The sequence below is a fragment of the Pinus tabuliformis genome, chromosome 4_1, assembly GCF_031772625.1.
Source record: "Pinus tabuliformis cultivar Carrire ecotype Pingquan chromosome 4_1, CPIR1, whole genome shotgun sequence".
In the NCBI taxonomy this organism is placed as follows: domain Eukaryota; kingdom Viridiplantae; phylum Streptophyta; class Pinopsida; order Pinales; family Pinaceae; genus Pinus; species Pinus tabuliformis.
In genome coordinates, this window is record NC_142303.1 from 129,304,331 (window position 1) to 129,448,509 (window position 144,179).

Sequence of the window (144,179 nt, forward strand, 5' to 3'; positions counted from 1 at the left end):
AGCGTGAACACACCTGTGTAAACAGGCTACCTGCGTACCCTGTCAAAATCTTGAGAAATTTTAAATTTTTCTATTTTTTATCAGTTTAGAATTTGTTTATAGGTTTTAGCCATTGCCCAGACCTGCTTGTTCCCTGTCAAAAACTTTCCTTGGTTTAATTTCATTAGTGTTAGGGTTTTAGGTGAAATTCCTAGTAATTTTGCTTGTTGGGATTGTTTTTCGATTTCGTTTTGTAGTGGTTCTGAGCTTAGAAGCTGTAGGGACCTCAAATCACCTTGGTGTCTGCCAGCCTTATTATGAGTCTGACCATTTATGAAATCTCCCCTTGTTGAGGAATCCGCATTGAGTTTTCTCATTTCAAAATTTCGAAAATCTTGTATTTAAAAGTTTGGATTTTCATTTTTAAAAAGAAAACGAAAGATTGGTTGGTTTTTGACTAATTGTGATTCTGCATAAATTAGTCCTTAGCCCACATTTAGCTAAGTAAAACATCCTCAAAAAGACTTTTAGTAGGCTTTGACTTCAAGTAGGTTTTTATAGTTTGTAGCTCTCAAAGTTAGTCGTTTTCATTAGTTTTGAGTGTTTTATTTACAAAATATAAAAAAAAATATCTCTTTTGGAAAAAGTTTGTTTTTGTAGTGATTGAGTGCTTTGAAAAGAAAAGGGATATTTGTGTGAAATAGCTAGTTGTCTCGTTTTGAATGCTTTGGAAAGGAAAAGCTCTTCTTTTAATTTGTTTAATTAAGAAAGATTTGTGTTTACAAAGTATTTGCATTCTCAAACTCTTTCTTAGTTTATAAGTTCATCGAAGAGAAAAGATTGTTTAAATCATCTTAGGTGCATCTTTTTAGTGATTTCGAGTTGAGTCTTTACACCACGAGTTTCATCTTCGCCACCTCTTGACTTAAACAAAAACCACTAAAATTAACGCTTAAAGTAAAATTCATCTAGCAACATTTTTATTTCTAGGGCTCTGATACACCAACTTAGCTTAGGCTAGTGTCTTGGAGTAGGAGAGTAATTAACTCTCCAAGACAGTAAAAACAAACAAGTAGTTGTAACTTGTGGTAGGAAGAAATCCAATTGTTGCATTTATGCTCTGGGAAAGCTCCTCTTAAAGGCGAAGCACGAGATCGTGTCTGAACCAGTGTGGAAATCAATCCTTCCTCATTGGGAATGATGCCAGATATTCACGTATTAAAAACGGTAAACCTCGGATTAACCATTGTCGAGGAGCCTGGGGTCACTTGTTGATAAACCTTGGATTATGTCAAGGAGCCTTCAAGGGGATTGAGCTTGCTACTCTGCCCTTGCGTGTGTATCGGATCGTAGACTGTTCCCCCAGGTGTATTTGTCTCAGTTGGTAGCCTTAGTGACCATATTCTTTAGGATTCTTCCTAAGGTGACAGTGGTGGGAAGATCCCACTGTACCTGGAGCATACGTCAGCTAGACTAACTTGGATTTTATGGGGGGTTCACTTCACTCGATACGGTTAAGTGGAGGAACTTGGTCCAGTCTATTCATTAAGCACGTTGCCGGGGTAACTGTTCCAACCGCCATTTCTGTACTGAATTTTGCGACGTTGGATTTCATCACCAACTAGTGTTTTCGGTCCGGAAAGTTACTGTTTGTGTGTGTTTGATCTCTAGATTCTTTAGGCGTGTGATTCAAATTTGTTTGGTTCTTTAGAGGCTTTAGGTGGTTTTCATTGAGATTTTACTTTGTTTGTGTGTGAAGTAGTTAAAGGTTTTTAACTGTGGCTGAATTACCAAGACAGTCCCGTAGACTTCGGGGCCAGTCGCCTGAGTTTGTAACCGTGTCTGATTTACTGAGGAAGTCCCGTAGACTTCGGGACCAACCTCCTGAAGAAGTCCCGAGCCAGCTTGAAGGCTTGAAATTCCTCGTAACTCCTAGTGGTAGTAAAGTTGGGTCACCTGAAGAAGGAGAGTCTTCATTGGTTGTACATCCTGATTACCAAACTCTAGTAACAGGTTACGATCCGCAATCGATTTCAGTTTCCGAACTTGCTGGTAGCTTTTCATCTACTAGTGATATAGGTGAAGAACCTGAGATATCTGAACCTGTTACTCCAACATCGGGGTTTGTCTCTCCAACTTCTAGTGGTCCTGATTCACCTAGGGAAGAAAGAGTAATTACCCAAGATCTTCCTTCTGGACTTATTCCTATTGAAGAACTTGCTCCAGAAGAAGAAGTAGGCATCCCTATCCCTGAAAATCAACCTGTTCTTGATCTAAGGGAGTGTGAATCAATTTTTTACAGTCCGCCTAGGAGTACTACATGGTATCTTTCCTTGACTAATTATTTGGAAAACCTAGGGTTAAGTTTTTCACCACCTCATGCTCCTTATCATCCTAGAGGTTTTTATACTCCTGTAAATATGTCAGGTCAGTCGTCCATGTTTACTCAATCGCCTGAATCTTTTTTGTACGGCGGTCCTTCTGTTCCCTCTGGGTATCAGTCACTTTCTGGTACTTTTTCGGGCACATCTCCTCAACCCATCGAACAAGGGTTATTAACTGGAAGCAATGGTACAAAGTCGTTGAGCGTAGAAGACATTCTTATGATGTCAGGTTCTATTCCCAATTCTCAACCTCAAGGTGGCCAGTTACCGCCTGGGGGGTAGCCTCAATTAATGCCTGGGGGGCAACGTCAAGGTACACAATTTGCATCTGGGGGGAAGCCTCAAGGACAGTACGTACCTATGGTACAGTACGTTCCTCAAGGTCAACCCCAGACTCAATATGTACCCCAAGGTCAACCCTAGTATCAATTTATACCTCAAGGTCAACCCCAGTATCAGTACGTGCCTCAAGGGTATCTACCCCAAGGTCAGTACTCGAACCAAGGTTTCCAACCACCCCAAGGTCAATCTTATGTTCAAGGAACGGGAAATGTACCTTTCAATTATCAATCCTACCCTCAACCCAGTTATGGTCCTCAATATTCTCAACCTGTTATGGGTCAGTACCCCGGAATGAACATAGTGTGGGATCCATTGCAAACCCAACAGGTGTTGCAGCCAAGTGTACAGTTGTCATCTCAAACTGGACAACCCTTAGTTTTTGGTACACCCCAGCAACCAGTCCAGTCTAATATTCAAACTTCTGTACCTTCGGTAGTTTCTCAGTCTGGGCCTACTGCGCCTCGTACTCCATCTCAAACGACTTCTGTAACTACCGTAACATCTGTTCAATCTACCCCACCTACTTCTGGAGTATCGACAGCTCCGGTTTCTACTCTTCCTGTATCTACTCCTCAAACATCTTTACCACCGTCTGGATCCACGATACAAACTACGGTTCAGATGCCTGTAGGACAACCTGTTTTAAGTACAGTTGTCACAAGTCAACCTCAATTCACCTATCAACCATACCAGGGACAGTACCAATTCGGTCCTGTTGTTCAGCAGCCAGTCTATCAGTATCAACCGTACCCTGGGTACACTTATCAACAACCTCAACAACCCCAGTACGGTCTGGTTAATCTTGGTTTTCCGGGAGGATACAATATCCCGAACGCGATTCCTATTCCTAGTTATCCTGGATATCCTCCTCCTGGGGCTGGTCTCATGACCCAAAGTTTTAGGGATCCTAATCGGTAGTTACCATTTATCGCAACTTTGGACTTACCTGACTTGTCGCGCCTAACGAACGATCCGATTAATTATCTTCCGTTTTGGCCGCCAATGCCGAATAAGTTTCCCAGTGACATTCCCAAGTTCGAAGGTAAATCTGGAGAGGACCCGTCAAACCATGTGATGACTTACCACCTCTGGTGTGTATCTAACTCCATCACAGATGATTCGATCCATCTTAGACTTTTCCAACGCACTCTAATTGGTCTCGCGGCCAAGTGGTACATTGAGTTACCGCGAGGCACTTTTTATAATTTTGGTCAGTTAGCTACCTTGTTTTTAACTCATTTCCAGTTGCCAGTCCAATATGACAATGGCACGGAATTGTTAACTTCGCTAAAACAATCGAAATCCACGTACATTTCAGATCATATTCTTGAGTGGAGACGTCGACGACGTTTAGTGAAGGTATTTATTCTGGATCAAATCTTGGCTGAGTGGTTTGTAAAATCTTTGTTGCCAAGGATCACTGAAGATGTTGCTAAAGCCGGAGTTGTTACTGAGGAGCAAGTGATTGCTCAAGCACAGTACCTTGACTTGGTCTATACTCAGTTAGGTACGTTACACGAAAAGATCCCCGATCTTCCCAAGTCAAATCAAATCGTTGTAGCTCCTTCGGGATCTCATGTCGCTGACGGTATGATTGGTACGGTTAACACTAAAAATAAGAAGTCTTCCAAGAATTCTTCTCCTACCATAACCTTGCCTGATTCCCCGACATGAGATTCTTCTGCAGAGGTTTCCGCAGATATTCACGTTGTAGAGTCATCTACGGCTAAATCAAAATCCGGTGGGAAGAAGAAAGGAAAGAAGAAGAATAAAACGGACAAAAGTTCAAAGGAGAAACATGAAAAGGCGGAATCCAATGATGAAAAGCGCAAACCTCGTTATCCTTGTCTCATTTGTGACGAAGAACATTTCACAAGAGACTTTCCTCATCGTGTAGAGGTTGTGAAGATTGTCAAAGGTTCCCAAACTCCTGCTGTCTTGAAGGATCCATTTCCAAGTCAAGACAGTAAGATGATAGGTTCTTCCTCGAGTGCAAATGAAGAACCCATATTGATGATGTCCCATGTTAGGATTGCAACTCCATCGCAAGATTATGGTAGTAAAAGTCATGTTGATGGCAAAGAAGCAGAATCTTCTCATTCTAATCCATCAACCTCAGCTCCCGGTTCCGATCCACTATAGATCGAGAAAACTAATCCAGACTTAGTAATCAAACCGCCCGCCAAGGGTATACTTCGAAAGTCAGCTTTCAATCCACATGCGAGAGCGGCTCAGAATTATAACATTGTTGAGGGTTTAGTTGTTTCACCCTCGGCAATGTCGGCTTTGGAAGTGCTGCAATCATGCTCAGCACAGCGTAAATTACTTTTGTCGGCTATAGGAGCTGTTGATGTTCAGGACCCGAACCTAATAATTTTCGATCTAGAAAATAGTACACCGCGTTTGCCTCATCAAATGGCTTTCCAGATTCTAGTGATAGTAAAAAACAGGCCTATTCATCGGACTGTAATTGATGAGGGAGCCTCAACGTGTATTATGTCGATACAGTGTTGGAGAACGCTTGGTTCTCCTTCACTAAATCAATCCCCGACAATTCTTGAGGCCTTTGATGGCCCTGGGTTTCATCCTTTTGGCATTCTACAGGATTTGCATATAGGGTTTGAAGGAAAAATCGTTAATCTAGATGTGGAGGTGGTTGATGCCCCTCTAGATTACAACCTTCTATTGGGTCGAAGTTGGTCTTACGCTATGACAGCGGTCGTTTCATCGGTCTTCCGAGTAATAAAGTTTCCACATAATGGAAATATCATAACAATAGACCAGCTGGCTTACTTTTCATCCGACCCAGCCTCTTCGGAGAGTATTCAGCATGTCAGTAAAACGACTATCCCATATAAGGATGTTGGAGTAGGATTAGTTAAAGATGCCGGTTTACTGGGAACTTTTCCTTTTCCTCCAATCAACGCATCATCTTCATTTGCAACCATTCATATTATTACATCAGACACCATTTTTTGTGATGATCCTTGGATCGTTCCTTATGAATCTGAGATAGACTCATTTGGTAATTCCATGCCTTTGAGTCCATATGAAATTGCCTATGAAGCCGTGCAGTCTTTTGCCGACCCGTGTTCAACCGAAAATGACTTAACGAATGTGGTCTGTGAGGAATCACTTTTCACATCAACCTCGGATTTAACTACGTTTTCTGAACTTGTTCACTCTGACGAGAAAATTCGTGAAATTCTAAGTGTAGATGATTTACCATGCGAAGATCTCCATCACAGATCTTCGTTTTTACCTGAGGATGATCGTTTTGAAAATAATTTCTCATCAATTTTTACCACTGAATATGTCAAGGAACCTCAGAATCCAATGAAACATCCCGATTCAGACTTAAATTTGGGAAACATCTCTCGAACTATTCCTATTGACATTTCGGTTAAGTCCGGAATTGTTGAGGACATTCATATAGGTGCCTCGTGTACAGATGACGAAATTCAATTATATAACGCCCTATTTCAAGAATTTCACGACGTGTTTGCCTGGTCCTATGAGGAAATGCCAGGAATTGATCCCACGATTGTTGTTCATGAGATCAAGACTTACCCGGACGCTCAACCCGTCCAGCAACGTTTGTGTCAGATTCACCCACGAAAAGCTACTGCAATTAAAGCAGAAGTTGAAAAACTGTTGAAAGCAGGTTTCATTTATCCGATCCCGCTAACGGATTGGGTATCGAATATTGTTCCAGTTAACAAAAAACAAGGAACAATAAGAATATGCATTGACTATAGGGACATTAATCGAGCCTGTCCAAAGGACAATTATCCAACTCCCTATATCGATCAAATCATTGATGATTGTGCCGGTAGCGAAATATTTTCCTTTATGGACGGTTTTTCCGGATACAATCAAATCAACATTCTACCTGCCGATCAACCAAAAACGGCTTTCATTTGTCCATGGGGGACATTTGCTTATTGCAAGTTACCCTTTTGGCTTAAGAATGCCGGTGCAACTTTTCAAAGGGCGATGTCTTATGCGTTTCATGACATCAAGCACATTGTGCAACCCTATCTCGATGACTTGCCTGCTCATTCATTACATCGAGCTGATCACCTCGTCCATTTACGAGCAATCTTTATGAGGTGTAGGCATTATCGTATTCGGTTGAACCCACACAAATGTGTCTTCTGTATAAAAATGGGTCGATTGCTTGGATTTGTAGTTTCGGAAGCCAGCATTCGCATTGATCCCTCGAAGGTTGAAGCTATCATAAATTTGCCTCCTCCTTTGAGTCTTCGCCAACTCCAAAGTTTGCAGGGGAAATAAAACTTTTTACGACGATTCATTCCTAACTACGCTGAGGTTACAAAGGGTTTTACACGGTTGTTGAAACAGAACACTCCATTCTATTGGGATGAGATAGCTCAGAAATATTTTGATGCACTCAAACACGCGTTGACCCATGCACTGTTGTTGCATCCTCCCAACTACAACCAGGATTACTTCTTGTATCTCGCCGCCTCTCATTCCACCATTGGAATGGTCTTAGTTCAGGAAGATGAATTCAGAACGGAACATGTGATATATTGCCTTAGTCAAACGTTAAATCCAACTGAGCTAAAATACTCACATGTGGAGAAATTGGCATTGGCAGCTGTTCAAGCTGTCCAACGTTTTTGTCAGTACATTTTACTACGTAAAACTAAAGTAATTTCGGATTGCAACCCTATGATCTACATTTTGACCAAGCAATTGCTAGGGGACAAGTACTCTAAATGTATCGTTATCCTGCAAGAGTTCGATTTGGAATTTGAGAAATCTAAGTCTAAGAAATCTTTAGCTTTTGTGGAGTTAATGTGTGACTTCCTGTGTGCTGAGACGGAAACTATGGCGGAGGACCCCATTGCGGACGAATCCTTGTTTCTAATCAGCACTTTAGATCCGTGGTATGGGGATATCATCGTCTATCTCCAGACCCAATCCTTTCGGCCAGAAATTTCAATGTCTGAACGTCGGAAAATTCGATTCCAATCCTAACAATTCAGAATTATTGGAGATACTCTTTATCGCCATGGGGCAGACTCTATTTTTCGACGTTGCTTAACTCACGAAGAAGCTGAAAGGGTTCTAAATGACTGTCACTCTGGAGCGTGTGGCGGTCATATGTCTGGGTATGCCACAGCCAAAAAGATATTGTGCGCTGGCTATTTCTGGCCATCTTTATTTAAAGATTGTATTACGGTGGTCCGAAAATGCCACAACTGCCAAATTTTTGATCATAAGATGCGCGCTCCACCTACTTCGCTCCACCCTATAATTTCCGTTGGTCCTTTTTCCAAATGGGGTATCAATTTTATTACATGTAACACTCACTTGGCTGTGGGGCATGCGTATATCATCCTTGCAGTAGATTATTTTACTAAGTTGGCCGAGGCGATGCCTACATTTGAGGCAGATGGCAAAACAGCTGCAATTTTCGTGTTCAATCATATAATTGCTAGGTTTGGTGTCCCACAAGCGATAATCACTGATCATGGGCGTCATTTTCGAAACGTTATGATGACCGAACTTACAGGCCAGCTTGGTTTACGTCACGATAGTTCAACCCCTTATTATCCACAAGCGAATGGTCTGGTTGAGTCCATCAACAAAGTTTTAGTTATCATGATCCGACGAATCATTGGGATTCATTGGTCAAATTGGCACAACATGCTATTTTCAGCGCTTTGGGCGTACCGATCTTCAGTAAAAACATCAACAGGGTTCACTCCTTTCCAACTAGTCTATGGTTTGGAAGCTGTGTTACCCATTGAATGCGAAATCCCGTCACTGCAAATGGCCATCAAGTTACTTCCAGCTACTTCCGAAGAGGAAAAGCATTTGTTATACTTAGCTCAATTAGATGAGAATCGACGTGATGCTGCATTGGTAATCGAGACTCACCCAAAACGTATGAAAGATCAGTATGATTGAAATGTGACCCCTCGAAATTTTTCGGAAGGAGACCTAGTGTTATTGTATGATCAAGCTAATGATAAATTAGGCGCTGGAAAATTCGTTCCTATGTGGCATGGTCCCTATGTTGTCAAGTGAAAGCTAGCCAAAGGGGCTTATGAATTGGTAGACTTTGATGGGGACTCTTTGGGTAAACCCAGAAATGGCCTTTACTTGAAGAGGTACTATGCTTAAAAGAATGGGTATGGAGATTTTTAGTTAGGATAGTTTTTTCTTTCTAGCTAGTGTGTTTTAGTTTAAAAAGTGTTCTTAGCTTAGAGAGTGTTTTTTCGTCATTATTCCTGCTTATCTTGGTTTTACTCTTGATATTGCAGATGTCGATGCCTCTCCAAACATACATTGGATTTGCTGATGGTGCTTGTCGTAATACATGGAACATCTCTTCCGCAGCTTGGGTTATCTATTCGCCCTCTGACGAGTTAGTTTCTATGCATGGGGTAAGCCTCGGTCAAACAACAAACAACATTGCAGAGTATAGTCCAGTGATTGAGTTATTATCTGAATCTATTTCATTTGGGATTCGGAGTTTGATAGTGAGGTTAGATTCTGAACTCGTTGTATTACAGCTGAATAGAGTGTATGCCATTAGAAATCCAGTGTTATTGAGATTATTTTTGAGAGTGCGTCTCTTGGAACGTGAATTTGATTACATTGAATATCAGCATATTCCAAGGTCTTTAAATGCATTAGCAGATGCAATTTCTTCTCGAATGTTAAATAGACATTTGCAATAATCATACATGTAAATTTAAAATCATTCCATAACATGATTTACAAGATAAGCCGGTAATAGTGATATATATATAGGAGTGTGTCAAAAAATACTTCGTCCTCGATCATAGGTTGAAAAACACCTTATGATCGGAAAAAATGATAAGTACAAAAAACAAAAATGTCACATGTGCCCACAATAGGCGATCATCCTATCACCAGTGACGATCTCTATAAGGAACCACTGCCTGGGCCACCTTGCAAAGGAACCTCCTAAAAGGTCCCGGGACTCCAATCACATAGTGATGAAGTCGACGAGGAATGTAATCTATAGTGGTCTCGGGAATATATCCTGTCAAACGCTCGAGATGACCCTCCAAATCGGCCAAAACCTCTGCTGATTCGTCCTGCGGGGCTGGCACGGGTGCAACTGGTTGCTTCCTATCGAAAGACCAGAGAGCGGCTGGTCGTTGTGGACCTACATCTGAATTTGAAACTTTTGCTATCAGTTTTGAGACGATGGAAAATAAAAAAAATTAAAATAGGAAAAATGTTGAAAAGGATTTTACCTGAGTCATCCCACTGCTCTCCTGGTGGAAAAACCATGTTTGGGTCACCACGAAAATCTATCCCAGCGTAAGGGAAATCCTGAATGGAAAAGACCTGGTTTTCCAGCCATTGGAAATACTCAGGTTTGAATCAAGCAACCTCTGTCCTCTCGTCCGGGTGACGGGCCATGACTACGACCCATCGCATCAGTTTGGGCTCTCGAGGAAGCCCCGCTCCAACAGTAAGGTGATGTGGGATCAGCATAGGAACCCTCTCTAGGCCAAAACTCACGACCAAAGCCCCATAACCAAAGGTATTTAGTCGTCCGCTCTTGGCCCTGGTCAGTTGGCCTTTCACATTGGCCAGCACAGCATCACACCAGTTGAAGATGGTGCCTCGAAAGCAATCAACTGCCATACGCATCTGGGATCCGGTGGAAATATCTAATGTGGCAGCTCCGCAAAGTCTAGTGACAATAAACGCAATCACCATGAGTTCAGGACGGGATATGGTCTTTATGTCTATCCCTTTGTCTCTAGCCTGGCTATTGCAGTACTCTAGCCGGAGGCTATCGACAGACTGGCCACCTGGCCTAGTCCCGTGCAGAGTCAAGTCTTCGCCTCTCTTAGGCAAACCAGTCAAGAAATAAATATCCGTTGGCTCGATTTCGAGCTGGTGGCCGCCAATGAAGAAGCATTGGTCCTGTATGCTCCATCTGTCAACCAGCCACTGTAAGAAATCCACCTGAGCCCTCATGCCAGGAATGGCCCAGAATTTGTACAGTCTGCATGCCCTCAAAGCATCAAGTGAAGGCTGATGATTCCATGTGGTAGCATCCACGTCCTCATGCTCTTGTTCACGCCAATCTAGCATGATGTACTCTCTGCATCAAGTATAAAGATAAATTAAATTGCTAAAAAATATTTTTTGTGGTCCATTTTTGAGAACTTTTGGGTTCAAAACCCTTGCGGCGGGGTACGCACCCTCCGAGTTAGACACAGTGCGTGGGACCGCACTTTGTCTACACGGAAGGTGCGGACCCCGAGCTTTTTCCCAATGGAGAAAAAGTCGGGGTCCGCGGGTCCGCAATGGTAAACCTGCGAACCCCCGCGCGCAGGTTTTGCGCCTAAAAACCCTCCCAAAAATGAAATAAATGATTTAAACAAAAAATTAAATGGTTAAAAATGAAGAGTGGGATGATGTGGATTACCTGGAGAAGACGGCGATCGATTTCGACGGTTGGATTTTCCGCAATCCTCACGGGAAGTTTTCTGAGCAAAAGCACTATTTTCTCACCCCAAACTCAAACGGTAAAAATGAATTGACAAAGGCCCTTTTTATAAGGTTTTTGAGTAAATGAATTGCAAATTTGTTTATGTTTCACTTTGAAAAGGTATTTTGCGACATTTTTATCCATTTCAAACAGGTGTGAGTAATGTTTGTGTTTTTGTGCAGAATAAAGGATTATTCAGGCGAAATCTATCATTTTCAACGAAAAAACAAGTAGAGTCATCTTTAAGCCCTTTTCTGACTCCTAAAATATGAAAATATTGCCGAGCATTTCTTTTACATTCGTTAAAACGGAATTAAAAGACGGTCCACTTACAGCTCTTTTCCGACCGTAAAAACATGAAAATATTGCCGGATTTTTGTCGTTTCAAATTCGATATTGGTTATAAAACGACGTGTCATTGAACAGGAATGAACCACTCCTTCTTAGGGTTCGAATTTAAACTAAGTTGGACTCATCCGAAGGATGAGCTTATAATCAAGCAAATGTTATCCTCCTCAAGCTTGTCAAAAATAAAGAGGTGCTTTCCAGAAATGGTGGGGGAAAAGAGAGAAAAATGAGCCTGTTTGTCATACTTTGTAACCACTCTTGAACACGACACTTTCATTCACCTGGGTTGGGAAATCCTTTTCCTAACAGTTGATCAAACCACATTGAAATTCTTCAGCCAGTTACTGGGTATTAACTTTGGGTCAATTGTCACCAAGCCATCTATCATGTCATTATGTGTTCAAGAGGTCACTGCCAATAAGCCATTCATCTGCAAAATATCTGTCATCCATCTCGACCATCCCTGAGTCAGTCCTTGCAACTAAATTTCTTCAACTTGATCTATGATTTCCTATTGTGGGCTTGCCTATGACGGATCGCTTTCTATCGACATCAGCACATTATCTAGAAAGATGATCTAGAAATCGTCAGTACCTTGAGATCTGCATGCCTCAATGGCAGGTTTCTCGCCTTTGACGACAGTTTACATCATTGAATTTTGATCAAAGGATTCCGTGACATGTTCGACATCAACACATTTATTCACATCTCATGGATTGTACTAGGTACTTTGAGAGCCATTGACATCACTGGTGGTTTCTCTCACACTTGTTAACGGTTTACATCATTGACTGGTAATCAAGTGGTTTTTACAATGTTCGACTTCAACACATTTATTCGCATGGATAGAATCGTACTATTTCGGGAAGTAGAAATGAAGACCCTGGATCTAGTTTCCACCATCCAGGCTGCGAGGAATTTTGTATTCATTATGTTGTGGACTATTCATAAACAGATGGCTACGTCCATACTGTGTTCACACGAGTCTATACTTGTGATGTTTTGCAAGATCATTCCTATATCAGAGCAGTAGATAGTTTTCTAGTTAGTTTTGATCTGAGTATGGGAATGCCTACCTCAGCGATGATATGATCTCATATATATATCTTGCATTGAATGTTTTTACAGGTTCCAACCGGGCTCTCCACAAGATGATCCTTGAAATGATAAAGTACTTCACTCTTCCTATATGATAAATGAAATCCTCATCTACTACAGACTTCGCACTTTAGGGGGCAATCTGTTACACAAAAATATCGTCACCATGATTATTTGCAGTCAGTATAGGTCCATCATCACTTGTACTGTCCTCCTAAGCAAGTCTAAGACCTCATCTCTTCAAATCAAGCTTTGGAAATGGGAGAAAGACATTAAAAATCAATGTAACTCTGGTTCCGCACTTTCTCTCATGGTCACCTGCGGTCCCGCACCTTCTTGTACAAAAGCTGCGTACCTACCCGCTCTGTCCCTAACGGTGTAGGTGCGGACCCCTCTGAAAGTCAAAAGGCGCAAGTTTTATCCTAAAAAACTCACTTTGGGTTAATTCTAGAGTTTTCTAGAAGGAATTTTGACGTGGATTGTTCGCTCTGAGGTGGTTCATGCATCCCAAAAGAGAAGGAGCTAATCCCTTGACTAAAGGAGCTATCCCTTTGAAGGAGGACCTAGTAACTTCCCTCCATTTCACTATAAATATAGGCATTTGGGTGAGGACTAGGGTGGTTAAAAGCTGAACATTTTGAGGGTAAATGCTGGTGAAATTAAGACTTCCTAGTTGAGCTTAACAGGAGAGATCACATACCTTTTTGGCTTCATTGGGGAGAGAGTGAAACTTGTCAAAGTAGAGGAGACTTCTTGTTGGACCCTGGGAGTAGCTTGTACAGCGTCAAGGCAAAGGTTGTAAAGTTCTTCTTCTTTTGAATTAATACAATCAAACTCATTTTTCTCAACAAGTATCTTATGTTATTTGTTTCATGGACTCCTTGACTTTCATGTTAAATATGTTTTATGCAATTGGATTTTCAGGTGCTATTTAATTTGTTTGCCTTGTTTGTGTTTGCAGATTCGCGAAAAGGAGCTCATTTGGATCAAAGGAGCGAGGGCATCCACAAGCTTGCGTCGGACCAAAGGTAGGCCCTAAAAACACTTGTTTGCTATTGTTTATCAAAGCATATTTAGAGAAAGATAGTGTCTGGTTGGTTTGCTTGTCATTAGGTCTTCTTTAGATTCTAGGAAGGTCTATCTTGTCTGCAAGATCGACTCATTTCGTGTAACAAAATGGCAACCATACTGGGGACTTGATTGTTTTCCTTGTTTATACTTTGACCTGAGAAACTATGTTTTTCGTTTTTGTTTTTCACTTGATGATTGTGGGATTGGGTAGATTTAGTTAATTTTGAGTTAATTTTTATTTTTCATAGTTTTGGGAGAGGTACGCACCCTCTGCGTTAAGCACAGTGCGTACCTCTACGCACTTTTGCTTTGTGCACAGAGCGTGAACGCACCTGTGTAAACAGGCTGCCTGCGTACCCTGTCAAAATCTTGAGAAATTTTAAATTTTTCTCTTTTTTATCAGTTTAGAATTTGTTTATAGGTTTTAGCCATTGCCCAGACCTGCTTGTTCCCTGTCAAAAACTTTCCTTGGTTGAATTTCATTAGTGTTAGGGTTTTAGGTGAAATTCCTAGGAATTTTGCTTGTTGGACTTGTTTTTCAATTTGGTTGTGTAGTGGCTCTGAGCTTAGAAGCTGTAGGAAACTCAGATCACCTTGGTGTCTGCCAGCCTTCTTATGAGTCTGACCATTTATGAAATCTCCCCTTGTTGAGGAATCCGCTTTGAGTTTTCTCATTTCAAAATTTCGAAAAGAATGTATTTAAAAGTTTCGATTTTCATTTTTAAAAAGAAAACGAAAGATTGGTTGTTTTTTGACTAATTGTGATTCTGCATAGATTAGTCCTTAGCCCACATTTAGCTAAGTAAAACATCCTCAAAAAGACTTTTAGTAGGCTTTGACTTCAAGTAGGTTTTTATAGTTTGTAGCTCTCAAAGTTAGTCATTTTCATTAGTTTTGAGTGTTTTATTTACAAAATATATAAAAAAAAAATCTCTTTTGGAAAAAGTTTGTTTTTTGTAGTGATTGATTGCTTTGAAAAGAAAAGGGAAATTTGTGTGAAATAGCTAGTTGTCTCGTTTTGAGTGCTTTGGAAAGGAAAAGCTCTTCTTTTAATTTGTTTAATTGAGAAAGATTTGTGTTTACAAAGTATTTGCATTCTCAAACTCTTTCTTAGTTTAGAAGTTCATCGAAGAGAAAAGATTGTTTAAATCATCTTAGGTGCATCTTTTTAGTGATTCCGAGTCGAGTCTTTACACCACGAGTTTCATCTCCGCCACCTCTTGACTTAGACAAAAACCACTAAAATTAACGCTTAAAGTAAAATTCATCTAGCAACATTTTTATTTCTAGGGCTCTGATACACCAACTTAGCTTAGGCTAGTGTCTTGGAGTAGGAGAGTAATTAACTCTCCAAGACAGTAAAAACAAACAAGTAGTTGTAACTTGTGGTAGGAAGAAATCCAATTGTTGCATTTATGCTCTGGGAAAGCTCCTCTTAAAGGAGAAGCACGAGATCGTGTCCGAACTAGTGTGGGAATCAATCCTTCCTCATTGGGAACGACGCCAGATATTCACGTATTAAAAACGGTAAACCTCGGATTAACCATTGTCGAGGAGCCTGGGGTCACTTGTTGATAAACCTTGGATTATGTCAAGGAGCCTTCAAGGGGATTGAGCTTGCTACTCTGCCCTTGCGTGCGTATCGGATCATAGACTATTCCCCCAGGTGTATTTGTCTCAGTTGGTAGCCTTAGTGACCATATTCTTTAGGATTCTTCCTAAGGTGACAATGGTGGGAAGATCCCACTGTACCTGGAGCAGACGTCGGCTAGACTCACTTGGATTTTCTGGGGGGTTCACTTCACTCGAGACGGTTAAGTGGACGAACTTGGTCTAGTCCATTCATTAAGCAGGTTGTCGGGGTAACTGTTCCAACCGCCATTTCTGTACTGAATTTTGCGACGTTGGATTTCATCACCAACTAGTGTTTTCAGTCCGGAAAGTTACTGTTTGTGTGTGTTTGATCTCTAGATTCTTTAGGCGTGTGATTCAAATTTGTTTGGTTCTTTAGAGGCTTTAGGTGGTTTTCATTGAGATTTTACTTTGTTTGCGTGTGAAGTAGTTAAAAGTTTTTAACTGTGGCTGAATTACCAAGACAGTCCCGTAGACTTCGGGGCCAGTCGCCTGAGTTTGTAACTGTGGCTGATTTACTGAGGAAGTCCCCTAGACTTCGGGGCCAACCTCCTGAAGAAGTCCCGAGCCAGCTTGAAGGCTTGAAAGTCCTCGTAACTCCTAGTGGTAGTAAAGTTGGGTCACCTGAAGAAGGAGAGTCTTCATTGGTTGTACATCATGATTACCAAACTCTAGTAACAGGTTACGATCCGCAATCGATTTCAGTTTCCGAACTTGCTAGTAGATTTGCATCTACTAGTGATATAGGTGAAGAACCTGAGATATCTGAACCTGTTACTCCAACATCGGGGTTTGTCTCTCCAACTTCTAGTGGTCCTGATTCACCTAAGGTAGAAAGAGTAATTACCCAAGATCTTCCTTCTGGACTTATTTCTATTGAAGAACTTGCTCCGAAAGAAGAAGTAGGCATCCCTATCCCTGAAAATCAACTTGTTCTTGATCTAAGGGAGTGTGAATCAATTTTTTACAGTCCGCCTAGGACTACTACTTGGTATCTTTCTTTGACTAATTATTTGGAAACCCCAGGGTTAAGTTTTTCACCACCTCGTGCTCCTTATCATCCTAGAGGTTTTTATACTCCTGTAAATATGTCAGGTCAGTCGTCCATGTTTACTCAATCGCCTGAATCTTTTTTGTACGGCGGTCCTTCTCTTCCCTCTGGGTATCAATCACTTTCTGGTACTTTTTCGGGAGCATCTCCTCAACCCATTGAACAAGGGTTATTAACTGGAAGCAATGGTACAAAGCCGTTGAGCGTAGAAGACATTCTTATGATGTCAGGTTCTATTCCCAATTCTCAACCTCAAGGTGGCCAGTTACCGCCTGGGGGGCAGCCTCAATTAATGCCTGGGGGGCAACCTCAAGGTACACAATTTGCATCTGGGGGGCAACCTCAAGGACAGTACGTACCTACGGTACAATACGTTCCTCAAGGTCAACCCCAGACTCAATATGTACCCCAAGGTCAACCCCAGTATCAATTTTTACCTCAAGGTCAACCCCAGTATCAGTACGTGCCTCAAGGGTATCTACCCCAAGGTCAGTACTCGAACCAAGGTTTCCAACCACCCCAAGGTCAATCTTATGTTCAAGGAACGGGAAATGTACCTTTCAATTATCAATCCTACCCTCAACCCGGTTATGGTCCTCAATATTCTCAACCTGTTATGGGTCAGTACCCTGGAATGAACATAGTGTGGGATCCATCGCAAACCCAACAGGTGTTGCAGCCAAGTGTACAATTGTCATCTCAAACTGGACAACCCTTAGTTTCTGGTACACCCCAGCAACCAGTCCAGTCTAATATTCAAACTTCTGTACCTTCGGTAGTTTCTCAGTCTGGGCCTACTGCGCCTCGTAGTCCATCTCAAACGACTGCTACAACTGTCATAACAGTTGTTCAATCTACCCCACTTACTTCTGGAGTAGCGACAGCTCCGGTTTCTACTGTTCCTGTATCTACTCCTCAAACATCTTTACCACCGTCTGGATCCACGATTCAAACTACGGTTCAGATGCCTGTAGGACAACCTAGTTTAAGTACGGTTGTCACAAGTCAACCTCAATTCACCTATCAACCGTACCAGGGACAGTACCAATTCGGTCCTACTATTCAGCAGCCAGTCTATCAGTATCAATCGTACCCTGGGTACACTTATCAACAACCTCAACAACCCCAGTACGGTCTGGTTAATCCTAGTTTTCCAGGAGGATACAATATCCCGAACACGATTCCTATTCCTAGTTATCCTGGATATCCTCCTCCTGGGGCTGGTCTCATGACCCATAGTTTTAGGGATCCTAATCGGCAGTTACCGTTTATCGCAACTTTGGACTTACCTGACTTGTCGCACCTAACAAACGATCCGATTAATTATCTTCCGTTTTGGCCGCCAATGCCAAATAAGTTGCCCAGTGACATTCCCAAGTTCGAAGGTAAATCTGGAGAGGACCCGTCAAACCATGTGATGACTTACCACCTCTGGTGTGCGTCTAACTCCATCACAGATGATTTGATCCTTCTTAGACTTTTCCAACGCACTCTAATTGGTCTCGCGGCCAAGTGGTACATTGAGTTACCGCGAGGCACTTTTTATAATTTTGGTCAGTTAGCTACCTCATTTTTAACTCTCTTCCAGTTGCCAGTCTGATATGACAATGGCACAGAATTGCTAACTTCGCTAAAACAATCGACATCCACGTACATTTCAGATCATATTCATGAGTGGAGACGTCGACGACGTTTAGTGAAGGTATTTATTCTGGATCAAATCTTGGTTGAGTGGTTTGTAAAATCTTTGTTGCCAAGGATCACTAAAGATGTTGCTAAAGCCAGAGTTGTTACTGAGGAGCAAGTGGTTGCTCAAGCACAGTACATTGACTTGGTCTATACTCAGTCAGGTACGTTACATGAAAAGATCCCCGATCTTCCCAAGTCAAATCAAATCGCTGCAGCTCCTTCGGGATCTCATGTCGCTGACGGTATGATTGGTACGGTTAACACTAAAAGTAAGAAGAAGTCTTACAAGAATTCTTCTCCTATCATAACCTTGCCTGATTCCCCAACAGGAGATTCTTCTGCAGAGGTTTCTGCTAATATTCACGTTGTAGAGTCATCTACGGCTAAATCAAAATCCGGTGGAAAGAAGAAAGGAAAGAAGAAGAATAAAATGGACAAAAGTTCAAAGGAGAAACCTGAAAAGGCGGAATCTAATGATGAAAAGCGCAAACCTCATTATCCTTGTCTCATTTGTTACGAAGAACATTTCACAAGAGACTGTCCTCATCGTGCAGAGGTTGCGAATATTGTCAAAGGTTCCCAAACTCCTGCTGTCTTGAAGGATCCATTTCCAAGTCAAGACAGTAAGATGATAGGTTCTTCCTCGAGTACCAATGAAGAACCCATATTGATGATGTCCCACGTTAGGATTGCGACTCGATCACAAGATTATGGTAGTAAAAGTCTTGTTGATGGCAAAGAAGCAGATTCTTCTCATTCTAATCCATCAACCTCAGCTCCCGGTTCCGATCCACTACAGATCGAGAAACCTAATCCAGACTTATAATCAAACCGCCCGCCAAGGGTATACTTTGAAAGTCAGCTTTCAATCCATATGCGAGAGCGGCTCAGAATTATAACATTATTGAGGATTTAGCTGTTTCACCCTCGGCAATGTAGGCTTTGGAAGTGTTGCAATCATGCCCAGCACAGCGTAAATTACTTTTGTCGACTATAGGAGCTGCTGATGTTTAGGACCCGAACCTAATAATTTTCGATCTAGAAAATAGTACACCACATTTGCCTCATCAAATGGCTTTCCAGATCCCAGTGATAGTCAAAAACAGGCCTATTCATCGGACTGTAATTGATGAGGGAGCCTCAACGTGTATTATGTCGATACAGTGTTGGAGATCGCTTGGTTCTCCTTCACTAAATCAATCCCCGGCAATTCTTAAGGCCTTTGATGGCCGTGGGTTTCATCCTTTTGGCATTCTACAGGATTTGCCTATAGGGGTTGAAGGAAAAATCGTTAATCTAGATGTGGAGGTGGTTGATGCCCCTCTAGATTATAACCTTCTATTGGGTCGAAGTTGGTCTTACGCTATGACAGCGGTCGTTTCATCGGTCTTTCGAGTAATAAAGTTTCCACATAATGGAAAGATCATAACAATAGACCAGCTGGCTTACTTTTCATCCGACCCAGCCTCTTCGAAAAGTATTCAGCATGTCGGCAAAATGACTATCCCATATAAGGATGTTGGAGTAGGATTAGTTAAAGATGCCGGTTTACTGGGAAATTTTCCTTTTCCTCCAATCAACGCATCATCTTCATTCGCAACCATTCATATGATTACATCAGACACCATTTCTTATGACGATCCTTGGATCGTTCCTTCTGAATCTGAGATAGACTCATTTGGTAATTCCATGCCTTTGAGTCCATATGAAATTGCCTATGAAGCCGTGCAGTCTTTTTCCGACCCGTGTTCAACCGAAAATGACTTAATGAATGTGGTCTGTGAGGAATCACTTTTCACATCAACCTCGGATTTAACTACGTTTTCTGAACTTGTTCACTATGACGAGAAAATTCGTGAAATCCTATGTGTAGATGATTTACCATGGGAAGTTCTCCATCAAAGATCTTCATTTTTACCTGAGGATGATCGTTTTGAAAATAATTTCTCATCAATTTTTACCACTGAATATGTCAAGGAACCTCAGAATCCAATGAAACATCCCGATTCAGAGTTAAATTTGGGAAACATCTCTCGAACTATTCCTATTGACATTTTGGTTAAGTCCGGAATTGTTGAGGACATTCATATAGGTGCCTCGTGTACAAATGACGAAATTCAATTATATAAGGCCCTATTTCAAGAATTCCGCGACGTGTTTGCCTGGTCCTATGAGGAAATTCCAGGAATTGATCCCGCAATTGTTGTTCATGAGATCAAGACTTACATGGACGCTCAACCCGTCCAGCAACGTTTGCGTCAGATTCACCCACGAAAAGCTGCTGCAATTAAAGCAGAAGTTGAAAAACTGTTGAAAGCAGGTTTCATTTATCCGATCCCGCTAATGGATTGGGTATCGAATATTGTTTCGGTTAACAAAAAATAGGGAACAATAAGAATATGCATCGACTATAGGGACATTAATCGAGCCTGTCCAAAGGACAATTACCCAACTCCCTATATCGATCAAATCATTGATGATTATGCCGGCAACGAAATATTTTCTTTATGGACGGTTTTTCCGGATACAATCAAATCAACATTCTACCTGCTGATCAACCAAAAACGGCTTTCATTTGTCCATGGGGGAAATTTTCTTATTGCAAGTTACCCTTTGGGCTTAAGAATGCCAGTGCAACTTTTCAAAGGGCGATGTCTTATGCGTTTCATGACATCAAGCACATTGTGCAACCCTATCTCAATGACTTGCCTGCGCATTCATTACATCGAGCTGATCACCTCGTCCATTTACGAGCAATCTTTATGAGGTGTAGGCATTATCGTATTCGGTTGAACCCACACAAATGTGTCTTCTATATAGAAACGGGTCGATTGTTGGGATTTGTAGTTTCAAAAGCCGGCATTCGCATTGATCCCTCGAAGGTCGAAGCTATCATCAATGAAGCCAACTTTTTAGGGGAAAGCAAACTTTTTACGACGATTCATTCCTAACTACGCCGAGGTTACAAAGGGTTTTACACGGTTGTTGAAACAGAACACTCCATTCTATTGGGATGAGATAGCTCAGAAATCTTTTGATGCACTCAAACACGCGTTGACCCATGCACCGTTGTTGCATCCTCCCAACTACAACCAGGATTACTTCTTGTATCTCGCCGCCTCTCATTCCACCATTGGAATGGTCTTAGTTCAGGAAGATGAATTCGGAATGGAACATGTGATATATTACCTTAGTCGAATGTTAAATCCAACTGAGCTAAAATACTCACATGTGGAGAAATTGGCATTGGCAGCTGTTCAAGTTGTCCAACGTTTTCGTCACTACATTTTACTACGTAAAACTACAGTAATTTCGGATTGCAACCCTATGATCTACATTTTGACCAAGCAATTGCTAGGGGGCAAGTACTCTAAATGGATCATTATCCTGCAAGAGTTCGATTTGGAATTTGAGAAATCTAATTCTAAGAAATCTTTAGTTTTTGCGGAGTTAATGTGTGACTTCCCGCGTGCTGACACGAAAACTGTGGCGGAGGAGCACATTGCGGACGAATCCTTGTTTCTAATCAGCACTTTAGATCCGTGGTACGGGGATATCATCGTCTATCTCCAGACCCAATCCTTTCGGCCAGAAATTTCAAGGTCGGAACATCAGAAAATTCGATTCCAGTCCCAACAATTCAGAATTATTGGAGATACTCTTTATCGTCGTGGGGCGGACTCTATTTTTCGACGTTGCTTAACTCACGAAGAAACTAAAAGGGTTCTAAATGACTGTCACTCTGGAGCGTGTGGCGGTCATATGTCTGGGTATGCCACAGCCCAAAAGATATTGCGCGCTGGCTATTTCTGGCTGTCTTTATTTAAATATTGTATTACGGCAATCCGAAAATGCCACAACTGCCAGATTTTTTATCGTAAGATGCATGCTCCACCTGCTCCTCTCCACCCTATAATTGTTGTTGGTCCTTTTTCCAAATGGGGTATCGATTTTATTACATGTAACCCTCACTCGGTCGGGGAGCATGTGTATATCATCCTTGTGGTAGATTATTTTACTAAGTGGGCCTAGGCGATGCCTACATTCGAGGCAGACGGCAAAACAACTGCAATTTTCATGTTCAATCATATAATTGCTAGGATTGGTGTCCCACAAGCGATAATCACTGATCATGGGCGTCATTTTCGAAATGTTATGATGACCGAACTTACAGGCCAGCTTGGTTTACGTCACGATAGTTCAACCCCTTATTATCCACAAGCGAATGGTCTGGTTGAGTCCATCAACAAAGTTTTAGTTATCATGATCCGATGAATCATTGGGATTCATTGGTCGAATTGGCACAACATGTTATTTTCAGCGCTTTGGGCATACCGAACTTCAGTAAAAACATCAACAGGGTTCACTCCTTTCCAACTAGTCTATGGTTTGGAAGCTGTGTTACCCATTGAATGCGAAATCACGTCACTGCAAATGGCCATCGAGTTACTTCCAGCTACTTCTGAAGAGGAAAATCGTTTGTTATACTTAGCTCAATTAGATGAGAATCGACGTGATGCTGCATTGGCGATCGAGAGTCACACAAAACGTATGAAAGCTCAGTATGATCGAAATGTGACCCCTCAAAATTTTTTTGAAGGAGACCTAGTGTTATTGTATGATCAAGCTAATGATAAATTAGGCGCTGGAAAATTCGTTCCTATGTGACATGGTCCCTATGTTGTCAAGCGAAAGCTAGCCAAAGGGGCTTATGAATTGGTAGACTTTGATGGGGACTCTTTGGGTAAACCCAGAAATGGCCTTTACTTGAAGAGGTACTATGCTTAAAAGAATGGGTATGGAGATTTTTAGTTAGGATAGTTTTTTCTTTCTAGCTGGTGTGTTTTAGTTTAAAAAGTGTGCTTAGCTTAGAGAGTGTTTTTTCATCATTATTCCTGCTTATCTTGGTTTTACTCTTGATATTGCAGATGTCGATGCCTCTCCAAACATACATTGGATTTGCTGATGGTGCTTGTCGTAATACACGGAACATCTCTTCCGCAGCTTGGGTTATCTATTCGCCCTCTGACGAGTTAGTTTCTATGCATGGGGTAAGCCTCGGTCAAACAACAAAAAACATTGCAGAGTATAGTGCAGTGATTGAGTTATTATCTGAATCTATTTCATTTGGGATTCAGAGTTTGATAGTGAGGTTAGATTCTGAACTCGTTGTATTACAGCTTAATAGAGCGTATGCCATTAGAAATCCAGTGTTATTGAGATTATTTTTGAGAGTGCATCTCTTGGAACGTGAATTTGATTACATTGAATATGAGCATATTCCAAGGTCTTTAAATACATTAGCAGATGCAATTTCTTCTCGAATGTTAAATAGACATTTGCAATAATCATACATGTAAATTTAAAATCATTCCATAACATGATTTACAAGATAAGCCGGTAATAGTGATATATATATATATATATATATATATATATAGGAGTGTGTCAAAAAATACATCGTCCTCGATCATAGGTTGAAAAAAACCTTATGATCGGCAAAAATGATAAGTACAAAAAAAAAAAATGTCACATGTGCCCACAATAGGCGATCATCCTATCACTAGTGATGATCTATATAAGCAACCACTGCCTGGGCCACCTTGCAGAGGAACCTCCTAAAAGGTCCCGGGACTCCAATCACATAGTGCTGAAATCGACGAGGAATGTCATCTATAGTGGTCTCGGGAATATCTCCTGTCAAACGCTCGAGATGACCCTCCAACTCAGCCAAAACCTCTGCTGATTTGTCCTGCGGGGCTGGCACGGGTGCAACTGGTTGCTTCCTATCGAAAGGCCGGAGAGCGGCTGGTCATTGTGGACCTACATCTGAATTTGAAACTTTTGCTATCAGTTTTGAGACGATGGAAAATAAAAAAATTTAAAATAAGAAAAATGTTGAAAAGGATTTTACCTGAGTCATCCCACTGCTCTCCTGGTGGAAAAACCATGTCTGGGTCACCACAAAAATCTATCCCAACGTAAGGGAAATCCTGAATGGAAAAGACCTGGTTTTCCAGCCATTGGAAATACTCAGGTTTGAATCAAGCAGCCTCTGTCCTCTCGTCCGGGTGACGGGCCATGACTGCGACCCATCGCATCAGTTTGGGCTCTCGAGGAAGCCCAGCTCCAACAGTAAGGTGTTGTGGGATCAGCATAGGAACCCTCTCTAGGCCAAAACTCACGACCAAAGCCCCATAACCAAAGGTATTTAGTTGTCCGCTCTTGGCCCTGGTCAGTTGGCCTTTCACATTGGCTAGCACAGCATCGCACCAGTTGAAGATGGTGCCTCGAAAGCAATCAACTGCCATACGCATCTGGGATCCGGTGGCAATATGTAATGCGGCAGCTCCACAAAGTCTGGTGACAGTAAACGCAATCACCATGAGTTCAGGACGGGATATGGTCTTTATGTCTATCCCTTTGTCTCTAGCTTGGCTGTTGCAGTACTCTAGCCGGAGGCTATCGACAGACTGGCCACCTGGCCTAGTCCCGTGCAGAGACAAGTCTTCGCCTCTCTTAGGCAAACCAGTCAATAAATAAATATCCGCCGGCTCGATTTCGAGCTGGTGGCCGCCAATGAAGAAGCACTGGTCCTGTATGCTCCATCTGTCAACCAGGCACTGTAAGAAATCCACCTGAGCCCTCATGCCAGGAATGGCCCAGAATTTGTACAGTCCGCACGCCCTCAAAGCATCAAGTGAAGGCTGATGATTCCATGCGACAGCTTCCACGTCCTCATGCTCTCGTTCACGCCAATCTAGCATGATGTATTCTCTGCATCAAGTATAATGATAAATTAAATTGCTAGAAAATATTTTGTGTGGTCCATTTTTGAGAACTTTTGGGTTCAAAAACCTTGCGGCGGGGTACGCACCCTCCGAGTTAGACACAGTGCATGGGACCGCACTTTGTCTACACAGAAGGTGCGGACCCCGATCTTTTTCCCAATGGAGAAAAAGTCGGGGTCCGCGGGTCCGCAACGGTAAACCTGCAGACCCCCGCGCGCGGGTTTTGCGCCTAAAAACCCTCCCAAAAATGAAATAAATGACTTAAACAAAAAATTAAATGGTTAAAAATGAAGAGTGGGATGATGTGGATTACCTGGAGAAGACGGCGTTCGATTCCGACGGTTGGATTTTCCGCAATCCTCACGGGAAGTTTTCTGAGCAAAAGCACTATTTTCTCACCCAAACTCAAACGGTAAAAATGAATTGACAAAGGCCCTTTTTATAAGTTTTTTGAGTAAATGAATTGCAAATTTGTTTATGTTTCACTTTGAAAAGGTATTTTGCGACATTTTTATCCATTTCAAACAGGTATGAGTAATGTTTGTGTTTTTGTGCAGAATAAAGGATTATTCAGGCGAAATCTATCATTTTCAACGAAAAAACAAGTAGCGTCATCTTTAAGCCCTTTTCTGACTCCTAAAATATGACAAGATTGCCGAGCGTTTCTTTTACACTCGTTAAAACGGAATTAAAAGACGATCCACTTACAGCTCTTTTCCGACCGTAAAAACATGAAAAGATTGTTTGATTTTTTTCGTTTCAAATTCGATATTGGTTATAAAACGACGTGTCATTGATTGCTTTTTTACTTTTTCGGGTCAAGGGCACTAATAACAAAAAGTACTCCTTGGTCGTAAAAGATCAAGCGGTTCTCTCAAGTATTATTTTATACTTTTTCGGGCTTGGGAGACACAATTTACGAAAAAGGTCAACCCTGGAGTCTTCTTAAGTTTTTTCAGACTCTCTAAAATTGAAAAACGCCGAGTTTCTCCTATACTGGACTCGTTAAAATTTAACAGTAAAGGACCTGTTCAATTACAAACAGGAACGAACCACTCCTTCTTAGGGTTCGAATTTAAACTAAGTTGGACTCATCCAAAGGATGAGCTTATAATCAAGAAAATGTTATCCTCCTAAAGCTTGTCAAAAATAAAGAGGTACTTGCCAGAAATGGTGGGGGAAAAGAGAGAAAAATGAGCCTGTTTTTCATACTTTGTAACCACTCTTGAACACGACACTTTCATTCACCTGGGTTGGGAAATCCTTTGCCTAACAGTTGATCAAACCACATTGAAAGTCTTCAGCTGGTTTCTGGGTATTAACTTTGGGTCAATTGTCACCAAGCCATCTGTCGTGTCGTTATGTGTTCAAGAGGTCACTGCCAATAAGCCATTCATTTGCAAAATATCTGTCATCCATCTTGACCATCCCTGAGTCAGTCCTTGCAACTAAATTTCTTCAACTTGATCTATGATTTCCTGTTGTGGGCTTGCCTATGACGGATCGCTTTCTATCGACATCAGCGCATTATCTAGAAAGATGATCTAGAAATCGTCAGTACCTTGAGATCTGCATGCCTCAATGGCAGTTTTCTCGCCTTTGACGACAGTTTACATCATTGACTTTCGATCAAAGGATTCCGTGACATGTTCGACATCAACACATTTATTCGCATCTCATGGATTGTACTGGCTACTTTGAGAGCCATTGACATCACTGGTGGTTTCTCTCACACTTGTTAACGGTTTACATCATTGACTGGTAATCAAGTGGTTTTTACCATGTTCGACTTCAACACATTTATTCTCATGGATAGAATCGTACTATTTCGGGAAGTAGAAATGAAGACCCTGGATCTAGTTTCCACCATCCAGGCTGCGAGGAATTTTTTATTCATTATGTTGTGGACTATTCATAAACAGATGGCTGCGTCCATACTGTGTTCACACGAGTCTATACTTGTGATGTTTTGCAAGATCATTGCTATATCAGAGCAGTAGATAGTTTTCTAGTTAGTTTTGATCTGAGTATGGGAATTCCTACCTCAGCGATGATATGATCTCATATATATATCTTGCATTGAATGTTTTTACAGGTTCCGACCGGGCTCTCCACAAGATGATCCTCGAAATGATAAAGTACTTCACTCTTTTTATATGATAAATGAAATCCTCATCTACTACAGACTTCACACTTTAGGGGGCAATCTGTTACACAAAAATATCGTCACCATGATTATTTGCAGTCAGTATGGGTCCATCATCACTTGTACTGTCCTCCTAAGCAAGTCTACGACCTCAGCTCTTCAAATCAAGCTTTGGAAAAGGGAGAAAGACATTAAAAATCAATGTAACTCTGGTTCCGCACTTTCTCTCATGGTCACCTGCGGTCCCGCACCTTCTTGTACAAAAGCTGCGTACCTACTCGCTCTGTCCCTAATGGTGTAGGTGCGGACCCCTGTGAAAGTCAAAAGGCGCAAGTTTTATCCTAAAAAACTCACTTTGGGTTAATTCTAGAGTTTTCTAGAAGGAATTTTGACATGGATTGTTCGCTCTGAGGTGGTTCATGCATCCCAAAAGAGAAGGAGCTAATCCCTTGACTAAAGGAGCTATCCCTTTGAAGGAGGACCTAGTAACATCCCTCCATTGCACTATAAATACAGGCATTGGGGTGAGGACTAGGGAGGTTAAAAGTTGAACATTTTGAGGGTAAATGCTGGTGAAATTAAGACTTCCTAGTTGAGCTTAAGAGGAGAGATCACATACCTTTTTGGCTTCATTGGGGAGTGAGTGAAACTTGTCAAAGTAGAGGAGACTTATTGTTGGACCCTGGGAGGAGCTTGTACAGCGTCAAGGCAAAGGTTGTAAAGTTCTTCTTCTTTTGAATTAATACAATCAAAATCATTTTTCTCAACAAGTATCTTATGTTATTTGTTTCATGGACTCCTTGACTTTCATGTTAAATATGTTTTATGCAATTGGCTTTTCAGGTGCTATTTAATTTGTTTGCCTTGTTTGTGTTTGCAGATTCACGAAAAGGAGCTCATTTGGATCAAAGGAGCGAGGGCATCCACAAGCTTGCGTCGGACCAAAGGTAGGCCCTAAAAACACTTGTTTGCTATTGTTTATAAAAGCATATTTAGAGAAAGATAGTGTCTGGTTTGTTTGCTTGTCATTAGGTCTTCTTTAGATTCTAGGAAGGTCTATCTTGTCCGCAAGATCGACTCATTCCTGTGACATAGCTTGTCAGGGAAGAAATTCTTTTCCTTTTTAGATGGTTTTAGTGGATATAACCAAATCAGAATTGCACCCCAAGATCAAGACAAGACCACTTTACTAGTCCTTGGGGAAATTTTGCTTATAGAGTTCTCCCATTTGGACTATGTAATGCTCCAACAATGTTTCAAAGAGTAGTAATAGGAATCTTTTCTGATATGCTTAATGATTATTTGGATATATTTATGGATGATTTCACTCCCTATGGTGTGACTTTTGAAGATGCATTAGAAAACCTTGATAAAGTACTTAAACAATGCATACAAGCTAATCTTTCCTTGAGTACCGAAAAATGTCATATGATGATGAACGAAGGAATTGTGCTAGGACACTTCATTTCATTCCTTGGGATTCAAGTAGATCCATCCAAAGTACAGGTAATGCAGACCCTTTTGATTCCTAAAACAAAAACTGATGTAAGAAGTATTTTAGGACACGCTGGATATTAGAGAAGATTTATCAAAAAAATTTCTAAAATAGCTTCTCCTTTGTTTGTGTTACTTATGAAAAATGTTGAATTTAAGTGGACTAATGCCTGTCAGAAAGCATTTGATGAACTTAATCATCAGTTGTATATAGCTCCTATTCTGAGGGGACCTGATTGGGCACTTCTCTTTCATATATCCTCTGATTCTTTAGATACTGCAATTGGAGCTGTCTTGGGACAAGAAGAGAATAATCTTCCTTATGCTATCTATTTCATTAGTAAGAATATGACCCCTACTGAGCTTAATTACACAGTTACTGAGAAAGAATTTTTAGCAGTTATTTATGTTATTAATAAATTTCGACATTACATTACTGGTTATCCTACTTTTGTTCATACTTACCACTCGGCTATCAAGTATTTAATGAATAAATCTGTTACAAATGCTCGAGTTACCAGGTGGTTATTGTTACTACAAGAATTTGATATTACAATTGTGGATCGACCAGGTAAAGAAAATGTAGTTGTTGATTTCCTTTCTGGGATAAAAATTAATGATAATACTCTAGTAGATGATTCCTTTCCTGATGAATACTTGTTTGCAGTATCTGCTCACTCACCATGGTATGCAAACATTGCCAATTATCTGGTTGCAAGGAAGCTACCATCACACCTATCACATCAGGAGAAAAGAAAGATCATTCAACAAAGTGCATGGTATAGATAGATAAATGGGTGTCTTTTTCATACAGGACTTGATCAGGAAATCTGAAGATGCATTAGAGAAGATGAGGTTTATGATATATTGAAGGCTTGTCATGATGGACCTTGTGGTGGGCATTTCGCTGATAAGAGAATAGAACATAAAATTCTCAGGATGGGTTATTATTGGCCCTCACTTTTCAAGGATGCAAAGAAATATGCCAGGGCCTGCGACAGTTGTCAGAGAATGGTTCAACCTAATCATAGAGATTAAATGCCCCTGAACCCCCAAGTAATACTTGAACCCTTTGAAAGATGGGCTCTAGACTTTGTAGGGCCCATCAATCCTCCATCCAACCAAAGAGTTTATATATTGGTTTGTACAGACTATATGACTAAATGGGTGGAGGCTAAGGCACTTATTAGAGCTAATGAAGAATCAGTTTTAACCTTTTTATTTGAAGAAATCTTCGTTAGGTTTGGAGTGCCTAGAGAACTAGTTACAGATGGAGGACCTCCTTTCAATTCTCATGGTTTTAAAGCTATGCTCCAAAAATATGATATTAATCATAAAATGACTACACCTTGTCACTCCCAAGCTAATGGGTAGGTGGAAAGTACAAATAAAGTCATAGAAGCTATTTTAACAAAAACAGTGAAGGAGAATATGAAGGATTGGTCTCAAAGGCTACCTGAGGCATTATGGGCTTACAGAACCACCTGGAGGAACACTACAGGTTTTTCACCCTATGAATTGGTTTATGGAAAAAGTGTTGTTTTTCCTATGGAATTTGAAATTAAAACTTTAAGAACTACTTTAGCTGTTAGCCTTGATTTGACTGATGCACAGACAGCTAGGTTGCAGTAGCTGCAAGAACTGGATGAAAAAAGGTTGGATGCCATCCATCAGACAACTATGATTCAAAAACAAAGAACCAGGTGGCATGATAAAACTATTAAGCACAAGCAGTTCCAAAAAGGTGATTGGGCTCTATTGTATGATTCCTGATTTGAAAATTTTCAAGGGAAATTATGAACAAAGTGGCTGGGACCTTACGAGATAGATACTATTTTTCCCAATGGAATAGTAAGGCTCCTAACAATTGATGGTTCTAGAACACCATTGTTAGTAAATGGGTATCGGCTTCATCTGTACCAGCAACCAATTTCTAAGGAGGATTTTAAGGCCACTTGCATGGTAGATTCACATTATATCTTTTTGGGGAGCCTGCTACCCCTCATTGCATTTAATCTCTGCATTATATATTCTTGTATTATTATTAGATTAGATTACTTAACTAATAATCCCTGTCAAGGGCTGCCATGTTATAGTTTATTATTTTGCAGGTCTTAGATTCGGAGGCTGGCTATAAGAACAATTGCATTGCAAGCAGGATTAGGTTTTAGTTTGGGAAACATTGCCATTCCACTTCAATTCATAATCCATCCCCTCATACTACCCTTCAACAACATTTTCCTATTTTTCTTTAACAACAACATCTCTTTTTCTCCGTTGCTGAAACACCAATTTTTGCCCATTTTCCCCGTTGCTGAAACACCAACTTTTCCCTATTTTTCCATTGCTGAAACACCGATTTCTCCATTGCTGAAACATCAACCTTTTCCATATTTCCTAAAAAGCATCAATTTTCCCATTTTTCCATAATTGAGGCATCAATTCCTCTCAAAAATGACCAATACATATCACTTTTCATTGAGAGAATCAGCCATTCATCCTGATAATTGTGTTCCTTCACTATTACCTCCTATGAATAGAGAAAACCTTTCATATAAATACCCTCATATCTTACAACCCCTTTTCATAACCATTGGTGATCTATTAACGACGAGATTATACTTTCAGCACAACAATCGAAGGTAAAACGTGAGGTATGCGTGTTTATGTGTAAATATTAAACTATAGTTAATGAGAAGATTATGATATGATCACCGAAATCGCCATACATTCAAAACTTATCATTTTAGCCGCAGTTGTGGGGAATATCAAAATCTTGCAATCATTACCCAATATGCCAATCACCATCGTTTTTACTACGACCGTGTCTCGTCACCCTGTCTCTGTCTTATTATGTCATAACCTCATTTGCAATATCTTACTCTGTCTCGGTTGTGGTAACTTGGCTCTGTATTGTGCATTTTACTGAACCGATAACTATGGGAGGTAATGCTGTTTGAAATGAACCTGGTTCAACAACTCTATTGGAATTACACCCATAAGCATATAAAATTTTTCTGCAAGCAGGTTGGGTGGACTATTTCTGAAGGCTCCAAGGATTTGATTCTCAGCAAGTCCTGGAATTCGCATGTAATTTAAAGGAAGGTTACTCTACTGTTCAGGGAGTGCGAATTCCAGTAACAGAGGAAGATATAGCGCAGGTTTCAAGATTACTAGCCGATGGAATTCGTTAGTTTAGTCGTAAACACATCATTCTGAACGCACAACAAGATTTTCTTCTACCTGGGGAATGGGTCAAACCTAAAGGCAGGGGTGTTGCATTGCATTCATTACCACCTCCATGGCCAAGGGTTGTAGATTTTGTCAAGCACTACCTCACTGTGAAGGATATTACCAGGTAGTGTACCAGTGTGACTTTGTGTTGTTGACTCATTTAAGACATGTTCTTTTATTAAATATGCCATACTATCTGCTTGGGTGTCTAAAGAATATGTCACATTATTCCACGAATGCAAAGTACCCACTCCTCTCCCTCACTCACCATCGTCTGGTTCAGCTTCTAATCTAGAGGGGCTTTGCCCTACATAATCCTCCTCCCCTTAACAACCCACCCTAGGAAGCTACTGAAGTTCCTCAATCAGCAGCTGGAAACCCCTAGGAAGCTGCTGAAGTTCCTCAACCAGCAGCCGAAAATCCTTCTGTTCAACAACCAGGGAGCATCTTTGATTCCTCAGAAATTCCGCCACCCGCAACAGTCAATCCAATTGACCCCTCCTCCGTATCTACTCCATCCCTTAACTTACCTTAATCATCCACTCCCAAGGTCCATATCCCCAGTGATGATTCAGATGAAAATATCCCCATTGCCAAGCTAAAAATGAAAAGACAAGAAAAGGCTTCACCCTCATTAAAAAGACGAACAAGAGCCTCAATTAAAGAAGCTGCTACTACTGATGACCCTCCTACCCTAAGGAAACATGTTCATAAGAGAAAATCCATTATTCTTCCTGCCTCCTTACCTCGAAAACGAAGGAGGACATCTTCTGAAGCAGCAACTGAGACCACCACCCCAAATTCCCCACCTATTATCCTAAAACCCCATACCCCACCAGACCCTGAATCCTTACCTTCCTCACCCTCGGGTACCGAAATGAAAAATGTTCAGGATTTTGTGACATCATTCCTTTCAGAAGACGCAGCTGCTCCACAAGAACCAGCTGCTGATTTATCAAAAGTAGACACCCAAGACGATGTACAGCATGTAGCTGTCCCACAAGAACCAGCTACTAACTCAACAGGTGTTACACAAGAACCACCTGCTGAGGAACAAAAGATAGACGACCTAGAGGTAGCTGCCCCACAAGAACCAGCTACTAGTCCAACAGGTGCTACACAAGAACCACCTGCTGATGATCATGATCAGGAAACAGATCAGGACGTAGCAGCTACTGACTCAGCAGGTGTTACACAAGAACCACCTGTTGATAAACAAGAAATAGGTAACCAACATGTAGCTGTCCCACAAGAACCAGCTACTGACTCAGCAAGTGTCACACAAGAACCACCTGCTGATGACCATGACCAGGAAACAGACCAAGACGTAGTTGCTACTAACTAAGCAGTTGATACACAAGAACCACCTGCTGATGAGAAAATTATAGATAACCAGGGTACTACATGAACTGTAGCTGTTACAGAAGAACCAACCACTTAGTCGGCTGATATGCAAAATTCGCATGCTCAAGAAGATATAGCTGTTATAGAACTAGCTGATGACCCAGTAGTTGTCACACAAGAACCACCTGCTGAGGATGCAAATAATGAAGCTGCCACAAAACAATGATCCTCCCATCCACTTGAACCAGCTACAGAGACTGCAACTGCTACAGAAGGCCCTGTCACGTTAGCTTCCCTTCAACAAGAAAATGAGTTTCTGAAATCTGAGATTGAGGTTTATAAGCAGGAGTTAATGATGGCAATGGAAGCCTATGAAAGAGAACTTAATCTGTACACTTTAGCTCAGGTAGCATCTGCAGCTGAGAAAAGTGTGAAAATGATCGATATAATGAATACATGTGCAGCCAATGTGGTGATCTATATTCTCGAGCTGGTTATAAGATAATCAAAGTCCCATTGCCTGGATCCACTCCTGCATTTACTCCTGTTATAGTTAAAAAGGAACGCCCTGTTGTTACACAAGAACCAGCAAGGCCTTCAAATATTTCTGAAGAAGAAGTGAAACCACAAGTATCCTGGCCTACCCTGGTCGTTAAAGTTGAAAATCCTGCACCAAAGTCTGCAAAGAAGGTGTTTACCCAAACTGAACCTCGGTGTGCAAAGATTGTCTTCACTCAGACCTCAAGAATTCAAGAACTCAGGGATATATGGAAGAAAAAGTATGCCCTGTCACAAGAAAAGGAATTACAAGAACATAAATCATTATGGCAGAATCATGTATATAGAAAATGGGAAGTTCTGGAACAGTCCCGTGCATAGCATAAGGAAAATAAGGAGTTGAAAACTAGACTGTCTCTTATCTGTGAGTTAGTTCAAAGACTTCTGGCCACCAGGAAACCATCGTTTAACTATTATGTGTTTCTAGCAGAACGCCTAGCATTGTTCTAAGTAAAAGCAGTCATAGATGGACTACCTCATGAGGTGTCTACACCCCAACAGTTTATTGAAACTTTTGCAGAAGCATCAGTCAGTGAACAGAATCTATTATGTGAACTCTATCTCCATAATGAAGCCATGCCGGAGGATAGAAAGCTTAATTTGATTCCTATGGCTGGTTACATTCAGATTAGAGCCTTTGTCTCTTTCATGGCCAATCAGATCACGTGAAAAAACGCTTTCCTTTCAGCGAAACATAACAAAGAAAATCGCCTTCTGTGGATCCGAGCTGAACCACAAAATGTTGTTGTTTTCATTGCTGAACATATTGCCATGATATTGTCCCTTTTTGACCATACATTTTGCCATGATATCATCCTTTTCAACCCATATTTAAAAAGTCCTTGTTAGTTTTTTAACCCAATTATCCCAAAGGTATGCAATGATTATTCTCATCACTATATGTTTAGTTATTTAGCATATAATCACGATATCTTCATAGCTAATATTTAAATTGTTAAGTTGCTTAACAGTTAAAGAATGATGTGCAGTCCGCATTGCTAAAACTCCCTGGAGTTTGCAAGACTATTTTTGCAGTTGCTGAAACAGTAAAAACGGCATGCAAATCTCGAAGCTGAAACAGTTGAGATTTGCATTCTAAATTCAACAGTGACAGAGGAACCAGACTGATCACCGAGGAAGCTATTACACTGGATGTAATGTCCATAATCTAATGACAGTATTACTGTAACAACATTTTGTTGACGGGAAATTGATTTCCCTATTTTTGTATAATGGGTTAAAATAGAATTTATAATGTAAATCTTTTGTAATAGATGTCTTCTCTTTATAAAGAGGAGACATCTACATTAGAGGGGGATGAACAGACTGTGGAAAAGGCTTAGTTGAAGGAACAGGACTAGAATCCTTTTTGTAATATGACATATTGATGGATGAATAAAATTTTGTTCTGAACATCTTTTTCTAGTTCTTGTCTCCTGGGGAATCTTGTGAGAAGGACAGGGCCCACCTTCATCACAAGATTCACCCATTTTACTTCTGCAGTGTGTTAAGTGTGTCTTTTATTCATGCTTTGTTAACAGAACTATTTAATGAGTATCATTTTGCTGAAACTCTGTTTTCCTTTTCAATTAATTGCTGCAACGTTTATTTTATCAACATTTAATTCATGTGTGTTGCAATTAGATTTACAAAGCAAGGTGGCATCTTGATAATCAGGAACAGGTGCTGAAGGTTCTCGCTCCGGGAATAGGGTCCTGTTCTCTGTTACAACATAGCCAACACTCTCCTGTGCAGATTGATTCTTTAGATTCCTTTCTTTTAAGCATTCTTTGGTAGCTGTCTGCAATAGGTTTTGTTGTTGTAACTCAAGAGTGGAACTTCACTTTGTTTAAGGCAAAGTATGACTAGTCTTTACTACAAATTTTGTTGCTTTTAGGATTGAGTACATATAGTACGCAGTTCCCTTTGAAATAACAAGACTTCCCTAGGTTGACAATTTATGTAGCACTTTATTGTTTAATTCAATAAGCAATTAAAGTGACCAACACTTGCTTCTTTTGCTTCAAAAGTTTCCTGTATGTGGCCATCCTCTTCCAACATCTAGAAACATAATGGTTATCCAAACCACAAAAGGAACATGCAATTCTTTTTCCATGCTTTACAAAATCAAAAGGAATGTGTTTAGAACTAGATTTATACCTGCCTCTTTCACCTTTATTGCCTCCATGAGGAGGTGAAGCAAATGAAGAAGTGACTCCCTTTGGAACACCATCAAACTCTTCGAGGCCGTTAGAGTCTCCCCAACTCTCTGGTTCAAGCGTGTGCTTCTGAACACCTGAATCCTGCAATTGATGCTTCAAGTTATTGCATTCCTCTTGGATGCAACTTTGACACTTCTGAGGTAGAGGACCTGCAATGAAACTCCTTTTTGGAACTGTTTCAATGGCCTTCATGGCATCTTTGGAACTCTATCCATAAGACTTTTGTTTGGTCAATTTAGTGTGATCTAAATTGCTATTTATAATGTCAACCCGGGGTTCGTAAACTGACGAAGTGAAGTGTACCATATGTACTAGATAACCACTTCCTTAGTCTTTTGCCGTTTTTAGTTTTTTAAGTTTGTTTTTGAATTTATATTTCCCTAATGTGAGATGATGAAAAGGTGATAAAGCAAGTGAAATATGGATGATTATGGTGATCTCTAAGTGGTTTTCAAAACTCAAAAGAGAGAAAGCTTTAAAATAACTGCAATGAAATCAATTCTTCAAAAGAAATAAAGACATCAAACAATGAACTATGACATCGGCCCAATATCTTTGTTGCTGAATGAAAATGAAAGTGAAATCTACACTAAATTCAATTAAAGTAAGAACAACTAGTCCACACTATTACAACTCTTCAACTCAATCTTCCTTGTGAAAAGATATCATGAAATGTTAAGCAATGTGAAATCTAAAAGAAGTTAAACTGCATAAAAGAAATTAATCACACTACTTTAACTTTCTTGACCTTTTGCCTTTCAGTTTAATTTACCCTGTGAGAAACAGTCATGAACAAGTCAAGCAATGTGAGATCTAAAGCAAACTAAATCAAGCTATAATGAGTGATATTTTGGTTCCTAATAAAGTTATTTGATTATAGAAAGGAACCGTTAACAGATGAATAGCATGATATCTAAGAGAAGAAAATAAATGTACAACTTAAGGAAATGACAGTTCTGGAAATCAAACTTCAGAAAACAAGAGTCAGCGACAAAGACAAGATGATCTCGTATGCCAGTAGTTATAAAAAGAAAAGGTGAAAAATTTCCCCGAGCTGCCTAAGAAAACCTGCAAAAACACTGATCAGTTGTAACCATAAAAGAGCAGCAATGAAAATGTAAATCAACAGAAATCAAAAGCTTTGTTATGTACAGCTAATATACATGATGAAATAAAATGCAGCATTTAAATGACAACTGTACAGCTAATATACATGAACAGGAAAAAGTAATGCAAGAGTTAAAAGGCAACTGTACAAGGCTTCAGTAAGCAGGGGCCCTCTGCCACTTCAACCGATTCAACGAACAGCTGCAAGCTTAAGTTTAAACCAGTCTTCTCATATATTAAACAGCAACGTAAAAGTGCAGTGGGGAAATACAACAGCTTCCGATTACATTACCAAAAATATTAACTTTTCAGCGTTCATGGACGCATTATTTATAAGGAAAGAAAGCTAAACAGATTAACTAAATCTGTGCTATTAACAATGCTGCCAGAGACACGTAAATCCTCTTCAGCCCGGATCTAGGTAACTGTCATCATGTTTATTAAATCTGAGAGGTATGGCTGTTGGATTCACGCTATCAGGATGTCTTCGTGGCTAAGGACTGTGCCACGTAGCTTCACGTGCTCAAAAACAGAGCTACGCAAAGCCGTGCCACCGTTGAACACTTTCGTTGACTATCCTTTGCCCCTTGTTTGACCGCGGGCTTTTATGGCCGTGCTGGATGATCTGGAGGGACACGATCCATGTCCTTGACTCCTGTAACTTGTCCATGTGGCTCATTTCTTGAGAGGACACCTGTAGCATGGTGTTTGACAAAACGGCTGCGGAATCCTGTGCTGGCTGCAAAAACCTGGGTCAGCTGCAGAAACCTGTATCGGCTGCGGAAACTGAGAAGCTTTCGCAGTTGTCTGAACAAAATTCTAAACCAAACAACAGTCATCAGCGTAGTTAGAAAACCATGTCAAAAGCTCGTTTTTAAACTAAAATATAATGATTTAATCAACTTGGTGGATAAAATGAGTGGAAAAGAAGGCTGAGAGGGTGTATGGGAAGGTGCAGGTTCGAGGCTCAACATACCCCCACTGTGAAGGTGTTTCATGTCCTCATGCAACCAAAACTTAGTTATTTTCCCTCAATCCATATGCTCTGAGGCTTCTGCAAGAACATCTAGCCCTCTTCTCTTTCTCTTTGATGCTAAAATGGTCCTTGGTTTCCTGACTAGACATTTGAACTTAAGATTAATCAATGCCCGGATCAACTTTTTACACTTCTTCTTCAGCTTCCTATTCTTCTTCTGCCACAGTCCTAAATGGAGCATAGTGTTATCATGGACAATCTTGTCTACCTTGCTCTTCTCTTTGAGTGCTTCGTTTTCCTGTTTGATGTGCCTATTTAGGACTTCCACCTCAAACACTTCCTGTTTTAAAGACTGTACTTGTGCATCAAGTGGCAAGGTGGTGCTTGGTGTTGCAGCTGATTGTTCCAAGGACTCTAGGTAGTTATATGCTTCTTGCTGGTTGGAATCTACCTCAGGTGTTTTTCTCGGCCTGAACTCAAATTCTGGTGAAGGAGGACTGCTTTCTCTTTCTGGCTGAAAAGGGCTTTCCTCGCGTGGAGGACTTGGCTCAATGCTTGGCTGAGTTGGAGATTTCTCAAGTGTCTATTTATCTAAATCAATAAAATGAGACTGTTTTTCTTTGGTTTTATTCCCCTTCCCTTTTAGCCTAGTGCTCCTTCTCAGGTATGAACTAGTACTCTTCTCTTGTGCAGCCTGTTTTCCTCTTTGCTTTTTCTTGGTTATGGCAGCAGCTTGAAGATCTATTAACCTCTCTGACAAAGGTTGATAATCTTCTTCTATGGATTGTTCAGGGGATGGATAGGTTTCTTGAATGGTTATCCTGCCTTTGTCCTTCTTCTGTTTCTTGTTTTTAGTTCCCTCCTCTTCTTCTTTCTGAATAGTTTCCTGAATGTCTATTGTAGGAGAGTCTTGGGCTGTAATATTCTTTTCTTTCCTCCTACTTCTCTTTGAAATTTTTGGGGAACTGCTTCCAGAGGCTTCAGTCAGTTCTTGGAAGTGGTTTCTTGTCAAAAACTTTTCCCAAGTATCCTTAGTGTTTTTCAACTAATCTTCAATAAGGATTTTTATGAACCCGTGATGGTAAAGATGGGATTCAATACTACCTATGTGTTTTTGAATAGTAGAGCTCATTTTCTTCAAGCTTGATAATAGAAAATAAGGCAAATTAAGGGTATAACCTTCCATGAAATTCATCATTATCCTGGCATGATACATGTACATGGTACCAAAACGACCCTCGCATGTGATAAACTTCTGGATAAGTAATAACAGAGTGGACCATTCTTCTTTTATTGCATGCACAGGGATTCCTTTGGTAAATACAGAGGTATCCATGCCTGGGTTTTTGAGCATGATTTTCCATCCTTGATCATCCACACTTCTGTTTTTGAACCACCTTTCGCCTTCTTGTGGGAGACTTGTTGCGGCTGCTATTGTGGCCTTGGTCACTGTAAATTTTAGGTCTCCTATCTCCACTGTGTGTCCATTAAAGGACCGTGCAAAGGCTTTAGTCACTTCTTTGTTATAGCCCCTGAACTTTTGAATGAATCTAAGCCACCTTGCTTTCTTCAACGAATCCTTCGTTTGAGGATAACCCTCCTAATATTTTGGTCCCTCTGGTTCAGCTCTTAGTAGCTTTCCCATTCTCGGCTTTAAATTCCGATTGAGAATTCTACTGCGTATGAAGGTTCAGAAAAAAATGGGCTGATTATGGGATTCTTAGGATAACTGGAGTAGCCGTAATCGAAGTTCAGGATGTATGTGGTGACTAAAGCCAGGGTTTGGAGCAAACTGTAGTGGATGCAGCGGAAATGGAGAACAGGGAATGGTATGAGTACCGAGGGAGTAAAGGGTAAGCAACAGTAACGAGTTTAACATCGAATGCATGCGGGAGTGAAGTGATAAATGGGCAGAATAACGGCTGAGTCCTTTTGAATCGGATGACTTGCGCACACGTCTCAGCAGACAGCTGCGGAAATTATGGTGAAGCAGAGCCGTAGTACAGTAGGTCACGTCTCAAAGTACGGCCAATAAATGGAAGAGCAGTCCATAAATTTAGAATGATCATGGAACCGTTAGAAATGAATAGGGTGTGTGGAATGACATCGGTGGAAGAGGAGTGGTATGGGGCTTGTCGTATCAAATCATTGCATTTAGTGGAACTTGCCATGGTTTAAATAACTATGCATAATAATGACATTGAATTGTTATTTGGTAGAGATTTTTGATCATACCTTTGGAAGTTTATCATTTCTTGATTAAGGCTTCTGACCCATGGTTGTTCTTTGATCTTGAAGATGCCCCATGTCTTTGCTGCACTTGGTGATGATGACACTAACCTTTGACTGTGATTTTTTTTTTTGAAAACAAAGTGATGCTGGCTGTAGAGACAGAGTGAAGCTGGCTGCAGAAATCGTTTCTGGCTGTGGAAACTGGTTCTAGCTGCGGAAACGGTTTCCAGCTGCGGAAACTAAGACAACACCCCTTTAACTGCACAAAGATAGTTAGAGAAGAACTAACTAAATAAAATAGTCCTGAGAGGGACTTTTATTGATGGAATGAAATGAAATGGGTGGAATGAGATGGAAATGAAGTGGAGTGAAGTGGAATGGAGATGAAAATGAGATGGAGGTGAAGTGAAATGACAAGTGAGGTGGAGTGAAGATGGAAAGAGAGAGATATTTTTTTTTTTTGGAAAATATAGAGTGTCAGGTGCCCCTGATTTTCACTCTACATTTTCTGTATAAGACTGCCAATCTATGATTGGTTTTCAGGCTTATACAAAATAATTTTTATTTTTTTTTTAACTGAAAGAAACAAAGACTAGGCTGATGGAGGAGAAGGATTCCTCTCCACTAGCCTCATTGTAGAATTTTCTTGAAACATTTTGACAAAGTCCTCTTTTGAGAGTGGCTTATGATAAATTTTCAATCGGTGGCCATTCACAATGAGAGGATTTTGAAACTCATCAATGGTCTTGACTCGAACTGCTCCATTGCTAAATACTTCGTCAATCTCATATGGTCCAAGCCAATGAGTCTGAAATTTTCCTTTGAAGTCTTTAAACTTGGAATCAAACAGTAACGCCCAATCTCCCTTTTGAAACTTTCTCTCTTTGATATATTTGTCATGCCACTTAGTTCTTTGGTGTTGAACTAGACCAGTCCTTAAAATTGCATCTTGTCTTATTTCATCTAGCTCATTCAGCTGCTCCATTCTGTTCTTTTGGGTTTCTGATAGATTCATCCCCAACTGAACTGCCATCTTGAAGGTCTTGACTTGAAACTCAATGGGGAGCAAGACTTCTTTCCCATAAACAAGTTCATAGGGAGAATGTCCAGTTGTGTTCCTCCATGTAGTTCTATAGGCCCATAAGGCTTCAGGAAGCCTTTCTGCCCAATCTCTTCTGTGGAGATGAACAGTTTTGGTGATGATGCTCTCAAGAACTTTGTTTGTAGATTCCACTTGACCATTTTCTTGTGCATGGTACGGAGTAGATTTTCTGTGCTTGATTTTGTATTCTTCCATCAACTTCTCCATCAAGTTAGATGTAAATCGACTTCCCTGATCTGTCACAATTTCTCTTGAGACACCAAAACGAGTAAAAATATCCTCAAAAAGAAATTGAACAACTGAATTTTCAGTGGCAGAAGGCAATGCCTTGGCTTCTACCCATTTAGTGACATAATCAGTGCAAACCAATATATATTTCTTTTGTCTAGATGGTGGATTAATAGGTCCAATGAAATCTAAAGCCCATTTTTCAAAGGGTTCGATGAGTACCTGTGGCTGTAATGGCATTTCATTTGAAAGAGTTGGTCTCCCAACTCTTTGGCAGCTGTCACACCTTCTCACATATCGTTTTGCATCTTTGAAGAGAGAAGGCCAATAATATCCTAAAGAAAGGATTTTATAGGCCGTCCTCTTGTCAGCAAAGTGTCCACCGCACGGTTCATCATGACATGCCTTAAGGATGTCAGGCATTTCATCTTCCCGAACACATCTTCTGATCACACAATCTAGCCCTGTTTTAAACAATTCATTAGAAATCCATGAATAATTTGAACTCTCCTGTATAATTTTCCTTTTCTCATTAGGAAATAAGTGTGGAGGTAGCTTCCCTGTAACCAAATAGTTAGCAATATCTGCATACCAAGGAGTTTTAGTAGTTACTGCAAACAAATATTCATCTGGAAACTTATCCTCTACAGGAGAATCTTCGTTAGTATTTTGGATTCTAGACAAGAAATGAGCTACTGTATTTTGTTTCCCTGGTCTATCTAACACAATAATATTGAATTCTTGTAAAAGTAAAATCCATCTTGTAACCCTGCCATTAGTAACAGGTTTGTTCATGAGATATCTAATTGCAGAATTATCAGTATGGACAAAAGTTTCATAGCCTGTTATATAATGTCTAAACTTGTTGATTGCATGAACAACAGCTAAGAATTCTTTTTCAGTCACAGTATAATTTAACTCAGTAGGACTCAAATTTTTACTGGTGTAGTAAATGGCATAAGGAACTAAATCCTTTTGACCCAACACAGCTCCTAGAGCTGTATCTGAAGCATCTGTAGAAATATGGAAAGGAAGTTTCCAATTTGGCCCTCTCAAAATGGGTGCTTCAAATATTCTTGTTTTCAAAGTTTCAAATGCAGATTGACAGTCAGGATCCCAATTGAATTCACAGTCCTTTGTAAGTAATTTGAAGAGAGGAGATGCTATCTTGGTGAAGTTTCCAATAAATCTCCTATAATATCCAGTAAATCCAAGAAAACTTCTAACATCTTTTTAACAATTTGGAATAGGTAACTTGGAGATGACTTCAACTTTTGATCTATCAACTTTAATCCCATCTCCTAAAATATGATGTCCTAAAATAATCCCTTCAGTAAACATCATAAAACATTTTTCATGACTTAATGAAAGATTTGTTTCTTTACATCTTATAAGGACTTTTTCCAAATTTTCTAATGCCTCTTCAAATGAATTACCATAAACTGTAAAATCATCCATATAGACCTCTACACAATCATGAATTAGATCAGAAAAGATTCCTAGTACTGCCCTTTGAAATGTTGCGGGTGCATTATGTTAGCGCTTGGAATTCACCTAGGCTGAGATAGACGAACTCTCAAGGCTACATCAAACCATTTCACCTCGTAGCTAGCCCTACGAGGTATGAGAAGGCTCTCTCGGGTCAGATTCGGTAGATCTTTCAATAGGATAAGCTGACCAATTAGGAATAAAGATTTTAGGCTAGTAAATTGATAAGGGAGGTTGATTTAAAGATTTTTGGGGTTTTTGGTGGCAATTGGAGGGAGTGCAATTCAGGGTGCGGGGATTGGGCTCAGTTTTTGCAGGGGGATCTTTGGGCAAGGTAGGAGTGAGTGCTGATGCCTTAATCTGAGATGGATGATCAGGAATGATAGAAGAGGAGATAAAGAGGGCAAACAACAACTTTGAATCCTCTTTAGACAGTGGAAAACATAGATATTGAACAAAATTAAAAGCTGAGCATGGCATGCATGAATTCAAACCTTATCACTTCATCTGTTCAATTAGCAGCAAAGAAAGAGATGGAACACATAAACACACTTACAATAACATGTAGAGAACACACCATCAACACAACAATCCACAAGAATCCACAATGATGTCTGCAAAACCCTGGCCTTCCTTTTCCTTAAATTGCAGTAATAGATGTACAATATACAATAATGCTTCTCCCACAAGAGTCCAACCATGAAAATGAGCAAGAGAAGGCATAATATAGACCATCTAACTCCTTTCCCCACCTCTAGGGGTCGAGCTCAGCTTCCTAGGAGCAGTTTGAACTAATTCTAAACTTAGCACTAGATAATAGGCAGTCAAAACAACTTGCCTCTAAAACTTAGCTAACTCATCCATGCATTAAATATTCACTATTTACATCAAGGAAGCTTATAGAAGGGTTAAGAGAGATTAAATCTATCAATGTGCCATGAAAATTATCCATACATCCATCATTTACAAGTACAAATGATCAACCAAGGTAAAAAACAGAGTTTGCAGGCCTGAAAAGTCAAAACTGGCAATTTTAGCTCGAGTGGTCGCGCCCCCTGCTCGAGTGGTCGCGCCCCTTTGCAGCACTTTTTGAGTGGATTCCAGTTGTTCAAATCACGTGCACGATGGCTCATTGGAAAGCTCTGTGTGTCTACTTTCCATCCGAAGTGGAATTTCTGGATTTGGAGTTGATTTGACCCCTCAAAAGTCAATTCTCCCAAGGTCACGTTCTGCAACTCAAAAAGTGGGCAGAAAGTCAAAATTTTGATGTATTTTGAGCTTTTGGAGGCCCAAATCTCAAAATCAAGTTGACCCAAAGTATAGGTAATTCTAGTTTTTGCATGCCCTTTCCAAAAATGTCAACTTTTTGTGATTCTGAGCAGTCCTCCCGAGTGGTCGCGCGCGGGGTGAGACCACTCTAATGGCCAAAACCTGTAAATTGCACAAAAAATTCACAAATGACAAAATTTTCTCCAAATTTCTTGAAATTTGGGCTAGGAGTCCCCAATCAAGTACCATGCTCATTCAAAGAGGATTTGGCCAAAATTTGGAGTGGATCGGGCGTTTTCCTTCGTTTTTTTGCTTTGGCCAACCGTCCTTGGAGCACCTTCGTTCTCGCCGGTATTTTTGACATTTCTCTCAAACCATGACACCTGTGTAAAAAGTGAAAGAGTTTTTTCTTCCTTGGCATGTTGTGGACAAAAACCTCTCTCAGTTTTGCAAAATTCATCTTTGATTGCTCAGAAACAGCTTTTGAGTGAAACTTGTCCTGATGTGTGAAACAAGGGATTTTGTCGAAATGGAGCGAAATGAAGGGGATAGGTGGCTTCTAAATTCTTGGGGAAATTTTTGGGAGTGGGGAGGGATGTTAGGAAGCAGGGGAAAGTGGAATCTCAGAGATTGAGTGAGGGGAAGGGGTCGAAAAGGGCAAAACACAGGTCAAACCTAGAAAATTGCCAGGTTGTAGCTAGAAACTAGGGTTTGTGCAAAAATGAGGAATTTGGCGGATCTAAGGGATGGGAAGTGTTTGATAAGGTACTTTAAGGATAGGGGAAGGTGTATGAACATCAGGAAACAAGTTTTGCCGGTGATTTGACCATCCAAGAGAAATTGCCTTCAAAACCCTAGGAGAGGGAAATGACCTTGCCTGGGTGGCAACTGAAGCATGGACAAGGTGTGAAATGACTCATTAGACACTGACATGATAATGACAACCCTACGAATGATGATAAACTCAGCTGAATGGTGACATGGACTGACATTTGGGCAAACCCTAGACCTAATGCCTAGTGACCAAATTTTGCTTGAAGACTCACTGAAATGACAAAATTTGACCTTGACACTCCAAAATCACTTTGTAAGAGCATATTTGATCACTGTAGGAAGGCTGGAAAGACTGACACTAACATTGGCTCCAATGGGGATGGTAGCTCCTTGGAGGTGCCAAGAACCTTAGACCTCTGGGAGAGCAGACCAGTGCCTTACAATCATTGGGCAATGGAGTCAAAAACTCAAGCTGAAATGCATGACTGAAAACCGACTCAAACTAACTTAACAACAAGACTGAAAATGGACTAACAAAGGACTCATGACTCAACTAAAAACTGACTCAATACTTAAACACGATCGACCAACTGAAAATGATGCTCAAAGTGGAGCTTATTCATCAAAACCTACTCTAACAGTTTCATTCATCACCTGATCAAGTGAAATGAAACAACCAATGTAACCAAGTAAGTGTCCCATCTACTGTTTGAAATCTCCACAAGTTCTTGATTATGACCAACAAGAGAGAACTACTGAAAGGCAACTCCCATGACAACTTAGAAACAGATCCATTGAATGATATAAATTCTCTATCCGCCTCCAAAAACACTGCATAAGGATCATGAAATTCAAGCACACTGGAACTTAACTCATCTAATAGATTACTTCTCGTTTCCTCACACCATGAATGCAAACTTTGATCTGAGTCTTGTGACGAGACCTCTGCTGAAAATGACAAAGAAACTGACTGCTGGATCAAATTCATATCAGCACATGTTTCAAGCTCACATGTGGTCAATGGAGAAAGACTTTGACTGCAAACCTCATCCAAAACATCAGCTATTGGATCATGAAAAACTTGAAAAGACTGCTGCAATGTATCCATTGAAAATGTATGACATCCTTCTAGTTGTTCATCTTTTTCTTGAGATCTTTTATGAGAATTCTGCCTCAAAAACTGAAATGATTCGAAACAAAAAGGCAGGGAACCTTCTTGTATCATTTGATCAAATATGTCAACTTCCATGCCTTCTTCTACAATTTGAAAACCAATGGCATTTGGGGGCTGCAAATCTGAATATGAGAAGTCTTGAACAAGGTTTTTATTGCCTCCAAGATGGTCTAGATCAAGACTTGTTGACAGCTGATTTTTAATTTCATGGAAGTTGTCTTTAATGAACTGACATGAATCAAAACAAAAAGGTAAAGATCCTTCACTTACTTCAAAATTTGCTGCACTTTCCTCATCACTGTCATAGCTGATATGTGATGGCTGAACATTGTATTCAAGCTGCTGAAAATGAACTTTTTCCTCCCACCAACTAGCTGTTGATTTGATTGCAAGATTAGCTTCTGTTTGGAGAACATAATCATCATCATACTGATCATAATGAGGCAAATCATCACTATAAAACATATCATCAAGCATGCAGGTCATATCAACAGTTCTTTCTTCGCCAAGGTGATCTACAAAACAATCATTATCAGATCTACAACAACTAGGGTAAGAAACAAAATGTTTTGGATCAGCAACTTGTTCTTCTTCAATCAGCAAGCCATGAGCATCATAATCATTCCTTGCGGTGATCTTGTCCATCATCTCTTCCACTGCACTTACCAAAATGTCAAGCTTTACCTCTAGAGATGTTGATTCGGCTAGATCTATGTTTTTCATCTCTTCGTCCTTCATCCTTTCCCTCCGGATCAGCAGATGTGCCTCTACATTCACTGCACTGTTTTGCATTTCGTGAAGTGTTGCAATATCCCTTTCTCTCAGCTGAAACTCCATCTCCGGATCAAAGGCACCCGGATAGTGCAAGAGAGCAGATCTAGGAGAAGGTCTTATATCAACTGGCATCGAATAATAAACTTGATTAAATCTGGCCGAAAACTGTTGTACTGTCTCACCTGGCAATCTTTTCAGCTGGTTATACTCTTCTACAATCAAGAAAAGGTTCTGCCCGATCATCCACCTATCGAGAAAAACTTTGACGAACTGCTGGAAATCTGAGATGCTTGCATCAGGCAGGGTTTTGAACCAACTCTTCACTTTGGCTTGCAAAGAAAGAGCAAAAAGCCTTATACTAACATCTTCTTCATCAACTTCAAAAAGATCTAGAAAATTCTCAAAATTCTGGACATGTTGCTCAAGGTTGACATTCTTACATTCACCATCAAACATCGGCAAGTATAGATCATAATTTTTGGGGAAAGCATGAAGAACAGAAGGTAAAACAAGAGGTTTATACCGATCTGGAATTTTACAAGGTATAGGGATATGTACAACAGGTATAGAATCAGACTTGGTCGCTTGAGGTTCATCAACTTGAAGATGGTCATCACAAAATTCGGAAAAAGGATCTTGATCAAGCTCGAAGGCATGCAAATCTTTGGTATTCACGATCTTCAAAGGGAAAGAATCAACTGCAGGCCGAGGATCTCTTCTCAAATACAATATACTTTGCAAAGCCCTTTTTACATTCTCAGGAAAAGAGGAGAAATAATTTAGAACAAAGAACAAAATATCTTGGATGAAATTTCAACTTGAGTACCTGATCTGTCCATATTCTCCTTTCATGTTTTTGCTGGTCAGGATCATCCTCCAGTGGAGTCTTTGGATCTGATCTCAAAACTGATTTAGAGTCACCAAGTGAATGATTTCAGCCTGTCAAGTGTCTGATCGTTGTCCACTATCAACAATCAGATATGAACTTGATACATGTACTGGGGTAAAATGCAATCGAAGTGGTCGTATTCACAAGCTCACGGAGATTGACTGAAGCAGCGTTTATCTACTAACGCTGATGTAAAACAAGAGCGTGTTCAAAGGCTACCTCGCGTAACTTCATGCTCCGTCTAAGACTTGCGAAACACACACATCAACACACAAAGAAGTTTGTTCTTCCCAGTATGGTCGCCAATATGTTAGCGCTTGGAATTCACCTAGGCTGAGATAGACGAACTCTCAAGGCTACATCAAACCATTTCACCTCGTAGCTAGCCCTAGGAGGTATGAGAAGGCTCTCTCGGGTCAGATTCGGTAGATCTTTCAATAGGATAAGCTGACCAATTAGGAATAAAGATTTTAGGCTAGTAAATTGATAAGGGAGGTTGATTTAAAGATTTTTGGGGTTTTTGGTGGCAATTGGAGGGAGTGCAATTCAGGGTGCGGGGATTGGGCTCAGTTTTTGCAGGGGGATCTTTGGGGCAAGGTAGGAGTGAGTGCTGATGCCTTAATCTGAGATGGATGATCAGGAATGATAGAAGAGGAGCTAAAGAGGGCAAACAACAACTTTGAATCCTCTTTAGACAGTGGAAAACATAGATATTGAACAAAATTAAAAGCTGAGCATGGCATGCATGAATTCAAACTTTATCACTTCATCTGTTCAATTAGCAGCAAAGAAAGAGATGGAACACATAAACACACTTACAATAACATGTAGAGAACACACCATCAACACAACAATCCACAAGAATCCACAATGATGTCTGCAAAACCCTGGCCTTCCTTTTCCTTAAATTGCAGTAATAGATGTACAATATACAATAATGCTTCTCCCACAAGAGTCCAACCATGAAAATGAGCAAGAGAAGGCATAATATAGACCATCTAACTCCTTTCCCCACCTCTAGGGGTCGAGATCAGCTTCCTAGGAGCAGTTTGAACTAATTCTAAACTTAGCACTAGATAATAGGCAGTCAAAACAACTTGCCTCTAAAACTTAGCTAACTCATCCATGCATTAAATATTCACTATTTACATCAAGGAAGCTTCTAGAAGGGTTAAGAGAGATTAAATCTATCAATGTGCCATGAAAATTATCCATACATCTATCATTTACAAGTACAAATGATCAACCAAGGTAAAAAACAGAGTTTGCAGGCCTGAAAAGTCAAAACTGGCAATTTTAGCTCGAGTGGTCGCGCCCCCTGCTCGAGTGGTCGCGCCCCTTTGCAGCACATTTTGAGTGGGTTCCAGTTGTCCAAATCAAGTGAAAGATGGCTCATTGGAAAGCTCTGTGTGTCTACTTTCCATCCCAAGTGGAATTTCGGGATTTGGAGTTGATTTGACCCCTCAAAAGTCAATTCTCCCAAGGTCACGTTCAGCAACTCAAAAAGTGGGCAGAAAGTCAAAATTTTGATGTATTTTGAGCTTTTGGAGGCCCAAATCTCAAAATCAAGTTGACCCCAAGTATAGGTAATTCTAGTTTTTGCATGCCCTTTCCAAAAATGTCAACTTTTTGTGATTTGAGCAGTCCTCCCGAGTGGTCGCGCGCGGGGTGAGACCACTCCAATGGCCAAAACCTGTAAATTGCACAAAAAATTCACAAATGACAAAATTTTCTCCAAATTTCTTGAAATTTGGGCTGGGAGTCCCCAATCAAGTACCATGCTCATTCAAAGAGGATTTGGCCAAAATTTGAAGTGGATCGGGCGTTTTCCTTCGTTTTTGTGCTTTGGCCAACCGTCCTTGGAGCACCTTCGTTCTCGCCGGTATTTTTGACATTTCTCTCAAACCATGAAACCTGTGTAAAAAGTGAAAGAGTTTTTTCTTCCTTGGCATGTTGTGGACAAAAACCTCTCTCAGTTTTGCAAAATTCATCTTTGATTGCTCAGAAACAGCTTTTGAGTGAAACTTGTCCCGATGTGTGAAACAAGGGATTTTGTCGAAATGGAGCAAAATGAAGGGGATAGGGGGCTTCTAAATTCTTGGGGAAATTTTTGGGAGTGGGGAGGGATGTTAGGAAGTAGGGGAAAGTGGAATCTCAGAGATTGAGTGAGGGGAAGGGGTCGAAAAGGGCAAAACACAGGTCAAACCTAGAAAATTGCCAGGTTGTAGCTAGAAACTAGGGTTTGTGCAAAAATGAGGAATTTGGCGGATCTAAGGGATGGGAAGTGTTTGATAAGGTACTTTAAGGATAGGGGAAGGTGTATGAACATCAGGAAACAAGTTTTGCCGGTGATTTGACCATCCAAGAGAAATTGCCTTCAAAACCCTAGGAGAGGGAAATGACCTTGCCTGGGTGGCAACTGAAGCATGGACAAGGTGTGAAATGACTCATTAGACACTGACATGATAATGACAACCCTACGAATGATGATAAACTCAGTTGAATGGTGACATGGACTGACATTTGGGCAAACCCTAGACCTAATGCCTAGTGACCAAATTTTGCTTGAAGACTCACTGAAATGACAAAATTTGACCTTGACACTCCAAAATCACTTTGTAAGAGCATATTTGATCACTGTAGGAAGGCTGGAAAGACTGACACTAACATTGGCTCCAATGGGGATGGTAGCTCCTTGGAGGTGCCAAGAACCTTAGACCTCTGGGAGAGCAGACCAGTGCCTTACAATCATTGGGCAATGGAGTCAAAAACTCAAGCTGAAATGCATGACTGAAAACCGACTCAAACTAACTTAAGAACAAGACTGAAAATGGACTAACAAAGGACTCATGACTCAACTAAAAAATGACTCAATACTTAAACACGATCGACCAACTGAAAATGATGCTCAAAGTGGAGCTTATTCATCAAAACCTACTCTAACAGTTTCATTCATCACCTGATCAAGTGAAATGAAACAACCAATGTAACCAAGTAAGTGTCCCATCTGCTGTTTGAAATCTCTACAAGTTCTTGATTATGACCAACAAGAGAGAACTACTGAAAGGCAACTCCCATGACAACTTAGAAACAGATCCATTGAATGATATAAATTCTCTATCCGCCTCCAAAAACACTGCATAAGGATCATGAAATTCAAGCACACTGGAACTTAACTCATCTAATAGATTACTTCTCGTTTCCTCACACCATGAATGCAAACTTTGATCTGAGTCTTGTGACGAGACCTCTGCTGAAAATGACAAAGAAACTGACTGCTGGATCAAATTCATATCAGCACATGTTTCAAGCTCACATGTGGTCAATGGAGAAAGACTTTGACTGCAAACCTCATCCAAAACATCAGCTATTGGATCATGAAAAACTTGAAAAGACTGCTGCAATGTATCCATTGAAAATGTATGACATCCTTCTAGCTGTTCATCTTTTTCTTGAGAGATTTTATGAGAATTCTGCCTCAAAAACTGAAATGATTCGAAACAAAAAGGCAGGGAACCTTCTTGTATCATTTGATCAAATATGTCAACTTCCATGCCTTCTTCTACAATTTGAAAACCAATGGCATTTGGGGGCTGCAAATCTAAATATGAGAAGTCTTGAACAAGGTTTTTATTGCCTCCAAGATGGTCTAGATCAAGACTTGTTGACAGCTGATTTTTAATTTCATGGAAGTTGTCTTTAATGAACTGACATGAATCAAAACAAAAAGGTAAAGATCCTTCACTTACTTCAAAATTTGCTGCACTTTCCTCATCACTGTCGTAGCTGATATGTGATGGCTGAACATTGTATTCAAGCTGCTGAAAATGAACTTTTTCCTCCCACCAACTAGCTGTTGATTTGATTGCAAGATTAGCTTCTGTTTGGAGAACATAATCATCATCATACTGATCATAATGAGGCAAATCATCACTATAAAACATATCATCAAGCATGCAGGTCATATCAACAGTTCTTTCTTCGCCAAGGTGATCTACAAAACAATCATTATCAGATCTACAACAACTAGGGTAAGAAACAAAATGTTTTGGATCAGCAACTTGTTCTTCTTCAATCAGCAAGCCATGAGCATCATAATCATTCCTTGCGGTGATCTTGTCCATCATCTCTTCCACTGCACTTACCAAAATGTCAAGCTTTACCTCTAGAGATGTTGATTCGGCTAGATCTATGTTTTTCATCTCTTCGTCCTTCATCCTTTCGCTCCGGATCAGCAGATGTGCCTCTACATTCACTGCACTGTTTTGCATTTCGTGAAGTGTTGCAATATCCCTTTCTCTCAGCTGAAACTCCATCTCCGGATCAAAGGCACCCGGATAGTGCAAGAGAGCAGATCTAGGAGAAGGTCTTATATCAACTGGCATCGAATAATAAACTTGATTAAATCTGGCCGAAAACTGTTGTACTGTCTCACCTGGCAATCTTTTCAGCTGGTTATACTCTTCTACAATCAAGAAAAGGTTCTGCCCGATCATCCACCTATCGAGAAAAACTTTGACGAACTGCTGGAAATCTGAGATGCTTGCATCAGGCAGGGTTTTGAACCAACTCTTCACTTTGGCTTGCAAAGAAAGAGCAAAAAGCCTTATACTAACATCTTCTTCATCAACTTCAAAAAGATCTAGAAAATTCTCAAAATTCTGGACATGTTGCTCAGGGTTGACATTCTTACATTCACCATCAAACATCGGCAAGTATAGATCATAATTTTTGGGGAAAGCATGAAGAACAGAAGGTAAAACAAGAGGTTTATACCGATCTGGAATTTTACAAGGTATAGGGATATGTACAACAGGTATAGAATCAGACTTGGTCGCTTGAGGTTCATCAACTTGAAGATGGTCATCACAAAATTTGGAAAAAGGATCTTGATCAAGCTCGAAGGCATGCAAATCTTTGGTATTCACGATCTTCAAAGGGAAAGAATCAACTGCAGGCCGAGGATCTCTTCTCAAATACAATATACTTTGCAAAGCCCTTTTTACATTCTCAGGAAAAGAGGAGAAATAATTTAGAACAAAGAACAAAATATCTTGGATGAAATTCCAACTTGAGTACCTGATCTGTCCATATTCTCCTTTCATGTTTTTGCTGGTCGGGATCATCCTCCAGTGGAGTCTTTGGATCTGATCTCAAAACTGATTTAGAGTCGCCAAGTGAATGATTTCAGCCTGTCAAGTGTCTGATCGTTGTCCACTATCAACAATCAGATATGAACTTGATACATGTACTGGGGTAAAATGCAATCGAAGTGGTCGTATTCACAAGCTCACGGAGATTGACTGAAGCAGCGTTTATCTACTAACGCTGATGTAAAACAAGAGCGTGTTCAAAGGCTACCTTGCGTAACTTCATGCTCCGTCTAAGACTTGTGAAACACACACATCAACACACAAAGAAGTTTGTTCTTCCCAGTATGGTCGCCAATATGTTAGCGCTTGGAATTCACCTAGGCTGAGATAGACGAACTCTCAAGGCTACATCAAACCATTTCACCTCGTAGCTAGCCCTAGGAGGTATGAGAAGGCTCTCTCGGGTCAGATTCGGTAGATCTTTCAATAGGATAAGCTGACCAATTAGGAATAAAGATTTTAGGCTAGTAAATTGATAAGGGAGGTTGATTTAAAGATTTTTGGGGTTTTTGGTGGCAATTGGAGGGAGTGCAATTCAGGGTGCGGGGATTGGGCTCAGTTTTTGCAGGGGGATCTTTGGGGCAAGGTAGGAGTGAGTGCTGATGCCTTAATCTGAGATGGATGATCAGGAATGATAGAAGAGGAGCTAAAGAGGGAAAACAACAACTTTGAATCCTCTTTAGACAGTGGAAAACATAGATATTGAACAAAATTAAAAGCTGAGCATGGCATGCATGAATTCAAACTTTATCACTTCATCTGTTCAATTAGCAGCAAAGAAAGAGATGGAACACATAAACACACTTACAATAACATGTAGATAACACACCATCAACACAACAATCCACAAGAATCCACAATGATGTCTGCAAAACCCTGGCCTTCCTTTTCCTTAAATTGCAGTAATAGATGTACAATATACAATAATGCTTCTCCCACAAGAGTCCAACCATGAAAATGAGCAAGAGAAGGCATAATATAGACCATCTAACTCCTTTCCCCACCTCTAGGGGTCGAGCTCAGCTTCCTAGGAGCAGTTTGAACTAATTCTAAACTTAGCACTAGATAATAGGCAGTCAAAACAACTTGCCTCTAAAACTTAGCTAACTCATCCATGCATTAAATATTCACTATTTACATCAAGGAAGCTTCTAGAAGGGTTAAGAGAGATTAAATCTATCAATGTGCCATGAAAATTATCCATACATCCATCATTTACAAGTACAAATGATCAACCAAGGTAAAAAACAGAGTTTGCAGGCCTGAAAAGTCAAAACTGGCAATTTTAGCTCGAGTGGTCGCGCCCCCTGCTCGAGTGGTCGCGCCCCTTTGCAGCACTTTTTGAGTGGGTTCCAGTTGTCCAAATCAAGTGCAAGATGGCTCATTGGAAAGCTCTGTGTGTCCACTTTCCATCCCAATTGGAATTTTGGGATTTGGAGTTGATTTGACCCCTACAAAGTCAATTCTCCCAAGGTCACGTTCAGCAACTCAAAAAGTGGGCAGAAAGTCAAAATTTTGATGTATTTTGAGCTTTTGGAGGCCCAAATCTCAAAATCAAGTTGACCCCAAGTATAGGTAATTCTAGTTTTTGCATGCCCTTTCCAAAAATGTCAACTTTTTGTGATTCTGAGCAGTCCTCCCGAGTGGTCGCGCGCGGGGTGAGACCACTCCAATGGCCAAAACCTGTAAATTGCACAAAAAATTCACAAATGACAAAATTTTCTCCAAATTTCTTGAAATTTGGGCTGGGAGTCCCCAATCAAGTACCATGCTCAGTCAAAGAGGATTTGGCCAAAATTTGAAGTGGATCGGGCGTTTTCCTTCGTTTTTGTGCTTTGGCCAACCGTCCTTGGAGCACCTTCGTTCTCGCCGGTATTTTTGACATTTCTCTCAAACCATGAAACCTGTGTAAAAAGTGAAAGAGTTTTTTCTTCCTTGGCATGTTGTGGACAAAAACCTCTCTCAGTTTTGCAAAATTCATCTTTGATTGCTCAGAAACAGCTTTTGAGTGAAACTTGTCCCGATGTGTGAAACAAGGGATTTTGTCGAAATGGAGCGAAATGAAGGGGATAGGGGGCTTCTAAATTCTTGGGGAAATTTTTGGGAGTGGGGAGGGATGTTAGGAAGCAGGGGAAAGTGGAATCTCAGAGATTGAGTGAGGGGAAGGGGTCGAAAAGGGCAAAACACAGGTCAAACCTAGAAAATTGCCAGGTTGTAGCTAGAAACTAGGGTTTGTGCAAAAATGAGGAATTTGGCGGATCTAAGGGATGGGAAGTGTTTGATAAGGTACTTTAAGGATAGGGGAAGGTGTATGAACATCAGGAAACAAGTTTTGCCGGTGATTTGACCATCCAAGAGAAATTGCCTTCAAAACCCTAGGAGAGGGAAATGACCTTGCCTGGGTGGCAACTGAAGCATGGACAAGGTGTGAAATGACTCATTAGACACTGACATGATAATGACAACCCTACGAATGATGATAAACTCAGCTGAATGGTGACATGGACTGACATTTGGGCAAACCCTAGACCTAATGCCTAGTGACCAAATTTTGCTTGAAGACTCACTGAAATGACAAAATTTGACCTTGACACTCCAAAATCACTTTGTAAGAGAATATTTGATCACTGTAGGAAGGCTGGAAAGACTGACACTAACACATTACATAATCCAAAAGGAAGTACTCGGTAAGCAAAAGTTCCCCATGGACAGGTAAATGTGGTCTTGTCCTGATCTTCAGGTGCTACCTGAATCTGATTGTAACCACTAAAACCATCCAAAAATGAGAAATACTTTTTGCCTGCTAAAGTATCTAATACCTGATCAATAAAGGGTAAAGGAAAGTGATCCTTCAAAGTTGCTTTGTTCAATTCCCTGTAATCAATGCAAACCCTCCATTTACCATTCTTTTTAGGTACTATAACCAAAGGAGAAACCCACCAGCTATCTGAGATGGGGTAAATGAAGTTTACATTAAGTAACTTTTGGAGCTCTTCTTTCACTATCTCCCTAAGGTTTGGATTCATCCTTCATTGAGGTTGTCTGATTGGTCTACTATTTTCCTCAATGTAGATGTGATGAATGAAAGTCTTAGGGTCAATACCTTTCATATTAGTATACTCCCATGCAAATGCAGTAGAATGTTTTTGCAAGATTTTGGTTAGCTCCCCCTGTTGTGATTTTTCCAAGTTTCTGTTGATATTCAATGTTTTTCCTAGAAAAATCTCAATGGCAGAACTACCAAATTCTTCCATAGAGAAAAGAGACATTTGTCTAGATGATAGACACTCAATGTCAGAATCCAACTGAAATTGTGTGTGGTCATATTCTGAAGATGGTTCAAAGTTTTCTAATGTGTTCAGAATTTGACTATCTTCACTAATCTCAGAAATGGTAAAGACAGGTTGTATAGTATCTTCATCATCAACCCACTCATTATCTCCTATTTCTGTAATTGCTTTCACTGGAGGATACAGATTGAACTTCTTTGTCGAATTACCATCAGAAATATACATATCCCGAGACCTACAACTTATGAAAGCATCAGTTGTGGCTAGCCAAGGTCTTCCTAAAATAAGAGGGTGTCCTCCTAGATTACTCTTGGGAGTTAAAATCATGAAATCCACTGGATATTCCCAAGGGTCTAAGGAGACTGGAATGTCTTCTAATACACCATCTGGTTTAATAATTGATCGATCTTCAAGTTGCAATAAAGTAGGTGTAAAAAGAAGATTAGGAAGTTTTAGCTGTTCCATAGTCTGTCTACTCATGATGTTGATAGCAGCCCCTAAATCAATCAAAGTATTTGGTATTTCTACCCCATTGATATGTGTTTTGACAATTGGACTACCGAGATCTACATATTTCTGCATAGTAATTTTTCCCATCATGATATCTGCAATTTTCCCTACCAGGTGGATTCTTCTGGTATCTCTTGGTTTCCTTCCTAGTCTTTTAAGACTCAACTCCTTTATTGTTTTTGCTAGAATAGGAATCTCTTTAATGGCTTGTAACAAGGGAATCTTGACACAGACATTCTTCAATTCATCTAGAAAATTATAGTCACGCAACCAAATTTGTTTTTCCACTCCTTTGTCAATTTGTAATCTTTCAGGAAAAGGAGGTGTGGATAAAGATGCAGGTTGCTCAACTATGGGAGTTGTGGGGGTTAACTCTTTTTATTTTTCTTTTTGAGTGCTTGGGTTTTGGAGAGATGCTTCAGAACCCTTATTGGCTTTAAGAGACTCTTCCTCAAAAATGCTTTGCTTTTGAGCATTTATAGAAGGCTTATCTAGGACTCTACCTGATCTGAGTTGTACTTCATTGAGAGGAACAATCATATAGGTAGGAAATTGTTGACCTTCCATCATGTAAGCATTTTGAGGGTTTTTATTATTGAGGTTTGGCAACGGCTGAGAAGGAAGTTGATTTGACTTCTGTTGGAATGGAAGCAAGAGTTGAGAATTTGGATTCTGTTGAGAAGGTTGTTGTTGTTGTGGAAATGGCAATGATAGTTTTGGATTTTGATTTGGAAGTTGTGGAGCTTGTTGGTTTTGAAAAGATGGGGGATATTGGTAAAATTTAGCAAATCTCCCATAAGGATTTTGCATACCTTGTACCCATGATTGAAAAGGATTTTGAGGTTGGGACCAAGGTTGTTGCCAAGGATTCCAATTTGGTGGGGGTTGAAAATTCATAGAGTTGCTAAACCCTTGATTTTGTTGCCCCTGCCAAGGTCTCCTTGCAAAAAAACAGAGAGATTCGATTGTATTTGGATCTTCTTGAAAGATAGCTTTGAGCCCAGGAATTGAAGGACAATCCTTAGTCTCATGATTCTCTGAACAAATTACACATGTTTCTACAACTTTTGCATCCAAGGGACATTCCCTTAGAGCATGTTTCTTCCTACACTTTGGGCAAAAGATGGCCAAAGCCTCAGCTTCTGCTTTCTGCTTATTGTGAATCTTAAGGGTGTCTAGTTGCTCACTAAGACTCCCTAAGATGTCAGTTTTGAATTCATCAAGCATGTTGCCAATCTCAGCCCTACTTACTGATCCAGTTGCAGATTTGTTTGCTCTGATGAGAGAAGGATCTCTAGGCCCTTTTTGAGTTTTAGATTTCCCCCTTGAGAGATGGACACATAGCTCTGCTATATCATGAAGTGGAAGTTGAGATATGTATCCTTTTCCCATCATGTTCAAAATATCTATCCATTCATCTCTAATGGCTTTTAATAGAAGGGCTTTCAAGGTCTCCTCATCTAAGTTACTCATTTTTTCTCTTTTCAGGTTGTATTGAAATCTTTCAAGTAAATCCTCCAAGTTTTCATCTTCTCTTTGCACCATTTTGAATACCTCATCCTTGTGATTGGTGGGCATACAATAGTCCAGGTACCTATCCAAAAATTATTGTTTCATATCATTCCAAGACCTAATGGATTGAGTGAGTAATTCCATGAACCATTTCAAGGCTGCTCCTTTCAATGTTGAAGGAAACAGTTTGAGTTTTTGAGAGTCTTCCAGATAATCATAAGTTCGACACACGACTTCAAACTCAAATAGAAATGTTTCAGGGTCCTCATTCCTTAACCCATGGAAGTTTGGGAGGACAGATGGTGAGATGTTTTTCATGGTGGCTCGGGAGTCCTCATCGACTATAGGAAATCCGAATGAGTTATCTCCATCCCTATTTCCCCAAATGTTACCTCTACCTCCTCCATTGTTTCCTCCTCCTCCTCTACCTCTACCTCTACCAAATCCAGTTGTTCCTTCCTCTGTCATGGTAGTTTCCCTGGAGACTTCAGAGTCTTCTGGTTCTTCTACTAAGGGTGAACGAGAAGGAATTTCTCCCTCTTCTTCTTCAGATGATTCTACTTCTTCAATTACAATTTGTCTTTCTGTAGAAGGAAGGAAAGGATCTCTTTCTAATTCAGATTCGATGGAAGGTGTGGGAGGGTCGACTCCTGCCTCTTGAATTCCAGGAATCCTAGGGCTAGGAGTGTAAGTTGGAGATGATGGAGGTGTCTCTTGTCTATTCCTTGGAGTAGATGGACTTGTAAAAATCGAACTCTTGGCTCTAGCTAAAAACCTTCCCCTAGAATCTCTTGCTCTATGCATGTCATTTTTTATTTTTCTTCAAGTCGGGCTAATAATTCTCTTTCTGATCTTCCAGGTCACTCTAGGTGAAAGAAGAGAGCATACTCAAGAAATTATTAAACTAATAACTTTCTCTTTTCTGATCTTCCAGATCACACTAAGTGCAAGAGGAGAGCATACTTTGAGAGGTTATCAATTTTCCTTCCTTGAAATTTTCTTGTTTTTTTTTTTTAAGAATTTGGCTACCTAATTTCACTTCCCCGGCAATAGCGCCAAAATGTTTGGTCAATTTAGTGTGATCTAAATTGCTATTTATAATGTCAACCCGGGGTTCGTAAACTGACGAAGTGAAGTGTACTATATGTACTAGATAACCATTTCCTTAGTCTTTTGTCGTTTTTAGTTTTTTAAGTTTGTTTTTGAATATATATTTCCCTAATGTGAGATGATGAAAAGGTGATTAAGCAAGTGAAATATGGATGATTATGGTGATCTCTAAGTGCTTTTCAAAACTTAAAAGAGAGAAAGCTTTAAAATAACTGCAATGAAATCAATTCTTCAAAATAAATAAAGACATCAAACAATGAACTATGACATCGGCCCAGTATCTTTGTTGCTGAATGAAAATGAACGTGAAATCTACACTAAATTCAATTAAAAGTAAGAACAACTAGTCCACACTATTTCAACTCTTCAACTCAATCTTCCTTGTGAAAAGATATCATGAAATGTTAAGCAATGTGAAATCTAAAAGAAGTTAAACTGCATAAAAGAAATTAATCACACTACTTTAACTTTCTTGACCTTTTGCCTTTCAGCTTAATTTACCCTGTGAGAAACAGTCATGAAAAAGTCAAGCAATGTGAGATCTAAAGAAAACTAAATCAAGCTATAATGAGTGATATTCTGGTTCCTAATAAATTTATTTGATTATAGAAAGGAACCGTTAACAGATGAATAGCATGATATCTAAGAGAAGAAAATAAATGTACAACTTAAGGAAATGACAGTTCTGGAAATCAAACTTCAGAAAACAAGAGTCAGCGACAATGACAAGATGATCTCGTATGCCAGTAGTTATAAAAAGAAAAGGTGAAAAATTGCCCCGGGCTGCCTAAGAAAACCTGCAAAAACACTGATCAGTTGTAACCATAAAAGAGCAGCAATGAAAATGTAAATCAACAGAAATCAAAAGCTTTGTTATGTATAGCTAATATACATGATGAAATAAAATGCAGCATTTAAATGACAACTGTACAGCTAATATACATGAACAGGAAAAAGTAATGCAAGAGTTAAAAGACAAATGTACAAGGCTTCAGTAAGGAGGGGCCCTCTGCCACTTCAACCGATTCAATGAACAGCTACAAGCTTAAGTTTAAACTAGTCTTCTCATATATTAAACAGCAACGTAAAAGTGCAGTGGGGAAATACAACAGCTTCAGATTACATTACCAAAAAGATTAACTTTTCAGCGTTCATGGACGCATTATTTATAAGGAAAGAAAGCTAAACAGATTAACTAAATCTACGCTATTAACCACGCTGCCAGAGACACGTAAATCCTCTTCAGCCCGGATCTAGGTAACTGTCATCATGTTTATTAAATCTGAGAGGTATAGCTGTTGGATTCATGCTATCAGGATGTCTTCGTGGCTAAGGACTGTGCCACGTAGCTTCACGTGCTCAAAAACAGAGCTACGCAGAGCCGTGCCACCGCTGAACACTTCCGTTGACTATCCTTTGCCCCTTGTTTGACCGCGGTCTTTTATGGCTGTGCTGGATGATCTGGAGGGACACGATCCATGTCCTTGACTCCTGTAACTTGTCCATGTGGCTCATTTCTTGAGAGGACACCTGTAGCATGGTGTTTGACAAAACGGCTGCGGAATCCTGTGCTGGCTGCAGAAACCTGGGTCAGCTGCGGAAACCTGTATCGACTGCGGAAACTGAGAAGCTTCCGCAACTGTCTGAAAAGAATTCTAAACCAAACAACAGTCATCAGCGTAGTTAGAAAACCATGTCAAAAGCTCATTTTTAAACTAAAATACAATGATTTAATCAACTTGGTGGATAAAATGAGTGGAAAAGAAGGCTGAGAGGTTCAATGGGAAGGTGCAGGTTCGAGGCTCAACAACTTTCCATAGCCAAGAACCAAATACTTAGGCCTTATCTCAACCATTATTGGCTCAGCAATACCTTGTGCATGCTTTCCCAAGCCCTTTCCTTCATAGCCCATCTTGGACATTAGCTTGGAACCTATGCCTTTAGTATGTTTCTCAAAACAACCAATACAAGTATTCTGAGAGGAATTTGAAGACAAACTGGAATGGTTTGCCTCCTCTTCAAGTTGATACTTGACCAAGGCTTCTTTGGAAATAAAGAGTTGTGACTCCAACTCATGCATCCTTTTCAAGTTCATATTTTCAGTATGAAGTGGCCTCTCCATTTCCTGCAATTTGTCAGAAAGCAACTACTTCTCTTCCTCCACATAATTCAACTGCTCTCTAAGTATGCTGCTCTTCCTACCATCCTCATACATTTATCTCACCATATGCATCATGGTGGACAAGTCTTGCTTCATGTCTTCATCAAAGACTCTTGTGAAGAAAGAATAATTTGAGGACTCAATTGTAGAAGTTGTCATTATGCCAATGAACAAAAGAACTTCAAACAAGATTAATAAAGAACTTATTCAAGCACCCTTTTGCAACAAACCTCTTGTGCTTCAAGGATTGCTTTGAGGTCCTTTGGGATAAGAAGAATGCATTCAACCCTTCTTCCTTTTGTCCTTCCTAGACTTAGCTATCAATAGCTTTCCCTTCACCTCTGCAAGCTCAAATAATAGTCAGTATCCAACTGTCGAGCGATAAAAAGGTGTCTTTTTAACTCCTAATTACCTTCACATTAGTTATCAACCCAGGGACGGCTTTTTATTTCAAGAGTGTACTCAGTCTGAGGCGGCTATTTACTCACGAGTAATGTTTTGTAGTATAGTGCTTAAAACCCAAAAGTAAATGAATGCTTCAAAAAGAAATCTAACAATAACATAAACTCAAATGCTCTAAAATCCAACTATTCACTAAGCAAACATCAATTGAGGATACAGTAGCAATAACTCATTCCTCTAGAGATTGATGCAATTGAAAAGGCACTCAAAAAAAAGATCATCAAACTGGGAACTAGACAGCATATGTCAATGTTCACTACAGTCTCAAACCTTATGCACACCAAAGCAAAGATAATGCGAATAACAAGAAATGGAACATCGTCTACTTCTATAAATAGGATTGAACAACAAAACTCTATCCTTGTTTAACTTATATAAATTAAATGAAGCATAAATAAGATCCACAATCTGAGAACTTAGGCAGCAATAGCCAATGTCCTTTACAATTTTTGATCTCTCACACCATACTAAAGCAATAAATTGAAAATGATAAATCAATAATGCTGCTAACAGAAATGGAATAAACACACTTGCTGTAATAACATTTAAAAGGCAAAAACAAATCCTTGCGGAAAAGGAACAACAACTAAATCTATTGGAAAATTGAACAGAAAAGCTAATGAAATAGAAATACACAGCAACTACAAATGTAATTGAATCAACAACCTTAACCCAGCAACATGAACATTAATCGCAGTTATTAAAGAAACAACAATTGAAGTTATAATTTAATAGTAACATAATTGAACAACAATTGCAATTACAAATGAACAGCAATTAAATGAACCACAATCTTAATCAGACAGCGCAGTATTATATTAGAATTAAGAGCAGGACAATTCAAGTTAATAATTTTGTCACTACGCAATCCAATTATGATTTCACAATTCTGCAAAATGTTCATAAACAAAAGATTGTTGAATAACACAATTTGAATAAATGAGAAGGAAACCAAACCATCACACAGTAGAAATCGGAAAGATAAAATACAGCAGCAGCGTACTCCACCAGAGGTTGGGCCCTTAGCCGCCAGCGGATGCTGCTGGGTTACTTCAGGATCAAAGAATTAACAACAACTCCCAAATCAGGTATTAATCATTAAATGGTAAAATCATTACAATAGCAGTAGCTTTGAGACTTACAGCCTGAAACAATCCTTTCTTCCTCCTATCCTATCATGAATTCTTAATTCTAAATCTCTAATTCTAAATCCTCAATTCCATCATTTTTCCATCCCCCAAATCATCCCCATCTCTGATCTCTGTTTTCATTTAAATAAAGAGAGATCAGAGAGAAGTTACAATAAAGATAAGTACAACATAATTTCTATTACAAAATTAGATTGTTTCCAACCAATTGATCAACAAGAAGATATATTTCCATCCATCTTTCAACAAGAGCAAGACGAATTTGGCTTTACAGCTGAGATTTGGAGGACGACCGCAACAATAAATCTGAGAAAATCGTGCTCAAAGAACCCTACGGTTCTCTCAGTACAAATCGAATTTGGGAAAGTCGTTCTTTGCGAAAGTTAATTAGTTCCGTTCTGGACAAAACCCATGTTCCGGATTTTTCATATTCTGCTTCATTTGCTTAGAATCTCAACTGCAAAACTGTCACTTCTTATTCCAGCGCATTTCTGAGTTGGCACTTTTAATGATCAAATCTTCAATCTGGAAATTATCTTAAAGGCTAAAAATGGTGAATAATGTTATAACCAATTTATTAAACTTTCATTGATAAAATCATGCATAATCATCAATTTATTAGAAATAAAGGAGAATAAATAACATTCATCCATAAGAGCATAAATCATTTATAAAATGGATTTAAATGATAAATTATAACAAATGATATAATAGAGAAGAGTAAAAATGGATGAAATAAGTGTTAAAAAGGTGGCTGTATTCACGGCCCAACATACCCCCACACCGAATATATTGCATGTCCTCGTGTAAAAAAAACTGAATATGTTGCATGTCCTCATGCAACCCAAAGACAAAACCCATGTGTTAACCAAGCAATAAAATTTGTTCATCTCAGCTCATAAAATGGATAGAACAAATGAATTCTTCCTCAATTAATGAATATTCAATTTTAGCAATCTTGATGAAGGCATAACAATTAAGTTGCAGCAAAATATGATATAAGCGACAACAACCTTCATTAGCCATTTTCCCAAAAACTACAAACCAGCTTTTGTTGAAATGTTGCAAGTAGATTTGTAAGATATGAATGCCTTGATGATCCAAAAATCAGATCAATTTGAGGCACGGATCATGAGATATAAACAAAATGGCTGTAGGTGAGGGTGCATGATTTCTGAAATTTTATGAACCAATTTAACTTGAAATTATCTGGGTATGAGTATTTTAAAAACATGTATGTGTTTTCCAGAAATCACAAGAATTGAATTCATAGTTTTTAAAAGTATTATGGAAATCAATTTCTGCACTGTATAAAAATAAAATTGTATGCCTTAAATGAGGAAGAAAGTAGAAAACAACTATCATGCGTAGCAATTCCTCCCCCTCTCTGAGGAATTAGCATGTCCTCATTCAATGCTAGAAGACAAATAGAGGTGGTTTCTACCAGCTGTTGAATTCTATGCTTGGTGTAAAACAACATGGAATAAGTGAGGTGTTGAGAAGGAATAAGAATAGCAATGAATGATAAAGAATATGAATAACATGGTTATAAGGAAGAAATGAATGAAAGCAACACTCCCCCAAACTGAAAGATGATATGTCACTGAAAAATGGGAAGTGGTACAGATGTGGACTGAAGGATGATGAATAATGCTCAAAATGGATTTTTATGAAATTCTCCTAAATTCGTAATAAATCAGAAAATTATGCGATTTTACCTCAAGTTTTACCTCCAAAAATGTGGAATGACATATATGGACTGGATTTGTTGAAGCTGATGTAGGCAGAGTTGGTGCTGAAAGTGATGCAAAAGGTGGAATCCAGGTAAGCACATCATGTCTGAAGAATTGTTCACGTTCGCGAGCCTCTTCTGTTAAGTGCAATAGTGTGGTCATGCTACGAATAGAAGTCTGCCCATACTTGTTGTTCTCCTGTAAACAAATCACTATTTTGCATACAATGTTCTTGAATCCATAATGTTAGTTTTGAATAGCAATAGATTAAGATGCATGCAAAAAGTTCAATCAGATATTTTATCAAATCAACAAGTTATGGTAGAGTGCAGTAATCATATCGCATGCAATCCCATAATGCATACATTCCCCCCTCCAATTGGAAAAGCGATCCCATGACCATAAAGCATATGAAAGGTGTTGTGTTGATGACAAGGCAAGGGAATGAACAATACAACAGTAAATGAAGTAGAGTACACATATCAATGATAGGACAGCGGGAGTTATGGTTATAGTGAGAGCAGAGTGTGTAAAGATAGTTATGAATAAGAGATAGGACGCTTTGGATTGATGATAAGTTATGAAAAAGAGAAAAAGGACAGCAATATGCCAAAAAGATGCTTGACTGACAGCATTCTAGCTGAAAATGATGCGATTGATCTGAAAACAATTTCTCATGCATAAAGGTTCAAAACAGGGAAAATTAAGGAAATAACTTCTCTGATAAAAAGAAAAAATAAGAAAAGGGTATTATAGTAATAATTGACGATAAGATATAACTTCAATACCATAAGCAGAGCCTCTACTGCCAGCAGGCGTCCATAGCCTCAGCAGGGTTGCTTTTTAACCCATATGAGCCAGGATCCTCAATTTATAAATGGAGAGTTACAGTGTTGTTCTACAGAAGAGATGAATGTGCAGGCGTGGTAACCAGATAACCACACTGCCATTCACTAGGATGTAGCAAAAGTGATCAGGCCGGCTTGTGATGAGACCTCCTGTTCCAAGGATATTTGGCTATCCAATGGATCATAACCCTGGTGTGGTGGCCATAATGGGAATGTCACTTTGTTACAACCTTATGAACATGGTAGGCTGGCTCGTAATGAGACCCCCTATCCTCCATCTGCGAACAAAATTTTGTTATTATTACACATTTTTATGATAAAAAGAGGGAGGCTCAGTACTCCTTAAGAGCAGGGATGGTGGAAGAAGTTGAACATGTCAATAGAAAAATATACCCATAATCTCATTTATTACAGACAGAGAAGATTATAATCCAGAAGGGTGGAACCAACATGGTATTAAGATATATAAATAATTGTGTCCCTTTTGAAAATAATCTATCATCAAGGAGTTGTCCTGTTAAAGATCATAACGTGAATGATATTAACTCACTTCAATAGAATCCATAATTCTTGTCCTCATAAAAATAGTGTACTTCATGCCATGAAGGGGAATCAGTAAAATGTGGTTGAGATGAACTAGGAATAATCCCACAAGAGGAAGAAAAGGTTGCTTTCAAAAATACTCCCAAAGGGTTGCTCTTTTGAAGGAACAGTAAAAACACTCAAAAAGTGGTGTTCGTGTAGGGAACAGCAAAGGAAATGCACACCAAAAAGAAAAAATACACATAAAAAAGTGTGAAAATGCAAATGTCGTTCCTTTGGAAAAAGGAACAGCAAGAACTAAAAGTGTCGTTCCTTTAGAAAATGAACAGCAAAAATGCAAGTGTCGTTCCTTTGGAAAAAGGAACAGCAAAAATCAAAAGTGTCGTTCCTTTGGAAAAGGAACAGCAAAAAACGCAAGTGTCGTTCCTTTGGAAAAGGAACAACAAAAATGAAAAGTGTCGTTCCTTTGGAAAAGGAACAACAAAAGTGCAAGTTTCGTTCCTTTGGAAAAGGAACAGCAAAAATGAAAAGTGTCGTTCCTTTGGAAAAGGAACAGCAAAAACGCAAGTGTCGTTCCTTTGGAAAAGGAACAGCAAAAATCAAAAGTGCCATTCCTTTGGAAAAGGAACAGCAAAAAAACGCAAGTGTCGTTCCTTTGGAAAAGGAACATCAAAAATGAAAAGTGTCGTTCCTTTGGAAAAGGAACAGAAAAAATAAAAAGTGTCGTTCCTTTGGAAAAGGAACAACAAAATTGAAAAGTGCAGAAGTGCTGTTCCATTCGAAAAGGAACAGCAAAACGTGAAAAAGGAACAGCAAAATGGACAATCATAAAATGCAAACATGCAAAAAAACAAATTAGTTGTTCACGGCATTGATGCCGAAGATATGTTACAATTTGAATGAAGCAACGCCTAAAACAAAAAAATATAAGAGAAATCAGAAAGGAAACAACATTTTATTTAAAAAAACAGTATGTAAATAAGTAAATTAAGTTACAACAGCTATGATGTTATGTAAAAAAAATGATCTCTTTGAAAAATGTTTTGGCAGCAGTAATAAGACATGAATCTTGAAATGGAAATCAATTCTTCATTTCTTCTATTATGAATCCGTTGGGTAATGAGTTAGATGAAATTCCTTTGTTTCATTTAAAATTTCTTTCAGAAATCACTCGTCCATAATTTGACCTTCTTTATTTTCCCAAGACCTGCAAAAAACGAATATCTGCCTGCAATAAAACGTTAAATCATGGAGAAAGAGAGGTGCGCGGGCTCCCCTAATCCAAGAATTATGCAAAAAACTAACAATTAGTTACTTTGTAGAACAAATCCACGGAGAAAATAACAAAGTAAAATTTATTTGTTACCTACGGGAGAGCAGTGGCCAATCATGCTAACCTGCAGTGTTTTAATCACTTCTTTTTTTTTCGTCAAAATTGAGTGATTCCAAAGCCAAATGAGAGCTAATTCAAAGGTTTATCTCCAGTAGAAACAGGTTGTACAACGGCGCCAAAATGTCGAGCGATAAAAAGGTGTCTTTTTATCTCCTAATTACCTTCACATTAATTATCAACCCAGGGATGACTTTTTATTTCAAGAGTGTACTTAGTCTGAGGCGGCTATTTACTCAAGAGTAATGTTTTGTAGTATAGTGCTTAAAACCCAAAAGTAAATGAATGCTTGAAAAAGAAATCTAACAATAACATAAACTCAAATGCTCTGAAATCCAACTATTCACTCAGCAAACATCAATTGAGGATACAGTAGCAATAACTCATTCCTCTATATATTGATGCAATTGAAAAGGCACTCAAAAGAAAGATCATCAAACTGGGAACTAGACAGCATATGTCAATGTTCACTACAGGCTCAAACCTTATGCACACCAAAGCAAAGATAATGCGAATAACAAGAAATGGAACATCATCTACTTCTATAAATAGGATTGAACAACAAAACTCTATCCTTGTTTAACTTATATAAATTAAAACAAGCATAAATAAGATCCACAATCTGAGAACTTAGGCAGCAATAGCCAATGTCCTTTACATTTGTTGATCTCTCACACCATACCAAAGCAATAAATTGAAAATGATAAATCAATAATGTTGCTAACAGAAATGGAATAAACACGCTTGATGTAATAACATTAAAAGGCAAAAACAAATCCTTGCGGAAAAGGAACAACAACTAAATCTATTGGAAAAATGAACAACAAAGCTAATGAAATAGAAATACACAGCAACTACAAATGTAATTGAATCAGCAACCTTAACCCAGCAACATGAACATTAATCGCAGTTATTGAAGCAACAACAATTGCAGTTATAATTGAATAGTAACATAATTGAACAACAATTGCAATTACAAATGAACAACAATTAAATGAACCATAGTCTTAATCAGACAGCGCAGTATTATATTAGAATTAAGAGCAGGACAATTCAAGTTAATAATTTTGTCACTACACAATCCAATTATGATTTCACAATTCTGCAAAATGTTCATAAACAAAAGATTGTTGAATAACACAATTTGAAGAAATGAGAAGGAAACCAAACCATCACACGGCAGAAATCGGAAAGATAAAATATAGCAACAGCGTACTCCACCAGAGGTTGGGCCCTTAGCCGCCAGTGGATGCTGCTGGGTTATTTCAGGATCAAAGAATTAACAACAACTCCCAAATCAGGTATTAATCATTAAATGGTAAAATCATTACAACAACAGCAGCTTTGAGACTCACAGCCTGAAACAACTGAAACAATCCTTTATTCCTCCTATCCTATCATGAATTCTTAATTCTAAATCTCTAATTCTAAATCCTCAATTCCATCATTTTTCCATCCCCCAAATCATCCCCATCTTTGATCTTTGTTTTCATTTAAATAGAGAGAGATCAGAGAGAAGTTACAATAAAGATAAGTACAACATAATTTCTATTACAAAATTAGATTGTTTCCAACCAATTGATCAACAAGAAGATATATTTCCATCCATCTTTCAACAAGAGCAAGACGAATTTGGCTTTGCAGCTGAGATTTGGAGGACGGCCGCAACAACAAATCTCAGAAAAGCATGCTCAAAGAACCCTGCGTTTCTCTCAGTACAAACTGAATTTGGGCAAGCCGTTCTTAACTAAAGTTAATTGGGTCCGTTCTGGACAAAACCCATGTTCCGGATTTTCCATATTCTGCTTCATTTGCTCAGAATCTCAACCGCAAAACTGTCACTTCTTATTCCAGCGCATTTCTGAGTTGGCACTTTTAATGATCAAATCTTCAATCTGGAAATTATCTTGAAGGCTAAAAATGGTGAATAATGTTATAACCAATTTATTAAACTTTCATTGATAAAAACATGCATAATCATCAATTTATTAGAAATAAAGGAGAATAAATAACATTCATCCATAAGAGCATAAATCATTTATAAAATGGATTTAAATGATAAATTATAACAAATGATATAATAGAGAAGAGTAAAAATGGATGAAATAAGTGTTAAAAAGGTGGTTGTATTCACGGCCCAACACCAACCAAGCATACAATCAATGAGGCAATCAATCCTTGACTATCCAAACACCTTTCAGACAAGCAATCTTTGCCCTGTCAATCAAGCATCTTGATACAACCTTCTTTGAAGGTGGGGTTAATCAATCTTAAGCTCCTATACCACCTGATCTGAAAATGGGGCTCTTAGGCTTCTTGTCTAACTTACAAGAACCTCTCCCACTTCCAAAACTTTAAATTTTTCCAAATCTTAATGATTAACCAATGTGGAATTAAGAAATGCTTGAAAATATAGGTGTATGCTTGTATTTATTTTTTACTGTTGAGTGCTTATGTTCATTTTCTTATGTTAATGTGAAAAAAAAAAAAGTAAATAAAGCAGCAATTCAACAAACCCATAAGACAACAATCCAATATGGAGTTCACCTTGATATCTTGGGCTACATCTCCTTGAGCTCTAACCAACTCGATTAGGCTCTCTAGGATTATGGCTTCAATTCTTTTACAAGTGCTACACTAAACTCCATTTGTTTACGACAGAACCAATGAGCTTAGAATGCCATCTTACCCTTAGCTATCCGTGTTTTGCAGATAGGTCTAGGCTTCTCTAGACTTGACTCCTTCAGTAAGTGCTCTGAGCTTCTCGATCTTCTAGCTTCTTTGACTCCCTCAGAATTCAGCATTTGTCTCTGGAAATCCTTCTCCTGTCTTTGACACACCTCAGACAACCAGCCACAACTCGATCATTCGATCTCCTACTGTGCTGCAACTTCACTATAGCCTCGTGGCTCTTTAGAATTGTATTATAGCTCTCTGGCTATGCGGCTCTGCCTCCAACTTCTGGTGGCTCTGCCTATTACAGTGAGCTCAATTTGAGTCCAGTAGGACTGTACTTGGATCCCCCAAGTCTCTCTAGGGTACACAGACTCTCTGGAGTACTCTCTCTCTCCTTGTCTTAACCTTGGCTCACTTGTTGCCTTTGCTTCTTCAAGTCAGCTCGGCTCTAGTTTCTCTGCATCCAGGTCTTCTTACTACTTCCTGGGTTTCCCCCTTTCCTCTCTGTTAATCTGTAGCTTTAAAGCCAATCTGCTTCTTGATTGTTTGTTTCTGCTTCTCTGCTTTCCAGTTCCCTACCTCTGTCCATTTGAATCCCTTCTTTCAGCGGTTCAGTAACTACATAACGCCTTATAGGGAGGTGGCCGCCTATTCCTTTAAGTGATGAGCATGTCAAGTTCACTGGAAACACTTGATCATTTGAAACAACCATTATTTCTGTTTTCTCCAAGAATGCCCGCAAAACACGAATCTCTGCCAACTCATCGTCCACGTCGGTGTTCAAAACCTCGCACAATCTGCTTTATAATTTCGTCAAATCCGGTCATCCATTGGGTCACATCTCTGTCGATGATCTAGACCCTCCAGATCCTACAGTCATCGCCCATATCGAGTGGATAACTTGCTCGACGTTTACCTGTCCGATGTGAGCAATTTTCTCTCTCTTCCACCGGATGCGTATCACTCGCTGTGTGGCATCGGGCGGGACTCAGTCTAAACCGCTTACCACTCGAAGCCCTTTCAATATCCTGCCATTTTCTGTGGAATCCCACCTCAAACATAACCAAAACACTTTCCACTGCATTTCTTGATTTTTCGGGTCTGGGCGCATGTGTCTCTCCTTCTTCAAGGGGTTTGCACTGCGATATGCGATTAGCGACTTGTCACTAATCGCATATCAGATTCCTCCCCCATTGACTCAAACCATCGCTGACATTGCTAATTCACGACAGTGCACGTTACCATGGTCCGCCGCTCTATGTGCTTGATCGATGGCCCTCGTGTCACTAATCGCATATCAGATTCCTCCCCCGTTGGCTCAAACCATCGCTGACATTGCTAATTCACGACAGTGCCCGTTACCATGGTCCACTGCTCTATGCACTTGATCGATGGCCCTCATTGATTCGTGTTGATCGCAGTTAGTAACTATCATGAGAATTCCTCTGATAAGCTTGATCTTCACAAGATTTTTAATCTTTGGCATAAATTATAGAGAGTTCATGAAGACTTAGAGAGTTTCAGGATCCATTTTGGATCAACCCATGTGCACCTCAAGATGAAATGTAAATTCATGTTTAGGCTCTAAATATATGCTTTGACATGTACCTAAATTTTAGAGACCAAATGCTTTGACTTTGATGATATCAAGAACTCTTGAAGAAGAGAGCGATGCTCCATATTGTTGATTTTCTAGAACCAAACCTCAATATAGATTTGATTCCCTTGGTTCGTTTTCTCATCTGGATCATTCTTCATGTCTTCTTATACCATGACATTAAAAGCTTCCTCTTTTTTCTTATTATTCTCTTGAACACATGGAGGATCTAATGGTAAAGATGAGGGGACTTTCTCAATCTCTAATTATGATGTCTACTCTTCATCAAGCGCAGCGCATGATTCTTTGGTCTTCTCATTTGATTCTTATTTTTTTCAATGTTGTCCTTCAATGACATCAAGAGAATCTATTTTTTTCAATACTCTTCTTGAGTTAAGATGAATACCATTTCAATCAAGATGAGATGTTTGGAGGTGTTGTACCTCAACATTGTAAGTGGGTTGAGATACTTCATTTTGTGGGTTTAGAAATGGTGGTATAGGTGGTTGAGTGGGAGTGGATCTTTGAGATGGATGTGGTTGAGGTTTTGGTTGTGGAGGAGGTGGATAGTAGGGATAACATAGAGTAATGTATGGAGGATGTTGTATCTCTGAGATGATAATGGTTAGATATCATGCTAGGGAATCTAAGATGATTGTTTTGGGGATCTTGTTTTCATTTGGAGGACCAATGTCTGACACAGATTTAAAACAATGATTCCTAACCTTTTGAATAGTATTAATATTTAAATAGAGGGCTGCTATTAAAATTCACACAGTGATATAGCTTGCATGGTGGTGAGCAGAAATATAGAGATGGTATGACTATCATGGTATTCAAATTGAAAATTAAATAATCATAAGTAAGAAAACCTTTAAACTATGTTTAGAAGGTTTAACACAATATGCTTAAGCTTACAACAGATGCTGATGATTTTATGATTTAGACGGAATTAATAAAACAAATGGTTTATATAATTCATTCTCTTTATAGATGATCACTTCATAAGCTTATAAGAATAATTGAAACAAAATTACTCCTACCTAGTTATCTTTATAAAACATAAGAATATGAAGAAAACACTGTGAAATAAAACTGGAAAAAACTTACAGAAAAATGAAACTGTATGAATCAAATTCATAATCCATTTTCTTTTGTATTAATGATTCAGAAAATTCAAGTACATTCAATGTTTAGAAATGCTTCTTCAAGTGTGCAACCTTTAATAACTCGTGAAAGAGAGTTATTTATACAATCGTAGAACTGAGAAAATATCTTAAACTTATTTACAAAAATATATAAATACAAAATCAGGAATATAACTGATAGTCGATCTGTCACTATTTTGGTGTTGAGTTGTTGATGATTGTTGCTGGAAAAACTGAGAACTGTTGAGCTGGTGATGATTGTCCCTGTAAATATTGAATGTTGTTTGATCAACCTTTTAGTCAAGTAAATCAGTTAATTCTTCCCAACGTTTGTTATCTGGGATAGATAACTTAGTTACTCTTCTATAAACTTCATCCATCTCTGTATACTTAGTAAAAGTGGGTTTTAGTAGAAATATATGTGTGATTTCATCTAGAATGAAAAAGGAATCTCTGAGTGCATTCAGCACAACCCTTGGTGGTACTCCACCTCTTATGTTTGAAACTGAAGCTGCATTGGTACCCACCTCTATAAGCTTTCAAAAATAATCTTCAATGGGCATTAATTTGTCATTTATCACAAGCGTAGAGGGCAAACCCTTGCTGGTCAAGGGTTCTAACCCACTGAAAAATATTTGAACTATAGTATTCACACTGCTGCACTTTTCCTCCAACTGAAGGATAAGGTTTTTATTGGTAATGATATTCTTTACTTCTAGTATAGTTGTTGTCCTATCATTTATACCCAATTCTTCAAGCTCATAGCTGTCTTTAGAAATGAGGAGCTTGATTATTTCAGAAGCAATTTCAGGGATGTCCTCAAGCTCTTTAGAAATAATTTCAACAGCTTCTTGAGCTTTCTCCAACAAGTATTTTTTATCAAAGATTATCTTGATATAGGGCTAGATATCCTTGATTTATTCAGTAATTTCTTCCCATAGAATTTCCTTTTCCAATCCTAGTTTGTTTCCAAGGTAGGACTCTTTGATTTCTTTCTGCAAATTTTCAATTTGACTTTTTGTCCTCTACATCTCGGTTGCATGTGAACTGTCTGCAACTGCTTTCATATGTTTTAATTCCTTCAGTTCATCCTACAACTTCTTCATTTCAACTGTCTGAATGGATAGATTTTGAAAAGCTTTTGCAAGTTGTTCAACTCCTTTTGTTGTACCTGTAGTTGATGTTGTTCTTGAAGTAGAAACTTTGGTTATTGAGACTATTGAAAGAGGAACTACATCTGTTGGAATTTAAGCCTTATTGACATCTTCTTCTTTCTCTTTGACCAATTTTTCAATTTGCTTCTCCATCTATTTTATTTGCTGATTATGTTCCATGATGAGCTTCATCATGTCAGATTTCTGAGTCTTGATTTCTTCAATCTCCTTGGTCATTGGATCCTCAGAAGCTAGAAGTTTGAGTTGTTTCCTTAATGCTGAGAGCTCAACATTTTTCTTCTTAACAAGTTCTTCTGCTGCATTTATGTTTGAGGGAGCATATCCCATCTTTAGCACCAGATCTTCCAAGGATTTGATCTCGGTGTCCTTTTCCAGTGAGGAAACCATTTCCAATTTTAGTTGTGACTGTGTATTGGGGAAGGTGACCTGCAACTTTGACAAACTCATGGAAGTATGAGTTAAAGTGGAAGAAATAATCTTTCCATTTTGTTTGTGCATCTTAATTTGATCAATTGGATTCACATATTTTACATTAAACTCAAATGAGGATTGCTTCTGATAATGTGCGTGAGTCTTGGGCTGTGGAATCTGAGCTTGCAAGAAAGCCATCTGCATTTTTCCATTCTCAGAATAAAAAACAGAAAGAAGTCTAGCCTGAGAGTTTGAGGAATGTTTCCAGAATTGGGTATAGGTGTTCAACTTCAATTCTTCATTCTTCTTTTTAATCTCACTGAAAACATGAAAGATGTCCTCCTCCTTGTCCTTCTAAATGCTTCCACTAGTCTTAATTACCTGATGTTCATGAGAGGTAGTGGAATGAGTTGGGGACTGGGTAGACTGTCCACCAGACTGTGTATAGAGCACATTCTCTCCAAGTCCATCAAATGTTGTTTTGTGAGACTCATTTGTTGCTCCAGGGATCATAGTGATCCTAGGTCTCTTCTTTCTATGTACAATCCTAAAGCCCTGGCTTGATGCTTCAGTTGTAGGGGATGACTGTTCTTCCCTTCCTCTTTTAGCTGTCTTTTCCTGGGCAAGTGGAGTTTTCACATTTGAACTAAAAACTACCTGCTCTTCAACTTCTTGAAGGTGTTCTCTTTCCATTCCGACTGATTTTTGTACTGCTCTGTTTCAAGTCTAGCTGTGTGGTGATATGCAGCGAACTTATTTTCAACCTTGAGTTTAGAAATCACTCCCATTAGGTCATAAGACCAAGTGAAACTGAGACCAAACTTCATTTCCCTTAATAACCCGTCTACTTCTTCTCCTGTTGCTCTGGTGTTGCAAATGAATGGACTGACCTGAGCTTTTAGCTTGAATTGTGATTTCTTCTTTACTACCACAAAGTGTAGTTCATCTGCATTTAACGTTTGCCTAATATATTCCAGTGAAAAGATTCTAATGGGAAGGCACTTGGGAAGTTTGTAGGGTGGAAGCTCACAACCATAAACCTTGATTTCTGTATAGTTTTGGTAAAGACACCAATCTCTTGTTGTGGCTTGATCAACTAGCTACAACACTTTCACAATTTCTAATGAAAATGACATTAACTCAGAAAAATATATAAATCACACATAAAAACCAGAGACACAATATGGCGGAAAAAGACTGAAGCCTCATGTTTCTCTCTCATTACACATTACTAAAATAATTGAATATAGTGTTACAAATAAATAGATGAGAGACAGTGTTCTCAAGATAGTGCGTGCTATCTTAGACACCTTTGGTTGAGATAATTTCTCCTTTGGTTGAGATAATTGCTCACCAGACACACCAATATAGGAGTTGCCTAAACTAACTCCTATCTTAGAGGAACAACCCAAGAGTTAGGCACAAATTGCTAACTTGGAATATTTAATTAATTAATGGATTTATTATTGTTTTATGAGAGAGTCTAACATTCCCCCCCTCAATGATAAATCCAAAAATAAGAACGAGAACCATCTTCCAAGTTCTCATGTTGATCCTCAAAAACATTGCCTGAAAAAACCGCCAAAACTGGATGCTGGAAAAAACTCAAATCTGAAGAGAACATGAATCAGCTGCATGCCTGATTCATCTCTCAATGTTGCTTGACAACTCCATCACGTGCCAAGCCGCAAAAGGATCCAACAGTCCTTTGTTTGAAAACAGCATCCGGTGTCCACTGACACAATTTGATGAACGCCCATTGGCGTGTTTGCTGATGATGATCGCCCACTGGCTGAAGATGTCGAAAAACAACTCAATGTTGTTTTTGCTATGATAAAAGCTGCTCACTGCTGCTTTGGCTATCGATCGCCCACTGGCGAATTTGCTGATGCTCACTACTGATGACAAATGCCCACTGGCTGATGAAGATGCCCACTGGCTACTTCGCTGATGTTGTCGAGACTTTCACTCTGACAACCACTTGTCAATTTCATTGGCATTTTCCCCCCTTTGTCAGCTGAAAGGAGAGACAATCTTCTCCAAAATATATTTTAACTCCCCCCCTTCAGGTGTAGGAGAGTTTCACTGTCGTACTCCCTCATTCAACTGCATGAGAGTACCATCATCTGCTCACTGCTGGTTGCACTATGTGTGATTGTAGTCGGTTGTAGAACTGAGACAATCGTTTGACTATGGATGACCATTCCCAAGGATCAATCCATTCATAATGTATCTTCAATCTGCCTGATTTTTGTTGGTTGCGACATTTTGCTGAGGAATGATTGGGCTTGACACAATGGAAACACGGATGGAGATCAAAACATTGATCTTCCATATGACCAGTTCTTTGACAATGAGAACACTTCGGTTGGACTTCAACTTTAGGTTGCGTGCAATTCTGTTTGACTGCAACTTTCTCAGAACCTACTGAGGTGAGTGGTTCAAGAAATCCTGCACTCACAAACTTAATTGGCTTGGAATAATCTGGGATATGTAAGTTGGTGTCATCAGTTACATATCCTAAGCCTCGACGATTCTTGTTATTTTGAATTTCTTCCCAGGGCTTGATGATGGGTTTGGAAGAAATTTGAATTTGATCATGAACAACTTCGACACTTGAAGTTGTTGGGATGAATGACTTATCATCTGGATGGTTCAAAGACTTGAAAGTATCACTCTTTTCTTGCAATTCATTCCTTTGAAGTTGAGACTCAAGTTGAAGAAACTCAATGGTTTCATGTGTTTTTTGTAGATGCCGTGAAAGATCAGCAAGAGTTTCTTTGCTGACGTGCACCATGTCTTCATCACTGGAGATGATCAAATTGTGAAGAATGTTTAACAACTGAATATGTTGCGCCATCTAAACTTGCTCACTTGAAATCAGGCTCTCTTGTCGTAGATGTCGTGCTTTGAACTATTGCACTTGATTTTGTTACTTGGATGACAGGCTCGCTTGCTATGGAACTTGAATGGCACGCTCGCTTGATTTGTGGCTTATTGTACTTGCTGAGAATACTTGTTAGAACTTTCTGGAATTCACGCTCACTTGATGACGAACTCAACTTGCTTGATTGGTGTTAGAGTTGAACTTGTTCTGGTTGTTGTGATGGTTGTGTCAAGGAGTTAAAACTCATGGACTGGGTGTCGAACACTGTCGAAAATGCACCCAAAAAACTTACAATGATTTTAATGACTCACATAAAACAAGGAATTCACTTGTCTTAATTTGACTAAGTTGAAGAGAATGAACGTGCTTGACTTATGATCAAATCAAGACGTGGGTGTCGGTTTCAACCGAGAATGCACCCGTACAATTCAATTGGAATTTGATTCACAAGTTCTTAAATTTGTTTGCAAGAATGTTGATGTAGACTTTGCTTTGAAACAGTGAAGTTTACAAATTCATTAACTTGATTGAATTTGCTTGTTGAAGTAGAATGTCGATGTTGAAAACTTTGATGAGTTGTTGTATGTGTGGAGCTTAATTATCCTTCCTTGCAATTATTTCGATATAGGTGTTGTGCTTGCTCTTTGTATTTTATGTGTGCATGAAATGAGATCATTTATGTGTCAAAACTAGACACAAATCATAAGCAAAAAACATGAAGCATGCACCATCATCAACACACTCTTCGTGTACCTAAGATCCCCTTATTCAATTTCGGGCAGATCTAGGACACAATCAACACCACAAATAGATATGTTTTTATTAATTACTGGAGTACATCATTCTTCAACTTCTCAAGCAATGAGAACGTCAAGCTCACAAATGCTTGAAGCAACTTGTCTTCAAAAATTGCCTACACTGACTCAATCTCTCAAAATCTCTCTCAAAATAAAATATTACATTGGAGTACATGATTGATTTTTCTCTAAAGAAGAATTCACTTATCACTTCTAAATTCTAAAATCTGCACCTTATCCACTCATCTTCTTTCTTATGTCACTCCTTATATCTCCCCAAAGCACTCAATTTTTTTTTTTACACATTAAACAGCATACCTCATTACAAAAATTTTAAAAATATTATCCACTCCTTATCTCTCCAAAAAAAAACTTTAATTAAGTTATGCCCACTTAAAACTTAAACATAATAAAATCTCGGCTTCACATTACACCACTCATCATTTTTTATGCGTAAGGCTTAAGAAAAATACAAGTAACCAGTTATAAACTCACGTTTTGGAAATGCCCATTTTCCCAACCATAAAACCTTTAAAAATATTACGCCATAAAATGTATAGCTTATTTCTTCTTACCGTATAACCTAACAATACATTTTCTGGCTTTTGTGGATGTGTAGTTGTTGTTGTTTTAACGCTTCAATCCCTGCACATGGGCAGTGCACCACGCCTAGAACGCAAGAATTATCACACTTTTCACTCCAATTTCTTATCTCAATTTCGAATCCATTGGTTAATCTAGCAGTGTTGTATATTTAGCTCCCCTACGCCCTGAAAAATCACCTTCACGCCTTTACAGTTCACACTGCCAGCGTTTCGCTGCGGGGCTGCTACGTCACTTTATTTTCAGAGCATTCTCAGATAAATCATGGTCATCTAGGAAAACCCTTCATAGAGAAACGTATCTGGATTGCTCCATTCTCCAGCAAATAGCATTCCGTAGTGTCCACTATGCACCGTTCTAATGCTTGCCGCGACGAAGTTGCATTTCACAATAGGGTTTCTTACACCAGTTAGCCGTGAGAGCTAAGACAAAATTCAGTGCAAATGGACGTTGGTTCCTCCAAGTTGGTTCAACAGTGGTTCTGCATCAAACTGTTCACTCACCCGAGAGCGCTAGCGGGTCAATTTTTGTTCCAACTTATTTCTTTGAGCGCATTGTTGATGCAGGTTATCCCAGCTTTTCAATTCGTTGCGGCTAAGGAACTGAGGGCTTCGATTTGGAAGCAGATGGTAGTGCCCGGAGTCTGAAACAGATAGTATGGCATATGGCAAGTGATCGGCGGTTGGAACAAAGAACCTTCGAATTCAACCTCAATTTTTATCGGTCATGGAGATAATGCGCACGGATACATCAACAACACGACCAGCGGGGTTATCGGAAATGAAAAAAATACAAACAGTGCTTGAATGGCCGCCTCAACACCTGCCCCTCCTCCCCATCCTTCGCTGTCTTTTATGCTAAGTCAATAATTTTGAAAAAAAACAACATTCAAACTGCTAAGCGACATAGGTTTGGCGAAACATACTACATTAAAACCCTCATTGGCTCATACTTATCTCTACAGATATTTAACCCAGAACCCAGGCTACCAAACACGGTGGGCTGCCAGATTGGATGCTCACTCTCAGAGACGATTGGCCCTCCAAACCACGTGACAGCTTCACGTCAGTCACGCTTTTCAAATCAGTGTACAGGTCCCTCGGTCTGGTACTTTGCATCAGTCACACCTTTCAAACCAGCATACAGGTCCATCGGTCTTGTAGATCTGATACCACATGATGAAAATGAGATTAACTTAGAAAAATTACAGAAACACACACATAAAAACCAGAGACACAATATGGCGGAAAAAGACTGAAGCCTCATGTTTCTCTCTCATTACACATTACTAAAATAATTGAATATAGTGTTACAAATAAATAGATGAGAGACAATGTTCTCAAGATAGTGCGTGTTATCTTAGACACCTTTGGTTGAGATAATTTCTCCTTTGGTTGAGATAATTGCTCACCAGACACACCAATATAGGAGTTGCCTAAACTAACTCCTATCTTAGAGGAACAACCCAAGAGTTAGGCACAAATTGCTAACTTGGAATATTTAATTAATTAATGGATTTATTATTGTTTTATGAGAGAGTCTAACAATTTCATCACTGATTCTTGGTACTAGAGTGTTGCTCATAAGACTAATAGCTAGATAAATAAACAATTCTATGAACTGTGTATAGGTAAATTCTTCTTTCTCCTTCATTCCCATTGTAGTCCAAAATATCTGTTATGAACTTAAAAGTGTATCGTTGTGGCTTTAAATATTATATCTGTGAAGAATTAAAATTTCATAAAGCTAAAACTATTGAGGAAGCCAGACATGCAGCCATAATTATCGAGTGAAAATATAAACTTCACAAACCACCATATGTCACTAACGACAGGACTAGCAGCCAATTCAAAGGAAGGGTGGGTAAAACCTTGTCAGAGAATACTAATAAGTACGTTCCACCACCCTTACGAAGTGAAGGAAAACAACAATTTAATGTCGAAAGAAAAAAAGATGGCAAATGCTGGAAGTGCGAAGACAAGTATCATCCAAGACACAAATGCGCAACACAAAAATTGTACAACTATGAAGCCAAGCAAGAAGAATAATCCTCAGAAGGTAGCTCCAACAAAGGGGAAAATGAAGAAAATGCAAACCCTAGTCCAGAATTAGAGGACGAGATGCCACAAATTTCCATAGCAGCCATCACAGGGATAGCTCAACCAAAAACACTAAAGCTTAAAAGTTACATCAAGAAGCAAACCGTTATTGTGATGGTGGACTTAGGAAGTACACACAACTTTGTAGATGTCAATGTTGCAAAAAGATTAGACATCTTTGCTTACCCAATAGCAGACTTAGAAGTTATGGTAGCAGATGGAAAACAAATAGATGGAGTTGGCAAGTTCCATAAAGTTAAGTTGCATTTAAGTGACTATGCAATAGAGTCCAGTTTTTATACGGTTCCCTTAGGAGGAGTAGATGTTGTTTTAGGTGTATAATGGTTGATAACGCTAGGAAATTATTCAGCAAATCACATAAAACAATTCATTAAATTGAAATGGAATGGATGGAAATATCAGTTATTCGGTTTTTAGGCACCACCAACACAAGTCATCTCTGCTCAACAAATGAAGAAGCTTATTCGCAAAGGGGCACTAGCATTTTTTGCACAATGTCAGCACTTGGAATTATTATCAACAAAAGGGACTCATCAAACATCAGAGATTTCATCCTTGATCCAGAGATACGAGAAGGTTTTCCAAGATCTACCAATGAAGTTACCCCCAGAAAGGCAAATTGAACACATTATCGAAGTCAAAACTAATTCAACTCCAGTTAATGTCAAGCCATACCATTATCCCCATCACCACAAGACAAAAATAGAGTGCTTAATTCAAGACCTGCTGAAGCATGGAATCATTACAAAGAGTAGAAGTCCATATGCTGCACCCATAGTATTGGTCAGGAAGAAGGATGGATCCTTCCGATTATGTATAGATTACAGAGGCTTAAATAAAATCACTATTAAACATAAGTTTCTGACTCCGTTCATTGGTGAAATGTTAGATGAGTTACACGGTGCATAATATTTTTCCAAGTTAGATATAAGATCAGGTTACTACCAAATACAAGTAAGGTTAGAAGACATCGAAAAGACATCATTCAGGACTCATGAAGGGCATTAGGAGTTCAAGGTCATGCCATTTAGATTAACAAATGCACCAACCACCTTCCAAGCCACCATGAATGAGATCTTTCATCCTTACCTTAGGAAGTTCGTATTAGTTTTCTTCGATCATATTTTAGTGTAGAGTAAGACGTGGAAGGAACATCTCAAACATCTAGAAGAAGTTTTGTCTGTTTTGGAAAAGAACCCATTTTACGCCAAGCTATCAAAATGTACATTTTGGCAAAAGGAAGTTGAATACCTAGGTCATATTATATCAAGGGAAGGAGTCCAAGTGGACCCAAACAAAATCAAGGAAATCAGAGAGTGGCCGAAACCCAAGAACATATCTAAGCTAAGGGGATTTTTTAGTTTAACAGGGTATTACATAATATTTATAAAAAACTATGCACACTTGACAGCACCCCCGACGAATTTGTCAAAGAAAAATGCTTTCAAATGGGATGACCAAAGAGGCAAGTGTTTTGAGAAATTAAAGGAAGTGATGTCAACCACACTAGTGCTAGCAACTCCTGATTTCTCCAAACCATTTTTGGTCAAATGTGATGCTTCTGGGTTTGGAATTAGAGTTGTACTGATGCAGGACAACCACCCTATAGCGTTTGGGAGCAAGAAACTTAATAAACAAGAATGCTTAAAATCAACATACCAAAAGGAGATGCTCTCCATCATACACGCTTTGACAAAATGGTGCCAATATTTGCTTGGAAGTAAATTCTCAATCCAAACCGACCACAATAGTCTTCAATACTTACTTCAACAAAAGACATTATCAACAGAACAACAGAAGTGGATGGAGAAGTTGTCAGCTTTCGATTTAGAAATATTACACAAGAAGGGAAAGGAGAATGTCATAGCTGATGCACTCTCACGTAAGGATGATGATCACACAACATGTGCCGCCATGATAGTCGTTCCGGAATGGTTAGACGAAATACAAGCCGAATATGCCAAGGATAAGGATTGTGACTCCATGATCAACAATATCAGTCAATATACCAACTTCGAGTGGAAAAATGACATCTTATGGTACAAGGGGAGAATTTATCTAACACCTGCATCCAAATTTAAGGTAAAAATACTAAAGGAGTCCCACAATTCACCAGCAACTGGACATGTCAGATTCTACAAGACTTACTACAACATTCGATAGTCATTCTATTGGAAGGGTATGAGCAAGGAAATTCAGAAATATGTTTTAGAATGTGATATTTGTCAAAGAAACAAGAGCGAAAATGTCCAACTCTAGGGTTACTACATCCACTACACATTCCAAATCAGCAATGGGAGGAGATTTCAATGGATTTTATTGAAGGAATACCTGCATCTGATGGAAAGGATAAAATATTTGTAGTAGTCGACAGGCTCACTAAATATGCCCACTTTATGGCTATGAAAAAGACTAACACAACCAAACAAATCGCTGATGTGTTTTGTAAAAACATTTACAAACTACACGAGTTTCCTAATGTCATAGTTAGCGATAGAGATGTAAGGTTTAAAGGGAAATTTTGGAAGGATTTTTGTCACCAAGCAGGAATATCACTTAATATGAGTTCAGCATATCACCCCCAAGCTGATAGGCAAACTGAAATCGTTAATAAATGCTTGGAAACATATCTTCATTGTTTCATTACAGATAAACAAAATATATGGACACAGCGGCTGCACCTGGCTGAATGGTAGTATAATACCGCATATCACACCGCAGCTAAGATGACACCCTTCCAAGCCTTATATGGTTACGAACCACCAAGGTGGAAAGACTTTGCATTACTTGATTCTAGGGTACCAGCTGTTGAAGACCACTTAGGAGAAAGTCAAAGAATAATCAAATTACTAAAATAAAATCTAATCATGGCCCGCAATAGAATGAAACATTAAGTCGACCAACATCGTTCTAAAAGAGAGTTCGAGGAGGGAGATTGGGTCTTTGTTAGACTCCAACCTTATAAGAAACTATCACTAAAACAACAAGGGAAGAATAAATTTCCACCTAAATATTATGGACCCTACCAAATAATTAAAAAGATAAGTAGTGTAGCTTATGGGTTAAATTTACCAGACAATTGCCAAATCCATAATACCTTTCACGTATCAAGTCTCAAAAAAGTATTAGGGAAAAGTAAAATAGCACAGACAGAAATACCAGAGACCGATGAAGAAGGAAGAATAATCCTTGAACCTCAGGGTATACATGCTACCCGAGAAAAAGTTTTATGATCTAAGACAATTAAGGAATACCTCATCAAGTGGAAGAGGTTACCAGACGAAGATTCATCCTAGGAATTGGAACGTTTCATGCATCAACATCCAGGCCTACCTATGCTTTGAGGACAAAGCATCTTAAGGGGAAGGCAATGTTATGAACTTAAAAATCATAACAAATTAAATAAAATATTAAAATATTAAAGAATTATTTAAATAAATAAATTATTAATTATAATCAGTTAATTAGCAAATAATTAGTTAAATGAAGAGACATCAGTCCCAAGGGACATGTCTCTCTAATCAAGAATGGTCAATCAACTCCTATTTAAGGAGCACCGCCTCAGCCTTGTAAATCATCATTCAATTTTTATCAAATATATATATAATATTACATTCAGAATCCTATCTGGTGTCTTGTTTATAGTTTACAGCAATTTAATCATTTATTGCTAACAATATCACTGATTTCTGGTTGCCTTCCTCGTCTAGCTTCTGTAAGGTGAATGGAAATTTGTCTCCCTGAAAATATATAAAAAGGTATACAAGTACTGAAGCATACTTGAATACTTCTTTAGTGTTAAACTAGACAAATTGTTCATGTATGGCTTCATCTAGAAATTGGCTACAGTTATAGAGAAGAATAGGTTTGGAATTAGTAGAAAAGATTGATCAGAAACCTAGGATGGCTTCATTAACATATTGATCAGAATTGTAACCAAGAAGATACGACAAAATAGTGGTGATTTTCTTGGTTCTGTCAAGGAACATGGATGCATCATAGGGAGGGTTTCTTTTAGGCAGAGGACTATCTATAGCTAGGAAAAGTTCAAAAGTTTGGGATCTTTTAGTAAAATCTATCTTTTGATAAGCTTCTATCAGGCTTTCATGAGAAAAAGGATGGGTTGGTGTAATAGTTGGAGCTTGTAATATCTTTTCAATGGACTCAACATTGATGAAGAGAATTTCTCCTGTGGGTGAAATGATTTCTCTTTGAATGGGATCATAGGACTCATGGCATTTCCTGACAAATTCAGGTGCTCTATGTATCTGAGGGAAAATTTAGTGCGGAAGGAGGGAGTCCCACATTACTATTTCATCTGTTTGATCAATTAATTGATCCTCCATCTAGCATTATATTTCATATAAATCAAATTGTGAAGAAAAATCAATTATTTTACAATATCTGTCGACCAAGGGAGTATGATGGAAGTCAACTTGTGGGTGAATAAGAGGATTTGGGATTTCTGCAATTTCTTTTCCCTTAGGAGGCATCTTATCAAATGAATTGCAGACTGAAAGAGATGGAAATGGAGAAAATTGGTCTAAAACTGAGTGATAACATTAAAAATAGTATGACTGAAAAGAGACAAGTGTACTTGGATGCCAGCTTTCTTCTTAACAAGACAAAGTGACTACTTAAGTGTTGAACGGTCATTGAGCGCTAAGGAGGAAATATTCAGTGATCAATTTAGTTACAGGAATGCACTGTGTAACCATTTTCATGAAGGAAAATGGCTTATAATGGAAAAAATGGAGCGGGATTGTTTAATGAACAGCCAAGTATTCATTAATTATCCAACGAGATTATTAAACAAGTCTATGGGGCATAAATTCACGCGAATGCGAATTAAATGAATAATGGATAGGCAGTAGCTGATTGGATGGAAGAGGTGACATGGAGCGGACATGGACAACGATGTTGGAGCGACGGTAAATGGTCAAACGTAAACCGCATTTGGGAGAAACTTGAGGTGGTAAGTTGTTTCAAGATTTTAAGTCCCGAAAGACTATAATGAGGGAAAAGTGGTTTAAGAGGGTGGTTACGAAAACTACCAACTTCGCCCCCCGCCCTGGGCGATAAAGTTTGAACGGAAAAAGTGGGTTAATGAATGAACGAAGTTAGGATATTCGTAAAGTTACATTGATACTTAGGATTATGTTTAATTAAAGCCCATACCATATGCACATTTTTGCAATGTTATAACTTAGGATAAAATCCTTTCATGCTCCAATTGTATTCCATTTGTCTACCTACCCTTATCTTTTCTAACATTTTCTCACTTAGTTTTCAGAGTGTATTTAGGCTAGCAACTAATATTTTTCCTTTTAATGAGTAATGTACATCTATCCCTTATTTCCTCCATTGGCTCAGATTAAAATGTTGAGCCAATTTTATTTGCTACCTATTGACAAATAATTTAGATCAAATCCAATCATGATTAAACTGTATAATTGGATTGTATGAACTAGTGTGGCATTTAAACAATCTGAACAAAACCTTTATTTGCAAAAGTAAAATTGACTATGAATAGTGGCATTTGGATTTGAAACACTTTCAGAGTTTATTGTTTTCGCTTTTCTTTCTAGCCTAACATTTTATTTTTTCCTTCATTTTTTAGGGCATCTATTCTAACATTTTATTTCATATGGACTCATTCATAAAAATATCCCTAACATTTTTATTTAATATTCTTTTTGCCCATATCCTAACTTAACATTTTTTGAAATATATTTTCATTTTTTGACTAATCTATGCTAACTTACCAAAACCAAAAAATGCTACAACATCAGCTCCAACTGGGGATTGCTTTCTCCTGTAAAATGCAGAGAACCTGCACATCCATGTGCCTTCTCCTTGGGCTATGGAGTCTTTGCTGTAAAAACTCACACTGATAGTTTGAAAAGTAAAATAAACCCGAGTTTTTACAATGGTAATAATGAAATCTACTTCAACTTCTCAGTACTGAATATAATGTTTGAGAAACCTTCCATTAACAGGATAAGTGGAATATAGTCTCTCAATATTTTGTAGCACAAAAGTGTTGTTTCTATTTACTTCAACAATAGCTAGACGTCAAAACCATAGGTTATCAAACTAGCCATGTTTTCCCTTATCTTCTCTTCTGGAATCCCATCTTAGAACTAGATCACCTTCCTTGATGTCCCTTTCCCTGGCTCTTATATCAAACAGGCTCTTCATTTTATTCTGATACTTTTTCAATTTATGTTAACCTTCATCTCTATTTTCATTTAGTTCAATAATCTGATTTATTCTCCTTGAAAAATCATCATGTTCATTAGTTGAATCCTATAGGAATTTTAAAACAGGGAAGGCCAAGTTGGTAGGGAAGAATGCACCTTTCCGATAGACTAACTGAAAATGAGATTTCCCAGTAGATCTCTTTGGAGTAATCCTGTTTTCCCACACTGCATAAATGAGATGAGAGTCCTAGATATTTTTAGGATCTACTAAAGTCTTTTTTATCACCTTTACCAGACTTTTATTTGAGGATTCTACAAGACCATTACCTTGAGGCTAATATGGAGTTGAATGATGTAATAGAATCTGATATTTCTGGAAAAACTCAATCATTTTAACACTAGAAAATGTTGCTGCATTATCAATAACAATTTGTATTGGGAAGCCAAACCTAGATAAGATATTTTGTTCAATGAATTTGATTACTACTTAATCAATAGCATTTATTACTGGAATTGCTTCCACCCATTTGGTAAAGTAGTCTGTTGCAGTGAGAATCCATCTATGTTGATTACTTGAAGTAGGATGAATCTTTCCAATAAAATCTAGTCCCCATTGGATAAAAGGTGTTGAGACTATTGTTGGGATTAGTGGAAGAGCTGCTAGTTTTTGCTTACTAGCAAACATCTGACAAGAGACACAACTTCTAACCTTTTCTCCTACTTGTAAGAACAATGTGGGCCAATAAAATACTACCCTTAATATCTTATATGTTGTTGTTGTCCAAGCATAATGTCCTCCACAAAATCCTGTGCAAAAGTGATCAATGATTCCTTTAGTTTCTGATTCTGTTAAACATAATAACAAGATATTTAGTGGGTCCTTCTAGTATAGATTTTCATTTATGATACAATATTTGATTGCCTTCAATTTGAGAGCTTTACATTGACTTTTGGAAAATGACGTTGGACATTCAAAATGGATCAAGAATTTTACAATATCTTGATACCAATTTGAAGACTGAAATTTCTCATCAATGTGTAGAGAGATGGCCTAATCTAAAGGTAAAGGTTCTTGTGGATTCCTTTCTTTAGGATGGTGAAGAGGTTCTTGTGGATTCTATTCATTCAAATTTTGGGAAGGTTCTTGTGGATTCTCCCCTTCTGCATGAATAGAAGGTTCTTGTGGATTCTTCTTTTTTGAACTTTGAGGAGGTTCTTGTGGATTCTCCCCTTGTATTTCCAAAATAGAGTTGATGCCAAGAACTTTACAGATGGATTCAGCTAGAAGCATAGCTAATCCTTGACCCTTTACTAGCTTTGTAGTTTTGATAGTTAGATCAAACTCTAGTATTTGAGTGATCCATCTACCTCTCTTCCCATCAGTGCCTTGTTGAGTTAAAACAATTTTTACAGCATTGTTAGGAACATAAGCAGTAATAGGTGAATGTAGGACATACATCCTAAATGATTTCAGAGCTTGTATAAGGGCATAGGCTTGCTTCCCAATTATGACATACTTAGGCTCAACATCTCTCATAACCTTACTGAAAAAGGATATAGGTTGGTCATGGGAATCTTCATTCTTTTGTAATAAAACAACAACAAGGGTTGTTTCAGAGGCAAAGGAAAATATACTGAATGGCTTGGTATAATCAAGACTAGCCAAGGTTGGAGCTTCAGAGATAGTTTTCTTGATTTGGTCAAATGCATACCTGGAAGAGATAGTCCATTTAACTTCATGATCCTTTCAGAGCATATCAGTTATGTCTTTCACAATTTCAGTATAATTTGGGATGAACGTCCTTAAAAAATTAATCTTACCTAGAAAATCTTGGATCTCCTTCTTATTTCTAGGTAATGACAATGTTTTTATTGAATAAACACGTTTGGGATCAATCACCACTCATTCTTTTGAGATTATATGGCCGAGCATCTTTCCTTCTTTGATAGCAAAAAGGGACCTTTTAGGATTGAGGGATATTCCAAATTTCCTACACCTATCAAAAACCTTCGTCAAGTGCTTTAGATGTTTCTGATCAAAATTAGAAAAAATAGTTATGTCATCATGATAAATGACTGCAAATTTGTTTACCTGCCCCAGAAAAGCTATGTCCATAGCTCTTTGAAAAAATTGCTCCAGCATTGGATAAGCCAAAGGGCATTCTAAAGTACATAAATGTACCCCAGGATGTAGTAAAAGTTGTCTTGTCTCTGTCTGCTGGATCAACATTTATCTTATTGTAACCTAAAAAACCATCAAGCATGGAAAGTATTTGTGCTCCTGAAACCATCTGAAGTAATTGATACATTTTGGGTAAAGGGAAATTATCCTTTAATGATGCTTTATTCAAATACCTAAAGTCCACACAAAGTTTGATTTCCCCATTCTTCTTTCTAACAGGAACTAAATTAGCAACCCATTAGAGTATCTAAGAGGGATAATAATTTGGGCATCAAGCATTTTCTTAATTTCCTTTTCTATAGTTGGTAGAAGTGTTGGATTAATCCTCCTAAGTTTCTGTTGACAAGGTTTTGCTTTTGGTTTTAAAGGAATCTTATGTTGTATCAATGACGTATCATAAGTTTTTAGATCAGCATAGGTCCATGCAAAAACATCCTTGTATTTTTCAAATAACTTAAGGTATTGATATTTAATTTCATGATCTAAGGATGCACAAATTTTGAGGCTCCTAATGTCATCATTTGTTCCAATGCTTACTTCCTCTATGTCATCTTGTGGAGAGATTTACTGTGGGTTTCTAAGGGCATCATTTCGATCAAACAATTTTTCTAAAGGAATGAGACCTTTGGGAATAAAAATTTTAGACAACTGAATGATATCATGATTAGCAATTTTTGAGTTGAAATCTAAATTATCATTTTCACTTGAATTCTCAATTATTTTTGTTCTATTTTCATCAATTTGTAGAACTGAAAATTCATCTATAACCTGTAGAAAGGATTTCAACTGTTCATCATCTTCAAATATCTTCTAGTATTTTAGGTTATCTAGGATGATGGCCTGTATTTGACTTGTATTTGATAGAGCACATTAGTTTGATCAGGGATTCTAAATGAACTAGTAGAAACAGCTAGGGAATCTTCTTGAATATTCTGATCCCTTGGGATATAAGTCAAATTAAAAGCGTTGAAGAAATTTTCGACTGAATCCCAAACCTCATTTCGATAATATATAAGCCTAGGGTGTTTTGTCTGGAAAAGATTTCTAATTTGTTTAACAATGAGCTCTGAGTTGGTAAAAACACTCAGGTTTTGTACTTTTAAGCTCTTGTCTAATTGTAGTCCTAAAAGGAAAGCCTCATATTCAGCTACATTATTTGTAACGTCAAAATCAAGTTTTCATGATTGTGTAATGTTTCCTTTTTTGTGGTGAGATTAATACTACCCCAGCTCCTGCTCCATCCTTTGTACAAGAACCATCAAAGAATATATTCTAGAAATTAGTCTGATTTGGTACAGGTCTTTCAATTACATCTTCAATTTCTGCTTGATTTTCATGTATTTGGTTTGAAGAAAGTTGGAAACAACCAGAATCTTGATCAATTTCATATATGGTATGGTTTCTTGGTTGATCTGTTTTGCAAATAGTGTGCACAAATCTGACCTTTCTATACATCCTTAGTTTCTCTCCCTGATAAACTGGAATAGTGGCATAAGACATGTCCATCTGAATAGTTCCCCCAATTTGGCACAGCAAGACCTTGAGAGGAGCATTCCAAATTTGGGAGGGATATCTATGACAACTATATCTAATACTACACTCTTTACTGGGATTTGGATGAGAGTGACTACTATATCCTTAACCAATCCTAGGCAAGGCACCCTTTTGGAATCAAAGGTGTACAAATCATGATAGGATCTAATTATGTCAAGATTTAAATGATCCATGATAGTTTTTGGCATAAGATTATGTGATGCTCTAGAATCAAGGGTACAATTGTATAACATAGAATCATTTGTTTTAAGAGTCACATAGAAAGGGGGTACTATTTCATCTACCATATCTGAGCTAGAACCAAAAACAATTGTTGGTTTTTCATCTTGAAGACTAATGATATCACTTTCAACATCAACTGAGGTGCTTTGTATCCATTTGCAGACTTGATTTTTATATCCAGGGTTTTTGGAAATTTCTGAAAGTGGTATAGGGATTTTAACTCTTTCTAACTCCTTTTTAGCATTAAATGCAGTTAAAACAGTTTTTTCAATTTGATTAGTATTAGTTGACTGATTTAATGGTCGAATAATAGTTGTTTGAGTTTCAACAGTTTTAGTATGAGGTTCAATTTTTGGAGGTTCCTTCGAAGGTCTTCCTGGACCAGGTCTAGGCCTAAGATCATATATTTTGTTTAGTTCTGCAATTAAGAATTCAAAGAAGGCATGGTATTTGGAAGCATGTGAGGAGTCTTGATCTTGTAGAACCTGCTTTTGTTGTGAGAGAGGAATAATAACAGTCTGACCAAAAGAGGTATCCCTCTTTAGCTTTTAAAGTGGTTGAGGTAGACCTATTTGCTTCCACCTCTTTAGCTTTTATAGAGGTATTCCTCTTTAGCTTTTAAAGTGGTTGAGGCAGACCTATTTGCGTCCACCTATATAACATTGGCTTGCATGTCTTCAAGAGTCCTTGAATTTCTTTCTCTTAACATCACAACATAGTCATCTTCAAAAGCTTTTGAGAACCTAGATTTAGCTGCTGCTACAGGTGGTTTGCAATCAGGGGACATCTTATGATAAAGTTTGTTGAACCTTTTGATAGAATCAGAGGCAGGTTCACCAAAGTTCTTTTAAGTTATTCAAACTCAGTCAAAAAGTAAAGAGCATCTTTCCTCACCCCCCATTGATTTTTGAATATATTTGTTAATTATTCCTAGTTTCTAATGGAATTTGCAGGTAACTACCTAAACCAAATCCTCACATTTCCCTCAAGAGATTGAACAAACAAACTCGTGTAAACATTTTCTTGTTCTATGTTCATGTTATTAACAAAGTCTAGAAAGGCTTGAAGGTGATCCTCAGCTGAGGGACGAGTCTCTCCATTATATCTAGGAAGATGCTTTAAATATCCATTAGGGAAAGCATCAAGGGCTGGAGGTAAAACTAAAGCTGCATATCTTGCCTGTACAAGGGGTTGAAATGCCATAGTAGAAGATGATGAATGAGATGTTTGTGAAGATGATGATAAGGCCGAGGGAGATGGTGAAAGTGGGGGAGAATTATTATGTGGGGGTTAAGAAGGAGGAGATAAAGAAGGTGGAGACTTCCTGAATGATTTTAAAGGAGTTTTAATAACCAACTTGTGGACTTGTGAATGAATATCCTCTTCAGTTTCAAAGAGTGGATTTGAATATATGGCAAAGGTCCCTTTAGGTTGTTTAGAAGTAGAATATTCTGGTGGTTTAGAGGTGGAATGAAATGAATAAGTGGTGGGGGATATAAAGTCTATAGGTTTGTATTCAGGTAGATGAACACCCAGGTCAGACTCAAATTTAGGTGATCTCGGTGGAAGTGGGGGTTCTGGATGAGATTCAAGTGAATGAATAAGGAAATCTGATTTGAAATCAACTCCCCTATCTTTGAGTTCAACAACCCTAGGTGATAGGTGAGTGTACTATGGATTGAATGGAATGTTACTATAGGGATCAAATTGTAATATATCTTCAGACTGCAAGGCTGAAGTAGAAGAAGATGGTTGATGTCTTCTTCTAGAACTGGCCTTTCTCACAAGTCTTTCTAGATCTGACAGAGGATTAGCTGTGTCAGATTCAGAATTGGATCTAATGTGCTTAGAAGGTGCTATCTTGGTACAGTGGAGACGCCAGGTGAATGATTTTGACCTATCTAGACCTTTAATGACCTTTAAGGAATAGGAATAATATCGTTGACCCAGGAAAACTTGATGAAATTCGAATCCCCGGCAACGGCGCCAGATTGATGTTGTATCTCTGAGATGATAATGGTCAGCTATCATTCCAAGGCATCTAAGATGATTGTTTTGGGGGTTTTGTTTTAATTTGGAGGAACAATGTATGAAACAGGTTTAAAACAGTGATGCCTAACCTTTTGAATAGTATTAATATTTAAAAAGAGGTTTGCTATTAAAATTCACAAAGTGATATAACTTGCATGGTGGTGAGAAGAAATACAGAGATGGTATGACTATCATGGTCTTCAAATTGAAAATTAAATAATCATAAGTAAGAAAACCTTTAAACTATGTTCAAAAGATTTAACAAAATATGCTTAAGCTTACAACAGATGTTGATGATTTTATGATTTAGAGGGAATTAATAAAGCAAATAGATTATATAATTCATTCTCTTTATAGATGATCAATTCATAATATTATAGGAATAATTGAAACAAAATTACTCCTACCTAGTTATCTTTGTAAAACATAAGAATATGAATAAAACACTGTGAAATAAAACTGGAAAAAACTTACAGAAAAAATGAAACTGTATGAATCAGAATTTAGAATCCATTTTATTTTGTATTAATGATTTAGAAAAGTCAAGTACATTCAATGTTTATAAATTCTTCTTCAAGGGTGCAACCTTTAATAACTCATGAAAGAGAGTTATTTATACAACCTTATAACTGAGAAAATATCTTAAACTTATTTGCAAAAATAGATAAATACAAAATCAGGAATATAACTCATAGTTGATCTGTCACTATTTTGGTGCTGAGCTGCTGATGAATGTTGCTGGAAAAACTGAGAACTATTGAGCTGGTGATGATTGTCCTTGTAAATATTGAATGTTGTTTGATCAACCTTTTATTCAATTAAATCAGTTAATTCTTCCCAGCGTTTATTGTCTGGGATAGATAACTTGGTTACTCTTCTATAAACTTCATCCATCTCTGTATACTTATTAAAAGTGGGTTTTACTACAAATATAGGCTTGGTTTCATCTAGAATGAAAACGGAATCTCTGAGTGCATTCAACACAACCCTTGGTGTTGTTGTGCCTTTTACGTTTGAAACTGAAGCTGCATTGGTACCCACCACTCTAAGCTTTCGAACATAATATTCAATGGGCATTAATTTGTCATTTATCACAAGCATAGAGGGCAAACCCTTGCTGGTCAAGGGTTCTAACCTACTGAAAAATCTTTGAACTATATTATTCACACTGCTGCACTTTTCCTCCAACTGAAGGATGAGGTTTTTCTTGGTAATGATCTTCTTTACTTCCAGTATAGTTGCTTTCTTGTCATTTATACCCAATTATTCAAGCTCATAGTTGTCTTTAGAACTGAGGAACTTGATTATTTCAGAAGCAATTTCAGGCATTTCCTCAAGCTCTTTAGAAATAATTTCAACAGCTTCTTGAGCTTTCTCCAACAGGTCCTTTTTATCAAAGATTATCTTGATATAGGGCCATATATCCTTGACTAATTCAGTAATTTCTTCCCATAGAATTTTCTTTGCCAATCCTAGTTTTTTTCCAAGGTAGGACTCTTTGATTTCCTTCTGCAAAACGTCAATCTGACTTTTTGTCCTCTGCAACTCGGCTGCATGTGAACTGTCTACAACTTCCTTCATATGTTTTAATTCCTTCAATTCATCCTGCAACTTCTTCATTTCAACTGTCTGAATGGACATATTTTGAACAACTCTTGCAAGGTGTCCAGCTCCTTCTGATGTACCTATAGTCGATGTTGTTCCTAAAGTAGAAACTCATGTCATTGAGACTGTTGAAAGATGAACTACATCCATTGGAATTTGAGCCTTCTTGACAGCTTCTTCTTTCTCTTTAACCAATTTTTCCATTTCCTCCTCAATCTGTTGTATTTATAGATTCTATTCCATGATGAGCTTCATCATGTCAGATTTCTGAGTCTCGTTTTCTTCAATATCCTTGGTCATTAGATCCTCAAAAGCTAGCAGTTTGAGTTGTTTCCTTAATGTTGAGAGCTCATCATTTTTCTTCTTAACAAGTTCATTTGCTGCATTTATGTTTGAGGGATCATATCCCATCTTTAGCACCAAATATTCCAAGGATTTGATCTTGGTGTCCTTTTCCAATGAGGAAACCTTTTCCAATTTCAGCTACGACTGTGTATTAGCCAAGATGACCTGCGACTTTGACAAACTCATGGTAGTATGAGTTAAAGTGGAAGAAATGATCTGTACAATTTGTTTGTGCATCTCAATTTGATCAATTGGATGCACATCTTTTTCATTAAACTCAAATGAGGATTGCTTCTGATAATGTGCATGAGTCTTGGGCTGTGGAATCTGAGCTTGCAGGAAAGCCATCTGCATTTTTCCCTTCTCAGAATAAAAAACTAAAAGAAGTCTAGCCTGAGAGCTAGAGGAATGTTTCCAGAATTGGGTATAGGTGTTCAAATTCAATTCTTTATTCTTCTTTTTAATCCCACTAAAAACATGAAAGATGTCCTCCTCCTTGTCCTTTTGAATGCTTCCACTAGTCTGAATTACCTAAGGTTCATGAGAGGTAGTGGAATGAGTTGGGGACTCGGTAGACTATCCAACAGACTGTGTATATAGTACATTCTCTCCAAGTCCATCAAATTTTTTGTTTTGAGACTCATTTATTGCTCCCGTGATCACAGATATCCTAGGTCTCTTATTTCTATGTACAATCTTAAATCCCTGGCTTGATGCTTCAGTTGTAGGGGATGATTGTTCTTCCCTTCCTATTTTGGTTGTCTTTTCCTATGCAAGTGGAGTTTGAACATTTGAAGTAGAAACTGCCTGCTCTTCAACTTCTTGAAGGGTGTTCTCTTTCCATTCCGACTGATTTTTGTACTGCTCTATTTCAGGTCTAACTGTGTGGTGACATGCAATAAATTTATTTTCAACCCTGAGTTTAGAAATCACTCCCATTGGTTCATAAGACCAATTGAAACTGATACCAAACTTCATTTCCTTTAATAATCTATTTGGTTCTTATCCTGTTGCTCTGGTGTTGCAGATGAATGGACCATACTGAGATTTTAGCTTGAATTGTGATTTCTTATTTGTTGCCACAAAGTGTACTTCATTTACATTTAACCTCTACCTAATATATTCCAGTGCAAAGATTCTAATGGGAAGGTACTTAGGAAGCTTGTAGGGTGGAAGCTCACAACCATAAACCCTGATTTCTGTATAGTTTTGGTAAATATACCAATCTCGTGTTGTGGCTTGATCAACTAGCTCCAATGCTTTCACGATTTCATCATTGGTTCTTGGTACTGGAGTGTTGCTCATAAGACTAATAGCTGGATAAATAAACAATAATATGAACTGTTTATAGGTAAATTATTCTTTCTCCTTCATTCTCCTTGTAGTCCAAAAGATCACTGATTGTTGGATGCCTTCCTCATCTAGCTTCTGTAAGGTGAATGGAAATTTGTCTCCTTGAAAATATATAAAAAGGTATACAAATACTGAAGCATACTTAAATACTTCTTCAGTGTTAAACTGGACAAATTTCTCATGTATGGCTTTAGCTAGGAATTGGCTAAAGTTATAGAGAACAGTAGGTTTGGAATAAGCAGAAAATATTGATAAGAAACCTAGGATGGCTTCATTAACATATTGATCAGAATTGTAACCAAGTAGATAGGACAAAATGGTGGTGATTTTCTTGGTTCTATCAGGGAACATGGATGAATCATAGGGAGGGTTTATTTTAGGCAGATGACTATCTGTAGCTAGGAAAAGTTCAAGAGTCTGGGATCTTTTAGTAAAATATAGCTTTTGATAAGCTTCTATCAGGCTTTCATGAGAAAAAGTATGGGTTGGTGTAATAGGTGGAGCTTGCAACATATTTTCAATGGACTCAGCATTGATGAAACATAGGATTTCTCCTGTGGGTGAAATGATTGCTCTTTGAATGGGATCATAGGACTCGTGACATTTCTTGACAAATTCGGGTACTCTGTTTATCTGAGGGAAAATGTAGTGGGAAAGGAGATAGTCCCATAGTCCTATTTCATCTGTCTCATCAATTAATTGGTCCTCCATAGAACAATAAATTTCATATAAATCAAATTGAGAAGAAGACTCAATGATTTTACAATCTCTATTGACCAGGGGAGTATGATGGAAGTCAACTTGCGGATGAATAAGAGGAGTTGGGATTTTTGCAATTTCTTTTCCCTTAGGAGGCTTCTCATCAAATGAATTGCAGACTAAAAGTGATGGAAATGGAGAAAATTGGTCTGAAACTGAGCGATAACAGTAAAAACAGTATGACTGAAAAGAGACAAGTGGACTTGAATGTCGACATTCTTCTGAAGAGGACAAAGTGACTGCTTAAGTGTTGAACGGTCAATGAGATGTAAGGAGGAAATCTTCAGTGATAAATTTAGTTATAGAAATGCACTGTGTAACAATTTTCATGAAGGAAAAGGGCTTATAATGGAAAAAATAGAGCAAGATTGTTTAATGAATAGCGAAGTATTCGTTAATTATCCAACGGGATTATTAAACGGGTCTATGGGGCATAAATTAATGGGAATCTTAATTAAAATAATAATGGATAGGGGGCAGCTGATTCGTCAGAGGAGGTGACATGGAGCGGGCGCAGATAGTGACGTTGGAGTGGTGGCAAATGGTCAAACGTAAACCACGTTCGAGAGAAACTTGAGGTGGTAAGATGTTTCGAAATTTTAAGTCTCGAAAGACTAGAATGAGGGAAAAGTGGTTTAAGAGGGTGGTTTCCAAAACATCCCACTTCGGACCCCCCGCCGATAAAATTCGGATGGAAAATTAGGGCCGAGGAGCGATGTGGGTCATCAGATCTCGGGGGAGTGTGCGAGGTGTAAGGTGAGATTTAAGGGATTTAAAATCGTAAAGTTGAAAGCGATGGTGGGGTCAAGCTTTATGGTGGGTGTGACAATTTGGTATTGTGGTTGAATGAATGAATGAAGTTAGGATATTCATAAAGTTACATTGATACTTAGGATCAAGGTTAATTAAAGCCCATACCATATGCACATTTTTGCAATGTTATAACTTAGGATAAAATCCTTTCATGCTCCAATTGTATTCCATTTGTCTACCTACCCTTATTTTTCCTAACATTTTCTCAATTAGTTTTCTGAGTGCATTTAGGCTAGCAACTCAATATTTTCCTTTTAATGACTAATCTACATCTATCCCTTAGTTCCTCCATTGGCCCAGATTAAATTGTTCAGCAAATTTTATATGCTACCTATTGTCAAATAATGTAAATCAAATCCAATCATGATTAAACTGTATAATTGGATTGTATGAACTAGTGTGGCATTTAAACAATATGCACACAACCTTTATTTTCAAAACTAAAATTGACTAAGAGTAGTGGCATTTGGATTCGCAACACTTTCAGAGTTTATTGTTTTTGCTTTTCATTCTAGCCTAACATTTGATTTTTGCCTTCATTTTTTAGGGCATCTATTCTAACATTTTATTTGATATGGACTCTTTCATAATAATATCCCTAACATTTTTTATTTAATATTCTTTTTGTCCATATCCTAACTTAACATTTTGTGAAATATATTTTCATTTTTTGACTAATCGATACTAACTTACCAAAACCAAAAACTGCTACAACAGAGGATATTGTAGAAAATATTGAGGATAATGTGGATTTCTCCCATAAGTCCCTTTCTAACCTTGTTCCCAATACTGGTTTTTCTGTTAAGATGTTCAAGGTTGCCAATGAAAGAGTGCGTTCCAATTACTTTGTGTTAAAATTGGGAACCAGGGAAAAACTTCATGTGGGTCATCTTATTCATGGCTGATAATATTTTTATTAGATTCCTCTCATCGAGAGGTGTAGGATTGATATAAAGATCATCCAATTCCGATAAGTATTCATGGAGATATGAATTTATTTTGATTATGGAATTATTATCAAGTTGACCTACAACTCATGCAGGCTCAGAAGCCCAACAGTCGCATCTATTCACCCACCAACGTTGTGTATAAACATAAGAGGACTTTTCCTCATTTGGAATCACTCATCTCATCACATCTCTCTCTCTCTCTATTACGCAGAAATGAGTCTCCTCTCTACTGCGCTGAAATGGGTCTCTCTCTCACACATGTGAAGCCGGAAGCTGTTGAATTTGAAGCTGCAACTGCAGAAGTAAAGATTGAATTGCGTGGCCTAGAAGATCTCCTCTTTGGAACTGCGATGTAGGTTCATCTGAACCTCCTTTGAAAGCCACAACTTTTGGTGGTGGAATGAAGTCAATCCGATGAACGGTTTGCAAGATATCGACTGCCCTAGTTTGAAGCCGGAAACTACTGAAACTAAAGCTGCAACTGCAGAAGTAAAGATTGACTTGTGTGGCCTAGAATATCTCCTCATCTGAACTACGTTGTAGGTTCATCTGAACCTCCTCTGGAAGCCGAAACTTTTGGTGGTGGAATGAAGTCAATCTGACGGTCGGTTTGTGAGATATGGTCTGCCCTAGTTTGATAATGAAGCCGCTAATGCTAATGTTGTTGATCTAGGGTTTGCTACTGCTGATATGAATCAGATTTATTGTACTATTTATCTCTGCTGAATTATTGAAGATAAAAGAAGATTTGATCAAAGGGTTTCCCCACACATTGTGGGGTTTGTCCATTGCTAGCCGCCACATCTTGTGTCTCTTGTCTTGGCTTGTTTTCTGTCGATCGTTTAATGTTCTATCTGCACTTTACTTTATGTACATGTGATTGCTAATCGGTGGAATATAATAAGAAAAATAAGTAAACTGTTATAAGCATAGAACATACCATAAATTAACATGGTATCGGAGTTGAGGTGAAGACAAAGCCCGAGCAAGAGCAAGAGCAATCATCGAAGAGAATATTGGCAAGGCTATCTTAAAAGAACTATGGGGTCCTCAACACTCTTTCCTGCTGAAGACAAGCTCCGTGAGAAAGCTGACCATCACGGATGGAAGATGTCTATCGATCTAACCCTAGAGGATCAAGGAGTGTTGGGTCACGTAAGAGGCAATATTGTTGAGCCTCCATCAAATGCACCTCCTACTGCCAGGAACAAATGGAAGAACGGAGAAATTAAAGCGAAAAAGATCATCCAGGACTCTATCGACAAGCGCTTGGTGGCCTACATCTCTGATCTAGACACGTCCAAGCAAATCTACGATAGACTGGACTACTCTTTTGAACTATAATGTAATTCCTGGTTTCGAGGAATTAATGGCTAGATGCATTCAAGAAGAAACAAGGGAAGAAGTGCAAGAAATGCCCATGCCTAAAGATCCTCCTGCTGCCTTTTCTTCTCATGCAAAGAAAAGAAATAATTCCGGGACTAAATCAAAAGGAAAGGCTGGATCTAAGGCTAGAAGAAAATGATGATGTTACATTTGCGATAAAGCAAGTCACTATGTATGAGATCATGAGCATCATGATAAATGAGATCATGGACATAAAAGGCAACATGAGATCATGGACATATAGGATAGCATGATGATGATGCACACTAGTTTGAGCAGCATTATGATGGATAAAATCATGGACATGGGCAGCATGATGATAATCATGATTAGAGAAGCATGGTACAGTATGCAGTGGTGCAAATCGAAATCCCTCTGATGGCAATCAAAGGAATGACAAATTCAACAGCGAAGGTAAGAGGAGAGTTGGGAATCAATTAAGAGGACAAGCATTCAAGAAGGCTAGAAATTCTAGGATGTATTAAATGCACCTGACCTCAAAAGGAACCTAGTGTCCATCTTGGAAATGGAAGACAGAGGCTACAAGGTAACCTTCAGTAATGGCAAGGTATTTATATGGAAAAATAATGTTAAAGATGCCTTTACTCTTGGGTTTAGTGTTGATTCATTATATCAGGTTGATGGAAGTCTGCTAGGTGTCATGTCTTGTGACACAACTCTTTAGTCTGAACTTTGGCATCGGAGGTTTGCCCACCTTCATTACAAAGCTCTATCCAATGTAAGACAGATGGTAACAGGGATGCCCGAATTCCAAGTAGAGAAAGAAGGTGTATGTCTGGGATGTGCCAAAGGAAAGCTCAAAAGGGGACCATTCCCCTCAAGCCAAAGCAAGGCCTCCGATATATTACAATTGGTTTACTCAGGCATACCTGAGGTTGGCATTAAGAGGGAGACTACTACACCACATACTCCTGAGCAGAATGGTGTGGTGGGAAGAAAGAACCACACGATTATGGAAGATGTCCGATCCATGCTACATGATCAAAGACTTCCTAAGTTTCTATGGGTTGAAACTACAATCACCGCCGTATATGTACAAAATCGATGCTCTCATCAAGCATTGGGTTCCTGAACTCCTAAATAAATGTTCGCCACCGGTCAAAGGGAAGTCGTGATTAGTCATGATGTCACCTTTGACAAAGATATGGCTCTCAGCAAGGTGGACAATCTGCTGACTTTGAGTAGCTCTCAAGAAGCCGACACCAGGGAACCGAAAGAAAAGGATGATGAATCAATGCCTAATGTAGAAGAACCCATGGATCAGATTGATCCTCATCCACATGAGCCTTCCTCTTCTAGGAAGAGGCCTTCATGGCTTAGGGAGATACTTGATGATGCTGAAGGACATGCTGCACCCTGAGGAACCTTCCATCAAAGTAAGAAACTTAACAGGTATCAGGGATACCTGACCATCATGAGCACGATCATACAAAATGAACCTTCATCATTCTCAGTTGTCATCAAGCATTAACTATGGAAGGATGCTATGACCATAGAATATGAGTCTATTACGGAGAATGATGTCTAGGAAGTAGTTCCCAGACCCTGGACAAGACAATTGTTACCTCAAAATGGCTTTACAAGATAAAGCATGCAACAAATGGAAGTATGGAAAAGTATAAGGTTCATTTTGTTGCTCGTGGTTTATCCCAGAAGGGAGGTATAGACTATGATATTTGCACCTGTTGCCAGATATACGACCATCCGCTTGATCATAGCCCTTGTGGCTTCACAAGGATGGAACCTACATCAGATGGATGTTAAGACCGCGTTCTTGCATGGTTCTATCAAAGAAGAGGTCTATGTGGAGCAACCTGAAGGATTTGAGATTTATGATTGAAAATCTCATGTATGCAGGTTGAAGAAGGCTCTCTATGGGCTGAAGCAAGCACCCCGAGCATGGTATGAGAGGATCGATAGCTACTTGATGAAGCTGGGATTCACTAGGAGTGACGCTGATCCGAACCTTTACTTTAAGGTTGAAGATGACAAGCCTCTCATACTGGTGTTGTATGTGGATGACCTCTTTCTAACAGGTGCAAACCCTCTCATTCACAAATGTAAGAGGGAGATGGCTTCTGAATTTGAAATGAAGTACCAAGGACTTGAAGTGTGGGAGAATCCAAGGGAAATTTTCCTATCTCAAGGAAAATATGTGGCAAATATATTGGAAAGATTCGGTATGATGGACCGCAAGCCTGTGACTACCTCGAGGATATTAACTTTTAGAAGTTATATGGTAATGATGTCGGACCAGACTTGGGAAATGCCTTTGAGTTTCAAAAACTCATTCGCATTGATGTTCTTGGTGAACCTCCATCCGAACATATGTTTTGTAGTTAGCATTGTGAGCTCGTATTTGGTTGAGCCTCACTGGATTGATGGCAGGAATCTTCTGAGATGTCTTTAGGACACAATCTCTCATGGATTAAGATACACTGTCGGAGATGTGAGACTACTTGGATATACTGATGTTGATTGGGCAGGTAGTGTGGTGGACCGTAAGAGCACTTCCGGGTACTATTTCACCTTGGGATCTGCTTCGATATCCTGGATGAGCAGGAAGCAGAAGTTGGTGGCTTTGAGCACCGCCAAAGCAGGATATATTGTTGCTATCATAACCTCGTGTGAGGTAGTGTGGTTGCGAAAGCTCTTCAGTGAGCTGTTTGGATTTACATTGGATACCACTGTGATTCTCTGTAACAACCAGAGGTGGGATTCGATTATTGAGGAATCCTGTATTCGTCAATTTCTCTAGCAGATAGACATCATCTGGGATATGGTAAGTCGATGAGAAAGGAAGCTCCATCACATTAAGATGATGTACAGGGTTATACACCTTGTCAAAGCCCCGAGGAAAGATCTAATCTGTGATTTTCCCAAACGACTTGGAGTCAGAAAGAAACCCTTGTACAAGGGTCCTGCATGGTGCATACATTGAGCTCTGGGAGCTCTGAGGGCTTGCGGTTCCTACTGGAGCAACATATGACCATAGGGTGACTCTCCCTCCCCTCGTGGTGCACACTGGAACAAGATGATTCGCTCTCTTGTGGGACAAGATGATTCGCGCTCTTGTGGAACAAGATGATTCGCTCTCCTGTGTAGCAGGATGATTGGTTCTCCTGTGAGGCCTGGATTGATGTGTTCTCCATGGTAGCCTAGATCGATGTGTTCTCGACAGTGATTGCAGCAGAATTGATGTGTTCTCCTGTGAGGACAGGATTGATTAGTTCTCCTATCGAGGCATCCTACCCATGCAGTCTGGGACTCATAGGAAGTACCTCTCATCTGATCAATGAGCAGGGAAATGAAGTTAGGGACCATAGTAGTACCGATGGACGCATCGTTGTATCTACCGTACTCCCTACGCTAGGATGACCTCCATTGATCTAGGATCAATGATACTGGTCTGGGACTAGTGGTAGGAGTTGTACCATACTATGACACTGACTTTGGGTCGGTTGAGACTGGTCTGGGACCAGTGGTACATACTCCGAGACTGACTTCGTGTCAGTGCAGTACTGGTCTGGGACTAGTGAGAGTGGTACATACTATGACACTAACTTCGGGTCGGTTGAGACTGGTCTAGGACCAGTGGTACACTCTCTGAGACTGCGATGCTAGTCGGGGACCAGTGGTAGGAGTTGTACCATACTATGACGCTGAATTCAGGTCAGTTGAGACTGGTCTAGGACCAACGTTACATACTCCGAGACTAACTTCGTGTCAGTGCAGTACTGGTCTGGGACCAGTGAGAGTGGTACATACTATGACGCTAACTTCGGGTCGGTTGAGACTGGTCTAGGACCAGTGGTACACTCTCTGAGACTGCGATACTGGTCTGGGACCAGTGGTAGGAGTGGTACTTACTATGAAGCTGACTTCGGGTTGGCTGAGACTGGTTTGGGACCAGTGGTATGCACTCTGAGACTGACTTTGAGTCAGTGGAGGATGATACTGGTCTAGGACCAGTGGAGTTGTACTCACTATGACGCTGACTTTGGGTTAGTTGAGACTGGTCTGGGACCAGTGGTACATACTCTGAGACTGACTTTGAGTCAGTATGATACATCCTCGATCATTTCTTCTTCTTCATAATTCGAACAAAAGAAGAGCAGAACAGAACAATGCAAGAGCAGAGCAGAACAGAGCAAAACAGTACAGATCAGTGCAGGGAAGAATAAGACAAAGTAGAACAGGAAAAATATAGCAGAGCAGGGCAAGGGCCAGGCTGTACAGGGCAGTGCATTCGATGGATGAATAGTAACGACCAATAGACAAATTGCAGATGAAGTTCTCCATGGTTGAGAGGGAGTGTTAAAATTGGAAACCAGGGAAAAAATTCATGTGGGTCATCTTATTCATGGCTGATAATATTTTTATTAGATTCCTCTCGTCACGAGGTGTAGGATTTATATAAAGATCATCCGATTCCGATAAGTATTCATGGAGATATGAATTTATTTTGATTATGGAATTATTATCAATCAAACCTACAACTCATGTAAGCTCAGAAGCCCAACAGTCGCATCTATTCACCCACCAACATTGTGTATAAATATAAGAGGACTTTTCCTCATTTTGACTCACTCATCTCATCACATCTCTCTCTCTCTCTACTACGCAGAAATGAGTCTCTTCTCTACTGCGTTGAAATGGGTCTCTCTCTCACACATGTGAAGCCGGAAGCTGTTGAATTTGAAGCTGCAACTACAGAAGTAAAGATTAACTTGCGTAGCCTAGAAGATCTCCTCTTTGGAACTGTGCTATAGGTTCATCTGAACCTCCTCTGAAAGCCGCAACGTTTGGTGGTGGAATGAATTCAATCCGATGAACGGTTTGCAAGATATCGACTGCCCTAGTTTGAAGATGGAAACTGCTGAAACTGAAGCTGCAACTGCAGAAGTAAAGATTGACGTGTGTGGCCTAGAAGATCTCCTCATCTGAACTGCGATGTAGGTTCATCTGAACCTCCTCTAGAAGCCAAAACTTTTGGTGGTGGAATGAAGTCAATCCGATGGTCGGTTTGTGAGATATGGTCTGCCCTAGTTTGATAATGAACCCGCTAATGCTGATGCTACTGATCTAGGGTTTTCTACTGCTGATATGAATCAGATTTATTGTACTATTTCTCTCTACTGAATTTTTGAAGATAAAAGAAGATTTGATCAAAGGGTTTCCCCACACATTGTGTGGTTTGTCCCTAGCTAGCTGCCACATCTTGTGTCTCTTGTCTTGGCTTGTTTTCTGTCGATCGTTTAATGTTCTATCTGCACTTTACTTTATGTATATGTGATTGCTAATCAGTGGAATATAATAATAAAAAGAAGTAAATTGTTATAAGCATAGAACATACCATAACTTAACACTTTGAGATGGATAAGCATAAGCTTTAAATTTTGAATTAGGTTCTTGCATCATATTAGGTTGACTAGGTTCACATGGCCTTGTTGGTGCTACATAACATAGTTTCTTTGGTGATTGACTTGCTCCATTTTCCTCTTGGTAATCTTCCTTTAACCATGGTAATGATGGGAAATATTTAATATCATGTGATTCTACATAGAAAACACAAATTCAACACCTTCTTTTTTCTCATCTTGCATTCTTAGCATTTCTATTTGTTCACTTAGATTGCTAATAATTTCTATTTTAAGGTTATCAAGAAAATTTCCAAGTTTAGCTTGACATATCAATCTTGATGTTGATTCACTTACTCTTACCCTTCCTCTTGATATGCACTTGCATGTTTCACAAATTTCTTCAAATGATAATTGGTATACATCACCTCTACTCATGAGATCAAGGAGATCAATCCATTCATCCCTAATTGTTCAAAGTAAGAGGGTTTTAGTGTGTAAAATCCCAAATGATGCAAATTTTCCCTCCTAACATTATACATGAATCTCTCTATTAGATCCTCAAGGCTCTCATCTTCTTTTTGAGTCATTCTAAATATTTCTTCTTTAATATCATGATCTTTATATTCTTTTTAATATCTTTTGCATGTCATTCCATGATATTATTGAATGAGTTCGTAAACTCATGAACCATTTAAGAGCTCTATCCTTCAATGTTGCCGGAAACAATCTAAAGTTTTGAGTGTTTAATAAGTAACCATAAGATCTACAAAGGATTTCAAACTCAAAGAGAAAGGTTTTCAGATCCTCTGACCTCATACCATGGAATTTGGGAAGGAAAGATGGAGGGATGTTCTTCATATGCACACTAACATCAGTATCTTGAATGGGAAATCTAAGAGGATCTTCTTCATGGTCATCATCTCCATACATTTATTCTACCTTTGGTGTCACCTCCTCTTCCTTTACCTTTAAAAGTGGATGGCGATGTGGCTCTTATTGCACCATGTGATCAAATGGGGGTGTTGGTGTTGGAGAAGTATTTTTTTTTTAAATAAGAATGCTAATGCAATGCAATTTTCTATTTTTGAAATGAAATATGCCTAGTGAAAATATTTTTGTTTTTGCAGAAAATAAAATAAATGAATCAACTAGGGAAGAAAATAATGCATTCTTTTACACCTCTGCGACAACAACACCAAAAAGAGATGAGCCCTAGTATTGCAACAAGAATGCTGCAATTGTTAAGGCTATCGACTTAAAAAATCATCCTGAGGAATGTACAAACTTAAGAGGTATCAACACTATATGTGCAACATAACATGTGTCCTTATTTCTTTGATATGATGTAATGGAGTGAATGTCATAAAATCAAAGCCTAATATGATTTCATAAATGTAAATTCTACTCTATTTGGAAGAAATGGAAATTCTACTTGCTCAAATGTAAACACTAATCCTAATTGCAATAAGGTAAAAGTTATGTTATTTGCAAGAATGAAAAGCAATTGTTTATTTGAAGAATGTAAAACTTGCGCTAATTGCAATAATGTGAATCATTAGTCTAATTGCAGAATGTAAATTTTTTTGAAAAGAAACTAATCCTATGCAAGAACAACAATTTGTAATTGAAATCCTAAGAGCGTGAATTCAAAGAAATAATACTAGTCTACCTTGTAAAAAGGCAAGTTAAGTGGTGTTTATTCTTACGTAATAATGGATTTAGATCCTAGGGATAATTAATCAAGCCTAAGAGACAAACAAGAAGCTTTTGGAGCAGATATGGTCAAGCTTAGATGTTCTACAGGAGTGCTACAGGAGGTACTACATGAGGTGCTACAAGAGGACGTGTTTTGCTACAGGAGCAAGATAACTTGTCAAATTCCGAAGTAAATCAAATGAACATGGGATGGAAATATTTATTATTAAGTAGGATGTCGTAGGACTCCATTACAAGTGGAATCACTCCAAAATATCCTTGTTAACACGTGCTAAAAATAATAGAAAATTACTACTCTAAAAACTGGAAATTCAAGAACTAATGACGCAACCAACCTATCAAATGCCTAACCTAATCAAGTGAATATGTTGTGGGTTAAATTTTTTTATTGAATTGAATTTTTTTATGACCTAATAAAATTGGAATCAACTCAAATGAAACCCATTAACACGTTCTAAAAATAACATAAAATTACTACTATTTAGCTACAAGGGATATCCAAAAATTCTAGATTTGTGAACTAGTAGACCAATCCAAGTAGTTCAATGATGAAAATGACTTTTAAAATCTATTCTAAGGATGCATCATGCTTATGAATTTCTAAATAGCCTAGAAAAAAAAAACTCACTTCAATCATTTAACCAATGTAACCTACAACAAAAGAAGCATGAAGAGTAAATTTAGAAATAAGAGATGCAAGTGAAAAAAGAATTCAAAGGACATAATGAAATTGTACAAGAGGCATCTAAGGCTCATTGGATGGACAAGACCATAGATAATCAGAGTCCTATGAAGGAAACCAAGCTTTAGAAGCTAAAAATGGCACCAAAATTCATTATTTGAATCAATCCAAGTACATTCCTACTAGAAATGAAAGTGGAGCTGCTAAATAGCAAGTTTTCTCGACAAGAAGGCTACGAAATACATGCCCCTAGAGGCCAATTCAAATTGGTTCTTATAAAAAGTGACGAAGAAGAATTCTCATTGAAAGGAGGAAGCTTTCCCCTTCAAAATTCCTCAAATAGTGGATCTGTTTCCCAACACTAGGAATATGCATTAAAGGAGAGGGAACACATCCCTATATTTTCTCAATCAGTGGAGATCTAGAATTTGTCAATAATTTCATAACATTTTGTTCATTTTTTATCCAATATTGATCATCTTGTAGTAGGGAGCAAGTCCCTAAATTATCTCATCCTCCAAATCTTCATAATCTACCCAATATTTTCTCAATATTCTACAAAAATAGATAATATCAAGCACAAGTACGCAATTATCTCTAAACCTTCCTAATGGACATATTAAAGCTAAAAATATGTTATATAATGCAAAAAAAAGGGTTTTATGTACTAAAGGATGGTCAGATGGGTTTGTTGATGGTCCAAAATGACCATATCAACATATAAGGGAAACCACCACGCCGGGGACTTAAATCAATTACTTCTCCCATTGGAATGGTGGTTTTGACTGGTACAATTGGGTATTACCCTATCTCTCTACTGGCTCATTGTATGTATATTAGTTTCCAATAGAAAAGAGACATCAGATCTTCCCTCTTGTAGAGCTTATGCAAGAAAGGGATCCTTAAGCTGACTCTTCGGCTCAATCGAACCACACCTAAGTTCTTCCCTTGTAACGGGACTTATAGAATGAAATAATTAAAACTAAATGAAAATTTAATATAATTTATAGAAAACAAATCCTAAATCTATCTTGATTGAAAAAAGGATTACTCCCTTTCTCAACCAAGAGCAAGGTAAAAGGGGCTTTGGACCAGCTTTGAATTTCAAATAAAGAAGAAGTCAATAAGCCAAGGAGATAGTTCTAAGGCTTATTACAAGTTCGATCAAGTACTTGTATTCAACTATATGATGAATATTCATCAGATCTAGTAGAGTTCAGGTTTCTGTGATCCATATCAAGTTTACAAAAGATTTTTCAGCGAAGATGACATGAGACATCATTTGTCGACGCGTTTCGAACCAACCAGTGTGGTTCATCGTCAGCACAAGTTGAAGAAACAGATCCAGCTTAGCAAGTTAAATAGACAGAGCAGGGCCTCCAACGGCTAAAAAGACCAACAGCTACTTTGGACTGGGTACCGGGATCAAAACCCCTTTTTTTAATAATTTAAGGAAAAATTTACCCTAGGGGGACCAATCCCTTAAAATAAAATAAATAAAAATAATATTAAGATAATAGTTAGTTAAAAATATTAATAAATAATTAAAATAATAAGTAAAATAATAAGTAAAATAATAAGTAAAAAATTAATTCATGATAATAGTTAGTTAAGATAAATAATTAAAAATTATATTTAAGGGAGAAAATTACCCTAGGGGGACCAATCCCTAAAATAAAAATAATTTTATGAATAAAATTATTAATAAATAATTATTAATTTAGTAAAAATTATTATTAATAACTAATTTTATGATGATAGTTAGTTAAATAATTGCAAAGTTATGTTAAATCAGTAATTAAAATAATTCATGATAATAGTTAGTTAAAATAAATAATTAAAAAAAAAAATTAATTACTTGTTAGTTTTGATGTTGTTTCCCTCTTCACTTGCATCCCTATTAGTGAGGCCATGGAGGTGATCAACCGCCTAACAGATCCTGACACGGCTAAGTTGGTTGAAATCTGTCTCACTTCTACGTTTTTCTATTTTGAGGGGGAGTTCTTCGAGCAAACCTGTGGGGTTTCCATGTGCTCACCTCTTTCCCTTGTCGTTGCTAATCTTTTCATGGAAGATTTTGAGTCCAAGGCTCTAAACTCTTCCCGGCTCTTGCCTAAGCTTTGGAGAAGATATGTGGATGACACCAATGTTATCTGGTCTCACGGCCAAGAAGAATTGAATCTCTTCTTCAATCATCTCAATAATCAATCCTCTGCCATTAGGTTCACTATGGAGCAGGAGGTCGATGGTTGCCTTCCATTCCTCGATATTCTTATTTCTAAGAATAGTGATGGTTCCCTCGGCCACCAAGTTTTTCGGAAGAAAACGCATACTGAGCAGTATCTTCATGCCAGTTCCCATCATTTCCCGGCTCAAAAGATGGGTGTTCTCAATACCCTTGCTACTCGGGCTCTAAGGATCTCGGATAAGAAGAGTTTTGAGAAAGAAAAATCCCATCTCCTTCATGTCTTTGTTGAGAATGGTTATAGCAGATTCATGGGTCAGAGGGCTTTCCTTAAAGCTTCCAAGAATTCGCTGTCTCAACGGGAACCTAAGGAGCAAGTTCCTGGTGTCCATCTTCCGTATGTTCAAGGGACTACTGATAAGATTGGTAGGATTCTCAGGACGCATAGTGTCCCTGTGACCTTTAGGCCCCTGGACACTATTCGCATGTCCCTCTGATCAGCCAAGGATCCTATCGACCCTAATGATATGAAAGGTGTGTACTTGATCCCCTGTTCCTATGGGACCCCCTACATTGGGGAAACTGGTCGCTCCATTAATCAGAGGATTAGTGAGCATGCAGCAGACCTTAAGCATAGGCGAACTAAGTCTTCCGCTTTAGCTGAGCATGCTGAGAAAACCAATCATCATGTTTGTATTGAGGAAGCTAGTGTTATTGCTAAGGTTTCGCGCTTCCATCATCGGAAATTTAGGGAGGCGCTGGAGATTGAAAAGAGGCCGAATAATCTCAATAGAGATGATGGCTGGAAAATCAGTCGGTGTTGGGTCCCAGCACTCTCGTCCTAGTCGCTTTTCTTCTTCTTCTTCTTCTTTTTTTTTTTTTTTTTTTTTTTATGTATTTTATTTTATTTTATTTTATTTTATTTTATTTTATTTTTTATTTTTATTTTATTATTATTATTATTATTATTATTATTATTTTATTTTTTTTACGTTGACTTTTATAATAAAATATTTTTCATTCATACATTCTCTTTCTTTTATTTATCTTTATAGTCCTCTTTTTAATTCATCTATTACTAATTTAACTTACTTTTTTTTTTAATTATTTAACATAAAACTTTTATTTATTTATTAATAATTTTTAACTAACTATTATCATTAAATTATTTTTATTTATTTTGTTGCTCCCCTAGGGTATATATATATATATATATATATATATATATATATATATATATATATATATATATATATATATATATATATATATATATATATTTTCCTTCAGAAAAAATTAATTATTTATTTTAACTAACTATTATCATGAATTATTTTAATTACTGATTTAACATAACTTTGCAATTATTTAACTAACTATCATCATAAAATTAGTTATTATTAATAATTTTTACTAGATTAATAATTATTTATTAATAGTTTTATTCATAAAATTATTTTTATTTTAGGGATTGGTCCCCCTAGGGTAGTTTTCTCCCTTAAATATAATTTTTAATTATTTATCTTAACTAACTATTATCATGAATTAATTTTTTACTTATTATTTTAATTATTTATTAATCTTATTTTAAGGGATTGGTCCCCCTAGGGTAACTTTTTCCTTAAATTATTAAAAAAAGGGGTTTTGATCCCGGTACCCAGTCCAAAGTAGCTGTTGGTCTTTTTAGCCGTTGGAGGCTCTGCTCTGTCTATTTAACTTGCTAAGCTGGATCTGTTTCTTCAACTTGTCCTAACGATGAACCACACTGGTTGGTTCGAAACGCGTTGACAAATGATGTCTCATGTGATCTTCGCCGAAAAATCTTTTGTAAAATTCATCAGATCTCTCGTGCACATACATCCAAATTCAAATAAAATGAATTCAAACTAAAACATATATGACTTCATTAAGGAAACAGTTCTCATAAAACAATCAGTATTAAAACCAAGATAAACTTGACATAAATCTCCTAAATAGTGAACAAGTATGTCTTGTTTATCTATTTGAATTCATAATCTAACTCGATAGCAATCAGATCCATCATTAAAAGATAGATTTCAAATGATCAAAACTAGCATGTATTAAATGAATTTACAATAGTGCAAAACTTCAAAACTTCAAAAACACATACTTATCTGGATAAATAATTGGTTGAAATTTTATTAAATGCAAGCCACCAATTAGCCTCGATCTCCGACAATAGTGTACAAGAATTAAAGATTTGATCATAGCCTTTGAGTGCATGAAATTCTTAGAAAATTTCATGATAACATGAAATTTTTCAGAATTGAAATACATCTCTTTTGATCTCCAAACATTTGATCCAAACTAGCTAATTCTCTACAAAAATCCCTTTCTTTGCAGAGAATTCCCTGCTTCCCCCCCCCCCCCCCCCCCCCCAAGTTTCAGTTCTGGAACCTCCCGCCCCCTCTTCAATTCTACAAAAGCCACATTTATAATTACAAAAGAAAATCACTATGAGAGATATATTGGAGAATAAATTTTCTCCAACAAATTTTAATTGGATAGAATTCTTCTTTCTCTCTTCCTAGTGCAATTCCATTGTTCCAAGTATTCTCTTCCTCATCTCCCCAACTACTCTCTTGCCAAAAACCAATCAAAAGTAAATTAAATTGCAAATCAAAATCAGAATTACCAAATTTGGGAAAACAAACATCTCTAATCAAAATTCAATTAAATAAATAAATAAAAAGAAATTAGAGCTTCCCATTGATCCCTGTAAAGATCTTGTTGGTAAAAGAGGACATAATCAAATGGATCTACAATCAAAAGAGGCTTGGGGAAAATGAAAATGCAAAAAAACTAAACTCAGAAAATTAGTTTTGATTGCAAATTCAAAGCTTCATTTTCTGCTAAATTTTATACTTAGTTAATGACCAAGTCTGGTCATGCAATCTCTTTTTTAATATTCACCATGATTTTATCTTTCTAATGAGCCATTGTGGCCCTCATTTAGCCAAGTAAAACTCAACTTATGAGCCTCCAAAATTGAAGTGTCAAAATTGTCATATTTCTGCAAAATACATACCTCAACTAAAATTAAGCAAAAATTAATTAAAAAATTAAACCTAAATAACTGTACAATAAAAATAATTAATCTTTAATTAATTGTGATTAAATTATTTATATCACAATCAAGTTAAATTAATTTAATTAATTTCAAATTTCAAATTAAATTAATTAAAATAATTAAAAACATATATTAATTTTTTTTATTAACACAAGACATCAATATGGAAACACGTGCCATTAAAATTGTTGCTTTTGGCTCCACAAATGGGAATTAGTGACTTTGGTTCATCAATATACCATGAGTGAGTAAGGGTGAGGGACTTTATTATATAGTTTGTGAGGCATAAGGTAAAATGAAGGAGGAAGCATGATATCAGAGTATAAGAGTTTTTAAATCTCAGACGTTTGTTTAAAATGATGTTATGATATTTGATTGTTCCGATAAAAAATTCATTTGACCGACCGTTGTAACCTGAAGTGAAGTGTTCAAGCGTAATGACAATAAACCTTCGGGCAACAAAGGTATTGTGATATCGAAAGTTGTTTTAAAAGAGCTTCTATGTTGAAAATTTTCGAGGTTTCAATTAATATTCATATGAACCATCCTTGTTTAATACAAGCCCATTGGAGACGTGAAAGACCTGGAACATGAGGGGTATGGAGATATCACAGGTTCTTTCAAAGAGTTCGTAATATTTAAAAATTATGAAGTTTCGATGAGTTAGTTTCCGAGGTTTGTAAGGATTTCAGGAGAGCTTTATCCGAGGGGAATTTAAAATTGAAGTTACAAGATTGTAAAGTTCCGAGGTCTGTATGGGATGAGGGAATTAATGAGGGGGAGTAAGGTATGGAGTGAAAGGGGAGAGGAGGGTGCTATGGAGTGAGAACTTTCCTCTTATGTATAAATTACAATCATTTTGATGTTAAAAAAAAACTATAATCATTTGGTAATAAAAGTCTCGACATTAAGAACTACAAACATTTTGTAATTTTGGGATTTCATATTTCAATTTATTTTAAATTGGGATTTAACATAAACATCTGAAATTCGAAAACAACATAATTTCAATTTTTCTACAATTTGGCAATGACGATTTTGTAGGATTGTTAGAAAACAATGAATTAATTAGTAAAATTTAACTAAAAACCAATATTTACAATTAATTTACAAAAAATAAAATAATATACATTTTGTATATTTTTTAGCCGTGGTGGCAAAAATTATCAAACTTCGGAGGAGTGTCATTTGAAAATTGTGTATCCAAATGAGAAGAAACAAGAACTGATGGAAAGGTTGAGAAAATATTAACGAAATGAAGAAATCAAAAGAAGAATCCAAAGAAAATAAAAATTTGGTAAAATTGTAGGGCACTTAACCAAAAGAAAATATTAAAAGGTGATTTAGCTCAAATTTATGGAAAGGGTCCCCATTATTTGAAATAAATAAGTTTAAAATAGGGGAGTTGTGATTTCACCACAACATGGCCTTAATTTATGTCTAATTTAGAGGCCCATCACCCATTTTAAGTGATTGGTCGCCAATTGATTGGGCTCAATGTGCTGCATGAGCTAGTCCACACCTACCACCTTCACATACCAACCTCTATGAAAAATAGGCACGTAGGGCCACCCTCATAATCATTGTCCCCCTTTTTTTGTCTTTTCCCACACACATGTGATAGGCAAAGGAGATGATTGTAGTTCAACGCTGAATGTGGCCAAGAACACTAATCCATCCTTAACTTATATAACCTCCTCTCTTATGCATTGACAACATTTTTTTAAATTGATATGCACTAAAGGGGAAATTTTAGGAATTTGCATACCTGTGCCTACCAGTTGATCTCATGCTAGTGTGTTGTGGCTGCTGATCTGGATCATTTAATGTTTGCATGAGGTTGTTGATCATGGATGAGACTGTTTGAATTCCTCCCGAGGCATAATTTTGTTGTCTTCATTGCTCCATAACTAGCTTGAATTTATTGAGTGCCCTTTATTGATTGAAGTTTCATGATGTAGGTCCTTCAAGACACAGGCACCATTTTTTATCAATAATTGTTGTTTTTTGTTGAGCATGGATCATGTAGTAGTCTGTAGGGATCCTGTAGTTGCTCAAGACTGGTGTGGTAGTCTTCCAATCCTTCATGGTGACTGGATTTCTTAATTTAGTGCCTTGAATTTCTTTTCTATAGGGTAATTGAAATCTGCTACAAGATTGTGTGTCTTCCTGTAGCAGCCACACATATCCTGTGTAAACACCCATCCCATATCTACCCACTTTCACCAGTCTACTAGGGTAAACATGAGAACATGAGAGGAGGAGCTACTATGATATGACTCAACCTCCCTCGGGAGCTATGCGACCCCCAAGAGCTAAACCACCCATCCAGGTGCCCAAACCCCTAGTCAAACGACTTTTTCATTGACCTAGACTCATAGCCTTAGCATAAAACTATATAAATTTGACTGTAGGCCTCCATTCACGTGAAAAATCCTGCAAGGGAGCAATTGGAGTCCCATTATCCCCATTCTGTGCCTATGTCTACAAGATTTGTGCCACATTTTTAGGGCTAGACTCCATATCAATGCCCAAAACATGATGAAACTTTCCAAGACAATAAATAACACAAGGAAAAATCTTGTAACAAAATACTTAACCAATGAATTGACCTAACCAAGTCTAACCATGATAGACATTTCATCCAACACCTTGTGAACATGATATGTATAGGTCATGAATGAATATCTGAACATATGGATCTGATATTTAGCTGAAAATCATCAATAAGGTCTGATTCCCTCTCATAATAGTTGCTAGAACATTTTTTAGTTCATGCATTAATTAACTATTCATTTACCAATCAAAACATGTTAAGATACATAACTAGAAAATGTTAAGAAACCATGCTTATAACCAACATTAACTAGAATAATAGCAATGATAGAACAACCATCAAAGACACATAATAAAAGGCATAAATAATCATGAAATACAAGGGGAAAAGAGATCTTATTAACATACTCAAAAGCTAGCTAAGTCACGGACTTCCATTTTCCACCCAACCATAGATTGCGTTGAACCAAATCTTTCTTTCAACCAATCACCCCAATGCCATATTCCAAGCATGAATGTGTTATATCATGGAATAAAACAAGCAGAACCAAACTAGGGCTTCCAGAGGCCAAACCACCTCAACCCTCAACCAATGATTCTATCTCACAGTCGGACATCACTAACCATCACCAAATCAGCCTCTACCCAAGTTGTCCAAGGCTCCAAAGTGTTTATTCCAACCTATCTCCAGGACTAGTAACTCAACCCATAGCTGTCGCAGGGATCTAAAGCGTTTGTCCAAATAAGGCTCCGCGACTAGTAACTCAACCCACCAATTGATTCAAAGCCTTTGTCCAACCAAGGATTCCAAGAATAGTAACTTGACCCAGGTTGTTCTAAGGCTTCCAAGGCGTTTTTCCAACAAGGCTCTAGGAACTAGTATAAACTCATCCCACAATGAAATGGAACATGACCAACAATCAGAAAACAATCAAGTGGAAAAACCCACAACACCATGGATATACAGGAAATGACAAGGCAAAGTTGAAACCACTATCACACTTGGAAAATCTCATGCCAATGACAACAAGAGAACCAAATACACACATGCATGTACCATGCATGCCAAACTACTAGCAAGGAAATCATACATGTAGCTTGATACTTGTAAAGTAATCCCATTGCAGATGCTTAATTCAACTCTTCCTTTCTTGATCCTTACTTTCCTTTTCTTTCTTGTCCTTCCTTTTCCTTCCTTTCTCCAATTCTAGAGTGCTCCACGAATGCTCTAAGTGCACAAGAGTATGAGAGAAAGAGAATAGAGAGAGCTCTAAGCTAAATCTGATAAAAGTATAATCAACAAAATGTTGGGTGTGTGTTATATTCTTTTCACTACTAGCCCCACACGTGAAGCAGAGGGTTAGCATCTCCCCCTTTGTTGTGATGGACGTAGCGGGGGACGGTAGCTCCCCTGCACGGGGTCCAGGTCAGTGCCCTGGGAAATTCTTTTTTAGATCCTATATTAGGTGGGCAGACCTACCTATGGTTTTATGCATGGGTTTTGCACATGGTTTTGAGCATGGTGGTTTTCTGCCCATGGTATTTTGTAGATCCGTTCAAGGGAACTATGGTTATGTTCTAATCCAGGGTTAATGGATTGGGGTTTATGAATGTTTCGACATGTGTAGATATATATATATATATATATATATATATATATATATATATATAGATATAGATATAGATATATATATATAGATATATATATATATATAGATATATATATATATATATATATATATATATATATATATATATCTGTATTGTGACATTGAAAGGTATATAATGAAAAATCAATCTAGTAGTCTTGATTTTGAGATCTAGGGGAAATATTTGTGTATTTGTTTTATATTCTTGCCATTGTATATTTTCTACCTTTTAAGAATTCATTTGTAGCTAATTTCTGTACAGGGTTAAAATCGACAGAAATAAATTGATCCTCAAAAGTTTTTTTCTCATTGAGGTCTCTATTTTATTCAATTTCCTCTATTTTTCCTTCAATTTCCTTCTCATGCAAATCTGTGACCTTTAACTGTCCTTTTCTCCTATTTTCCTTTATTTTCATAAATATATGCCAGTTAATTTCTCTTTTCCTTTTCCAATTCCTTTGCCAATGAATTTTCTAATTCCCATAGCCATAATAAACCAAACTGAATACCCACTAGGATATTTTTCCCATCATTCAGCTTGGAATATGTGTCCCATGACTTTGCTCTTATATTTTTTTTTACATGGAAATTCAACTAGGGGCTCTCACGGAACCCACCCCCTTGGGGGAACACCATCCTCGGTGTTCAATGACACTTATAAACTAGCAAGCCGTTGAAAAAAAAAACATACTTCTCATGGAGCTCTATAAGACAACTCGTTGAAGTATTTAAAATGATCACTACTAAAAACATGACAAACATACTGCTTACTGGAGCTTTATAACACAACTCATTATGGTAATTAAAATAACAACCACATATGCACATGCACATTTTCTTCAACCAAAAAATAATCATATTGTCTATGGATATTTATAACCACAACTCAATACAATATTTACAATAACATACACATATACATATGCACATTTGCTCCAGCCAACAAATAAAATCATATGGTTCCTTCATCAGCAACAAGGGAATCTAGAAGCTCACACCTCTACCCTCAAAGTAATGCCAAGATTCATCTCCTTCTGAGGGAGTCTATAATCCATTGTCAAAGTCAAACCTACATCCAATGTCTAATGCTACGATCTTGCGCTACCTATTCCCTTAGTGAATAGTTACCGGCTCATTGTTCTAGGGCACACTCCCAATGTGATTATGATTCCATCTAGCAATACTAATTACCAAAACCAATTCATTCCCTAACCATCCCTTCCCTACTACACAATCCCCTAGGAAATCTGGTCACCCCCTTCCGTGTAGTCACTCACCTTCCAAGTTCCACTAGCATCCCCTTCTCTGCTACACAATCCCTCAGCTGATCCATCCCTTAGCAATGTTTCTTTGCATCGGAAGGTCTAAAAACCAAGGCATATCCCTGTCTAAAATCCATCATGCCGGTCATAGCATGCTCATGGAAACCAACGGAAATTATTGGGTACCAATGTCTCATAATAGCAGTGTACATGTGGCATTGTGTACACATTGCGCAGGTAGCGTCGTGTACGTGTGATGTGTGCACATGTTCAAGTGGTGCAGTGTATAGGCGGTACTGTGTACATGTTTTATATATGGTATTGGTGTACATGTGGTATTATGTGCATGATGTACATGTTGTGTTGTGTACATGTGATACTATGTACGTACATTATGTGGTTGCGGTCTTGTGATATGTGTATTCATTGTGTTGTACGTCGTATGGGTACATATATTGTGTGGCATTGTACATCGGGTATTGGTGTATGCGTTGTATTGTATACTGGGTGTACATGTATTCATTTTGTGGTGTTGCACATTGTGTGCGGATGTATGTCTCCTTATGTACATTGTGCACATATACGTATGTACACTAGGTGTAGGGGTATGTGTTTTATGTAAGGTGTAGGTTCATGTATTGCATGGATTTGTATGTCATGTGTGGTTGTATGTGTGTGATACACACTATGTGTATGTGCACATGGTTGATGAGAAGGAACTGAGTGTTTTTCCAGTGTGGAAATTGATCAGGAGTGCATATGGAATAAGGACAAAGATAGAAGCTAAGAATTGCCTAAAGGATAAGTATCAATATTTTATTCAGTTTTATTATGCATGTGATTTATGGTTCTGGTCTATGATGATTACATGTGATTTATGATTCTAGTTTGTGATGGTTACATGTGATTTATGATTTTAATCTATGATGGTTACGTTTTGAGCTAACCTGATGTGATAGTTTTATACATGTTGATTTGGTCAAATATGCTAGTTTGACTGGTTGTGGCATGAAGCAAACATGATTGAAAATGTAACTTATTAATGAGCTACCAATGAGGTATGATGTGAATTTATTTCAATTTATTTTAATCTAATGGAAGTTATGTGGTTGGTACATGAAGCAAAAAATGGCCAGTTGAGTGGCCAAAATCGACTATAGAAATCTGATGTAGGTTAACCCAATAATGCAATATAAATCAAAGCAGAATATTGTAACCTACTTCTTCTATCGATTTGAGGAAGTTTAAAGATCGAGCTGAAAAATATAACCAGAAGAAGAAGAATCAATGGCACAATACACATGAAAATACTTTGGGGAAAGCCTTAGCCAAAAACCCCACACTATTGTATTATCATACTAGTGGAAATACATAGGAATTATACAAATCTTTAGCTCTCATAGTTAGCCAACTCTCAGTACAATCCTCATAGATGCTCACAGGGAATCTTGGCTTCTCTCCAGCCTTCCTCTCTTCCCTCCAAGCTCCTATTTCCTTGCGTTGTTCCTTGTCGAAGAATTTCCTATTACCAAGTGTAACACTCTCTCACACACTGTCAGAACTGTGAAATCCTCAAGGAATGATCCTTGAATGCATTCATGAGTTTCTGATGAGGGAATCTTCAGTTAACTCGAGTACACTAGTTGAATGCATGCATGCATCAACTGACTATTAACTCACCATTAGTTCCTCAAACAGTTTGGAACTAATTTAACTGGACTTAACTCAGTAAATTGAGTTAACTAATTACAACTCAAATATAACTCAATCTTATCTCCTTAATTTAAGGGATAACTCTTGCATGACTTCAGAAAAGCTTCTAAATTGAATTTCTTCAACTAATTAATTTAGAAATAATTAATTAATTATTTCCAAGTAGCTGTTAAGACTAAATTCGATTTTAATTTAAGGAAAAATTAAATTGGAATATTCTTGTTGCCACATTTCAACACTCCCTCTCCACAAGAAAGGGATTATCTGCCACCCTGAGACTGTCTCTATGGAACTCAAATTTACACTTTGACAATGCCTTTGTCAAAATTTCAGCATCTTGATCCTTTGTCGAAATATACACTGCAGGAACATGATCCTCCTCACTATGTGAAAAGCCACATGCAACAAATCTTGCCTTATGCTTCTTCACACTACCATCAGCAACTTTCTTTGCCTTGTAAATCCAACGGGAACTCACAACTGACTTGTCCTCCAATCTCGGAACGATGTCCCAAACATTGTTACGAACTATGGAGTCATACTCCTCCACCATAGCATCAGCGCAAATCGGATGCTGCACTGCTTCCTCAAAGGAAGATGGCTCGGTCTCAACACATTCCCCAGTAAGGGCCATGTATCCAGTATACCTGTCAGGTGACCTCCTCTATCTGTGCTGAGAATATGGTGCTCCCACATTCTCTCTCGCATCCTCCAACAATCTATCAGCTTCTTTTGTGCGTTTTCGTCCATCTCTGGAAGACTCTGCTTGAGTGGATGTCTCCACTCCTGGAACCTCTGCATGCAGCGGCTCTGCATCAGTTTGAGGCTCCTCGTCCTTAGGAACCAATAGTTCCTCCACAACCTATAGTTGGAGCTCCCTCTCAAGGGAAACTCACATGGCCTTCTACTCATCAAAATTGAGATCTCTGCAAACCACTATCCTCTGACAAGTAGGCAAGTACACCTGATAGTTGTGAGGTGTATCATTGTACCCCACAAGTATCCCCAACTCTGTTGTCGACTCAAGCTTCTTCCATGCATCCTTTGTCACATGGAAATATACCGATGAGCCAAAGATCCTGAAGTGACCCACATCTGGTATCTTACGAGAGAAATCTTCCTCTGGTGTCTTCATCCCAAGTATGCTATGCAGGCTTCTATTCTGCAAATAGACCATTGTGTTGCATGCCTTAGCCCACAAGTGAAGTGGTAGGCCTTGGTCACGTAGCATTGCCCGTGCTGCCCCTAAAATAGTTATGTTCTTCCTCTCGGCCACCCCATTCTACTCTGGGTTATTAGGTGTCATCAAGTCTTGTTTAATTCCTTCCGTTGCACAGAAGTCCTTAAACTCTTGAGAGACATATTCTCCACCATTTTTGCTTCTCAAGGCCTTGATCTTCTTCCCTGACTCTTTCTCGACCAAAGATTTGAACTCACAAAACTTTGTGAAGGTTTGGTCCATCTTTTAGATGAAATAAATCCAATATTTACGAGAATAGTCAATAATGAAAATCACAAAATACCTTTGCTTCATTGTGGATGCTGTCGAGAATGGTCCACACACATCAGTATGAAGTCGCTCTAACATAGCCTCTGCTCGACTGTCTTGATCATGAAAGGAAGACTTGGTGTACTTTCCCAAGGTACAACCTTTGCATGTGTCAACTTGTTCAAGTTTACCTTTGGGAAGTCCTACAGATATCTGCTGCATTATCTTCAAAGCCCCATGATGCAAATGGCCCAATCGCCTGTGCCAAAACTCGCCAATGTCTTGGCTTTGCATCAATTTTGATTTCATGCTCAATGCTGCATAATCATCTACCTCTTAGCTCATCTTATAGCGCAAAAAGCTCATAGCTCATCTTATCATCCTTAATCTGATGGGCAAACTGAGATAGTAAACAAATGTTTGGAAGGATAGCGCGAAAAGCTCTGAAATCCAGGCCCGAGATTCAGCGCGATTGCTTCTCAAATGGGTTTTTTTTTTTTTAGCTTCTGAAACATCGTAGAAAAAAGTTATAGCGAAAATGCCACGATGACTTGTTTGGAGCAGCGAAACCCTAGAATCCAAAGCTCTAATACCAAATGTTATGAAACCAGCTCAAGAAAAAGATATAAAAGATAGATCAATGCCTTAAAATTCAGCCTCTTCGAGGGAGAAACCTCCTTTACATTACATAAATGAACAATTCTTAGATGATTCAAATGACAAAACCTCCTTTCTATATATAGGAGTCTAAGGAGTCACAATATAACCCAACGAACCTAACAATAATAATATAAAGCCACAAAAATAACAATAGAGGGATTCTATGGGGCACAATAATAACAATATGGGGAAAATAGGGGCACAACAATATTAATAATGGGTACAACTACAATAGTAATGGGGTAATCACTAGTATTATAGGGACCCAACAACCTTCCAAGGCATACTCGAGTCTCAAGCCATAGAACGCCATTGGCCAACCTTGAAGTATGATTTGAATTCGATTTGCACCTGCAACCCCTAACTTCAAACATCGAATTCTCTTCCCAGTATACTGTTCACAGCTCTGATACCATGTAGAAATTCTCTACAAATCTCGCTCTGATACCATGTAGAAAATATGATGTAGGTTAACCCGATAATGTAATATAAATCAAAGAAAAATACTATAACCTACTTCTACTATCAATTTGTGGAAGCTTAAAGATCGAGTTGAACAATATTACCAGAAGAAAAAGGATCAATGGCACAATACACATGAAAATACTTTGGGGGAAGCCTCAGCTAAAAACCCCACACTATTGTATTATCATACAGGTGGAAATACATAGAAATTATACAAAGCCTTAGCACTCATAGCTAGCCAGCTCTCAATACAATCCTCACATATGCTCACAGGTAATCTTGGCTTATCTCCAGCCTTCCTCTCTGCCCTCCAAGCTCATATTTCCTTGCGTTGTTCCTTGTGGAAGATTTTCCTCAAGGAATGATCCTTGACTACATGCATGAGTTTTCTTTATAAGAAAACACATGCAATTGATAGTACATTGTCCTTGTCTTTAATCTCAACTAGGTCTTTCTCAGAATAGACAGGCATGAGTTTCTGATGAGGGAATCTTCAGTTAACTCGAGTACACTAGTTGAGTGCATGCATGTATCAACTGACTGTTAACTCACCATTAGTTCCTCAAATAGTTTGGAACTAATTTAACTGGAGTTAACTCAGTAAAATGAGTTAACTAATTACAACTCTAATATAACTCAATCTTATCTCCTTAAGTGAAGGGATAACTCTTGCATGACTTCAAAAAGACTTCTAACTTGAATTTCTCTAACTAATTAATTTAGAAATAATTAATTAATTATTTCGAAGTAGCTATTAAGACTACATTCGATTTTAATTCACAATTTAATTTAAGAACAAATTAAATTGGAATATTCTTATTACCACATTTCTACATCAACTACAAGAATTAGCAGTAGCAGTGAAAGAAATTGGAGTATGCAATAGGATGCTAGTAGAGTACCTCAAGAGTAGGGCCATTGTGGGACACTGGTACCCAATAGTGTCCATTGATTTCCATGAGCATGGTATGATTGGTATGATGGTTTTGAGGCAGGTATATGCCTTGGTTTTGTATCTTTTGACGTGTGGAATCCTTACCAAGGGATGAATCACCCGAGATAGGGGATGTCAGGGAAATTGGAAGGTGAGTGACTGCACGGAAGGGGGTGACCGAATTTCCTCAGGGACTATGTAGTAGAGAAGGGAAGGTCGCAGATATATGGGTTTTGGTCATTAGAATTGCCAAATGGAATCAGATGCACATTAGGAGTGCGCCATGGAACAATGAGTCAGTAAATGTTCGTTGAAAGGACAAGGGGCACAAAATTTTAGCACTGGACAGTGGATGCAACTTTGACTATGGTAGTGGATTCTGGAATTCCTAGGAAGGAGGTGAATCTTGGTATTACTTTCAAGATGGTGGTATGAGCCTCTAGATTCCCTTATTGACTGATATGGGCATCATATCCTTTTATTTGTTGGTTTAGAAAATGTGCATATGTGTATATGTGATTATTGTAAATAGCATAATGAGCTATGTTATAAAACTCTAGTAAATGGTATGTTTGTCATGTTTGAGTAGTGCTCATTGTAAATACCGAAACAAGCTATGTTATGAAGCTCCATGGGCAGTATGTTTTGTTTTCAACAATCTTGTTGGTTATGTGTGTCATTGAACACTGAGGACGGTGTTTCCCTAAAGGGGAGGGTTCTGTAACAGCCCTAGTTAAAAATCCACGTAAAAATATATAAGTCCATGGTGATGGGACATTTATTCCAAGCTTAATGGTGGGGGAAACATCCTAATGGGTGTTGATTTGGTTTATTATGGCTAAGGAAATTGGCAAAGGCAATGGCCAGGGATTTGGAAAGGAAAAATGGAATCTTTGGCAAATTTATTTATGAAAATAATGGAAATTAGGAGAAAATGAGGTGAAAGGTCACATGTTGCATGTGAGGAGGGAATTGAAGGAAAAATAACGGAAAATGAAGAAAATAGAGGCCTCATTCATAAAAAGGCTTATGAAGATCAGTGGGAAGGAGTTGATCAGTTCATTTTTGGAGCTCTCTCATTATTCTCTCTCTCACATACTCTTGGATACTTAGAGTTTTCTTGGAGCACTCTTGGAGGGTGTGGCATACTTGGATTATTGGAACAAGAAGGAAAAGGAAGAGAAGGAAAGTGAAAGAGGGCATTGGGATCAACAACTACAACAAAGTTTCTTGCAGGTACTGAGTTGCATGTATGTTTCCTTCACTAGTTCTGGCATCCATGGACTATGCATGTGGATTTTTGGTTATGATATGTCATTGGTGTGGAGGATGGTCAAGATTGACAATGGATTGCCTATCCTTGCCATTTACTGGATAGCCATGGTGATTTTCGGTTTACTTTAATTGTTTGTTTTTACTTGGTTCTCATGTTTCCTTAGCTTGGGTTGAGTTACTAGTCCTGGAAGCCTTGGTTGGATGAACGCTCTAGAAGCCCTGTAACAACTTGGGTTGAGTTACTCATCCTAGATGCCTTGGTTGAAAAACACTCTGCAATACCTAGTGGGTTGAGTTACTTGTCATGGAAGCCTTAGTTAGACAAACCCTCTTGAAGCCCTAGAAGGCTTGGATGGACAACAATATGATGATGGTTTTGTGATGTCCGACTGTGAGGTGGAATAAATGTTTGATAGGTTGAGTTGGATGGCCACTAGAAGCCCTAGATGAGTTTTGATTGATGTGTTATATGATATACCACATTCATGCTTGGAATATGGCACAAGGGTGAATGGTTAAAGAGAGATTTGGCTCAGCCATTCTACGATCAGGTGGAACATGGAAGTCCCATCCCGGATTTTTATTTTGCATCAATAATGAAAGGTTATTTCACCTTGTATCTCTATGAGCATTATGATGATTTCATTGGTAATTTTGTCCCTACTATGTTGGTTATGTATGTATTTTATGACAAAAGTTATTTATGGCTCTCATCATGTTATTACCTTTTATTGAATGATCAATGTATCTATGACCTAATGGATGAAATAGAAGATAATGTGATAAGGAGACAATGCTTCATAATGAATCTCGGATAAGTAGGAGACTCCTACACTTAATTATGTTGTTTACACTTGTAGGATACATGTTCGTGGTATGATTGATGAAATTCCTGTCATGGCTAGTACGAGTCTAGTTAAGGTCTTGATCAACTTATTTATTTTGCATCATTGTTTCCCTATACATCTCCTTATTCTAAGCTATAATTTTATTCTGGACAGTGGCCCAGTCTCTGGGCCTGAAAGAGTGGCTTAAATCTAAGGGGAACTAGAAATTCTGGTCAACTGTCAGTGGGAGGTAGGCCTATGAGAGTCACTATGGCCTAAGAGGTCCAAAATAGTAGTGGGACCCAGGGACAGGCTGTTTGAGTGGTTGACTTGTCTCCTGAGGGTTTTTTTATGATGTTGGATGATTGTGTGTGATTTTTTGTCAATTCCACTTCCTTGAGGTCACATAGGAGGTCGAATATTATCGTAGTGGCCTCTCGTCTCATGTTTACCCTAGTTTTCATGGTTACTTGGGTGGATGTGGGAGGAGGGTTTTACAGGGTAGGTACCCTTTTGATGATGGAAATCTTGTTTGAGTCAACCTATATCCCTTCCTTGGATATGGGATGGTCAAGGATAGTCCCTTCATTCATGAAGAAATCACATTTCTCAGGGCTCAATGAGAGATTAATTTCAATTCATTTCTTCAAGACCTTTTGCAAATTGGAGAGAGCTTCATGGAAGTCACATCCACAAGGATTGAAATCATCCATGTATATGTGAATAGAGTCATGAACAAGTTCAGAAAAAATAGTAAAAACTTCCCTCTAGAAAGTAGCAGGGGCATTGCACAGATCGAATGGAAGAACTCTATAGGAAAAGGAACCCTAAGGACATGTAAATGTGGTCTTATCCTGGTATTCAGGGCTAATATGGATTTTGTTGTATCCAGTAAATCCATCCAGGAAGGAGAATAATTTATTCCCTGCAAGGCCATCTAGGACTTGGTCAATGAAGGGGAAAGGAAAATGGTCTTTCTTTGTAGCCTTGTTAAGTTAACGATAATCAACATAGATTCTCCACTTCCCATTATTCTTGGGAACTAATCCGAGAGGTGGCACCCACTCACTATCTGAAATGGGGTATATGAACCATGCATCTAATAGATTTTGTAATTCTTCTTTCATAATGTCCTTAAGAGTCAAGTTCATCATTATTTGGGGTTGGTGCATAATCTTTCATCCTTCCTTTATGTAAGTATGATGAGTACAAACTGAGGTATGCACACCCTTCATTTCCTTATAATCACAAGAAAAAGCATCCAGGTGTTGCCTTATCACGTTGCACAATTTTTCTTCTTGTTTGGCCAAGAGAGAGGGGTTGATGTTAAAAGTTCTGGATGGGCGAAACTTGACAATATTGACATGTTCTAGACTTGAGTCAATAGGGAATAAGTGAGTCCAAGGACTACTCCCAAATTCTCTTACAACTCATTAATTGGTATGAGTGTGGGAGGTTTGTTCTAAAGGATACTGTCAATGACGTCAGTTTCATCACGTTGTCCCCCTCCTATAACAATATCTAGAGAGAAGATTGGGTAGGGAGTTTTGTGATACAATTCATCCTCTTCCACATCTTATAACCACAAGGGTAATCAATAGAAGGTTGAGTAGGAGGATATAATACCAGTTGTTTTGATAAGTGTTCATTCTTAATAGTCATGTTCTTGGCCCTACAACTAATGTAGGCATCGTTAGTGGCCATCCAAGGTCTTCTTAGGATGAGAGGATAGCCATTAAACTTTGTTTTGGGCTCGAGAACCAAGAAATTAGTGGGATACTCCCAAGAGTCTATGGAGACCATAACGTCTTCAATAATTCCCTCAGGAGCTATTGTGGATCTATTTGCAAGCTACAACACCGTGATGGTATTCCTCAAAGCTCCTTGGAGATTTAGATTTAGCATGGTTCCCTTAGTCATAACATTGATTGTAGACCTAATATCGATCAAGGTATTAGGGAATATAAGTCCATCAATGTGCACATCCACTACTAGGCTTCCAGGGTCTAGATATTTCAATAAGATCACCCTCCAAGCATTAGATCAAATAGTTTCCCAACAACATTGATGGTGGGGGTGTCTCTTTTTCTTCTCCTAAGATTTTTGAAACATTTTTCCTTGATAATATTATTATATATGGAAACATCTTTAATGGCCTGCAGAAGTGGTATCTTAACAAAAATTCTTCAATTCTACGAGAAGTTCAACCTCTTATAGGGTGTGATAGCTAGAGTGCATCAACCTCTCAGGAAATGGAGGTGAATTGACTTGAGGAGCACTCTATTCCTTCTCTTGTTCAAGCTCTTTAGGTGGAGAAGGTGGGTGATTATCTAGGAGCACTCTCCTAGACCAAAGGTTGATCTCACGGATTTCTAGAGCAAAAGAAGGATAGGATGTCTCTCCATTGTAGACCTATTGTGCTTGCTTGTTCTTCGGGTTTGGATTGGGTTGAGAAAGAATTTGAGGTTTCTTAAGAGGAGTAGGATGAGTGAACTGTGGTTGAGGTTCGGGTGGAGGTAGTAAAGCATGAGGTTGGTTGACTTGAGGCCTCCACCCTTGTGATGGGTTTCCCTGTTGAGAAGATTGGGGTGGATATGACTAAAAGTGATGGTTGATAGGTTGAGGATGATATGAAGGAGCATAAGGAAAAGAAGGAGGTGTGGACCATGATGGATGATTAGAAGAGTACCATGGATTCAAAGGTGCATTTCAATTTGGATTGTGATAAGAGAAATGTGCACCTTGCATGCACTATTGATATGGATAAGGTCCTTGAGGGCTTCTTTGATTAGTGAAGAAAATTTGATCTCACTCACCTTCTACCCCTTGGTATACATCGTTTAGTCACAGAAAAGAGGTGGATTTATCTGTTGCATTATTTTCTTCATAGACTAGGCAAATGTATATGACATTCAATGGGCATTCATTCCTAGGATGTCTTTTAATGCATCTAGGGCAGAAAATAACTAGTGCCCTCTCTACTTCCTCCTTCTTTCTTTTGATTTTCATGGTATCCATTTGCAATGAAAAGGTATGAAACATTTAACTATTGAAATCCTCCAACATGTTCCCTATCCCATTCCTTGTCGATGTTGTGGAGGGAGAGGAACTAACCAAGCCTTGACTAGGCCTATTGTTCTTCCTGGAAGCCCTAGAGTGATTCTTGAATAGAATTTTGATGTCATTATAGGATAATTTATAGATATCTCTTCTAGATAGCATGTTGAGAGTTTCCAACATATCCTCCCTGATCCCTCAGAGAAGAACTAACTTGAGTGACTCAGGATCAAGGCTACAGTTGGCCCTCTTATAACTGAGTTGAAATCTCTCCTCATTGTCCTCTAGGGATTCATCAATCCCAAGAGTCATCCTAAACATTTTTTCCTTGTTTTCTTTGGACCTACAATATTCCTTATACTTTCTATTAAAGGCCTATTTTATTTGGGCCCAGGCAGTTATGCTACCCCTAGGTAGACCAATTAACAAGCGCAAGGCTACATCTTTAAGGGTAGAGGGGAGTAACTTTAACTTCTTCTCATCAGAGGCATAGTCATAATTCCTACAAGAAACAACAAATCCAAACATGAAGATATCAGAATCCTCAAAGGTTAAGCCATGGAAGTGTGGAAGGGCACTAGGGCTTATATTATTCATTATAGCCTCTCTATTGGTTTCTCTAATGGGGAAAACCTCATTTTCCCTGTTTTCAACCATAGTTTGGGTAGGTGAATTGGGTTCTTCTTGTTCCCTAATAGATTCCTCAAAAAAAATTTGTTTCTCACCTAGAGGGTCCCCTAACTCCCTTGTAGTTAGAGAGGAGAGTTCACAGTCATCGAAGAAGAGTGAAGGGTGACTGCGAGTGGGTTTCTTGTAAGAATTTTCTTTGATTATCCCTACTCCCACGAGGAATGAACAAATATTTTTTTCTTCGATTTTTCGATTTTTCAATTTTTCAAAAACTGAATGCGAAACAAAAAACAATGCTCAAGTAGAAACAACATCTACTTAGAAACCTCCCTGGCAACAATTCTGACAAGTGGTGAGCCCTGGTATTGCACTAAGAATGTTGCAACTCCCTCCTCAACTCAAATTATCAACTCGAGTTTTGTACAAACATAGAGGTGACAGTGCTATATGCAAAGTAGGTTCAACTCTACTCATACCACCCTCAGTCATGACATTAGATCAAAGTGATCAAAGAACATTCCTCCTATTGAAGTATAGTGAAATCTTGTTGATGAAAGTACAATAGAAAACTAATTCTACCTATGAAAGTGAAAATGCCATTTTCTCAACTTGTAGATGTTAATTAATCATTTATTGAAAGGACAAGGGCTAATCTACTTGTAGAAAGAAACTCTATCTTGCAAAATTCCTCAAAATAGCAACATAATTGTGTGTATCATCTACCTATTTCACACTTTCTTGAAAATCATAAACCTATCATGCATCATACTTGTGATTGAAAAAAAAAATCTACTTTGTTTTGTAGTGAGGAAAAGGAATGGTGGGGGATGGTATAGGAGCTTCCCTTGATCATAAAATCACAACTTGGTGTAATGATTCATCTTTCCTGAGCTAAGGTTGAAGTGGGGATCAAAACTAGTGACGAAAAGTGGTGCTACAAGCCTCCCACATGTGCTACTACAAGAGGGCCTGTAATGCTTCAGGAGGGGTTCGGAGAGGCCTTTTAGGGTGAAAATAATGCCTTGAGGGAATGAAGAGGTGGATGGAGGTTAGACAGAGTGAAGGAAGGTTGAGTTGAGCCCCCTAGCCAAGCCCAAGACCTCTCAAAGGTCTGTGTTGCACTAGGATGAATGCTCACAGTGTTCTAAAATTTCTAGGAAAAGTGATTGTGGAAACAGGTTTTTGGGACAGAATTGAGGAATGGAAAGAGAAGGTGGAGGTGGAAGAGGTGCTCTCCCCTATAGATAAACACAACCCTAAAAACAACCACATGCATACACCCTTTCATCATTAACAAAGTGATATAAACTATGATGGAAAATATGAGTTGAATTTAAATAACATCTATTTTATGCCATAACACTACTCTAACCCATAAACTGACTTCTAACCTAAGAACGAAAAAATGAAGAAGAAAAACTAACATTCATCTATTTCCAAGGAATCATAAACACAATACTTTTGGACTGAGATTGTGAGTCCTTTCAACTATTCTCCCACAAGAGAGGTGATTTAGAAGCGTGCAATCACAAGTTTTTATAGCTTAACCTCTACTGGAATGAAATAAAGCTATGAAATGCTTGAAATCAAGAACAAAACACTAGTACAAAAGAGGGACCAAAGCCTCAGGGTTGGACCCAAACCCAACAGTCTCAACCCCCTGAAACTAACTCACATGCATCTTAATAGCCAAATTCTCATTATCAGAAAGTAAAAGTCTCAAACATCACATAAAAGTTCAAAATGACAATGTCAAGTTTTGAGCTCAATAGCTAAACCTAGATGAATCAAAAAATGGAATCCTAATGATATTTTCATATTGTTTATTTAAACAAAAGGGTATTTGGTATCAACTCCCTTGACAATAGGATTGATTCCCTCCTTGATATCGGAAATTGTGGATTCGGTCCCTCTTGAGCTTCACTTGTACTAGGAGTTACTTGGCAGCCAATGAATTCGAACTCGTGAGAGAGGATATTGTGATCCCAAGCTGATTTAGGGAGTTAAGGAGGTGGAAAAAATCCCTAGAGTCTCTCCTCGTTGTCTCCATCAAGCACCTACATAGTAATTTCCTAAAAAATGCTTCGTTTTCTTACAATTAAACCACATTAGGCCACATAATATGACAAACACCTTTTACTCTTCTTACTAAGTATAATATAAACAAAGATGTGTATTAATGTGAGAAAAGGATAGTTTTAAGGCTGGAGGATGGCACGCCACAAAATGATCTTCAAAATATACGTATTAATGGGACTCGTCAGGAGCGATGAAAAACGGACAAATTGTACAGGGAATTGATGTTTTTGATTGAGGAAACTAGGAAAATTGGGGATAATTTTCTGCATGTGACACCCACTATGCAATGTTTTAAGCAGTTGAAGGAATTAGAAGGGAGGAAAAGAAACATTTTGCGGTTACAAGAATCTACATGGAGATTAATCGGTGACTGGTCATTCCTCAGGATTGTGCTCTTGAAGATTGGGTTAGATATCCACAGTGTCGAGTGGCTTATGGCATGTGTGACTACGATATGGTTTGTTGTTCTTATAAATGGTTTCCCTAAAAATTTCTTTGGGGTTGGGTGGGGACTGAGGTAGGGGTCTTCTCTCCCACCCATACTTTTCATTCTTGTTATGGTTGGCGTTAGTTAGAAGATAAATATAGCAAACAATTTCGGGACTTTCTGTGGTTTGAAAATAACTCAGGAGGTTAGTATTTCCCACCTATGTTTTGTTATGACATTCTTATTTTTGGGATGATATCCAGGGTACAGCGGTTGATATTACCTAATATATTCCAACGTTATGGTGAAACCTCAGGAATGCTTGCGAATGGTTAGAAATCCATCCTTCTTTTCTCTAGTGGGCACAAATCTGAGATAGACTACATCGCCAGAATTTTTGGAGTGGGCACAAGGCCAATTATGGAGGGTTTTACATATAAGGGATTTAGACTAAAGCCAAACAATTAGAGGTCTGGGGATTAGATGTGGTTGGTGACAAAGTTCCATAATAATATTAAATGTTGGACTCATCACTGGCTCTCTCTTGGCTGTAGATACACTTTTGTACAAGTCGTCCTACACGGTTGTCGAGTTTCTAGGCACATTTATTTGTGCTTCCATCACATATTATTACTAAGATCCAGTTTATATTATCTCGTTTCTTGTGCTTTGGCTCTGATGTGGATTCGAAATTTCATTTGGTCAACTGGGAAACTATTTCTAGACCTAAGGAAGATGGAGGCTAGGGAATACTGAACACCAAATTTTTTGGTTGGTCCCTGCTCTTAAAATCTCTCAGGTTGTTTTTGGGCTGGAATATGGGGGGATATTATTAAGGAAAAGTTTCATAAGAGAATGGCCTTCATCGACTGGCTCATAAATGGTGAGATTGGTAGAAAGAAGGGATCATACATTTCGCTGAGCTTTCAAAAGGTCAAGCACAAATTTTTACAAACAATAAAATGGTTGTTTGGTAGGGGTAATAAGATTATTATTGGTCAGGATTATATTATGGGTGTATGCAATGAGATGCAGCTTTCGAAAGCCACTATAGAGGTGCTACAACACAAGGTTCCTTTTGACTTGGAACATGTGATCAACAAATGGAGAGATTATCACCCAATTTGGAAAGTATATGAGGCAATTAACATACATGGAGATAGAGCCATGGAATGGAATTGCTACATCAATGATCTTGGATGGGCTAGGCTATGCAGAAGCTTGAGGGGTGACTCGATCATATGGGCTCGTGTGCTACACAAAGGCTCCGTTGTGGTACCTAATAACTACAGGTATATTATGGGTACTATTTTCAACTCTACTGCCACCCCTTGGTTGCTTAGTATATGGAAATGACAGGTTCCTTCGAAAAATATCTTATTCAATTGGTTGGTATGGTACAAAAGATACTAACTTGGGATAATCTTATCAAGCAGGGTTACCATGGCCCTGGATGGTAGCCCTTGTGTGGTGCTGCCAGTGACTCGATTTCACATAAAAAAAAAATTATTGTAATATCACTCATAAGGTCTTGTCGCAAATTCTCTCTTATTGCAAGATTCCTTATAAGCAGTTCAATTCCGTGGAATTATGGTTTCAATGGTGGGCATCCAAAAATGGATCACACAAATTCAGCCCCATATGCATCATACGGGAAACTTGGAAAGCACGGAATGAATGTATATTCGAAGGGACCCACATCAACTGCCTTCGTATATGCTCCAAGATTCTCACCTGGATGGATGCACAAGAATCTCGCCCCTCGATCACAAAGGATCTTATTGCAAGACATATCCCTCCACATATTTGCTTTTCAGTTGGCTTCTTCGATGGCGTTTCCCAGCGAAGGTAGTGCATATGCGCGGCTCGGCTTAGAATAAGTGATAGAGAACACTATAAGTGACATTGGCATGTTCGGGAGGGTACAAACTCTAGGCCACATACATTGGCTTTGTGGGGGCTTCTATTGTTTTCTAGAGAGAAAACACTTGAGAACATCCATGTCTATGACGTTCCAAAGACTCTTATTGATGGTATTTTGGGCAATACTTCTTTTGACCCACCAGACCTCCAAGGCTCGATGGACCGTATCAAGACTCTTATTAGATCTTTCCAGAGTTTTCACATTCAACATGTTTACAGGGAAGAAAACCAAAATGCAGATACACTTTCCAAAGCTGGACTTATTGTTGATGATGGCACCATGAGATTCCGTTACTACTTGGATCGAGCAATCTTAGAAGAGGGTCTCATAGATTTTCCATAGCAGCAGCCATTTGGGAGACTATGTATGAGCTTTAAACAATTAGAGATAATATTTTCCTTCCGAATTTTTGTTTGGAATCATCTTGGACATTTTATGATGAAATTTTTTCAGTCTTTAATATAGTCTATAGTTTCGTTCTATGCATGACTCATTTGTAAACAATCTTTCTTTTGAATATAACAACGGTTTTTTTTTCAAATGAAAAAGTTTCTGTTACATAAAATGAATTTGCTTATAAAATTATACAATTCTTAAAATTTGACTTAGTTACTACCAATATAATATTTAGTTCTCAAATTATATATATATTTTTATATAAAAAAAATATCTAGAAGTTAAATATAATAATAAATAAATTATATTACTCAAATACATTAATAAAATGCTTATATATTAATATGTTAAATACATTATTACAAATATGTTAATAAATTGTTTATAGATAGGTTAATACAATAATTTATAATTATATTAATTAATGTAAAATCTCAATATTATAATTTAGATATATTAAATACTATATTATAAAAGTAATATTATAAATTTTAATATTAAAATTTATAAATATGAGTCTTAATAAATCTGGTAGACGAGACATCACATGTCTTTAGTCCATATCACTCCACACTTCTTATTTTCAATTTCCTGAAATTTAATTCAAATACCAATTGACACAAGAAGCCACAGTGACCCTTCAATATTGTCTTCAGTCACGGTCTCTCCTATAAATCACTTCAGAATTTTCAATGGACTGATGCAAGGCGGCGTGTGGGATTAAAACAGTCACGGTCTCTCGTATAAATCACTTCACAATTTTCAACATTGTGTTTTATCTTAAAATGGACAACATTGTGTTTTATTTTAAAAATATCAGTTAAAGTTTGACCGATGCTTCAGATTTGATATTATGTTTTCCTAACGCATTTATATCCCCCACCACTTGGCACCACCAAAGGAGGGCGCTGACTTCAAAAGAAACGCATTTCCCATAGCACCGAAATTCGCATAATAACCCTAGAAATTCGAGTGCTATCTTCTTGCTTCGATCACGCTTTGCTCAAATCCTGACTTAAGGGAAAAAAATTAATATTATTTTTTTGGGTTTATGAATCTAAGAGTTGATATTAGTGAGATATAATATTATTTATAAGATTTTTAATATTAATTTTTGGATTCCATATAGATCTTTGTATTTAATTAATTAAAAATTTATTTAAAAACAATATTTATAATAAAAATTATTTATAAAAAACAAAATGATATTAATAAATAATAATTATTTTATTATTATTATTATTTATTAACAATATCTATATTGATGATGATGATGATGATGGTTGTTAACGTCCGCTGAGACCAAATAATGATCTATCGGACCTAAAAAGACAAATTATTTATTTTGATTTAAGATTTTATTCCTATGCTCAAAAAGCTTGGAGAGAAGCCTCCCGAGTTCACTATAATTTTGGCATTGTAAAAGGCTAGGAAGGTCAGTATTGTAACAAAGGTTGTGAAATTGAGATCTAATGTGGTTGAATGCAGGGCACTCTAAGAGGAAGTGGTTTTCATCCTCGATGCTCCTATTCTCACAAATATGGCAGATCCTTTCTATCCATGGCGTTTTAGGAACTGCCCAGCGGCCAGTTTCACTATGGAGCTCATGAGAATTTGTTCTAATATTTGCTATATTAATTTTCTTTTTTGAGCTAGTTAGAATAGAGAGATACTTTTGATCTTCAAGGGTGGAGTTGATGACCTTCTTATAATAACTTAATTTTCTTTTAGACGCTAAATCTTTCTCACACCACAATTTTTCTTTGAACTTAGAAGTAACAATGTCTTTAATGTTATTTATGTTTTGCAAAGCATCATTCTCATTGATCTCCCAATAGTTTAACCAGGCCCTTGTGTCCTTATGCCATCCTCGGTTAAGCCTTAGGTGATTTTGGCTGGAATTTAAAGCTAGCTTAGGAAGTCTATGATTGTCTATGTTATTGAGCTTGTGCTTGTACATCAGAAACCTGAGCATAGCTAGGCTCTCAATAGAAGAAAGGCCTACTTCTATAAGGAGAATAGGATAGGGTGTATTACTTTTAATTTTCAGGTTATAAGTTATAAAACGCTTCTGGATTTGCTCAATCTTCCTCCATGATTCTCTAGAGATGCTGCAGCCCCAAACTTCACAGCCATATAAGATAACAGGAGTGACTAAAGTTTCAAAGAGGAACTTCTTTTTATCCCACATTACGAGGTTTGCTGTTTTACAATTATTTTCAAGACCAAAATAGGCTTTCCATCCCCCATTGATCCTTTTCTCAATGCTATGGTTCCAGTTGAGCTTGTGATGGATATCAATTCCTATGTACTTGTAAGAATTCACTTCCTCCAAGTTATTATTGTCATACGTAAAATTAGCGCAAGTGTCCTTCTTAGATTTGATAATCATAACTTTTGTTTTGTCTGTGTTAACAGTCATACCCATGGTAGAGCAGAAATCCTTAAGAAGCTTGAGTTGCTTATCAAGATCAGAAGGGCACCTTGCTAAAAGAACAATATCGTCAGCATAGAGAAGAAGGATAATGACTATTCCAGCTAAGATTGTGCCACCACATCCTGCTTCTTCTAAATAACCTTCGAGCTTATCGATGTAAATGCCAAATAGAGTAGGGGAGAGGGGGCAACCTTGTTTAACTCCGATGTTACACTTAATATCTTTTGACCACCCCTCATTATTCTTTAGCTTGGCAATTACATTCTCGTATAGCCTTATAGCAGCAGCTCTTAACTCAAGAGGAACCTTTAGCTCTTCTAACCTCTTCCAAAGGTTATATCTAGGAACCGTATCGAAAGCCTTTCTAAAGTCTACAAAGTAGAAAAATAAATTGGATTTATCATTATGACATTCCTCCGCAATGATCCTTAGCGCAACAAGGTGGTCTGTTGTTGAGTGATGCCTTCTGAAACCTGCTTGGCCTTTAGCCCGCTTACCTTCACTTTCAAGCCATATGCTTAACTTTTTTCCAGAATACTACCATATAATTTGGCTAAGAGAGGGCTGATCATAATTGTTCGATAATTAGAGGGGTTATTTGTATCTCCACTTTTAAAAATAGGGATAATGAGGCTCTCAGTCCAAGGTTTAGGGAACCCTTGCTTAACAGCTTGATTGAAAAGCTTGTGGATGTGGGGGATGAGGACAGGGCCTCCAAATTTCTGCCTGGTAACCTTCAATGTCCTTAGCTTTCCCATTCGCGAGGCGATTAACCCCAAACTTAATGTCTTCTAAAGAGAAGACTTCTTTCGTTGTGAGCAGGGTTTCCAAATTATCCGTGACATTAGGAGATTCATAAAGCTTTTTAAGATAAGAATTCCAATCGTGAAGAGCAATTTTATTATTATCCTTAGTCTTCCTAGTCAGAATCTGCCTCCAAAATTTCTTCGGAGCTACCTTAGAGAGGTGTAAGAGATACTCCTGTCTTTGACGAATGTACTGCCTCTTTTTCCTTTTAATTAGGGCTTTGTATATTCTTATCTTGTCCATTTTAAGAGAATCATCAGCAGCTTCCTTAATTGCTCTCCTCGCATTTTTACAATCTTTGTCATACCAAGGATTGGTTTTGCTATTTCTTTTATTATTTGAGACTTCAATTGAGAACTTTTTAATAGAATATGAGAGGGTTGTAGTAAAATTATGATATAGGTCTTCTATGTTATCTATACTAGATAAAGGAGGCAAATTAGTTTTTAATTCATTTAGAAAGAGGTCCTTTTTATTTTTATCAAATATTAAGTTCTTTTGGTTGTAAGTATTATTTTCTATGGGAACTCTATGCATGACAAAATTGAGGGTTATAAGTAAAGGCCTATGATCGGAGTCAGGCTCGTGGTCGTTTAAGATGTCAAAGTTTATCATTTCGTTGTATAAAGGAAGATCGGAGATAACGTAGTCTACCACGCTGCTACCAAGTCCATGGATGCAGGTCATCTTGCTGGAATTGGGCCACTTTTTTAGACCGTTGCAAATTATGAGATCCTGAGCACTACAGAGCTTGATAAGCTCTGACCCAAACAAATTTTCCCCGAGGTCTTCAGAGCTCCTTTTGTACCTACTAGCCAGGGTAGGGTCTTCGTCTAACCAAAGAGGATTAGGGTTGGAACGATTTCTTAAAATAATAGCTTGGTTGCTTGAAGTTCGGGCATTAAAATCACCTATTAAAAGGATATTACCATCATTCCTTAGGCTAGAAATATCATTCTCTAAACTATTGTAAGGGTTAGTTTTATCTAGATTCTTCTTCTTATAGAAGTTATAATTAATGGGGGGGAAATAACATATTTCTATGTAGGACTTTTTATTATTAATGTCTCTGATCTCTATCCAACTAAATTGGTTGTAAGGGTCGTTTTTATAAAGCCTAACATAGGGGGAGATGTTCTTCTTAATGTAACAAGCTATTCCCCCAATGCCTCTACAGGAGGATCGCTTGTTCCATGTAGACCATAGCGTAAAGCCATCTATGTTAGGAACCTTAGATTCTTCGTGCTCCCAAGTTTCAACAAGCAAAATAATATCAACATCATTTGAGATCCAACTTAGCTTGGGGCCTTTGTTCCATGGGAAGCCCCGACAGTTCCAAGAAAGGATCCAGAGCATGTTTAATTACTATTGATTACTATCTTTTTGGTTTTTGTCCCGAATAAAGGCTTTTCTATTTCTGATTATTGCCCATTTTCCTTCCTTTCTAGCTTCTTTTACCTTTTGAACCTCCTATCTTAATTCTGCTTGATCTTCTGGAATGAGATCTTCATTTATGAATATTCCCGTTCCTTTTAGTCTTGAGGTTTTACTAAGTATGTTGTGCTTATGATCAGTAGAGCTCACCTTTATGCGGATTAATCTTCCTTTATTCTCGGTTAATTTCCCCAACCTTGTTGCTTCTGTGAGACACACTGTTTCAATTTGTAATCTATTATGTAATTCTGTCTGGACTAAGGCTAAAGTATCCTCATCTTCTTCCTCTTTTAAACCGAAGATTATGAGGAATAAGGTCCTTTTGTTACGTTCGTGGTCTAATTCTATTAATTTTTTCATTTCATCTTTAATTGGTTTAATATCTAACTTATCTACCACATTATTTAGGGTGAGGCGGCTATTAACTTTTTCTTCTAATTCTTTAATCATGTCTTTCATTTTAAGACCCTCTAAGGTATCAACGTCTCCTTGCTGGGATGGTTGGTTAGTATCTTGGTTTTGTTTTTCTATGACATGCAATCTAGTCTCCATTGCCTCCATTTTATTCTCCAGTAGTTCTATTTTATTTTCTATTTGTTTCTGGATAGTGTTTTCAAGAGATGCAAATTTGTTTTCCAGCACGGCTTCTAACTCTTTTTGTAACTTGGCTTCTCTTTCTTCTCTGCGTTTCTCTAAAGACTCTATATACTCATAGAGGCCTTGTAGAGTAACTGTGCTAGGTCTGCCCTTGGTAATCTTTGGTAACTGTGGTGAAGTATTCATACTTGAAATTATATGAGCAAATATGTATTAAAAAGGAAAAAGATAAGGAATGTGTGCACCTGATATCCGAACCTGATGTGCGAGCCAAGATCTCCAAGCTTTGGATTGCGAGCTTTAAAACCAAGAGATTGTTTATATATCGCCGAGACGAGACTGTTTATATATCTTCCGAGACTGCTTATATATCACCGAGACTGTTTATATATCATCGAAACTGTGTATATCGCGAGACTGTTTATATATCACCGAGACTGTTTCGCGAGACTGTTTATATATCTTCCGAGACTGATATATAACCGGAACCGGGACAAGATCTATTTATAATATCACCGAGTTCTGTTTATATATCACTGAAACCGGGACAAGATCACCCAGATCGAGAGTATATATGCGAGAGTATATACACACAAACAGATCTGTTTATATGCAACCTGAGCTGTGTATGCCAAGATCACTGTTTATATGCGAGAGTATATATGTCTCAAACCGAGATCTGTTTGTATATAACCGGAACCGGGATATATATGGTTGGGATCATGCGAGACTTCCGTATTCGGTGATCACTGTTTATATGCCAAATGCGTTTATAAGTGCGAGCCAAGATCACTATTTATATGTCAAGATCACTGTTTATATGCGAGAGTATATATGTCTCAAACCGAGATCTGTTTATATAACCGGAACCGAGATCTGTTTATATGCCAAATTCGTTTATAAGTGCGAGCCAAGATCACTGTTTATATGCCAAGATCACTGTTTAATAAATATTCATGTAATAAATAGTCATTCATTATTAATAAATATTCATTTAAGTAATCATTTTATTGATATTATTTATTAATTAATTATGAGTGACTTAATTATTAATAATGAATGAATTATTTAATGAATTTATTAATAATGAATGAAATAAAAATAATGAATTATTGAAATAATAATAATAATAATTTAATAGTAATACTGATTAATAATAATAATAATAATAATATTCTAGAGCAAGTTTCTTCTTATAAATATTTGGGTATTAGCTTTCCTCATGAGTTCAATTGGAATTATAGCATCGAGAAAAGAATTATTGGAGGTTGGAAAGCTTACTATGAGCTTGAAAATAATTGTAAGTCAGTGGATCTTTACATTTGGAGTACAAAAAGGTTCATCTTTGAGACTCTCGTCACCCATGTTATCTTATACAGATGTGAAGTATGGGGATGTAGTATATCTAGGGAGTCATGTATAAATATTGAGATGATCCAAAAGCAATTCATAACCTATAACCTCAAGATCAATGGAAACACTCCCTATCCTACCCTTTCGATCGAAGTTGGCCTCTCCTCCATTGAAAGTGCGGTTATGCTTAGACATCTGATGTATAAGAAGAAGCTTCACAATATGGAATCCATTAGGCTCCCAAAAATTGCTTCCAACTTTAGTCAAAACCCGCACCTGCGCCTCAAGTGTGGGTGGCATAAGGATGCCTAGTCTTGGCTCAACCTTTGGGGGATTAAGGAGGAGATCATCATGGGAAGCAAGCATAATATCAAATATACTATTACTTCCAATTTTAAGGACAAGATGTGGGACGCTAAGGAGCTGGAGGGTAAAAGGAAACTAAGGTAGTATAAGGAGGTGATCAACATCACCCTTGATAACCAGAATTATCTCTCTATGTTGACTATCACTAAGAAGAAAATGAACATCGCTAGGTTTAGAACTAGCTCTCATGAGCTTCGAAGTGAGATCAGGCAGTGGTCTACTCCCAAGACTCCTTGGGACAATAAAGTCTATCATATTTGTGATACTAGGAAGGTGGAAGATGAAAAACACTTCCTTTCAGACTACTCGGTTCTTGCCCACATTCGCTCTCAATTTCCTATCATCAACCACACCTCCAATCTTCTTGACTTATTAAGCCAGCCCAACTATAGCGATATTGGGATGCTAATTCCCTTCTCCTGTATCACAAAAACAAGATTTTGAAGAATGACAATTAGACTCTCTTTTCTTGTGGTCCAATAGACCGCATTGGTCTTAGTGGACGTTAATCATTATCATCATCATCATCCTAACATTGACCACATTTACTAATATGATTGTGCATGTTATTAATATATGCCTTAAACATATATCAAACACATTTACTAATACAGTTATGCTAACAAATATATAAAACTATAATAGAAAATATCGAGTTATAGTTCACATATATTAAATATTATATTATAAACTCAATATTATAAATTTTAATATTAAATCCAATATTATAAATCTTAATATCAAATTTTATATTTAATATTAAAATTTATAAATATTTACCTAAAAAAATTATATATGTCTCTCTATTAACCACATTTATTTATTATATGGTTATACCATTATAATAAATTTAATTAAACTAATTTAAAACAATTTTATTAATTATATAATTGGACTAGTTATAATAAATTTTGGTAGATGATAGATGAAAAATCCCATGTATTTTCAATTGCCTGAAATTTAAATCAAATAACAATTGATACAAGAACCTATAGCGACCATTCAATATTGTCTTCAGTCACGGTCTCTCGTATAAATCACTTTAGAATTTTCAATGGACTGATGCAAGGCGGCGCGTGGGATTAAATTGAACTTTTGGTTTTTTAGTAACGTCAATTTCACTGTCAAGTTTATTTTATTTAAGTAAAATTATAATTTATATAATTTAAAAATTAGAAAAAAACACCAAAACATAAATCTATTTATTTATCCAAATAGAAAATTGCTGTTTACCCCCAAATTGGAGAAACAGACCCCATCCCACAAATTGGGAAAAAAAAAGCTTGCCAGAGTTAAAGTTCGACCGATGCTTCAGATTTGATATTCCTATGTTTTCATTACCATATTATATCACCCATCACTTGACACCACCAAAGGAGCGTGCTGACCTTGAAAAAAAAATCGCATTTTCCATAGCACGGCAAATTCGCATAATGACCATAGAAATTCCAGTGCTATGTTCTGGCTTCGATCATGCTTTCCTTAATCCTCGCTTTTAAAAGAAAAAGAATTGGTTGTGAAGTTGGAAAATAATTGTTAATGGGTAATGGTTTATTGACTATGGCTCAATTTAAAATTGATAATTCATAAACATCAGAACATCACATACACACCCATATTTTAAAGGAAATGGAACATATATTCCACTTCTAAGAAATTGCATTTGAAATTTGTTTGGTTTTTTACTGCTTAAAATATTTTTATGGATTTTTATTTACAATATATGAGTGGAATTGGGTGGTGTAGTGCAGGTGGTCATATGGATCAATGTATATTATATACAGATATGTATAACAATACGGTATTTTATATTCGATTGTATTGAATCACTGAATTTTGGCCATGCAGAAGTTATTTAAGTGACATAGGAGGAGAGCATGATCATGAAACCACTCGAGGAGTAAAGAACGTTGAACTTCATGCCAGCAGAGTAGGGATGAATGGTTAGCGAATGATGTTGGTTTCTAGAACCGCTTGGAATCATTCAGTGCAAAGTGAATCAATCCTTTCTTCTTTATGCTAGAATAGTAATCATGTTGTTCGTGACGGTTTATATGACGACGAGTCATCAATGTCAGTTGGTAGGGAGTCGATAGGAGTCAGCTAGTTTAGGTAAGCAATAAAGATAGTCAATAGATTTCATTGTAGAAACTCTGGCTAAACCTATCTATAGATCTCTGTATTTGTGAATGA